This window comes from Nannobrachium achirus, assembly GCF_963921795.1.
Source record: "Nannobrachium achirus genome assembly, chromosome: 1".
In the NCBI taxonomy this organism is placed as follows: domain Eukaryota; kingdom Metazoa; phylum Chordata; class Actinopteri; order Myctophiformes; family Myctophidae; genus Nannobrachium; species Nannobrachium achirus.
In genome coordinates this window covers 21,359,448-21,503,626 of record NC_137810.1, presented here as the reverse complement: position 1 = coordinate 21,503,626, position 144,179 = coordinate 21,359,448, and the positions used below count along the sequence as shown (strand labels likewise).

General features: G+C 41.6%; 2 protein-coding genes across 2 annotated transcripts in view; both read right to left on the bottom strand.

Moving 5' to 3' along the window:
• Nucleotides 1-44,039: 44,039 nt before the first annotated feature.
• Nucleotides 44,040-95,596, bottom strand: ect2 (epithelial cell transforming 2). Its single transcript, XM_080732625.1, has 24 exons — nt 95,450-95,596; nt 92,836-92,912; nt 89,481-89,570; nt 87,800-87,976; nt 85,720-85,809; nt 85,314-85,421; nt 84,269-84,342; nt 83,525-83,655; nt 81,089-81,204; nt 79,552-79,614; nt 78,209-78,431; nt 74,856-74,980; nt 71,123-71,242; nt 69,992-70,060; nt 67,575-67,685; nt 66,886-66,982; nt 65,587-65,668; nt 64,548-64,626; nt 60,849-60,968; nt 56,516-56,654; nt 55,440-55,594; nt 53,493-53,600; nt 51,135-51,263; nt 44,040-44,249 (listed from the first exon to the last, which is right to left on the bottom strand). Exons 1-24 carry the CDS (start codon nt 95,580-95,582, stop codon nt 44,160-44,162), a joined length of 2,706 nt encoding a protein of 901 aa, XP_080588751.1. The 5' UTR covers nt 95,583-95,596; the 3' UTR covers nt 44,040-44,159.
• Nucleotides 95,597-106,196: 10,600 nt separating this feature from the next.
• Nucleotides 106,197-144,179, bottom strand: part of mcf2l2 (MCF.2 cell line derived transforming sequence-like 2) — a gene marked incomplete at both ends in the record, with an annotated part of 142,994 nt that continues 105,011 nt past the window's right edge. The window contains 17 exons of the mRNA XM_080732614.1: nt 106,197-106,288; nt 107,488-107,585; nt 112,644-112,756; nt 115,059-115,168; nt 115,751-115,861; nt 116,666-116,737; nt 118,688-118,786; nt 120,925-121,011; nt 128,662-128,789; nt 133,258-133,349; nt 133,984-134,076; nt 135,696-135,836; nt 136,028-136,108; nt 138,836-138,958; nt 141,347-141,439; nt 141,933-142,025; nt 143,404-143,473. Of these exons, the coding sequence (XP_080588740.1) occupies nt 106,197-106,288; nt 107,488-107,585; nt 112,644-112,756; nt 115,059-115,168; nt 115,751-115,861; nt 116,666-116,737; nt 118,688-118,786; nt 120,925-121,011; nt 128,662-128,789; nt 133,258-133,349; nt 133,984-134,076; nt 135,696-135,836; nt 136,028-136,108; nt 138,836-138,958; nt 141,347-141,439; nt 141,933-142,025; nt 143,404-143,473 (1,696 nt within the window). The remainder of the gene's footprint in view (nt 106,289-107,487; nt 107,586-112,643; nt 112,757-115,058; nt 115,169-115,750; nt 115,862-116,665; nt 116,738-118,687; nt 118,787-120,924; nt 121,012-128,661; nt 128,790-133,257; nt 133,350-133,983; nt 134,077-135,695; nt 135,837-136,027; nt 136,109-138,835; nt 138,959-141,346; nt 141,440-141,932; nt 142,026-143,403; nt 143,474-144,179) is intronic.

The window sequence follows — 144,179 nt, the reverse complement described above, 5'->3', positions numbered from 1 at the left end:
TCAGTGGGTCTTCTTGTCTTACTTCCAGAGTAGTGGACCGTCAAGTCACACCACACAAAAAACACTTCCGGTCATACACAAATAAAACCCATATTGACTCTATTCTCTTTATCTGACTATTAATACGCAAATCGGTGCGTGCGACCGTGCGTGCGTGTGCACGTGCGTGCGTCTGTAACGGTCCTTTGTAGTTACTATTGGGCACCGGTCTAGTTACTGTAATGTGAATTGTATTATTGTTACTCCTAGGGGCAAAGCTGTTTAGAAGAGGGTCTGTCTGTAGCCTATTGTAAGTCTATGAATCTGTCAGTCCGAGATTAATCTTGCAAATACTGTAGCTCCGCTCAGCCCCACATTTCATGTATTGTGCATTCTGCCAGTACAGTAGGCCAAGGAAGTATATCTCCCCATATTATTTCCACCTTTTTAGTTGTTTTTTTTTTAGTTTGTTTGAGTGAGAATTTACTGTAGCAGACACATCCGGAGAACAGCAGACAAGCTCACGTCGCGTCGCAGTTGTAGCCGTTGTGAGCTTGAAGATCACATTCGCCTGCGACGCCGGAACTGCCGCACACCTTCTGCGCAAAGCAAGATGGGACGTAGGAAACTTGTGTATATATTTTTGAAATATTAAGCTTTCAAAGGACGTCAATGGCGGTTGAACTGCGCTTGATACCTTTCCCAAATACACCATATGACTGACATTATAGATCAACTACTGAATGCAATGAGAGATCCACGTCAAGTTATTATACCCTGCCTTATATTAACGCGTCTACATGGAGACGATAAATCCAATTCTCCTTGTCATTCAAGGTTGTGTCAACAGCGGTTAGAGCCAGACAAACATGACTGGCAGCTTTACACGTGTCAATCACAATCACCTCTATACGCCAGCAATGACATGGCCTGTAGAGGGAGGGCGTAGGGTACACAGATGCCTGTCTGTGGGTGTGTGAGTGTGTGCATGTGCTCATGCATATTGTATATGTGCATGTATTTGCCTCCCTTTGCCCCACATACAGTATAAACTCTAAGTTCATCTCTTCATCACACATTCACTTTGATATTTCATGATATTTCTCTCTCTCTCTCTCTCTCTCTCTCTCTCTCTCTCTCTCTCTCTCTCTCTCTCTCTCTCTCTCTCTCTCTTTCAAATGAAGGAGGGAGGTGCTGAAGCCAAAACAAGCTGGTAATTGCATCCCTGTTGGACGGGGGGAAAGAGGGACATTGGGAGGAAGAAAAGCAGGGAGTGGAGATGGAGGTTAGAGACATTCAGCCGGGAGAGTGCACACACACACACACACACACACACACACACACACACACACACACACACACACACACACACACACACACGCACACACACACGCGCACGCGCGCGCGCGCGCGCACACACACACACACACACACACACACACACACACACACACGCACACGCACACACACGCGCGCACACACACACACACACACACACACACACACACACACTGTAAAAGCCACAATGTTCATTTAACTCGGATCGGAGAGTTACACATTGATGAATTAACACTGAGCATTTTACTGTGCAGTGGTGGCAGTCTAGGTCGAGAGAGATAGCACGAGAAGAGAGATAGAAATTGGAAGTGGTGGGAGCATGTGGATATTGCGACGTAGCATTTGTTCGACGTCACATTAGTTCAACGCTGGTGAATGCTAACCTGGTGAAATTGCTAACCTGCCGGCACTGGTGAATGCTAACGTGTGCACAGTATATGAGGGATTGAATGTAGGAGTCTCAGAAGAAATGTTGGAGAACCCAGACGTATCAGTGATGTCAGTCAACACCAAATTTGGGCACTGTTTCAGCATGCGGCTGTTACCATGGCGTCTACGCATGCGCAGTACAGGCGGCAGTATCAGTGATGTCAGTTATCTCCAAATTTCACCACAATTTCTGACATCACTGTTATGTCAGGGGAACCACACTAACAGAATCTCTTTTATGCCCATATATGGAGTTCCCTCATGTCATCAATATTAAGCCCATATCTAACAGGACTTCATATGGGAATGCCCATATATGGAGGCCACATAGGCCACTAACAGAATCCATATATGGCCAAGACTGATGGCCAAGACAGCCCATAACTGTGTGGCTGGTTCTACAGACGGGGATCTCCATGTATGGGCATTAAAGGGATTGTATGTATGATGTCAGATCATGTCATAGACGTCATAGGACTTTCACATAACGAATAACTGAGTAAGCATGTTTGGGCTGTCACAGCATATCTCCATATACAGTACATGGATCTCCATATATGGGTACCACCAGGGGTCTCCATATACAGTATAGGTAACTGGTCCGATATACATCACTGGACAGATGGCACCTTGCTAGATTGGTATACATATCCTGACAGGGAAAACACCCATAGGCTTCCATTCATATTCACAATCCTCTCTTTCAGGGCACTGTGATCTGTAACAGTTATCATCCATGTGCTCTGCGGTCCAACATATTTCAAATTGCAGGATATGATCTAACCAAGACTAAGTGATATTCTGTACTACTACAACATTATCCATATCTACAGTGTTATATTATGCTCTTGGTGGGCAGATGCATCATGTGTGACCTCTCAAATAAGGTGTCAATTTCCAACACATCCACTAGTGCAGGTAATGTGCTATAATATTTTACAACTTTATGAATGTATTAAAGAGGTGGGAATATCTTGTACCTTTTATGGAATGTTTGTGGGTGTACCCATGTGTTTGTTTTGTCACAGTGGAAAGGCTTCAGGCTGTATTTTCACTGTTTCACAAGACATGGTATCGAAACCAACAGTAATGAAGTTCTCCAACTCTAACCTACCGGTTCAGTGGACAAGAACCAATCAACTGTATCTGTGTTCCGACCATGTGCAACTGCCTGTGTGCGTGCGTGCGTGTGTGCGTGCGTGCGTGCGTGCGTGCGTGCGTGCATGCGTGTTCAGGTAGTAGGTCAGGTGGAGGATTTGCTGTACACATTGGACAGCTACATAAAGAAGAATGAATAGAAAGCTTAGGATCGACAGAGACAAGGTCAGTTGGGTGAGGAAAGTATTACTAGCACCTCTGAATCCAGAGCAACTGGTATAAGACAGAAAGCATCCTCTAGTATGCATACTGTAGGAAAAGGTATAAGACAGAAAGCATCCTCTAGTATGCATTGCATACTGTAGGAAAAGGTATAAGACAGAAAGCATCCTCTAGTATGCATTGCATACTGTAGGAAAAGGTATAAGACAGAAAGCATCCTCTAGTATGCATTGCATACTGTAGGAAAAGGTATAAGACAGAAAGCATCCTCTAGTATGCATTGCATACTGTAGGAAAAGAAGCAAGTGAATGTCACTCATAAGAGAATGTGAACATGGCTCAAGACTTTATGATTTATCAAGTGCTAGCAGAACCATTAGTTAGGGAACGTCTTTCATGATGTTTGTAGATCTGGTTAGAGAAAATAATCCATTTGTCATTTGTCACTGGCTCTATTGTAAGATATATCAGCAATTGAATATGTATAATTATCCTCATCCACTTGATACATATTCATTAATAGTGATTTTCTCATTTTGGTCTGACAACTGACATGCCAGAAAAAGAAGAAAATAAATTAGCACAGCCCATGCCAACCAGCATGTTCACCCCCACCGACCCCACCCACCGCAAAGTCATGAATATTCATGAGAATCTAGTTGTAGTATAATATAGCAGCACTTGCTTGTGTCCCCACGTTTGAACATTTTTGAGCGGTGGTCACACCGTCTCCTATACGTGGCCGTGTGTGTGGGTATGTATGCGTCCGTGTCTGTCTGTCTGTCTGTCTGTATGTAGCCTGCAGTACCTTTTCTGACCACACATGTTAAGACACACACACACACACACACACACACACACACACACACACACACACACACACACGCACATACTCACGCACGCACGCACACACACGCAGCCTCCACCGCTCAGTTCACACAAGTGTGATTTTTCCTTTACATTCATCAGTGATGGAAGTACTCACATTTTCTACTTTCTAAGTACAAGTATCAATACTTCAATATAGAAATAAACGTCCGGAATTCAAAATGTAATTGAGTAAAAGTACCAAAAGTAAAAGTACTCACTATGCAGAATGTTCCACTTCACACCTTTCAAAGCATTAAAATCTTTTGAAAATAGCAGATCTACAAGCTCACAACAATTTTCAAATGGCAGAAATGAATAATATAGGACTGAAGTGGTCAATGTATGTTTTGTAATAATAATCAAAATCTACAAAGTAATTAGTAACTAAAGTTTTCAAATAATTGTAGCGGAGTAAAAATACAACATTTGGATCCGAGATGTAGTGGAGTAGAAGTATTAATTATTGGAAATTGTAACTACTCCAGTAAAGTACAAATACCTCAATATTGTACTTAAAGGAGTAGTTCACCTCCAAAATGACTTTTTTTTCCTATTGATTACCGATAGTCATGCCATGGAGACTTGAGTTCAATAATATCTTTTTGTATTTGTCGCATTCCTAAGACAAAAAAAATATATTATAGTAAATTTACCCCCATTGATTCTGAATGGGGACCCAAATGCATGGGCCTGGATGGGGACCCAAATACAAGGCCCTGGATGGGGACCCAAATACAAGGCCCTGGATGGGGACCCAAATATACATTTGGGTGAGAATCAATGGGGGTAAATTTACTTGACCCTTGACCTTAAATTTACCCCCATTGATTCTGACCCAAATGCATGAATACAAAAAATTACTTATCAATACAAAAACAAATCTTTTTGGGGGTGAACTACTCCTTTAAGTACAGTACTTGAGTAAATGTACCCAGTTACTTTACACCACTGCCATTCCTGTATGACGCTGCTTGACCGCTGGATTCTGCTCCTTGCAGTGAGACAGGAACGGGGCCAAACCACAGGGTTCATCAGCTCCAGCTGTGGCTGACAAGAGCAAAACACCTGGCGGCATTTCATCTTCTCCCAACTGCCCGTCTGCCACCACCGTACCCGGCATTCTGAAAAATCTGCCACCAACAACTATCCGTCATCTGGGCAAAAGCCTCCCACTGAGGTCCTGCAAAGTTACATGGCCAGGGAGAGTCAGACAGCGCCAGTTGTGCCAGGGACAATGTCCTCAAGACATTATTCAGGTAGGCTATCCCAGTGGTTCTCAACCTGTGGGTTGGGACCCCCAGAAGGGTCCCCAAATTATTTGGGGGGGTCCCCAGATGATTAACTTAATGTGCAACATTGTTTTCTCACTCAACAGTAAACAAACTAACATTACGTTTAAGTGTATAGGGGTGCCTCTAAAAATGACAAATTAAACATTAGCCAAATTGTCAAATATTAGAGGCAGAAATTGTGAAAATAGCCGATCTACATGCTCACAACGCCTCACAACGCAGATCTACTATTTTCACAATAGAACCATGTTATACAAAATGTAATGCCTCAACTCTTATTGCTCTTAGGGTGGAGGGGTCCCCAGTTAAAATAAGATTATTTTGGGGGTCGTGGCCTGAAAAGGTTGAGAACCACTGGGCTATCCCATAGTACAGTGTAAAGAATTCCTGACACTATGGTCTGACCGTCTTCCACCTCTCAGATAGTACATTTCATTCTACATGCATGCCATTGCCATTTTCATGTGCAATCGACTGAACTTCAATGAATAAACACACTTTGCAGATTACATTGACACTACTGTGACACATATTGCGATTGTAACGTGTCATGCCACACAATGTTTGTCCTAGTGATGACCACATGCCACACTGCTTTTTGATGCGGTCATTGTCCAACGATTTGTCTCCATATAGCCCGTCTACTCTGGTTGCAGCATAAAGATTTCATAACAGTGATTTATGATATATTCCTTCCCCCATTGCCCTGAAAGATGGAGGGAGTAGAATTGAGGAGACCATGCCTCCTGGTGGAAATGTGTCCTCTACTGAGTGCACGTTCTAGTTTGACTTCATTTTTATTTTAACAATTTTGAAAAATCGCTTTCAAGTTAATTTAACAGCCCTAATTAATGTTTTCCTTTAACAGCTTTCAGAGTAAAGGACAAAACAAGTATTTTATTTGTTATTAGGATACTATTTGCTACTGTAAAATGTCAAGTCTACATTAAATGACTACAGTAGTAGTGCTAGTTGCGACCGTCAGGCATCAGGCCAATTCTTTCAAACACATTTTTGGATACTGCTCCTATACACATTTGGCCCTAAAATCACTCAAAGCGATACACAGTATGTCTACAGTCATGTCATCAACATGGATCTATCCCATTTAGTGCCACCATCAGGCAGATTTTTACATGCGACCTGATGGTCGCTTATCTTCCGATTAGGGAGTCTTACTGTTATTAGATTAGTATAGTAAGACATACAAAGCAAATGCTGATGAGTTCTTTCTTTTTCTCAATTTAACTGTTAGACTCATTCGCAGTTCACATCACTTTCAAAATTGAAGACACTGAAAAACAAAAACGGAACAAAACGTGAAACTGAACACTGTAGATGTCAAGGCTGCAAAAAATACAATCCTTGGAGGTCAAGCAAGCTTAGCTACCGCTTGGCACATGTAGCCTCATCCCAAGAAGGCATGAAATATACTCTTATTTTTTCTTCCCTTGCTCCTTTCCTCCTATAAGTCTGAACTCGTCCTTACTACTGATCCCTCCCCATGTCATTGCACCCATTCTCTCACTCCTTGCCTCTAAGCCTTCCCTCTCATCTCGTTCTTCTCAAGACCATTTCTCTAGCCTGGCAAATATAAATGGACTTTGGACAGCATTTCTACTCCATCTCTCCCTCTCTTTCCAACTTTTCACCCCTCTTCCCTCCGTCTTCAACAACCCTTGCTCCTTGCTTACTTGTTTAGATCCAGGGTCTCTGCCAATACTGCTGACCGTTGATAGAAAAAGTTTTAAAAAAACATGGTTTAGTGTGGGATTTGTATGTGAGTGAGCATGCACTTTTGTTTGTGTCCATATGCGCATGATCTTTTTTATGTATATGAACAAATGCACTTCAACCTTTAAGTTATCTAGAGATGAACCGGTAGGGCTGTACAGCATGTGAGAATATCCAACTCAGTAGGACCTAACATGCAACAGCCTTGACACTTCCAGCTCCATTAAGTTAAGTTGCTGTAATGTCTGATTCAACCTAAAGCGGTATGAATGCACCAGGTGAGCAAAAACAGTGGTCAAAGCAGTTATAGAAATATTCTGATATCAAACTTCCACAATCAATGGCTCATAAGCGAAACGTTGTTACAGTAAAACACAAATGATGCCTCTTTCCTACCGTAGTAATGTAGATAAGAAGATATAACATACTTGTGTGTGTCCTCACTCGCTCACAGCCGACTGTACACACAGTAGAGACCAATGTTATTTGCCTGGCTCAGATGTCTTGTTTTGAATAAAAACAGGTTGTACCTCGTTGTCAACATCACTATGACGGAAAAGGGCATTGTTCATATTTTAACGTACGGCGGTTTTAATCTCTTTACTGTAGATATTGATAGTGTAATATGAACACTTTTCATGTCTTTATTTTTATAAACCTAACAATGGAGGGTCGCACTCAGAAATAAAAGTCCATAATGTGTATTGTTCCATATGCCTCATATATTGACAAGAATGACAAATGTTTCGTCTATCCAGCCTTCATCAGTCGTGACTGTATTTCTGAGTGCAACCCTCCATGGTTCGATTTGTTGAATCGTTTTTTGGATACAGCACCAAAGTGATGCAGTGCGTGGTGGCAGAGTTACGTTTATTTTTATGAATATCAACTCCCCCTTCTGTATTCCTTTATCCCACCTATGCACCCATTTAGAACGGGTACACACTATTGTGTATCACTATTTTATGCTTTAACTACTGTGCCGCGCTGTGAGCTTGTAGATCTGCTATTTTTGAAAAATCGTGAAAATTAGAATTTTGACCCGATTCTATAAGTGTCTTTTGAATCCTTCTAAGGTTTTTTGAAAAACCTATGTTTCTATGTCAGCAATCTGGCCAGCCATCGTCAAAGAAAATGTCCTTTTCACTTAACTGGAGCTCAGTTAGTCTGTTCTTCTCAAACCTTTTCATGTGAAGGACCCCCAAAATGATTTTTATTTGGCCACGGACGGTGAAATACACATACAAATTAAATCATGGTTTGATTGATCTTTATTTACATAGTCTTAGTGGTTTGTTGTGCACTGGTGCATCGACGGGAGACTGTCAAGCAGCTCAATTCCTATGCATTTCTCATTTTATTTATCTTTCATGTTCTGTTGAAGGAAATAAATAACAAAGATTGCATGTTATCATTGCATGTCTACCTCATGCTGTTAAGTGGAAGGAGCTAAAGTAATATTATAGTTATTATGTGAGTACACATCTGACACTGAGTTCATAAGCGAAAGAGGCTTTACACACAATTGCGCCTGCGATTATGCTGTTGATGTACAGTATATTAATGTGATTATATGTGTCACTAGTACTGTACATGTTGGCCTAGGCCTGTCAAACGAATGGAAATGGTAAATGGACTGCATTTATATAGCGCCTTTCTCCAAAGCGTATGTTTTTATAAATGTATTTCACATTCAACCATTCACATGCACACACATCCACACACCGACAGCGGAGGAAACAACATGCAAGGCCCCAACCTGCAGCTCATCGGGAGCAGTTATGCGTTCAGTGTCTTGCTCAAGGACACTTCGATGCCTAGGAGGATGATCGAACTGGGAACCTTCTGTATCCAAGACAGACATTCTACCTCCTGCTGCCCATTAACACATATCAGTGATCATTTACACAATCAGTAAAGAATTATTCCTGTCTCTATCTAAATATGTACACCTACAAAGAAACAGACTCAATCCATGAATGTACCGGTACATGCCAAGCTAAACCTCTGTGCTAATGCAAAATAATAAGGCTTATTTTGGCATAAGGCTCCAGCTACTCACTGTAGATTCCACCATCTGCCCTACAGTGTTAACATTCTCCTTTGTACTCAGAAAAACAGGGTCTGGTGCCCCTATGGCACCAGACACATGCTGAATAAATATACTTAAACACATGAATATGCAGTGTCTACCCTATTATATTCTCTTTTTGAGAGGGCGGGGGGGCACAGAATTGTGGAATCATGGTAGCCTTGTGACTTCACAACAAGAAACTTAATTTGCCCAAGGATTCGATCATCACATGTCTCCCGCGGATCAAGCCAGCATCCACCTTCTTTTTCTAACCGTCAGCTGAAAACATCCAAGCACCGCGCACACTCCATGCCCCATCTTGTAATGAAGCAGGCATGGGCTGGTGTGAACCGTGTGAACTAGCTGGCTCAGACCCCTCTTTGGAATGCATTGAGGGTCCTTCTGAGCGATCGATGCGTGTAAGGGGGTGAGAGTGTGTGAGTTAACAGTGGGAGTAAGCCCACGCTGTCACTCAAACACACACATACGCAACACACACACGCACTGTCACTCACTCACTACATGGCTGCTACAGAATCATCGACCCACTGGACAGTCATTGGCCACTCAGCAAGCCGTGTTCCCCAGGGACAGCCAATCGCACACTACCGCTGGGTGGTATTGACAAGTGCTGATCTATCCCTGTCTGTCTCTGTCTCTGTCTGTCTGTCTGTCTGTCTGTCTGTCTGTCTGTCTCTCTTTCTCTTTCTCTCTGTCTCCGTCTCTCTCTCTCTCTCTCTCTCTCTCTCTCTCTCTCTCTCTCTCTCTCTCTCTCTCTCTCTCTCTGTCTCCCTGTCTCTGGTTCCTCCTCTTGCCAAGCCGTGCAATTATCTACAATAATTGATATAGACACAGTTATGCTAACACTGAGCTGGTGTGACTTCTAGCATTACCCTATTGGCATCATCATCTCCTGATGTATAGAAGCGTCACCTATGGAGCCAAATGTATAGGCCTACCTTGTTGCACGCCGCTGTCCCACGCTGAACATATAGCAGATCGACACTCTCTCAACGTGTTGCACCGCAAGCTTGTAGATTACATTTTCGGCGTGGGACACCATCGTATGGCTACTGCATTGTGAATTGCAATCAGGCTGTAATACACTCCTGTCTCCTTCTACCCTTAACCTTTCTCAGTGGGTACCCTATACAGTCTTAATACTGTATGTGCCCTCTGAGAAAGGGTATTATCTCTGTTAAAACCTCCCTCTATTTCCATCTCCATTTACTCTCTCTTTATCCTCTAGTCTACACAGCCTCTCTCTCTCTCTCTCTCTCTCTCTCTCTCTCTCTCTCTCTCTTTCCCTTTCTCTCATCCGCTATGTCTAGGTGCTATGGGATACCGTTGACACCTTAGGAGATGTGTGCAATGTTGCGATCAGCAATATGGGCGAGCATTAATTTCACCGCTGAATAAATTAGTGGCATTTTATTGAGTGGCGCGACGTGGGGGGATTCTGCGTTGGCATTGTTACTGTATTGGCATCTTAAAAAGATTAATTGCGCCCAAGGTGGTTTCCAATTGGTAAACAATTATTATAATTCCGGAAGCATCATGTATAATTAATGAACGGATTAAATGGCTGATGCAAGGCATCCGTTGGTTGCTTGGTTGAGTAAAATAACAGAACAGGGGCTGGGAGAAGACTATTCAAATTATATTTACATCAAGTACATTTCCAATTGTCACTTAAAGTGTCACAACTTAGTTACACCATCCATGACAATAATACAGTAAGGAAACAAAGCATAACAAAACTGCACTCGAGGAGCCAACTTGCGCATTGTGCTCTCTAGGCCATCTTCTTTTGGCTGTTCCACTGTAATATATATATATATGTCACGTTTTTTTTTTTTTTTTTAGTTTCAGTGAAATTGAGAACAGGAGCGCTCGTCGTGCAGCGCGGGGCGGAACAAGCGGTCGCTTTGATCCACAACAACGACAACGTAGCGTCGGACTCGGCAGGAATGATAACGCCTCACCCCACGGAGGTTAGGGTTAGGGTTAGGCATAGTAAGCTAATGGCTAAACACAGCCAAGCTGGGCTAGTAGACAAACAACGAGAGGTGTCGCAAACGATTGACATCAGCGACTGCACCAGTGAATGGCTGTTGTTGCCATCTCATGGTGACTAAGCAGAATTACACAGGTGAGCTGATAAGAGACTATCAAGGTGAATTGATCCAGGTGGTGTTAGGGGTGTGTGGTGAACGACAAAACGAGCGCTCTTACCCCAATCTCACTGAGTTACCCAAACTGACTGTAACACATATAATATATATATATTTATATATATATATATATATATATATATATATATATATTATAGGCACTAATATTGAATTTAAATTCAATATTTGAAGAAATATTAATAAAAGGTTAATCAGGAGCCCCTTTGATATGAAAATAACCCACAGGAATAAAAGTGAGTCTACGCCCCTGGGCCATCAGATGAGTTACCCACCACAACTAGTGCCTTCAAATTGTAGTCGGTGCCAATGAAAATGCAATGAAGACAAAAAATGTGTTCCCTCAAGCCTGAGTGTTTTTTCCCCCCATTTCAACCAAGCCAATACCAGCCATGTTTTGAGACACGTCTGGCACTAGTAGGCCTAATTCATTTTCAATGAGAGGCGGGCGATCATTTGGGACGTGCAGAGAAGTTGAAGGGTGGAGAGTCAGGCGGGCGCGGTCCCGTGAAATTCTGTATTGTGGTCATCTTTGAAAATATCGCCCGGCATTTACTCACCGAGGGATTGAGGTTGTGTCTCCACCACGGTGTGATCCCGCAGATCTAAGTGCGAATGCCCGCTGAAAGGCGCTGAAAAGGCGCTTTCAAAATCTTGATATTCCGAGGTCCCGTTATTTCGACGTCCCAGTAGTCCGGTTAGGGTTAGGGTTAGGTTTAGGCTTAGGGTTAGCATTCACCAGCGTCAGCAGATTAGCCTCGGACAACTGGGACCTCGAAACAACGGCACCTCGGAATAGCGATATGCACCCTTCAGACGGACGGTGGTTGATGCCGCCGTTTCTCGTTTGGATCAGCGGGGATCACACTGCGGTGAAACACAATCACTCCACGAGTAAACGGCTGGCGGTATTTCACAAAGATGGCGACAATCCAGGTCTTGCCGCCCGCGAGCATGTGCACGAACGAGCACGCACGCGAGAATTTCACAGGACCACGCCCGCCTGCCTCTCCGCTCCTCACCTTCTCAGCGCACCCCTCAACCGCCTCCCATTTGAAAGAAGATTTAGCCTATAGGGTGCCTCAACTGCCCCCTGTCTGAAAGTGTAGTGCAGTGCTGTTTGGCTTTTTCTTATTTTTGACAAATGGACAACAGGATTTGATATAGTTTGTTGCATTTATCTGAAGTCAGCTAAAACCCTAATACTCTGTATTTATTTTTAGTTAAAAAAAAAATAAGGGTTAATCTATATAGAAAAGCAAGTAAGCCATGTAAAATGAAATAATTGTGATGTCCAAAAACTATTAACTTTTAGGTATACTTTTGGGGGGTATTCATTCACTGTGTCATACAGTTGGTCAAATTGAAATATTGAAGCCAGATAGTTTATAGTGTATTGTTTTTAAAAGAGATTTACTGTCCAGCACTCTGATGTTTCTCGTTGAATAAACACATTTCTCTGAAACCAAGATGACCGGTATCTATTTTGCTGCTACTAATACAAGGACACCCATCAGTTTTTTAAGCATGAGAACAGTTGCTTATGATATTAATAGGGAGAATACAGTCTGTGGATGCTGAGCAGGCCGGCCCTAGGGTTTTAGGGGCTGCAAGCACAGTTTCCAGGCTGATTTCCAGACAGGATTGTTGGCAGAGTAGGCGAATCCAAAGTAATACTTGATACCGTTATGCAAATTACTGCAAATTAGTATTATGCTAATTTGCCAAATTATGACAACCACACATTATTATTGCAATACTATACAAAAAGTTATACAGCATTTCTTCCCTCACACAAATAAAAAAATCTTTTTTGAAAATAGCTGATCTACAAGCTCACAGAGCATGGCAGTATGCTGTGAGCTTGTAGATGTGATAGACACTTCTATGGTTACAGGTGTGCCACTGTGTGCCAAGCAGTTTGAACACCACTGCTGTAGCTTACGGTTAATGCTGAGGCTCAAGGCCAATTTTGGATGGTCAGTGGGCTGAAGTCCAACTAAATCATGTCTTATTTTCCAGTTTTGACCAGGCCAGTGCCAGCTATTACTGTGAACTGTAGACATGACTGTCCTGAATACAGTTTAATGAGGGACATACAAACAACATCAATTTCAATTGAGTTGAGGTGTCCTTGAGCAAGGTTTTGAACTCTGATGTAAAAACCGTAAGGGTCTATTTTTACAGTTAAATTGGGATAGTGTATGCATGTCTAAATCGCCTTCAGAACTTGGAAGCCTATACATTCAATTTCCATTGAATGTATAGGCTACCATACTGTTATATATGTGTGTGTGTGTGTGTGTGTGTGTGTGTGTGTGTGTGTGTGTGTGTGTGTGTGTGTGTGTGTGTGTGTGTGTGTGTGTGTGATAGGCAGAACATGTAAGTGAGAGAGAGGAAAACAAGATATTATACTTTATAATAATTCCTGAGCATGAATGTCAAGAGTGAGTGAAGTGAAAGGTGCTTTGAATGGGTAATTGTTCCTAGACATAAGAGGGAGAAATCAGGCCATAAATGCTCTGCCTCCTAGAGAAGGGTGCAGGTGGGAAGCTGATGATGGTAATTTGACTTGACTCCAGCTGTGCAGGCATTATGTCATCTCCACTGTGCAAAAGCCCTTGAAAGCATCGCCCTCGGTCTGGAACTAGCAAAAGCGCAGATATAGTTCACAATGGCCTGTTATAGAGCAGTGGTTCTCAACCTGTGGGTCGGGACCCCTAGGGGGGTCCCCACATTATTTTGGGGGGTCCCCAGATGATTAACTTAATGTGCAACATTGTTTTCTCACTCAACAGTAAACAAGAGTGTATAGAGTGTATATGCACATTTCTAAAGTGATAATTTAAAGACTTTTTAATACCTCTAAAATGACAAGTTAAAGGAGTAGTTCACCCCCAAAATGACTTTTTTTCTATTGATTAGTCATGCCATGGAGACTAGAGTTCAATATTTTTTTTTGGTTTTTGTCACATTCCTAAGACAAAAATGTGATAACAATAAATTTACCCCCATTCATTCCGGATGGTGACCCGTTTCGAAACGGGTCACCATCCGGAATCAATGGGGGTAAATTTACTCGAATCAAATTTTTTTCTTAGGAATGTGACAAAAACCAAAAAATATTATTGAACTCTACTCTCCATGGCATGACTAATCAATAGAAAAAAGTCATTTTGGGGGTGAACTACTCCTTTAAACATGTGTTTTATTGTCAAATACTAGAGGCAGAAATTGTGAAAATAGACGATCTACAATCTACATGCTCACAACGCCTCGCAACGCGAGGCATTGTGAGCATGTAGATCTGCTATTTTCACAATAGGACCGTGATATACCAAATGTAATGCCTCAACTCTTAGTTCTCGTCAGGGTAGGGGGTCCCCAGTTCAAATATGATTATTTTGGGGGTTGCGGCCTGAAAAGGTTGAGAACCACTGTTATAGAGTTTACAAAAGCAATGTGCATAGGGCTGTCACGATATGACATGGCGATTATTGTCACTCAAATAATTGCGATTAACGATTTAATTGTGTTTTTGTTGTTGCCGATTACATTTCTGTTTGGCTTGTAGGCTTTTGAAGTTGCACATGGCAGGTATGACGAAGAATTACTGGTATATTTGACAACTTTATACTTAAAAAAGAACATTGATAGTGGAAATAGCCGATCTACAAGCTCACAACGTGTCGCGATGCGACGCGTTGTGACCTTTTCTGGGCATTTTATTATCAGACACTTGTCGGAAATAGTTGAACATTAGGCAAAAATATCAGATAAAAAAAACACCCAATTAGACCAAAGTGGTTTCAGACACTGGTATCAATAGATCCCTATGCCCTACAATTGTGTCTGTAAATGATTATTAGTGTGAGAATTTGGGGTGCCTTTAATTTTTACCCTAATGGTCAAAAGTCTGGAATAAAAAATGTACTTAAAGATGTGGTGCCATGATTTCTTCCCCCCCTAAAACATAATCATCAGGTATTATGATTATATACAGAAGTGTACAGAAAGTGTTAAAATTATGTTTTTATTTGGCCACACCCACCTGTTCATTAAGTATGCCTGGTTGTCTGGTGGGTGGTGACCCAGCTGAAGTTAGCCACACCCACAGTGTTGGGTGTATGGTAAAAGGGGAGGGGATTAGTCTATGGGTAAATTCTCCTTCTACAACACCGCCACCCAGGTATGGAATTCCTTGACTACCTCCCTTAAAACATGTAGCTCGCTGGCATCCTTCAAAACTGCCCTGAAAACTCACCTTTCAGGACGCCAGAGAAGGAGGTAGTTATCACTTCTACCATAGACAGGTGATGTAATGGGGGACCACTTACCTTAACCCCACCCCTTGTTTTCCCGATACTGTACAATACATATAGTGTTTTTATAGCTGCGATATTATTGAAGGTTTTTTTTGTTTTTTTTTTAAGCGGTGAAAACCACTTCCAATGAGTGGCTTTGTGTCCCCCACGCCCATATATGGTCATTTCAGTCCAGAATGAACAGGTTTTTTCAAAAACAAAATGTGTGTTTCATGTCCATATATGGTCATCTCAGTCCAGAATGAACAGGCTTTTTCAAAAACAAAATGTATGTCACCTCATGTCCATATATGGTCACTCCAGTCCAGAATGAACAGGTTTTTTCTGTCTCGTACGTCCAGAATATCAGTCCAGAATGAATAGGCTTTTTCAAAAAGCAAAATGTGTGTCCCATGTCCATATATGGCCATTTCAGTTCAGAAGGAATAGGTTTTATCTGTCCTGTCCCGTCCGTCCGTCCGTCCGTCCGTCCGTCCGTCCGTCCGTCCGTCCGTCCGTACGTACGTATGTGTGTAGTGTCCGTCCCGGTCTGATGATTGGATACTTTGAGGATTGGTCAAGCTTCACATGACAATTCGGCCCTCCAGATAAAAACATTCATTCATTCATTCAGAATATAAAGAATGTACAGATCACAGAGTTCATAACTCTAGAACACATAGAATAAAGGTTCACCGCTTCACTTCGAACCGAGGTTTGATTTTTTGCTTTTTGCTTGCTATTTATTACGTCCATGAATTAAATACAGATGGCTTTCAATGTAGAAAAGAAAAAAGACCGTACAAAGTCTTATTTGAGATGATCCTTTTAGGCAGGGTGTTTAACTGTACTTGTACTGTACTACATTTCAATTGTATTGACTATACGTGTACTGTTCTCCATTTTTTCTAATAAAATAATCAATCAATCAATCAATCAATCAATCAATCAATGTGAAGCTTGACCAATCCTCAAACTTGCAGGCCTAAAACATTTAGTTTTTTAATTAAAAGCTACTGACAATGAGAACACTGAGCGTGAAACTTCATAATAGAAAGGACAACCCAATAGACAGAGATCAATAGCATCCTTACAAATAGAATCGGTCAATCACCAATATTAGCTACTCCATTTTGAAAGCCTAGTTAAACTTGCAGCAGCAGTAGGCCAAGGTAACAATGTTGGGACTTAACTCTTTTACTGCCACAGAATTGAACAAAAAGCTCCATCCACTGCCAGCTAAATTGAGAATTGTCGCTCATCTTTGAAGGCCTACTGGAGAAATTTGGTTTCGACTATAAAGACAACAATTATATGGCAACGTAGAATAGAATGTCTACTTTGCAACAGAAAAAGATTTCGAGCTTTTATCTTGTTCTGTTCATTAGCTAGAAGCTGCAGAATGTGGCCTAAAAACAGCTCTTTGAGAACATAAAGCTGAGAAAAATGCATTTTTGTGAAGAATACATTTTCAGGCAGAAATCTCTCTTTAGCCTTTTATTGTTGGCTTCAGTAACATCACACCTATGATCAGTGGTTGTTTACAAACAAATTCAAAAAAATAAAAACAAGAAAAAGTGTCTTTTTACACACTTTTAGTGTGTAAGAGAAGTAAGAGCAGTAGTAAGAGCAGTGCAGAACATTGACACAGTGACATGAGCTTCAGCCTGAATCCTGCTTCAGCTTTCAGGGTTCTCTTTATCTCACTGTGACACTACATGTCTACAGAGTGTATATGTGTGTGTGCGTGCGTGCGTGCGTGCGTGCGTGCGTGCGTGTGTGTCATTCAGCCTGCACAGGGCCTGGGGCTCCATTCTGTTTCACTCCAGCCAGGCTCCTCCGGAAGGGCTCCACCGGGTCTGCTGAACTCGTACACGAGCCCATGGTCGATCTGTAAATTATACAAATACATAATTACTATAAAATACATGAAAAATAGTACACCTTCAAGCTCACAACGCGTCACAGCAGAATGCGTGACGCCCTCTCTCTCACACACACACACACACACACACACACACACACACACACACACATCCTTGTGTGACTCGTACACGAGCCCATGGTCGATCTGTAAATTATACAAATACATAATTACTATAAAATACATGAAAAATAGTACACCTTCAAGCTCACAACGCGTCACAGCAGAATGCGTGGAGGTTGGGGGCCTACTATTTTCATCAAAAGGCCGTTTTAGAAATGTCAACCCCTGCCTCTCTAACATTCTATGCACTTCCTGCTTACCACACAAATATATATATATATATATATATATATATATATAGTAATTATGTAAAAACAGCATTCATGGTCTGGAGAGGGCACTTTTTACAGATGGATAAAAGGGCAGGGGCTCAAGCCCCCTTTGATGTCTATGTGAGCATGTGCATGGTGCTAAGTCTGATTTACAGAAAAAAGTTTGTTTTTTCTTTACCTATCCTTGTCCTTGGACGACCACGATGTGGAAATGAAGAAGTAGGCTCATCATCATCGTCGACTCATCATCTAAAATCATAGCCAGGAAAATATCAAATAGTTTATATCTAAACAAATCAATTTACAATTTTGACATTTAGCAAATGACTTACAATAAGTTCATATATAACATAAAATGCAGTTATAGTAAATAGTTACCATGCATTTACTGTCACAGTGAAATTCCCTTTATACCCTGTATACCTATATAAAATGTCACAATGCAACATAGCTCTGTTTACACAAAGCTGTACTCCCTCCAACTATGTTCCCCATTTTCAACAGTTTTTATTTGTAACACTTGCTTTGGCAATGTAAACGTATGTTTTCTCATGCCAATAAAGCTCCTTTGAATTGAACTGAAAAGCTACATCATCAGCTACTGATGATGATGATGATGATGACGATAAAAAGAAACCTCTCCCTCTCTCTCACACACACACGCATCGTACGCACGCACACACAAACTAAGCCAATAAATCCTAAATTCCCATCAAATAATCTTAGTAGGCTGTGCAGTGCACGTACACTACACGCGGTACGTGCACGCGCGTGATAGGAACTCCACGTGTGTCCTGAGTAGCGACAAAAACAAACAAAGCACGTGGATCCTAACTGCTTGGATCAAGTTACTGATCCGGTCCGGATACGGAAACATTTCTTGCATGTATGTGTACGTGTAAATAGCCGGATGCAGTAGGCGGGCTCTAGACCGGATCCCAATGTCGGAGTGGCAACACGTCGCAATGGAAAACCGTTACCCACTGACCATCCCCCCATCCCAGGCTTCCAGTTCCACACGGATGCTCTGTTATCACACAGTATACAACTATATACAGTATACAACTATACAATACATACATGCACTGGATTGGAAGTCTTACTTTGGACAGTAGAATCGTGGCCTCTGTTCTCCGAGGGGTCTCTACGCGGAAGCCATTCTTCATTGGCCAAATCGCCCAGTTTGTCCGTCTTTTCGCGGCGGTACATGGGTCTCTGCTGCTGCGGCGATGTGAGCCCCCGGGCGGGGGGATCCATCCTACACGGGGGTCGAGCTCCGTCGGGATCGGTTTCCACAATATCACGAGGCTCTTGATCCATTTTTGGACCCCGGTTCTTCGCGACTGGCACCATCTTAGTCTGGGATCGCTTCCAATTTCGGGCTTTTGATCCGGTCGGGAGCGGATGACGTCCTACGTTCTTCAATCTTTTTATCTTCAATAACAATGGCTACAGTGATCTTTTTCTCTTCTTCATCATCATTATCATCATCATCATCGTCATCATCACGACCACCACCACCATGGGCGCTGGTCCTGGGTCACCAACACGGGTAGGTTGTGTAATCCTAATTCTAACAAAGTTTATTTCTATCGGTCAGGGGGGGTTGGGTCGCACTTCGGCGGAATGATACCAGCAAGTTGAGGCTGAGTTGGCCTAATACATCTCAATATTCTAGTACTGCTAAATACTACTACCTACTACAATTACTATACTACTAATACTATAAAACAACTGATTTCCGACAAAATGATCGCTTTTACCAACGTTTCTCTCTCTCTTTCTCTACTAACAGCCCGATGCATAAAACAATATAGTCCCTCAATGCTGCTAGCAGCTAGCAGTGGCGTCAGTTCAGAACAAGCTAAGGTATGGCAACATGACTGGTGTCTGGTGAAGACACCAGTCATGTTGCCATACCTTAGCAACAGGCACGATGAAAAGTACATTTTTATTATTTCCCCCTGTCAAGGTATGGCAGCTGCATACCCCTGCCATACCCAATTGACGCCCCTGGCAGCTAGTCGCTCTGGGCAGGCGGAGCCAGGACAGTCTGTTTACTTTTTTTTTTATGAAAGGTTTCCGGCTGTCCTCAAAATGACACAGACGACCAATTATGCATTCAAAAGTTGCGCAAGGACGACTTTTATCATAATCCATAAAAAACATCAAACGAACGAACGGGCGTATTGGCACAGACGTCCCTGGAGGATTGGGGCGAACAGGAACGTTCAAAGCAGTATAAGAGTTAATCATGGATCACACTGTACTTTTTATGATGGAATTATGCCTGCTAGCAGTATGAAGGCTGGGTGGAAAATCATGAATGAGGTTGGTCACTGCAGATCCTCAGGGTAACTAAAATGTTGACGAATCACTAATTTCTATTGGAAGTCTATACGCTTAAAAGGAAGAATTCTATGCCAATGTCAAATCTCATTAAAGTCAGACATATTTTACTATTATTTGTCTTGTTCGTAAACTTGTGAGAAGTAGGTCATCCATAATTAGTTCTCTTGTGCCATTTGACTCACCATTCTTTTCTCTTTTTTTTTCTCCTCCTGTTTTTGCAGACAGGTGTGTTACTGTGTGGACTTGTATACAGTTCTATGATACTGTGCTTAGAGGCAGTAAATACTGGTGAGGATTCCCCTGAACAGTTCAGGGTTAACAGAGCTCATTTGGAATGTCACTATATTCACATACACAATGATTAAACAGTTCAGCGAAATGATAATGGTAAATAGTGGTCTAAAATCTCTGAGACTCTTTTGGGAAATTGAGTTCTAAAACTTCTTTTTTTATATGCTAAAAACAGGCAAAAGGTCTCCCACCCCCCATCCCCTTTAACAAAGTATTTCAACACGACCATTTATCTTCAATGTGATCTTAAGACAGCCACAATATCCCTGTTGGAGAAGCAATTATACTAAAGGCATTTTTATTTTTATTTCTTTTCGCAATGCAATTTAATCTGTTTTTAAACAGACAAATCAACCGGACCTCGCTCTGCAAGACGGGAGGGATTGAAGATGTTCATGGTGCCTACTGTAGATGTTTCTAATGACTGAAGTGCTTTCATAGAGGAAATTATAATTGGTGCTACCACGACAGTCTAAGCTTGATTATTTCATGTCTGTCCGTAACCACTTTGTTGGCTCAAACATACTCTGTACCGTGTTATAGTCTGTCTTCACATTTCTCTGTGTCTTCCCCATTTTGCCTCATCTCCCTCTATTTTCTCGTTTCCACATTTTGCTCTCTCTCTCTCTCTCTCTCTCTCTCTCTCTCTCTCTCTCTCTCTCTCTGTATCTCTTTCGCGCCCCTGTTCAGATCCTTTGTCTATTCAGTCTCCATCTCTCTCGTCCTTTGCTCGTCTGCCCCTGAAAGCAGGTCCTTATCACTTCATACTGAATGAATGCATTCCAAGCTCATTTGTGAACAATCTGTGTCGCCGGTACACAATAGGAGCACACAATGCTACTCCACTCCACTCTGGAAAGTTTCTTGGACGAGGCAATTACCGAGGAGGAGATTGGAGCGGGGCCAACACAGATGTGAAAGCCACGAAAGACGAGAGTTGGAGTGGCTGGAGAGAGAGAGAGAGAGAGAAATAAGACGGGAGTAGAGAGAGAGAGAGAGAGAGGTCAAAGAGAGATAGGAAGTAGGTGACAGAGATGGAGACGCGATGGCAGGGAAGGAGAGAAATGGTGCTAGTTGTGATGAGGAACCGTCCTCCAGACTTTCATTAGTTTACTTCCACAATAGAGGAAATCAAGTATTCATGAGTCATAAGGCCTCACGCTCTGAGTCCATGTCTCTGTCTCTGGAATCAGTTCACTGACAATTTTTATTTTAACAAACAAGCCACTGCAGTCATTCATTAACGTCTGTTCCTGTCTGTACAAAGGACTCATTAGCATGTGATTGTAGCTCTTGGCAATAATGGGACTTCTGAGCGTGCGTCATTTCTGAGTCAGGACTATTACTCTAGTATGCTGTAGATCAGGGGTCTTCAACAGGGGGTCCGGGACCCCTAGGGGGTCATCAGAGTAACTGCAGGGGGTCCTCCAAATCTTTAATAGAAACTATTTTCAATTTTTTATATTAACCACTTAGCGTCCATATTTTGAGAACTTTAGCCAAAAATAGCCGATCTACAAGCTCAGTTAAATATTCTGGAAACGTTTTGGAAATTAATTGGTAAAGATGTGTGCAACTGCCTGACCCACTTCAATGCATCTATATTCACAACATGACCCGAGCCAATGTCATTAAAGACATCAAATGAAAAGTTCTAAGCTTTTATTTAGTGGACAAAAATGTCTGATCAATCTATGATGACGGTGGGAGTTTTGTGAATTTAGAATAAACTGTTTTGACAACAACTGTGTGGGTTGGGTTGTATAAAATGAATTTTATTTGGAAATACTACAACATAATACTGTTATGTTAATTGCTCAGTGAAGGAAAATATTTGAATACCTGAGCTTGTGACTGTTTTCTGCTTTTCTGAGTCCATTATTATCAATCTGGATTTTTTTAAATTCATGTTTAGGCTATATTTGTATAAAATCTACTGTCAACTGCTGTCATAAACAGTATGATGAAACACAAGATGCTGATGCTGTTGTGTTATACTCAGGCTTATTGCAATGTCAAGGTCCTTTACTTGAGGATTACATTTGTTACTTCTTTTTATCTGTCTGTCCGTCCGGAGCTAATTTCACACATTTTGTTCACTTAAGTTGTATATAGGTTTTTTATAAATTACAACCCTGATGATTAGGAATAATGGAACTGAAGATCCCTGTATAATGCAGAGTGAGATACGTGGGTTGAAAGGTCAAATATCCTGACTCGTACAGAAGGTACTGGAGTCTCTCCAGTCATTTGAAGTGTTAAACACTGCTATAACACTGCTGCCGTGTTTTAACATACCTGACCTGGTGTTATAGAGGTAGGAGCAAATAAATAATTAGGGAACAAACTGCAATTTCATCGACTTCTGGTCTTTACCGCTGGACTCCTTGTACACAAAAATGGGAAGGTAGACAGAGTTTCGGTAAAACCGGAAGTGAACCGATCCTGTAGCATGCTGGGAACTGGAGTTATGGCTGTTGAAAAATCCCAACCAAAAGCACACTAGGCTAACGCGGACCAGTTCGTGTAGGCAGATGGGCGGGCGCGGCGAGTCTCACCGCAAGTCTCCGACCAATAGCATGTGTTCTCCTCCCCCCTCTGCTGCTCTGCTCAGCGCAGAGAACGCTGCTGCGTCATGACGTCAACAGTGGTGTGACGTTCTCTGCACTCTGATTGATTAGGGAAATTCTACACTTCCTCCAACAGTGATCATAACGCGATCGGCCAGGTTTCATTTTCTTCTGATCGCCAAATGAAGCCTGGGTTTCTGAGGCTAAACCAAAAGAAACAGAGAGGTGGCAAAGTAATGATGCGCATGTGGCCCCTGGTATGGCTATTCTGATGGCAGACCGCTGACCAGTATTTGTTGCAGGTCTGCATGTTACATTTGTGATGCCCAACACCCCACCTACCACCCACAAGGCAATTTAAATATAGGATATGTCATACTGTGGATGAGTGAGATCATAGATGACTAACGTCACAGGCTGGCAACATGAAGTCCAAGATCCACATTGGAGCCACACTGTTCCCATGTGGATCCACATGATAAAACATATATATATATACACAAACGGGATACACGAACGGTGGAAGATAAGGGGGGGCATGCAGTATACCTCAAGCCAGACTCAAACACGGGCCAGAGCGTGCACTTCCGCTTCCCCATTGATCCACTGGGGCGCCCCAATTTTGCCATATTTATATGGAGTCGAGACGCATGCTAATGAAGGTGTTGACAGTGGAGCTCATTTGCATGCTCAAAACATTCACAGTTACACATATGAGGAGATGGTGATGGTAATTTGAAGAGAGCACAGTTCATGCTATAAATAAAGAATGAGCACATTTGTGAAATGAGCTTACGTACATAACGATTGAACCCTGGTATGAATGAGGTCTCAGGTTCGGCAATTGCCTTGTCTTTGCTTGTGTCCATAGAGTCATCATGACCACATCAAGTTAAATAAGAATAATCAATCAGCCCCTCCAGGACTCACACCATCAATAAGACATTAGCATCCTTCTGTCTCGTCTCTCACACATTCTGAAGAGGGGTGGTCTCACTTCATGCCTAGAAGAACACACTTCTGCAGGTCTTGACTCTCAACAGAGAACATTCTCGGAGAGGCATCCTATGTAGATGCTGTGGAACAGAATTGCTAAGGGAAACAGTGCTTTGAAACAAGCAGCAAAATGAGAAGTCAGACACCCCATCATTTAGACCTTTGGTTTACAACGTGAGGGAGGTCCAAATGGACCCTTACGGGTCTGTAACTCAGAGAATAACGGCACACATTTTGTAAAATATGTCTAGTGTAGATTGGGGTCCCACACATTTAAAAGGTTTTGTGGCCTAATGCAGTGGTTTTCAACCTTTTCAGGCAGCGACCCCTAAAATTATCATATTTGAACTGGGGACCCCTCACCCTGACGAGCACTAAGAGTTGAGGCATTACATTTTGTATAACACGGTTCTATTGTGAAAATAGCATGTAGATTAGCTAATTTCACAATTTCTGCCTCTAATATTTGACAATTTGGCCAATGGTTTTTTTTGGCCTTATTGTCACTTTAGAAACCTCTATAAACTTAAACTTTATGTTGATTTGTTTACTATTGAAAAGAAAACAATGTTGTACATTAAGTTAACTCTCCAAAATAATAATTTGGCTAACCACTGGCCATGCCTGGCCTAATGCATATCCAACCGGGGGTCCTTGAAATAAAAACAAGTTGTCATCTTCTGCCAATGCACTGTGCCGATGACAGATTCAGTTCATCTGCTGCCTCTCTGGTTCCATCGTCACCAACTCCACTTCCTGAGAGCTTTGACCTGCACTCACTCATCTGCCACAGCTGAAAGGCACCATAGAGCGAAATAGTCTCTCTCTGAAAGGTAAGCAACTGTCTGTCTGTAAGAGCTAGGGACTTAAAGATGAAAACACTAAGAATATCAAGTGTTTAATGCTTTCCAATAATTAGATAGAGGGGGGGGGGGGGGAATTATGACAGCAGGTGCTGCTGTCATAAAGTCACTCCCAGGTAAACACACTGTGTGTTTGAGCCCGACACTAGTGCTTTTTGAGCGGTGGCTACACCATCTCCATAGCGTGGCCGTGTGTGTATCCGTCCGTGTATCCATGTATGTATATGCGTGTCTGTATGTAGCCTGCAATACCGTTGAGTGACCAGAGAGGTGCTGTTGAGCAGCCTTGAAATGTACATGCATGCATGCAAGCACGCACGCACGCACGCACGCACACACACACACACACACACACACACACACACACACACACACACACACACACACACACACACACACACACACAGCCTTTAATAAATGGACACCACCGCTCGGTTCACACTGGTGTGATGAGTAACTAAGTACAATTACTTACAGTAAATACTGTACTTAAGTACAATGTTGAGGTACGGTATTTGTACTTTACTTGAGTATTTCCAATTTCCAATACTTTTACTTTTACACCACTACATCTCGGATCCAAATATTGTACTTTTACTCCACTTTATTTATTTGAAAACTTTAGTTACTAGTTACTTTGCAGATATAAACGATAATATTATTATAAAACATAGCCTACATAAACCACTTTAGCCCTATTTTATACCTTGGCTATTTGAAAATAGCCGATCTACAAGCTCACAGCGCGTCGCATCATGACGCTGTGTGAGCTTGTAGATCTGCTTTTTTCGAACATTTTGTACTTTTATTTTTGGTACTTTAAGTACATTTTGATGCCAACAAAACAATACTTGATCACAGGGTGTCACAGCATTACAATAGTGTCTACGTGCAGGAGTGAGTGTTTGTGTGTTCAGCATATTGCATTTAAACGTGGGGTCGTATTGGGCAACACATAACACTCAACTAGACTCAGCCCATCACTCCTTGGTTGTGTGCCAAGCACGCACACAACAGAAATACACACATATTCTCAAAACATCCGATCTGTGTGTGGGCTTTAGATGTGAAAGTCTCCCTCTTGAGTCAACTCAGTGCTTAGAGCAAGGTGATAATTATGGGGAATTCAGTGGAAAAACTGTGTAAACTAAGTTGTACATTTTTTGTTGACCCTTCAGATCAATTGCCTTTGTGCTTTGTTATTTCACACTGAAAGATCTTCAGAGCACAGGTTATGTACAGTATCGTCTTTTCTGTTCTGAAGAATCCATGTGGAGTGTGAGTTTGTCCATTTTTAATGAAGATGTATGTATGTGCCCTAGTGAAGGCAGCCATGAGGAAAACTAAACATTGCTTCTTCCCCAACTGTTCCTATTATTGTTGTAGTCTACAAGAGGTGTAGATTTGGTGCAAACACGACACACATGCATATGGGTGGGTGACGTGACGTAACGTTTTCGCTGTCCTCGGTGTCAAACATGTATAAATAAAAAATATATTTGTCAAAAACCTTCTGAATATTGTGCAGGACATTAAGCTTTATGTGAACTTACTCAAGATTAAAACATTTCATTCCTCATTTCTTCAGAATTTTCAACCAAACATGGCAAAACTCATATGGTGTGACTGTCCTGACCTTGTTTCTCAAAGTGGGAACTTGAATAAAACTAAGAAAAAGAATTGCTAAAAATAATTTGAAAATGAATTTAGGCTAAAAAAAATGTCTATTTGTGAGCCTATATCTTTTCAAAGTCAAAGCATAATGTTTTCAGTCATTTCTGATCAAAAACATTTTGTCCCCCAAACCAAAATCATTTGGTGTGACACTAGTTTGGACAAATTAAACGGGCAATTATTTGGACACCTATTGGCTAGAGAGGTCCTTCTTCTGTAAGGCTATTCAGCACTCCCAGCACAACTGCAAGACAGGTGTCTGAGGTGAGTTATGATTTTAACATTTTCATGAAATGCCATCTTGTTGAAACTTTGACAAACTCACCACTTTGGATGTCTGTTGGTGTGACACCTTTTCATTAAAAAAGCTTAAGTTATTTGAAGTTTTGGTCATATTTCCATGTAGATCTAGGTTGCTTTGTTATAGCTAGCATGCTGTTAGCATGCTAATGTGTACATAGTAGCCTCAAGGTAAACCTAAATGCAGAAAACGTAATATGGTGTGACACTTAATCATAATGGTGTGACATGTCTGCTTGTCATGCCATATGACTTGATTGTCACACCATATGATTTATACTGTATTTAACTACAGATATAACAATAAATAACAAAGTTCCATGTTTCTTTTGTACATTTAAACATTTGTTTTAAACATTTTTACATAAAATGTAATTTAGCTTCATTCAGTGATACTTCAAATTCATCAGACAGAGCAGAAACCCCTTCACAGAAACCTTAACATATTGTTTCAATCTAAACAATATTTTCTCTTTGTCTTAAACTATACATTCCATTTTCTTTTGTCAGCTGGAAAATGACAAGTGCTGAGAGAACGAGAAAGTACAGGGAGAAACTAAACAATGACCCAGCAAGGAGAGAGGAGCCAAAGGGGCGAGACTGCATTTTCTACGAAGAGCAGGAGGTTGTCTGTGGCATAGCAGAACCGCAACAAGGCAGCCGGTTTGCTACCCTCACCAAATACGACTGGCTGATGTACAATACAGTCTAAATGTATAATCTAATCTGATCTAATACTTTTGTACTTTCACTCACTGGACTGGACAGTGGACAGTGTTAAGGTAGGACCCGAGACAAAACTAGCGAAAATAGCTGATCTACAAGCTCTCAACACGTTGTGCTGCGAGAGCTTGTAGATCAGCTATTTTCGGAGTTGCGCAACCCAGCACTCTTTAGCTAGTGGAGATGTGGTGTAATGTCATGATTCCTAATTACATTTGTTCAACACAAAATGCTGTGTTCAAGTTCAGGAGACTTCGGAAAAAAGCAATTTACCTGATTGCTGAGTTCTGTTTCCACTAATTGGTGTTAATAAAATGTTGCCTTGGCTCCAAGTGTGGCTATGCGCCTTATTGTCTCTTTAGGATCCTTCTGCCGTGGGCCGGCAGAAGACTTAGGTGTGCGTAGCATTCCTGTGCACATCCTCATCATCCATCTACTACTACAATTCTTTCTTATCCCATGTTAAAGCCCTACAATAATATCCTGTTCAGAAATATTAAGGCCATGTTATCCTGGGTAATTGTTTAATCAATCAGTAAAGTTCAGTACTCACTAATAGGTAGGTTAAAACACAGTTTGCTTTGACACATGAAGATATGATCATACGGTGTGACACTAAATCATTTGGTGTGACATTCCAAATAGTGAAAAATCATACCTTTATTAATGATTAAACCAAAAAAATGTTTATGGATTACATAGAGAATATTATCAGGAAGAGTCACAAATATTTGTGTAATTTTAGAGAAAGTTTTGACAGAATACATTTAAAATATGTTGTAAGATCATGAACATGGGCCTCACACAGAGTGTCGATTATGAAAAAAATATACAGAAATAATTAATTTTCAAAAAACTATAGTGGATCACTGGTTAGTTATGATAAAGGACTTTGATAAAGTGAGTAACTTAAGAAAGATGTACTCCATTTTCATTTTATGAACAATTATTTTCATGTCACACCATATGACGATTTTAGGCACAAGTACAACAAACTGCTGAATAAAGTCTGATTCCAATAAAATATCTAAAAACAAAATGTATTTCCATAAGGTTGAGAGTGAGTAGAACAAAAGTAAATAACTTTTATGCCTGCAATTTAACGTTTTTTTAAAAACACATTTTTTGGGGCGTCACGTCACTGACCCATATCTCCTTGTATGGGCCTTTCTGCCCGTGACGTCAGTTACTTTATGTGTATGGGCACGGATCTCCATAGAGATCCGTACAAATACATTTGTCTAATACACACAAAGTGAAATGTAGGAGCGGTTTGCACCTCTCAAAAGGCCTACTACTAGCTACTAGGGGTGTAACGATACCTTTGAACAATGATACGATAGCTTACGCATCACGATACATGGTTGACGATACGATACATGGACGATATTGGTTCATTCATGGCGATACGATACGATTCAATTCAATGATTTGAAATCGATATTGTAACTATTTAGCAAAGACATTAAATCTGTGTGAAACGTGTCAATAGACCAGGTTTTTTTAAGGTAAAAATCTTCTTCTTTCGTGCATCGACCTTGATGATTGGTTGGCGACATTTTATGTTAATCTTGCTACTTCTATAATTTTGTATATACGTAAATAAGTTAACGCTGTGATTCTTTAGCAAATTAATGGACATTGTATTTCAACACATGGACAAACCCACCATACAATCGATTATTTGCATTGCAAAACGATTCGATACTGATTATTTGCATTGTAAAACAATACGATACGATATACAGAGCCAAACGGTACGATATTTGCTTTTGCATATCGATATAGTAGATCATTGCAAATTGAAAACGATTTTTCGATTCAGTTACCTATATCGTTACACCCCTCGTAGCTACAGATGTCTCTTGGACATATTACCTGTAATGAGGAGACATTACAGGAGGAATGCTGGTCTACCTCTCGTTTCCATTTTCATTTCAAAAGCTTTTCCGTCTCCTGATATTATATCACATTATAGTCCATCCCTTTTGTGTGCCAAAATGATCCACCATCTAACAAAAATGTTCTGCTGTGTTATATAAACAAAATAGATCTTGTCTGTTCCTGTGTGTGCCAAAACTGCTTATTTTAGGAGAATAAGCTTTTCTGCTCTACAAAAGCAAAGAGCAAAGCGTGGGCTGGCTTCCCACTGACCAACAGGCGCTTAGATTCCACATCACTGACACACATGAGCGCTATACTGCCCCAAGGTCCCCCCATAACTCTGTGAGTGTACAAATGAATCCAAAACGGACCTGTATGCTCTCAGAGTTACAGACACATAAGGGTCCACTTGGAACCCCCTCGAGGAACCCTGAGGGTCCCTGGACCCCGCTTTGAAAACCCCACTGTAGAGACATCCCACCAGCACAGACACAAACACTGTTTACTTCTCTCAGTATGCCACTGTGCACCGCCTCATATGCTTATTACTGAAAGTTTCTGCGTTGCCGCTTTGCTTGATGTAGTTTTCATAAAACTTGCCGTTTGATGTAGGCCTGTTTATTTAATGTGAAAGTTTCAACAAATATGCAGACTTTAATGTCTCATGGGGTGTGACATTTCTTTGTTGTCATCATCACTCAGTGTCACTGGTTGGACACCTTCTGGCTGTTGCCTACACATTCTTACTTAACTACAGGCTGAGAACATAATTCCACATCCACATCTTCCATTTATACACCTCTTTTATCACATTCTATTTGCCTAGCTATTAATGTGCACCTTTGACTTGCAGTGTTTCCACCGCTTTGCCATATTGACCGTTCCGACAAACCACTGCAACATAGATGTCACCTCTGACCCCACAGTGGTCAAAAGTAAAAGGAAACATTAACAGGGAAAAATAGAAATGCGACACAGAGCGCTCCATAAGCACTATAAAAAGTCAAGATGTGTCATTTGGTCCGCATATGCATCTGGACATTTTGAACGACTTAGCTTTGAGGAGCCTATTTATGCCATTGCCAATCCTTGAGTTAAGTGGAACAAAGTCCAAGTATTAGTTTTTCTTAGCATACAGCATACAACACAAGCAGCAGCAAACCTACAAGAGTAGGTTTAGCCTTGAGCCTAAAAAGTGTACACATCACATTTAACCACACACACACACACACACACACACACACACACACACACACACACACACACACACACACAGTAAAGGCAGTAAAGTGCCCGCGAAGCCCGCATCTAGAAATTAACCTGCATTCAAGTGTCTACCTTCTAGGGAGCGTCTAGCAATACTCCAGGACTCTGCTCAGCTGCCTGTTTCCAATGCTCTTGCTTTAATTGCACGGGCTTCTTTCTCTCAAATTCAGTCTATTTTGTTCCTATGGCTTATTGCGCTTGCATATTCCTTGGCCCCTGGTATAGCTGCTTTCGGCAAAATTGTATTTTTGTTCAGTTAACAAATGTTTATTTCAAACCTAGTTTTAGTTTTTACTTTAGTTTACAGTACACTGATAACAACAGTGATGTATTTATTTTGTGTCCAGGGGTGAGCTGGAGAAGAGTAACATTTCATAATGCCAACAGATGTCTATGAGGGTTTTCTTTAATCCTGTAGGTTAATTCTCCCCCACATTTGGTCCGTCTTTTCAAGTCCTTGACAGGTGAACGCTCACAACCAACTCACATGGACTGCATGAATTTTTATAATTACCGCTGAAAAGCAGTCTTTATCCTTTCTTGAACCAGAAAGCCTCAGTCATAACTGTCATTTCACTGGGGATGTTCATTCATTTCAGCCATTGAGCAGCTTAAGGTCCTGTAACCTGCGGTAAATACTGAGCCAGCAACCAGGATTACACAGCATGAGGTTTAGTCACTTCATGCTACAAGCTTATGTAAATAGACATCTGGTTAGCTTTTTACTGAACAGTACGTGTCACCTCGAGGGAAAACGCATCTCTTCTCTGCTCTTCTTCAAGCTAATTCCTTGATGAAAATAAAGTAAACAATCACATTTTCAGTCGATTACATGTAGCAGAAGGACACAAAAAAGCCAGTCGTAGGAGCGGTTCGCACCGCTCAAAAAAACTGGGCAACCACTCTGTTCTATAAAGCTATAATAAACCTTTTTTTTACGCTATTTTCAAAATAGTTACAAAGTCTTGTACAAAATGTATGCATTACAAATATGTCAAATAAATAAACACATAGTTTAAAAAGCAAAAAACGTAATTTGCATTCCATACAGTATGTAATTAATTTAGCCCTCTATTTGAAGTTGAACTTAAAAGAGTGATACAGTGGTGAACCCGGGGGAATGGTGGGGTGTTGTCATCTCCCTGAGCAATGGGCTTATCAAGAAAACACAAGAACAGAATTGACTATAATGTGCACATGCGAATACGCAGAGACACACACACACACACACTATTGCTCTGTGTGTGTGTGTGTGTGTGTGTGTGTGTGTGTGTGTGTGTGTGTGTGTGTGTGTGTGTGTGTGTGTGTGTGTGCGCGCGCGTGTGTGCGTGCGTGTAAATGTAAATGTAATGAGAAATAGAACGGGAATGGAATGTCCCGGTCCTATCATTACTATGGTAAAACATGTAAATAACCTTAGCTTCCTTCAGCCTTTGATGTCGTCTATTGTAAGTAAACACTCGGCTTAGGGAGAAGTCGATCGCATTTCTCACCTGTTAGTGGGCCATAAATAACAGGAATCCATTAATTGATTTAGCAGGCACAGCTTTGTTGCGAAAACACTCCACTACTTGAAGAAAATTCACATTGCTCATGCCGCAACATTTTTTTGTCGCGTGTGTTGAGTTGCTACAGTATCGTTTGAAACGCAATGAAACAAAAATCGAACATCGGGTCCAAACAAACTATGGTCTTCTTGGCAGTTGGCCTTGTCAGGGAATCTAAGGGGAAATGGTTGCTTGGCACCAGGCAGGGTGTGCCCTGTCCGCCCGTGACCCGTCTGTGGGGGCGATGTGAGGACGCCAGTGGAAGAAAGGCCCAAGAGAGATGACCTGATGCATGGTGGAGCCATCGCAACGCTCGACACAATCTATTTGGCAAAGGGGCCAAGTTAAGACTTACCCCTCTTCAAAGCCAACTAGGCATGCCCTCTTAAAGCGAAGTAGGCCTACCCCTCTATATGACCCGTGATGGCGTTTGCACTGTACTTGTACTTGTATTGTTCTTGAACCCAATTATTATTATCATTATTTATTTTTTTGGGGGGGGGGGATTTTATGCCTTTATTGATAGGATAGTAGACTGACATGAAATGGGGGGGAGATATGGGGAGTGACACGCGGCAAAGGTCATCGAACCGGCGACGCCGCCAAGCATCCATGCCTATGTGGCAATGCCTAAGTGGTATGCGCCTGGAACAGTAGGCCAGCGAGCGCCCCGAACCCAATTATTTTTTGAGTGTTGCTTTTATTCTTTTATTGGTTGTTCAGCCCACATGTAAAGGCTCTGTTTTGGGACAGTTATTTATTCACTGAAATACTAGTCCTCACCTTACTGCCATTTAAATATGCCTTCTTTGGGATCTCCCTGCCATAAGTCTCCATAGACTTCCATGTAATTTATAGTGCACAGATCATGCACGCCCATGCACAGATCATGCACCATGTTTGTGCAGGCTGTTCACAGCTTTCAAACAAAAAAATCAGATTGGAAATCCGTTCTGGCATTCTTGAGAAAATAGCCATTATGTTTTACATGTTATGTAAGCAAAGATGGCTGCCCTGTATGAAAGATGGGGTTGTATGGGGGTGGAACATGCAAAATCGCGATTGAAATCATGTTTACTAGATTTAATGGGGTCCAAAAATAATTTTTCAAAAAATAATTTTTCAATTTTTTTATTTTTTTTTATAAGTAAAAGTCGATTAAAGTCGCTTGGCAGGGAAGTCCATAGTGAGATAGTTGATCTGAAAGTCGTTTGGCACTAAGTGAGTTAATACTGTTTGATAATTGGTGCATGCTTTTTTTTTATTCTTAAACTTTAATACAGAGAGACCGCTGTGGAGAAGGACTGAGGCCAATATAATGGACTGTTCTATTCCTAAAAAGGACTGCATGGACATTGCCCTTAGTGAGAGTGCGCTATCTGTTTATTCTGTTTTAAACACTGTTCTGCATTTACTGTATTAAAACTTTTATTTTGAACCCTTGGGTTGGTGCTTTTTAACTCTGCTCAACCCTGGTTTACAAGAACCTGTTAATTTATTGTGAAAATAAGTGGAGTCCTGGGCTCCATAGGCTCCAGGTGGTGTAGTCGGCTACTTTTGAAAATGTTTTAACCTGGCCACACTTTGACTCAAGTAATAGATTATAACATTTATTTTCTTCCATGGCTTACAGGGAGTGTGCATGCAAAGTTTGACGGTCCAACAGTGCCGGAGATGGCTGTTCACTCAAACACACACACACACACACACACACACACACACACACACACACACACACACACACACACACACACACACACACACACACACACACACACACACACACACACACACACACACACACACACACACACACCAGGCGCGTAGGCAGCGGTAGGCGAACGAGGCGACCGCCTACCAACTGAGAAATGATCTGGCAAAAAAAAAAAAAAAAGTCTCTTATTTCCATTGTGTAAAGGCCTGACTGGGCAGTAGGCCTACAGTGTGGAGAAGACCATAGGCCTATAGAATGTCGCTCAACCAGTTCCATTCATTGACTAGTAGGCGGCCTGGCCATTGAGAAAGTGTTACCCTTTTAGAGATGTAAATTTGACTCAAGTCGAAACAGCAGAGACAATAACACACTGAACAAAGTCCATTCTGCTTTCCTCCTACCTGTAGGATATCCTCTGTTCCAAATGAATAAAGTCCTTAATGTAGTAGGTAAACAGCTTCCAAACACAATACGTGATCATTGTGTTGTTTAAATCCAGCACTGCTGGATTAAGAATTGACATCTTTTTGTCTCTCCAGCTGTAGCATATTAAAACTCATTAAGCAAGCCTCTTCCATAAATGTAAGGCCCATTCCCACTGGGCCAGATAACAGATAAAAAATATCTATAATATCTACCACAGATAAAAGTACCTGTGGCAAATATCTGTGCATGGTAGATATATATTTGTTTTATCTGTATCTACCATCCACTTTGAATGGAAAAATATCTAAAGAAAGATTTTTTTTATCTGTTATCTGGCCCAGTGGGAATGGCCCTTAAATAAAAAATAAAATGTATTTCATTAAAGGAGTAGTTCACTCTCAAAATTATCGATATTTTCAAGCTCAAGCCCCGCCGCATGTTGTTGTGAGCCATGTATTTTTTTAAGGGACACATTATGTTTACTTTGAACTAATTTAGCTAGTGTTGTAATCACAAGTTGAAATAGGCCTATGTCACTATTTGGGAGCAATGTTCGCCTTGTTTGTAATGCTCCATACTGTGCTTTTTGTTTTAATTATAACCTTGGGTGGGGGGGGGGGGGGGGGGCTGGCATTTCGCCTACCAAAATTTAATTCCTGGCTACGCCCCTGACACACACACACACACACACAGGAGAAAACATATACAGTAGTTATTTGACCGGAAGGATATACAAAGGAGGATCTCCTTTAATCTCATGCCATTGTCGAGGGCATCGAGACCGGCAACAGAAGCCGCACAATCAACCGCCAGCATGTCTGACGTTGGGTTGTCGTTTGTGCCGACTGCCAACTCATCTGACAATGGCTCGTCATCCCTGCCGAGTGGGGACGGAGTTGGAGAGGATGCCATGTCTGCAGAGAATGAAATTCAGGAAATTCAGAGGCTGCTCCTTCAACAATTAGAGGAGACTGACCATCAGTGCAGACAGGGGGCAGATGGTCATCACTGTACAATGCTGAACTCTAATATTGAGCTGCTGGTGCAGCATATTGTGGGTTCAGGTACTAGAAATGATGACTCCATGGGAGTCCACGCTCACCGCACACCACTCACCAGAACACCAATTCATACAGGCACATGCCCACAAGATGGCCCCTCCAGGAGTACAGTTCGTCTGCACATGGCGAGCATAGCAGGGCAACAAACACTGATTACATGCCTGCAAGAAGGCTCCCCAATTAACTCATTGAGTGCCACCCCTTTCACCACTAGAGGGCGCCCAGTGGCCATAGAAAATCCCATAGAGATATGCTGGTATATGCAGAAGCCCTGCAGCCATGACTTGCCTGAACACTTTCCTTTGTGCATGTACAGGAAGAGGATGAAGTTAGCTTGAAGTTAGCTATTGGCTACCAAGCATTTTAGAAGCCTTATTTTCGTCAACTTAGCCATGATTAAACCTTGCACACCTCATGCATGGGAAAAAAACAGAGAAGAATGAGCTCTAAAAAATCCAATGCAATCCTGGATTGCATTGAAGTGGATTTGTGCAGTTTGTTCACAGCTTTCAAACAAAAAAATCCGATTGGAAATCCGTTCAGGCATTCTTGAGATAATCGCCATTATGTTTTACATGTTATGTAAACAAACATGGCTGCCCTGTATGTTAGATGGGGTTGTATGGGGTGGAACATGCAAAATCGCGATTGAAATCATGTTCACTAGATTTGATGGGGTCCAAAAAAAAAAAAAAAAAAAAAAAAATTTTTTTTTTTTTTTATATCCCGAACATGTTCGGGATAGGCACTCTGGTATGCGATAATATATCCCGAACTAATTCGGGATAGGCACTCAATGAGTTAAGATTACAATTTGCCTGTGTCGAACACTGATTACACATACTGTATACAATCTGTAAATGGCAATAGAGGGTATGCACGTGACATCATCATCATCATACCCGGAGGTTATGCGGGAACGCCTACTGAGTGGCAAAAAACTACTTTCAGGCCTTGACAGCCCATACATCCAAACAGAAAAGTCCTATCTGATTGCATTACATGACATTAAACAACGTTAAACGCCACTAGATTTGCCATACACTTTAAGCATACCCTCTATTCTTGTTGTGGTTTTGATTTATACATTTTTATTTGATATTTGCATGCCTGTTTTTATTGAACTTCCTATTGTCTATAATTAAATGTTTGAAACCTAATTTGATCATGTTGATGTACGTGCTTATCTCATTGTCAAGTGATACTACATATATTTTATATCCGCAAAATGACAATTAAAATACATTTTCGTGTGTCCGTAGGCGATGCCTTGAAGACCACCGCTTGTGATTGGCTGAGCCAGTTACTGGGGGCTTTACCCATGCTTTTCTTTCTTGAATGAAATGCCTGGATCCCGAGGCTAGCTTAAAAGAGTGAGTCTTGTCAAACCACACCAAACGCTCACACCAAAAATGTTAGGCTACCCCCTATAGCCTCAGGGTGTTAGCCTCACTTCCTGGAAGAACTCTAGGAACAAGAGATCAGGAAAAGACACCAACGTAATTTTCTCTACCACGCAATCCTTGCCCGGCAGATTCATCACACTCGGTGGCAAATTCACACCGGAAGTTCGTGAATAACAGTAGTATATGAGAGCCAAAATTTCACACGTTGTTTTCTGCTGTGTTTCTTTTTGGTGTGTACGCTGTATAACTTTATAGCGGTATTTAAAGAGCACAAAGTATGTTTCTGAACTAGCTAGTATCGCGAGACTCTCCACCATTTCCTGTCTGGAAACCAAATCTCGCGATAGCTCCGAGACAGAAACTATACCTGCCGATGTTTAATTGCCTCAATAAAATGATGTACTGTGCACATTGAAAAGCAAGTGATTGTAAAAATACCTGTGATATGTCTTCTTTTATATTCCTGAACCGATTATATGACAAAGACCTCAGTCGTTTTTGGTCATGAAACTTCATGAGCTGATCCAGTCGGCTGCCATGCATTTCATCCTACTTCCGGTATGAGTTCGCCACCCAGTGTGACAAATCTGCCGGCTTGTCTTTTCCTTGTGTCTGTTTCCAGGAACAGCTGTTCCTGGTATCTCACTTCCTGGAACTTTTACTACAGGTGCTACTTTCCCCCACAGCTAGCTCCCCCTGTGAAATAAAATCTGACAACACAGAATGAATGGGTATCTTGCGCTTTTCCGTACTTATTTGTAATCAGAATCCCGTAGAACACCCCCTTCCCCAGCCCTTTTTACAGTTTACAGTTTAGGCATTTAGCAGACGCTTTTAATCCAAAGCGATTTACAATAAGTAGATAAAAACATCACAATAATAAACAAGGTTAAATGTCAGTAACAGCAATATAACAAATGTAAATGAATATCTATCTAGAAAAACAATATAATCTGTAAAGAAAAAAATATTTCTAAAAAAAAAACTAAAAACAAATGCTAACTAGCTTCATGTATGGACATTGATTTTTCCAGTAGTGCTAAGAGTTTAGGTGGAGTTTAGAATTGCAAGCAATCCCAAACCAATTATTGCCATTGGTTTGGATAGTTGTAATTGCATATTGCCTCTGGAGGGCACACACCACCCGAGTGTGTGTGAGTGAGAGAGACAGAGAGAGAGAGAGAGAGAGAGAGAGAGAGAGAGAGAGAGAGAGAGAGAGAGAGAGATGCATCATGATCCAAGGAATCCAAGGGAAACCCTTTTTCGTTTATTGTTTATTAGAATCCCCATACATTTTTGCCATGTCAAAAGCTAGTCTTCCTGGGGTCTGACACAGCCAAATATTTAACAAAAACATTAATTAAATCAACTTTACAATCACTAGCCTATAATCTAAATAAAAGAATAAAAATGCAACAATAGTACAATTAAAACCCAAATCACTTCCAAGTAAGGTTGTAGGCTACCTCTGGGGATTAGTACAGGCTTGCTTGCATAAGGTGTTCCTTTAACTTAAGGTGGGTTTGTATTAGTTATGCAATTATTAATAAGTTCCATCCTAGTACAGTTCTATAGATAATAGAAGATTTGTTCTTGGTTTTAGCAGATCACCTGAACTGGCTTGTAGTCATTTGGTTATGTTCATCTCTTATGTATCCTACCTGGTCAAAGAAATACATTATATTTTATTTTTGTCAATTAAAACATTTCTGAAAAAGGCGAGAAAGGTCAATGTAATCTATTCTCAACAGTAAGCCACAATAGATTTCTGTGCATTTCTACAACATTGTTCTACCGGTATGTCTTTCTTCATAGAGGATGACCAAATGACTGGGCACTGGGCAGTACTCAAGGTGTGACAAGACTAAAGCTTGAGTTACTATTTACTTTCAGAGTGTTTAATGTTATATACTTGGAACATTTCCTGGTTATGGTTGAAGAGCCAAACTATGTGTGCCATATGCTAGATATTAGAGGGAGTTGCTTGTCTGTTGAATGTCAACATATGGCAAGGGTAGCAGTGGCTCAGGGGTAGAGAAACCGTCATTAGAACATGGAGGGTTCCCGAAAGGTTGCCAGTTCGATCCCGGGTTCCCCCAGAGTTGGTATCGAAGAGTCCTTGAGCAAGACACTGAACCCCTAGTTGCTCCCGGTGAGCAGGTTGGTGCCTTGCATGGTTTCCTCCACCATCAGTGCATGAATGTGTGTGTGAATGGGTGAATACAATCTCTGTAAAGCGCCTTGGATAAAGGCGTTATATAAATGCACCATTTATGGCAAAAATAACACTGAGAGATTTAAGTACAGGCTACCTACATACAATACATAAGATACATAAGTATCTTTGGCAAGAGATGCTGTGGTCCTATTCACTATTTTGTGAATGAAGAAAAGAGAGAAGAGAATGATGAAAAAACATAATTCTGCTGGCATTTAGAAATCATAATCTATAGAGAAATACTTGCATCCAGACTCGAGTATCAGGCTAGAATAAGGTTGTCTAACTTGAACAGTGAACACCTTACCATTGCTTACCGACATACTTAAAACTTTCAACTGTATTACCGGCCAACATCCATGTAAGTGACATTTCTCTTTCTGCTGCTGGGGCTTGGTAAATGCACGTGAATAGTAGTAGTGAATAGCTTTGGTGGATATTTGACAGAAAATTAATTGTTAGTTGTTCTGCTACTTGTGACTAAGCTGCCCAACACTGTTCACAGGCCTGTTTCCAGTGGGTCAGCATTTGGCTATAATAGTACAGTAGCAGTTTTGTTAACAAGACAGGGGAAATGTTCAGTTTGGGTCAGAGCCTGGGGATATGCACTGTAAGAGCCTCAATTTCAGGCAATAATGGTGGTAGCTAAAGAGTCAGGATTTCTCTGGAATAAATCCAAAGTCCTAAAGAGACAAACTCAAGGGAGCTCAACAGTGGTGGGTCTGACTTAGAACTGATGACATTATACAGATGCGTTTCCCATTCTCTGATAATGAAGCCTTTCCACATTTGACATATTTTTTACATTAAAGAGCTGCTTCTTAGTTATCAAGTTTCTTTCACTTCAGGAAAGACTTTGTTGTGCTCATCTGAAAATGGCAGCGCTATCTGTTAGAATGGTTAAGTTCAGGCATGGTTAGGTATGATTTACATTTGTATTATTGCGACCGTAGGTCGCAGTTAAGTATGAAAACTGGCACATCTTGTCTCCGTATCTGGCTATCTGCGTATCTCTGTAGGTCATGCCTGACACTGTGGTTCCCCTGACACATCACTGTGACATCACAGGGGAACCACTCTTAACAGAATGGGTTTGCCACTCTGACTGACATCACTGTGATGGCACAATAACATAATCCCTTTTATGCCCATATATGGAGTTCCCTGATGTCATCAATATTAAGCCCATATCTAACAGGACTTCATATGGGAATGCCCATTTATGGAGGCCACATCGGCCAAATACCACACTAACAGAATCCATATATGGCCAAGACAGACGGCCAAGACAGCCCTAATCTGTGTGGCTGGTTCTACAGACAGGGATCTCCATATATGGGCATAAAAGGGTATGATGTCAGATGTCATAGACATCATAGGACTTGATCACATAACGAATAACTGAGTAAGCATGTTTGGGCTCTCACAGCATATCTGCATATACTGTACATTGATCTCCATATATGGGTACCAGGGGTCTCCATATGGGTAACTGGTCCGATATACACTGGCCAAGAATTGGCGCAACCTCGCCCTAAAAGGCGAGGTTGCTTGTCGCCCTGAGGCATCTTACTAGTTATGTCTGAGCTTTATTAACAAAGATAATTAACTAAAGGATAGTGTTGAGGGTATCTGTCTGTATGCGTCTGATTGTGTGTACTCTGTAGTTAATCTTGCAAACTACTTGGCCGATCACCATTTTTATTGTGCATAATACCAAAGGCTGATCGCCATGTTTAGTGACTGTGCATAATGCTTTAGTCTTTTGGAAATCTTTAACTTTACATTTATAATGAAAGTGTACATTTGACTCTGATCGGCTGTCCGAGAACCACACTGGAGCCCAAGTTCCACAATTTTATATTTTGGGAAATAAAAAGCCAACTTGATGTTGTTTTTAATTGGGAAGTGTTGTTTAATTGCATTTGCTTGTGTGCTAAAATTGTGACTCTGAAACCTGTTTCACCGTTATCGGTCAATGGGGGAAATTATCACATTTCAATCTATGAAGCAAATAATGAAGATATCTCACCAACTAGTGCCTTTGGAACAACCGAACACATGTCATGGGCTTAGATCTGATGTGCCTCTGCTTGCACGAACAGTCCATCTCTTCTTTCTCGCTCCCTGAAAAGCCCCTAAGAGACACTTTGAAGTGGAGGCAAAGGCAAATATGAAGAGAGTGAATGTCCTCTATGAAGAAGTGTCTTTTTAATATGAATATTCCCTAGTTTCTCCTCGCCTCGGGCCCACATGCCCCTCTACCGCCAGACACTATAGCTGGCTGCCTGGCACTGGCACATCTGCGCCTTATCCAGAAGACAGAGGGGAAAAGAGAAAGAGAGAGATTATCTTCTAGTCCTTTGAAGAGGTTGGATGTGAAGAGGACAAAACAGAAGCTCTTCTATACAGCCAGCTGCCATGACACAAATACTAATGCGGATAAAATTAAAGGCACCCTATTCAAAACACACCTTGATCCAGTGTGGGTAAGTCATCTAGCACTGGGCTAGGTAAGGCGATTATACCTAAGCTAAGGGCAAAAGGACATTCTGCAGAGGTCTGACAGTGCAGTGTGTGTGCACTCAGTATACAAAACACCAGTGCCTCATTATGCACAGACCATGTCTCATTGTTCAAAGGACAGTAACACCATTTATTTTTTCATGATTTGGGGAGGATGAGAGATGTAGCCATGTCATGGATTCAAGACTTTCTTCAAAATATGCCAATTATATTTTTCCCCCCATAGCTTTATTCAAAACGACTCAATAAACACTAGTACCAAATTAACGTTAAAGTTAAAGCTATACTGTGTAAGTTGCTCAACTAGTGGTCAGTAGTGTTAAAGCAAACCGCGGTCGCGTCAGTTTTTTCGTCTGTTTTTCGCCGCGGACCGGGCCGTCAGACCACCGCGTCCGCCTCGCCGAGACCTATCCATAGAGGTCTTTCGTGTCCCTCTACGGCCTCTGTTGGGGAGTTACATGCTAAACTCCTAGCCCAGTGTAAACAAAGTGTAAACACTGCAGTGTACTTCCTGAAGAGCTCGGCAGTGTATGATCTGGGCTTTGATTGGCCGGTAGGGAGACATGTGTACAGAATGATGCATATGACATAATTTTGCCAGGAAAAACAGCCCCGGTCACGGCCACCAGGGCTCAGTAGAACACATAAAGAAAAGGCTTTGGGAGCTGAAATGAACAGAGTGGGTGTTCTAAAACTTTAGCGATTTAATAATTAGGACAATTTTAAGATTTGTTTTATTAAAAAAGTTACATAGTATAGCTTTAAATGTACAGTAATGCTGTTGAACATGAAATTATCGGTCATGTACTGAGAGCCATTTGCCACAGCTAGCAGCCTTATGGGTAAGTCAAACAAATTGACACACCAGAAAATGAGAATGCAGCCCACAACCAGCAAGTCAACATGGAAAATTTTTCAGTTTTTTTAAAAACTAATTGATTGGTGATTGGCCCATAGGCTAGCGAACTGCGTCATCAAAACACGTCCCGCGGCCGCCAACACCGAAATACAGAAACAAAAACCAAAATGATCTTCAGTTAAACTGGTAAAAAAAATATATACAGTATAAATCGGCTAATCACCCTACACTCACGAGGCAGTTATCCAGAACTTCCATGGCAATTTAAGAAATAGAAAGAGTGCTGGGGTTTGGAGGCTGCATGGGCAGGATTGGTTAATCAATGACGCCGGATGGTCGGACAAACTGTCAGACAGACAGACAAACATATGCACCGGAATAGTTGCCCTGTATCACGTTCACGTTTGCCCCCCTTTTTTGAGCAGACTGCAAACAAGTAGTGCTAAAAGGAAATCAACATCTAACTTAATAGTGTAATTTTGCATTAAATACTGCAACTTTTGTTTAGTTACTAACTCGCTCTTTTCATTTGCCATGTTAAATTCAAGGCATTCCGTTTTTTGTGTGTGTGTGTGTGTGTGTGTGTGGGGTATTAAAATACAATTCAAAGAGTGACACTAAAAAAGAAATTGTATAAAAAGATTTTCTTTTTTATCTTAGAAGTGCATTTAATAAACAAGACAAACTCCATGCAATACAGACAGACAAAAAGATATGTACATAAATAAAAACAAACCAATCCTACATAAACATTACAGGAGCTTTATAAAAGCTGAATCACATAATGATTAAATGTATTAATTTTAATTAGGGGAAAATAAGCTAACTAAAATATTATATAAAATGTCAGTGAATAGAAAATAACTAATTATTCTTGAGATGGTTAATTAAAATAAAAAGGCAAGGAGCATTCAAGGCTAACATTAAATATATGTATATGAACAAAGCATAGCATCCTTCGTTGTTAAAGGAATAAACTTGAATTGTACTTTAACATTTTGAATTTAACACTATTTTGTAAATAGCATGAGTGAGCTGGCAAACCTTTTGAAATGTCAATTCAATAAACTAATTAAGAGTAATAGTTGCTGTATTCCTTAAACAATTACCAGAGCATCCTTCAATTTTATGTTGCATAATATAAACAGTGCAGTACCATTGCAGTGGGCTTGGCAAATGACACAGGAAAATTCTCAGTGTTCTTTCAATAAAAAAAGGGACATTTGAACACTGTCAAGAGTTAAATTACCACTCAGGAATTTACCACTTAGTAGTAAAACGACAGTGACACACCAGTTAAAACGTGGTCCATGTTTGAGACATGCTCCAGATTGCCTATTAAAAAAAAGACACATGGATTGAGCTTAAATCTGATGTGCAACAATTATCTTGAGAACTAAAACATGACCTCTCTGACACAGTAGAATATCAGCTTGACATGTGACTTCCTTCAGTGCGTTACTCCAGTATGACCCAATGTCAGTTTGCCATATCATCTGGATGTGGCTTCAACATACAGTAATAGTATGACTAAATGGCAATTTGCTATATCATATTGATATGGCTAGCTTCAATGCAATATTCTTAGTCTAGAGTTCTGAGGTCTTGCAATCAACTGCAGTCCAAGGATTGTGTATGATGATGATCCTGGCTTGTCTTGCTCTGGACTTCTTGGGCCCTCTGCTCAGGAGATCAGTAAAGATGGGTGGTGGATCGGCTGAATGTGTGGTACTTCCTCTCAAACATGGACGGTAGATTGACCATAGATGGTGAATGGTGGGCCTGAAGAAATAAAGGGTGATAGAGGGAAAGGTAGAGGAGACACAGAGGAGTGTGCGAAGGAGAAAAAAACAAAACAAATAAGTAAATACAAGTACTTCTGTACCATCGGAGTCTGTAGTTAGTATGTGATCAAGCTATTAAGAGAATCAAAGATGTGTTAAAGAAATCAACTCAGCCATGTGACAGACCCACACCATATCTTGACTTTTCCAAGGTGAGCCATTAAAAGCCTGTGCTAGAAGATTGATTGTCAAGTAGGCTTCCCAGCAGGCGGTCAAGAGTACGTGAGAGGCTGTGAGCACGAGCAATTTGTGAACACAAGGCCATTTTATGTGCTCCAGTCGTATTTTAATTAAGCAGCACGCCTGGCCACACACACGTGCAGCCTCTATGCTTTCAGAGCCAAACCTCGGCAGTGAACCGAACGAATCAAGAAAGTGCAACCTCTGTCAACACAATGCACTTCAGTGGCTTTCCACCTGGCGCACGTGTATACATTGTATTCTTCCTAAGAGCGCTTCATAACAGAACGATTTTCTTTCTGCCCTCAGTTCTCTTGTTTTAGCAGATTCAGGTCTACTGAATGGAACAAAGTCTTGAAAATCCACTGAATGGAGGGAAGTCTTGATTGCATGATGCAATCCTCCACTACCTCAGTAAGACAGAGACAATGTAAGGAGTGCTCTGTGAATAAGAAGATTAACACACTGCTTTCCCTGGGAAGAGGCAGGGTAAAGGGCAGCGCTGGTGAAAATGCTAACATATATGACCCTCATTACACACTTGCCATAACAAGACATGCTTGCTAATGAAGGTTTGCTTATCCCAGTGTGTACATGTCTTTTTAATTCAGAGTTCCAAAATGTACATGCATAAATAACCTATTCCCTGAATCACCTTTAAATAGCCATATTATACACAGACACAAGTGCATGTGTACACACACAGGCAGACAGTATGCCCTGCCTCCAGTGATATTGTCTAATTCCTGTTAGGGCATTCTTTCACGCAACACTAAAACCTACAATCTACGTCTACCTTGTGTGATTTTTAGTGGTGCCAATTAAGATTGGCTGGTCACAATGCTTTCATAGCATCCTTTCATCAGCTTCATGAGTTGTACATCATCAGCATAATCAGCCTTGAGTGTCAGTCATTGAAGCAATGGTAGGCGACGGAGACGAACAACGTCTCTTTGGGCAGCTGTGAAAGGCAGAGAACTTCAGCTCCAGATCCTGTCTGTTTTTACCAATACAATGTAAAGATGCTTTCGCTGGTGCTATGACCAGATGCTGAAGGCTGTAGCCGTCACCATCAGCAGAGATATCACTCACGGAAAGCCAATCCACACAAGGTGGAGTACTGCTTCCATTACAGCGGTGGAGAAGTCAGCCCACTAGCCCAGGGTGTCAGTTGGGCTCCTGGATGAAATGCAAGGCTGACAGCTGAATGTTCATCCAAAGAGTCAGCTCAAACTCGCTGACACCCCTGCAGTGACAACAGTTAAGCCAAACATTATGCAGGTGCCTAACACACCAAGTGAGGCAGAGCAAGTCAGGCGGTGATGCTGGAGACAACTGTTTGCTTGGATGATCGGATGGAGGTGGTCAGTGGGAGGGAAAGCCAAATATGATGACTTGGTGAAATACTGACAAGAGCAAGTCTGGCATGTGTAACAGTGTGTGCCCATTATGGTTGACTGCAGAGGACCCAGTGTCTCTGTAAGGCTGTGGTGAACCACCATGTTCCTAGAGTTACTGCACCATAGCATGGGCATACAGCTGGAATGGCCAGACCAAGGTGACGTTTATGTACTTTCCTTATTTACATAGCATAACATTTACTGGGGCTATACATAAACAGGAAAATAGCTTATGCTTTTGTTATAGCTCCACTATACCATCAATAATGGTAAACAGGGCAACTTAGGACATTTCTATCCCGAATGCCATCATTCTTTGTGACAAAGACTACCAGTAAACAGAAAATGTATCATCCAGTAGAGTGCATGGTGAAATACTTCTAGAGCAAAGGAACACATTTTCTAATGACAGTTATAGAATTCGGGCACTGGGGCCCTTTACAACAAACTAGTACTGCGGGCCAATGGTTAAGGGTACAGTTCACACTATAGAATTGTTTAGCTGCTTTCTTTGTGTGCAAGATATCCCTGCTGCCGAGCAAAGCTCTTCATCCTCAGAAGGAAGAAAATGAATAGCATGCCAGACAGGTAGGATTCAATCAGTTTGGGAGTGTTCAAATGGCTGTGTATTTGAAGCATAATTATAAGTGGTTAAAAAGATGACAGATAACCGTAGTTAACCACAAGCCCACACCCAAGACTAAGTGAGAGGCCAACTGGAGTTAAAAGGGGGCCTCAAAGTAAAAACAGACAATGACATTTTGGAGTTTCGTTTTGACAGTATTCTAAAGTAAAGTATTTAAGTAAAAAATAAATACAAAACCTACATTGGTCCTTTACAAGCATTCATAGTATCATACGAAATTGTCAGATGTGCCTGTGCAGCAACATTTACACCAAGAAAAAATGAGTTCTTCAAAATGTCAAGGTATGGCTTTTTCTAATAATAATCCAGGGGAAAACCATGTGGTCAAAGAGCACCCAGTTTGACATAAGACTGCTCCCAGGTCAGTGATCCTTCTTGAATATGGCCTAGTATTAGCAACCACCAATCCCTTGTGAATACCCAGCCACCACCTGGTTTATATACAATTGCCTAAACAGGATAAACATAAACTTGACCGGTTCCAAATCAAGTCTGGAAATCTCCACCATAGAGTCCATGTCTACTAACTAGACTATCAACAATGAAATAAATCTAAAATCTACAAAATATTGTTTAACAATTAGTCCCATGCTGGTTAGGCTTGTTCAATCAACTCCAACTAAGATCCAAAGATCCTAAGTGTATAAGGCACAGCAATACAAAGCAACGATGGTTTACTTAACCAGCTTATTGCTGGTGGGACTCCATATTATAAAACCTACATAAGCCTGGGATCAGCGGCAAGATTATACATTACTAGTTTGGTCAGAGAAAAAGTACAAGAAATCCTTTATTACTCTGCTCTATCATTTTGATTGCGGATTTGATTTGGAACTAGCGAGTGCACCACAGAATGTAAGCTGATGGCTACCATAGATGATGTGGATTAGAACTTTCCCCATCACTAAAATCCAATACCAAGAGCCACAATTCAAAGCACCTCAATTTTATTTTATATCTTTTACATTTTAGTACTGTAGAGAAATTGGATGGATCATGTCAATATTTCTTGTCCTACTGTATATGAAATACATTTCAGACAGTGACATCTACAGTATATTGCCTAATACATGTATGGACTGGAACGGTACTCGGTATCGGATGTCAGTTTAAGTTTAGTGCTCTGAATTGCACTCCCAATTTGGCCTTGCTCATATAAAAGATATGCTCACGTCAGACTCCTGGCATGGGCTGAGCTCTGCCGAGTTTCCTAGAGTCTAGTCTCCCTGCGGGGACTGGCCAGAGCCTTCTTGTTGGGGTCAAATCTCATTACAGGGTCCCTGCACGTCCCAGATGACACTCTGCCCTTCAAATTAGAACTCTGAGGAGGTGGGGTCTTAGGTTGGAGAAACACTGTAGAAGCTGGGTGTCTGGGGTTTAGGTTGGCAGAACTAATCGATTTTCGCCGAGGGTTGGCGGAGATGGAGGGGGCCAAATTACGGACGACGGCTCGAATGATTGTGGGATTGGGATGAGCTGAAAAGGTAGATGCTTGGGCAGCAGGAGCACTGGCATTAGGAGCATGGAGAACGGACTTGGGATCTGAGCTGGTTCTAGGGTGATAATTGGAACGAGGGCGATGACTGATGGCAAGGTCAGGTTTTGGACTGGGGCTAGAGCTAGGACTAAGCATGGGTTTTGGGGACAATGGGGATGGGCTGCAAGGGGCACGTTTACAGACAGGGATCCTGGCACGGAGAGGAGGATGGTCCAAAGAGTTAGAGCGCTGCACCATAGCACCGCTCTTGGTAGAATCATTCAGACTGAAGGTAGAGGCGGAGCGGGACATCTGGATTATAGAACATAGATGAACACAAACACAGAGGGTACAGACATTGATATGCAAGTTACAGTTATCAGAATCAGTATTGGGAATAAATAAATAAACTAAACTGTACCGGAACATAAGGCTCTAGTCTAGAGTGTCTTTTATTTATTCCATCAATTTAACAGTTACTAAGTAAATGAGCATGACTGTTGGGGAGTTTTGTAGACAAGCCTAAAAGTATGTGACGCTTAATGTTATGTTACTAGATTAATAAAAGATTAATTTTAGACAATTTCTTGACGGACTGTTATGAATACTAGCAATCCTGCAAGTAACCTGCACAGCAAAATATTTAGTTAGGCTATAAACAGCTGCTTAATTCATTCACAATTCCAGTTTGATATCGAATGATGTTAATTTACAGGTGTTATAAATGATCAACACGCTGCTTCATTCACTGCAAGTGACAGCCTCACTCACATTAACTTGTCTTGCACACAGCCAGACAGAAACAATGAAGGAAGAATACAGACTTTTAAAGAACAGAGGAAAAAAACAGGGAATCGTTAATGCAAATGTAATGGATTCAGTTCTGGTTCCTCAATGTTAGAAAAGCCAGGAAGGCTCTTGTCGGACCACCCCGACCCTCCCACAATGTCTCCTCAGATCTGCAGGAATCACGCAGATGACCCATTTTGGATTCAAAACAGTGATGTGGCAAGTTTGCATGCTTGTGTTTCAATGTACAACTGTGACTGTGATACTCTGATAGCCGATTTTTCTATTTGGGAAAGAGCCAATAAAAGGTGCCATCTGTGGATACTTAGTTCTATGATGAAAATAGACCAATAAGAAATAGAGATAGAAAAGTGTTTACCCACCACCACAGTTAAGATACAGTTTATCCACTGGTGGTTCCTATTACATTGGGGATTACTAAAGCTCATGAGTTCTCTTCAGATATTTACTGCAGTGACCCATCTATCTGTTCCATGATAAAAGTAGGCAAACCCACAGAGGAGATACTGTGAAACGCATTCCCAAACAAAAAATAATATCCAAAAGGTTACCTGGCTGAGAACGCTATGAGGGACAAGTGGCAACAACACGAGGGATGCCTGGTAGACTGGACTGGAAAATGAAGGTTTTTCAACGTCTTTCCCCATTTTGGGGAAAGAAGTTTTGGCGTTTTCAAAAATAGCATACCATGTCACATTGCGACAGGTTGTGAGGTTGTAGATCAACTATTTTTTCCATTTCACCTGACACTGTTGTACAATAAATTGTAACTTTAAAAAAGATGAAATATGGTTTCTGTCAGACAACAACAATCTGTATTATCAATTATGGTACTTAATTTGTCTATACTTTCTGTACTGCCGAGATGAAGAACAATAAGCAGCAACATAATGTGGCTAATTATATTTGATGCATAGACTAGGCCCCAAGACCCCTTGAACATGATCAAGTGGACCTGCATATTCTCTTTAATTGTCCCTTGTACAGGCTTTACTTTAACATACAGTTTTGTGTTGTACAAGTCACTACTGCTTAAAGTGTTTCATGAAATAAGTTATTTCAAGTCAACATTATGGTTGAACGATCAAAAGTAATTATAGACCTACTCTTGTATTCCTCTGAACTGTTGCAATTTTAAAATAGTCATCTTCAACAAAAGCGGGGAAAAGTGTTTCCCCATAAGAATCATTGTACAAGCAAGTCAACCAAGACACTGTAACAACAGGTCATGGGCAAATAAAAATTACCTCATGCCATCACAACCATTTAAAACATTACTCCAACCACTAGGCCAGTAAACATGTGTTTAATTAAACCGACACATCCAATTTATTTAGCCTCTTTGTGCAGGAAAAAAGAAGCTCCATATTTGAGTGTTTTGCAGTATTTAGGATTGAATTAGCAACACTTAGCAACACTTATCTGCTACACTCTCCCCCTAACTAAAAAGCCATCCAATAAAGGCAAAATGGCCTACACAGAGTTAAATGAGACATTTTGATTTAGGACGGATGGGGGGGGGGGGTCCATTCAAAGCCGACTCACTTCTTGTTTTTACGTGTTCACAAAACATGACTCATATCCACTCCAACCCAAAATAAAACGACCCCACGAACCTACAAAATTACAATGTATGCCCAGTCTCATGAACACCAAAAGCTAAGTGGCTGCTTTCAACCTAACTATCAAAAAAAACGAATGAAACCGCATGAAAAGAACTCCTCCATGGACTGATGCAGGGATCAATGGCTGGGTGAGACTCAAAAGGATAAAAGGGATGGATGGGACAGAAATGAAATGAAGACGGATGGAACAACTGGCTTGCGTTAATATGCACCTTATCGTTTCCAAATTCAGAGCCAGATTCACAGACAGACATAAGCAGAAAGAGGAAGAGACGGGTGGTGAACTAACAGATAAATAGGTAGACTTGACTACACTCTACGTAATCCCTTGGCTTGGCTTTAAACAGACCTACTGTAGGGCCACAGTGGTATATTGACAGGTGAAGAAACAACTGAATTTAATTCTGTTCGAGCAGGAGGAAAGAAAATCAGCCACCAGAGTATCTTGTCATTGTATTATAATTTTCTAATAAAACCTTTAGCAAGGCGAGAGAAAATAAAAAGCAGAAAACCATGTCATAACAGGACCCCGAACGTTCTGTGTCAAGTGGATCTGAGATAATCAGAATGATGGATTTATTGTAACTCATCTACATAGTTAAAATCGATCAAATATGCTGCCCCATGTCAGATCGTGCCATTTTCAGTTACAAAGACTCATTGGGAGAAACAAATAAATACTTACAGCCAAAGTGGAGCTGCTGCCGATGCGGTTTTCAGAAGTCAGCCTTGGGCTGTCTGGCGTGCTGCCGGCCATGAACGCTCTCTGGAGAACCCGCTTCGGAGTCTTTGTGAAGGAGAACGCCCTGGTCACCTAGGAACACACGTACACATACTGTTAAGTCACCACTAGAACAAACACTACAGGTTATTACAAACTTTTAGCAAATGAGAAAATTTGCTTACAGATGAAGTATATTTATTCCATGGGGCGCAAGTCTGACTATCACAAAGATTTTGTCTTGGAAATCGTATTATCTGACAAGTACATTTTGGCCATTGCGTCAAATAAATGCATTTCCTTTCCTGATCAGTTTATTGGTATATCATGCATTTCCTTTCCTGATCAGTTTATTGGTATATCATATCTCACACATAAAGGTAACTCAAATAACTGCTGCAGCCACTAGGGGTGGGCAATATAATCAATATGGCAATACATCGCAATAGTTTATTTGCCAATACTGTATCGATACTTCACGCCGTAGAATCGCGATACTTTGAGGAAAATTAAATATGTTCCCATGCATAGGAACCAATGGTAGAAGTCCGGTCCTGACACTCCGCTCCCTCTAGATATCGATGTACTATCTTAGCTACTTCCCCTTCCCACGGTTAAGTGAGTGAGGTCTCTCGAGAAAATGGCTGTGAACGACGGAAACGAAAACATTAGAGCGCCGCCTTCAGGTTTTAAAGCTGATATATCGCAATAGTATTGTATCACAAAGATTCGCAATATATCGTGATACTATTGCACCGTGACCCAAGTATTGTGATACGTATTGCATCGCGAGATTCTCGCCAATATCCCCCCCTAGCAGCCACAGCCAGCACTTCACACAAGCTTTCACAATTCTAGTTACCACACCATGTTTATTAAAAAAATATATTTTGGGGGGTCCTCAGATGATTAACTTAATGTGAAACATTGTTTTCTCACACAAGAGTAAACAAACCAACTTAAAGTTTAAAAGTGGATAGAGGGTATCTGCACATTTATAAAGTGACACTTTAGCCCATTTTCCACTGGCCCAACTCCACACCACTCCACACCACCCACTTGTGCCAGGTTTTCCACTACAAGGACCTGGGTAGAGTGGTGTGAAAGTGGTACTAAACAGGGTACTAAAAAGTATCCACTCTAGAGTAGGTCTGAGCTAGGCCAAACAGGGCCAAACACTTCATAATGACTGATCACTCACTGACTTTTCATTTAGACCACCAGGATATAGTTGTAATACATGATAATAGATTCTATTGTGTTATAACCACTATTATAATCTATTATAGTGTATTTTAATTATCATAGTTTTAATACTTTATAATGTACTATAATCACAGTTATAATCCATTACAGTGCATTATAATTAGGATAGTTGTAATACAAATTTATATTGTATTATAATCACAGTTAAAAGGGTCAATTTGATAGGGGTACTTTTTTGTAATGGAAAATGTAGATATTTTTATGTGGTGTGGTGTGGTGTGGTGTGGTGTGGTGCTAAAACTGCAGTCGAAAAGGGGCTTTAAAGGACTTTTTAATACCTCTAAAATGACAAATTAAACATTGGTCAAATTGTCAAATATTAGAAGCAGAAATTGTGAAAATAGCAGATCTGCTATTTTCACAATAGAACCGTGTTATACAAAATGTAATACCTCGACTCTTAGTGCTCGTCAGGGTGGGGGGTCCCCAGTTAAAATGATTATTTTGGGGGCCTAAAAAAGTTGAGAACCACTGAGTTAAAGGACGGACACAGGCCGAAGATAATAACGGACGTTCTGAATATGCGAGATTGCAAAACAGTCCTACTACAAAATATTTTCAAGTAATGGGAGACAACTCTTTCTGCCAAAAATGTGTTTCCTTCAAGACTCAGCCTCGGCTAACCAGTTGCAGTTATTCTGTATATATCAGCACTCATAAAGTGCCTCTTGTCCAACCTTATTAATCAACCAGAACTTTTAGTGGCCAAATATTTCTACCCAGTTTTTCCTCCCCATTCCTTTAGTCATTATGCCAATTGCCGATGAATGCTTCTCCACACAATGAATTCTGTGTTTGCCACTGCTGTTGTACCACACTGCCAGCAACAATCCCTCATGGGGAGGACGTAGCATCTCCGTCCTACTACTTCAGTTCAACGTTCACCACTGACAGGTGACGCACAGCCCACAGGAGCAAAAAAGATCACCCTCCCTTCCCAGCTTCCCTCCCCCTTTCACAGCCAGTTGTGGTCATATAGATGCTCAGCCAAGAGATGTAGAGAGAGACCACTGATTTTGCTCTAGCCTCCATCTGACTGACTGGCCCAACAGTTACCTTCTTGGAAGTCTTTTTGATGGCTCGGGAGGCTTTGCTCAAGGTGCTGTCCATATCCTTGGTGTTAACCAGTAGGGAGTCAGGATCAGCACACTGGATCATGTCCTCCTGGGTTTGAACACAAACGACACAATCAAATACATGCGATCAGTCTTTATCATCATAAGAATGAATTCACATAATCTATATAGACGAAAACATCACGAGTTTGCTTTAATCTATATAGATGAAAACATGAGTTTGCTTTTGAAATAGCAGTCAGAGGGAAGTACAGTACACGTATGGTATACACAAGGTCTTTATTTCCCACTCTCTAGCTCTCTTCCCCTCTTCTCTGCAGTCCACTATTAACAAGCAGGGTCCTGACTCGTTGGTATTCACAGTGCAGCACTGACCCAGTGAAAACAGCATTAGGATTGCAGCTGTGTGCTGGGAGGCAGACCAGAGGCCAACATCGCCCCCTGCTGCCCATACTATAAAGTACAAGTGGTGGCCTCACCTCCGGATCTTCCTAGCAGACGATGATCATGCTGCTCTTTAATTATGAACAGAATTATATGTGTCGGTCGAGACCACTCAATTACTGCTAAGCTTAGCTGGCCCATTACAACTTGGCTACCATAACTCTACCCCCCTCCCCATCCTTTTTTCCCCTCAAACCTCAACTCATTTAGTTGGACCGGTCGGATTTAGAGGCAGCTCCAGTCCTAAACGTGGCTGGATTTCTCATTTAATTCACTCCCAGGGAACAATTTTGTAATGAGACCTGCCTGAGGCTCAGGCATTTGCGCCTTTGTAGTTGCTTTTTTTGGAAAACGTCTAAAACCGACGAGGGGTTATGAAGAGACCAAGGCCAGACTTCTTCATTTTCTAGGAGGGCAGAAAAATGCGTTCACTTTATATTCATTTCACTGTTCTGCAGCTGCTGACAAGGACCATGGAGTCTCTATTGCTCCTACTTCCTACCTGGTACTTGTAACTCCTTGAAAACAAAAAAATAGAAACTAAACGTTTCCATTTACGTATTTGCATATTTTCCCCTTTGATGTGTGTCTATCGAAATAACATGATACATAAACTGATGGATCTGCAGTACTGTCATCTGGGTATTTTTAACGTGTGTGTAGGGCTGTCACGATTATGACATTTTACATGACGATTAATTGTCACTCAAATAATTGCGATTAATGATTGAATTGTGCATTTGTCGTTGACAATTACATTTCTGTTTGGCTTTTAGGCTTTGAAGTTGCACGTGGCAACCATGATACATAACTTAAATATACAAAGAAATAAATGGCATATTTGACAATTTCATACTTAAAGGAGTAGTTCACCCCCAAAATTATTTTTTTTCTATTGATTAGTCACGCCATGGAGTGTAGAGTTCAATAATATTTTTTGGTTTTTGTCACATTCCTAAGACAAAAATGTGATAACAATAAATGTACCCCCATTGATTCCGGATGGTGACCCGTTTCGAAACGGGTCACCATCCGGAATCAATGGGAGTAAATTTACTCAAATCACATTTTTGTCTTAGGAATGCGACAAAAACCAAAAAATATTATTGAACTCTACTCTCCATGGCGTGACTAATCAATAGAAAAAAAGTCATTTTGGGGGTGAACTACTCCTTTAAAGAACATTGATAGTGGAAATAGCCGATCTACAAGTCGCATCGTCGCGGCGCGTTGAGAGCTTGTAGATCGGCTATTTCTACACATTTTTGAAAGTGTTTGTAACTATATTAACATTTCTCAACATGGAGGAAACGATTATGACAAAATAAACGCGATTACGTCAAATAGTTGCGATTAGGCGAAACGATTATGACAAAATAAACGTGATTACGTCAAATAGTTGCGATTAGGCGATTATGTAATAATTGTGACAGGCCTGTGTGTGTGTGTGTGTGTGTGTGTGTGTGTGTGTGTGTATACTCACAGAATCGGCCTTGCAGATGGTGTCGGCGACATGACGAGAGAGCGAGCGCAGCCAGGTGCTCTTGGTCGTCTCCTCTGCGGTCAGCTGGAAGCTCAACAACAGGTTTTCCTGCTCGGTAGGAGGACGCACCAGCAGCGCAAATGCATTCACACAGTCTGCGGTACAGAGGAACACAGTTCATTTAACTCCCAAGATTGCACATTTTGGTTCCATTTTACCGTGCAGACACCGCAATAGATGTGAAAAGAGAGAGAGAGATGTACAATGTGAGGAGAAGAGGGTGGGAAGGAAGGAGGTGACTCAGGTGAGGCACAAAGAACGAGATTGAGGAAGAAGAGATACAAAAACAGATGAAAACAGTGATGAGAGTGAAAGAGAAAAGTCCAAAATAAAGAATAAGAAAAGAGACTTGTTGGACAGTGAGGAACAGAGATGAGAAACAGAGGGAAGCCAGCAGCCAGAGTAAGTAAATTATAGTTAAAAAAACAGAATCATTGAGCCATTCATCCAAACATAAACATCACTCTTATGTCTGTGCTTGCTGTGTCAGATTATCGTGTTTGCAAGAGGGTTCCTTTCTGTGTGTGTGTGTGTGTGTGTGTGTGTTCCAAACACCCAGGGTGAACACTGGCAGTGAGTGTTTGTCCCTGTCAAAGAGCTGGAGGTGCTGCAAACACACAGTCATGGAGTTATGGTAACTAACGGTGTCAGACACACACTGTCATCACTTCAAAACATGCATGCCCTCCTGCAGTTATGAAGATGACTGTACCGTCTATGGGATGAGGGGTGTGTGAGTGTGACACTTGCTTTGGCAATGTAAACCTATGTTTTCTCATGCCAATAAAGCTCCTTTGAATTGAATCGAGTGTCTGTCCTCAAACTATATCCTGTACAATTTGTATCTGAAAAATTAGAGTAGGTTTGGAGTGATGATTAAGTGTTTGTGTCTGAGCGGGGGATATATAGAGTAGGGGTGTGCGTGTGTGTGTGTGTGTGTGTGTGTGTGTGTGTGTGTGTGTGTGTGTGTCTGCATGTGCGCGTGCGTGCGTGCGTGCCTGTGTGTGTGTTTTCACCTTCTGTGTCCTGCAGGTCCAGTACTTTCCGGATCTGAGACAGAGGCATCAGTGTAATGTGTTTGAGGTGGGCTGGGGGTCGTGCTTGCCCTACTGGACTCTTAAAAGTATTCATCACCTTGTGACGTTTCCTGGCAATCTGGGCAGAATCACAAACATGGGATTCAGACATCATGGTTCAGCTACATAGACTCAAATTCAGAAACATTACAAGTGCAAATAATAATCTACGTACGTACACCATCTATTAGATCGTGTCCAACTATCCTTTTGCTAAAATGGAACATTATCTGGGTGCAACGGGGACTGCCCCGTAGGTCGAACTCCTGTTGGGTCAAACACCGTCGGCAGGTTAGCTACTGACCAGCGTTGGCAGGTTAGCTAGTTACGGTTACTGAGGTTAGGGTTAGGTTTAGGCATAGTTTTACTGAGGTTAGGTTTGATGTTCGGACCAAAAGGGTGTTCGACCTAAGGACATGTTACCGGGTGCAACATAAGGCTTATATTTAATCTCTTATAGCCATGGGTGCTTTTTAGACACATGAATATGCAACATGAATTGAAGACCAATCAAGAGTGTCATCTCCCATTACCTTCAGGTGTGCTTGGCATATTGTTATTTAAATGGCGGATCCGGCAAGTAGGAGAACAAACCTACAGTATCTGCTCATGTGTGAAGTCAAAGTGCAGGACTCTCTATAGCAGTGGTTTCCAAACTTTTAGCTCGAGACCCAAAAGAGAAAGCCGTGGACCCAAACTAGTGAAAAGAAACAGATCTACAAGCTCACAACGCCGCATTGTAGAGCGACATGCAAGTCTCAAGCACACACAACACTCCCCGGGTTAGACCAACACTGAGGACTTCACTATGAAGGAGAGATTTTTAGGAATCCAAAATGTAGAAAGTATATAAATGAAACATTATGTTAATTCAGGCCGGGCACTGAAGTTGTGCGTGGATCAGCCCTGTTGACCCCCTTTGACAGTTTATCAGCTGATCGTACTCGCTGACTCATTTACCATTTACCTTCAAAGAAGTCAACGTATTTTCAAGCTGACACTCTCACTCTGCTAATCACTCAAGTCACTGAAGTGGTAAGTCGCTGCAAATTCCCTCCACCTGCTCCTGCTGTTATTGATTCAAAGATGTGTGCAGGCTCTCTCTGAATTTGTGGTATGGTTTATTATGTGGGCATAGCAGGGGTCCTCAATAGGCATACCGCATTCCGACCCACGCCGGACCCAGAGCAAATTATTGTTATATCCTATTATTTGTATTAATCTGCAAGGTACCGCTACTGCAAGCCTCCATGTTTCACTTCTCTGTTGAGGACTCTGCGCACCACACACACATGCACGCACGCACGCACGCACGCACGTTTGATTTGGGGGGACAATTTGCTCAATTGACACAATAAACCCTAAAAGGCCTTTCTTGGCCTCTACCTAAATAAATAATCATAATAATAATATTACATCAAAATCCCTTTCATGCTCCTCAGAGCAGCCTTTTCCACGGCATATGACTGTAGAACCTTGTGTTGCAATAAACCTAAATCCATTAACTCTTTCTGTGCCAAATGCCAAAATGGCTCCAAGGTAGCTGTGCCACGGTTTTGTATGTTTTTCTTTATTGCGCAATCAAAAAAAATGTTTTTTTTTTTATAATTTTTTTCCCCACAGAAACAGACACAGTTGTTGTGATTCAGTGGCAAAAAGAATTTTGTCAATCAGACAAATGGTTCCAGAGATAGAGCTGTTTGAATGAAAAAAAGGGTCCATCCACTAGAATGAACACACATTTTCTCAATCAGCTAAACGAGGGAGCCAACACACAAACAGAGAAAAGCATCTCTCTGATCCCAGGTCATTTTGACATCTTTAAAAAAAAAAAAAAAAAAAAGTGAAAAAAAAAAATTTTTTTATACAAAAAATTCAAAAGACGTCAAAGACGTCATTGGCACTGAACGCCTTTGCAAAAAAACCGTCATGAGACGTCATTGGCACAGAATGAGTTAACTGAAGAATCTTGACTGAACTAAATATAAAGAACTTTAGGCAGGAAAAAGAAACGTCCCTTTAATGGTGGCCAATTCCCTTATGAGTATTGAAATATTACCCATGTGTTTGTGCTCACGCACAATTAAAACAGTGTTGTCACTTTCGTTGGCTGTGGTGTGGTGTTACTTGGTAAAAAGCCCAATGATAGTTTTTCAAATGACACAAGGTTACAATACACCATGCATGCCACACACAGATATGACTTTAAAGATCTGATATTTTCGGTGTACGACACCATCAGGCAGCGCATAAAGCATTAGAACCTCAGTTGTGACAGTGTATGTGTATGTGTAAATGTCTGTTCTGTCCATGTGCCACACATATACAGAGCTCATTAGGAAGAGACACTGATGCTCCTGAATCAGGCCACCCCATCTCTTTCTTGAATGCTTATCCTGTTCTAATGCTAGCCTTTTGCTAATTAAGACATACACAAACACACAACCTGTGTCAGCAACGACAAATTGTCCACATAAATTATTCACCTTCTCTCTCTCCAACAAAGCTGTTGCCGCTGGATTTCCCCCTTTTAAAGCATCTCAAGTTGCTGATATATTCACAATGAGTGAGTGGCAAAAGCGAAGAAGCAGTGTTCTAATGAAGTTTAGCTTTCTGACTACGTAACATCATAGAGTTTTAACATAATTTAATGTTCTTAAATAGAATACAATTATTCTAGTGAGGGAACACAGAATCGAGGTCACACCAATAATGAATATGGAACCAATCCGCAAGGCTTTCATCTCTTTCTTTCTAGAGTTCAGGCCACTAAGTGGCTCTCACACCTACGTAGCACTACATAGAGTTGGGTGCTGCTTTGTCAGAGTACCCATTGTACCCATCTGTCCGTTTCTTTTGTGTCCAAATATGGAGTAAATGTGTAAGTCATTGTCCCTTTTATGCCCATATATGGAGATCCCTGATGTCATCAGTATATGCCCATATATATTTGAATGCCCATATAGGCATATTGTTTGGATCGGAGGTTCTTGACAACTGGATATGCGAGCTACTCAACAGTGGGCACCTCACTCCCTCTAGTCCTAGTCCTTACCAGCAGAGTTTGAAGTCGGTTGGTCCCATATATGCACACCATTTATTGTCATAGCGGTTGGATCTGTGGCTCTGGACAACCGGATCTCTATAGCGGTCAGTCCTTGTCCCTTTTATGCCCAACTAATTTATTGAGCAAACTGATATGTTTGGCTGATGTCATACATATCAGTTTGCTCAATAAATTAGTTGGGCATAAAAGCAAACTGATATGTTTGGCTGATGTCATAACACATTGAGGTTAAGGGGGCACGGTGGCGCAGTCAGTAGTGCTGTCGCCTCTATAGCGGTCAGTCCTTGTCCCTTTTATGCCCAACTAATTTATTGAGCAAACTGATATGTTTGGCTGATGTCATACATATCAGTTTGCTCAATAAATTAGTTGGGCATAAAAGCAAACTGATATGTTTGGCTGATGTCATAACACATTGAGGTTAAGGGGGCACGGTGGCGCAGTCAGTAGTGCTGTCGCCTCACAGCTAAAAGGTCCTGGGTTCGATTCCTGCCGGGGGATGCTGTGGGTGCTGGGGGCGTGTTATCTCCTCCGCATCATCAGTGCCCACACCCTAGGTGGGGTTGGCAAAAGGGCCTTTCTGTGTGGAGTTTGCATGTTCTCCCTGTGTCTCCTAGGGTAGATACCCTCACAAAAACATGCAGTAATCCTGGTCACTATAATGCCTCCCCCTGGCCAGCCGGGGCGTCTGATGGAGGGGAATGGAACTGGTTGGAATAACGTGTTCCTTCCACGCGCTACGTCCAACCGGGGAAGCTCCCCCTGTCAGGTGACAAGAAGCGGCCTGCTCACTCCTCATGCACTGAAGGAAGCATGAGCTCAGTTCGGGGCCCTACCCAGGTTGGCAGAGGGAGAGCAGAGCCCAGGATTACAGCTTAGGCAATTGGCACCGGGTGAAAAAATGGGTTACAAAAATCGTGGGATTAAAAAAAAAAAAAAACACACATTGAGGTTAGACAACAACACACCCCATATTTGGGCGTAACTACGTTGTGAATGAGTCCCTCTCAAAACACATCAGGGAGTGCATGTGAGAACGAAGCTCAAAGTGTTACAGTAAAGAGTAGCAGAATTCTATTGGTACTGAGGAATATGGGTGATTATGATACAAGGGATCTTGAAATTGGGGTGTTTAAGGGGAGGCTGGCAGTCACAGGGGGATAAGACACGTTATTTTAGCGTATATGTATCAGTGCAGAGCGTTACCTCAAGGCAGTCATTGAACAGGAAGAGTGTAACTTGTTCTCCACGGTCACACAGCTGGTCTCCCAGAGCAATGGTCTCCACCCGGCAGACCAGACTACGATGAGAGGACAGCAGGTTGGCCTGCAGAAGAGTGCCAAACAGAAAGAAGTGGAGACGGTCATCGAAATAGAAGCGGCAAGATAGACCCAATGAAAGAGGAAAAGAGTAGTAAAGAGGGCAATTGGTCAGAAGAATATTAGAGCAAGGATAATTGTATATATGGTATGGCTAGTCAGGTAACAGAGTCACATCTCTTAACCCTCGTAGGATCCTCGTGTTTTAGTCACACCCAGGGCCTTCGGGTCACTTTGACCCGGCTCATATTAAACCATTCTAAAGTATTTAGAAATCCCCAAAAATCATATTAAACACAATTTGATTGTCATTATTAACTACTTTACTAACAATTCAATAAATATTTTGTATTATTATTAAAAGTAATTAATGATCTTAGGGTGTCTGCTGATAACAAAAATGTATCCGTTCTCCTACTGCTGGATCAAACGGCGGCTTTTGACACAATTGACCATACAATTCTAATACAACGTCTTGAACACTGGGTAGGGCTGTCAGGCACAGCTTTGTCCTGGTTTTACTCCTACCTAACAGGCAGAAGCTACTTTGTTAATCTAGCTGACTTTGAGTCAAACAAACACAACATCTGCTCTGGTATTCCACAGGGCTCAATTCTTGGTCCTTTATTATTCTCCCTCTATATACTGCCGCTGGGAGAACTTATTTCCGCTCACGGTGTGAATTTCCATTTCTATGCTGATGACACCCAGCTGTACCTTTCGGTAGCTCCGGACGACCCCTGTGCTCTAGACCTAGAGGACAAGACAGAAGTCTAGAGGACAAGACAGAAGTTCTCATAATTGGTTCTACTGCGCAGAGAGAATCAATAATAAGTAGACTTGGTAACCTGTCTAAAGAAAGTAACACTTCTGTAAAGAACCTGGGAGTGATCATTGACGCTGAATTAAATTTTAATACACACATTAATCATGTCACCAAGATTGCCTTCTTTCACCTTAGAAATATTGCACGAATTAGAGCCTATCTAACATTGGACGATGCAAAAACGCTGATCCACGCTTTTGTTTTCTCTCGGCTTGATTACTGCAACGCACTTCTCTCTGGTCTGCCAAAGAAAACAATTGACAGTTTACAACTTGTTCAAAATGCGGCAGCCAGAGTTTTAACTAAAGCTAAGATGAGAGAACATATTACTCCAGTCTTAGCGTCGCTACACTGGCTCCCGGTTGTTTTTAGGATTGATTTTAAAATTCTTTTACTTGTTTATAAAGCTCTAAATGGTCTGGCACCTTCGTACCTCTATGACTGCCTGCATAGATACGTTCCAAACCGCCCACTCAGGTCTTCTAGTGCTGACCTACTCGATGTGCCTAAAATGAAATATAAAAAATATGGTGAAGCAGCTTTCTGCTTCTACGGACCGACAGTTTGGAATAAACTCCCACTACACCTAAGACAGGCAGCCTCTGTGGATCGCTTTAAAGCACAGCTCAAGACCTATTTCTTTACTCTTGCTTTTAGCTGATTTTTTTTTTTTTTTTTTTTATCTCTTTGATGCTATTGACGTCCACACTGTTCTGAAATTGTTCTTCAATGTTTTATGTTTTTATTGTTCTGCTTTATTGTATTCATGTGTATTTTATTTTTTCTGTTAAGTAATTGTGCTTCATTTTCTGCTCTGTAAAGCACTTTGAGCTGCATTTCATGTCATGAAAGGTGCTATACAAATAAAGCTTTATTATTATTATTATTATCCCTGCCAGGCCGGGATGGCCAAAGGTGAGGGATTATGTTTTCACTCCTCTGTCTGTGGACAGCTAATCTCAGGCAAATTGGACCAATTAGTGTGAAACTACACACATACACTCCCGGGAGACCTAGGAAGAACCTCCTCCGCTAATTCTTCACATTTGCCTCTTATAGCGCCACCATCAGGCTGTTGTGTGAACAGCTAATCTCAGGCACGACTTCAGCATCAAACTTGGCACACATACGCCCAGGAGGCCTAGAAAGAAACTCCACTAGAAATCTTTTCCATCTGTCATTTATAGCACCACCATGAGACTGATCTTTGCAAAATATCTTGTTGGTATTACAATATAGACTTTGTCCAAATCTCACACCAATTGGTACATATTATCCCTATTGTCATTTGATCAAGAACTATATGTCAAATATTTCTTGTCCCATTCTGATTTGCACAAAGTGCTACAGGTGCTCTGATGGCACAGTGTCACTGCCACAGAGGTTGTGGATTTGAATCAATCGTGGGGCATCTATGCAAACACAATTGTTGTTCGAGGGAAGGGAAGCTGGGCGGAGAGGTTGATAATTGTACATGTATTCCTACAGCCAGGCTGGGCGGCAGCTGGTTTTGGGAGGGAGGAGTAGGACGAAGGGCGAAGGCCCTACGTCCACTCGGTGGGGGGTCCTCACTGTCAGGTGATTCGGTAGGATACAACAGCAGTGACAACATAGGGGAGGAATCAATTGGCATAAGGACTGGATTGGGGAGAAAAAGAGGGTAAACCATAATTGGCTACTCAAAATAAAATAAAATAAAAAAGAAATGCTACAAATCACGTCGGAATGCTGTGGAACTTGGAATTTGTAAAGTGGCATAGGGATGAAGTTCCCATTTGGTAGCAAAATGTGCCACTCCCGCAAAAATCGTAAGCATCTTTGGAATCGTGGCCAATCTGAATAGAAAATGTGACACATACTGTAGGCCATGACATTGATCAAATGACCAGAGAAAATCGGTATTGTAAATATCCCCCAAAACTTGTTTTGCTCAATTCTGCCTCATGGTGGCGCTATAACAGGACGATTTGGGGTTGAATATCTTCCTAGGCCTCCCGGGGGAGTACATGTAAAGTTTCACGCTGACTGGTCCAGCGGAGACTGAGATTAGCTGTTCACAGACAGAAGCAACGAAAACATAATCCCTCACCTTTGGCCATCCCGGCCTGGCGGAGATAATATTGAATGAATTGTTATCAATGTAATTTGTAATGGTGAGCAAATTATGTACTCAAAAATCCATATGTCCAATGTTTTTTCAGAAAGAAATGGTCTAAATATTAGCCATTTAGCATACACTTTGAATGGCCGGGTCAAAGTGACCCGAAGACCCTGGGTGTTATATGTTGATACAGGGGGGTGTTGCAAATGCATGACATGTACCATTTTCATATCACATGTTTAGTACAGTAAATAAGCCAAGCAGAAGAAGTTTCATGGATAAAAACATATTTTAACATACTTTTTCTTGATGTTGAAAATTGAAAACCGGGTCAAAGTGACCCGAAGACCCTACGAGGGTCTCTTAAAAGCATCTAAAAACAGCAGCGCTCAAGACAGGAGAGAGCAGTTTAATGACAAAGTGGATCATTGTTTACTTGTAGTCAAGGTCAACATTCAGTCAAAGGATTTTCAGACTTAGTCTATGTCCACACTAGTATCCACCTTATTATGAAGACAAAATCCTGTCTAGAGCGGTATTTTTGTGCTCTAGACTTCGAACATAGACTTCAATATACTCAATAGAACTTGCAGAATATTAAACTAGCAGGTGTAGGTATCCATGTGGAATATACTCAATCCAATAAAGTTATAACTTACAGGAACGCCGTCTACTTCATACACCACATCAAAGATCTGCTTCTGGCCTTCTGTCTTCCTTCTGTCCTCATTGATGTGGCTGGGGAAATAATACGTTTTTGGATGAAAGTGAAAAAGAGGGAGTGAACGAATAGGAAGGTTTTACATGATAGAAAATTATGACGTGCTTTACTCAAAGGGGGCAAAAAATCTGTAAAAGAATATATATATATAACATAGTAGTATAAGATATTAAGTGCAGTCAGAAATAAAAACATAAGGAAATCAAACAATACAATTTCAAATGATCGAAATACACGTAACAAAAAAGTGGAAAAAAAAAACTCATCAACTTGATAAAAAAAGATTTGAAGTATAAATGCTTGCCTAAAAGAAATCTTAAAACTTTCTTCTGTGACACAACATTCATATTTTAATCATTAGTAGTGGGTTTTCTCCTCAGCTGCTGGTTGGTGGAAATGCATTCTGTGATATTTGGCTGTCCCAGGTTCACTCAAGTCACCTCCCAAAGCAACAAATGTACATACTGTACAGGCATTTAGACTGAACTTGGCTACATGCAATTCACCCTTTGTCAAGTCCCGCCCATTGTCCTGCCCCTCTCCACACCCATTGGTTGCTGTGTCTTGGTGGGACATTCAGTGGGACATTCCATCCACTGCCATGTTAATTCAGTTGCTTCATATTGTTATTCTGTGTGCTCAATTCTAATTTCAAACTTTGTTTCAGTCAATTGGAGCTGCTCAGTGGCAGCATCGTGAATCAGCATGTTTTTAAATGTTTTTATTCCTCCAGAAATTATGTTTTAGCTAATTCAACATAAAAAAGGCGGAACCAGGGCGGGACAAGGCAGATGGAGCCTGCTGGTTGGTCAGTCAGGGACCAACCAGGAGGCCAACAAAGGGTGAATTGCAAACTTTTGAAATTAGAGAGTACTTGGCCTGCCACTGACACAGACAAGTACAGTTGAGAAACGGGCATATAGTAATAAGGCTCAACCATCAGCCAAGACATGAAAAATAAGGTCACGGCAACTTACGTTAAGACTTCTTTCAGGGCGTTGATGGCTTTCTCCAAAGTTATTTTGTCTGGGTTGTCATCTGACGTGTGCTTTTTGATGTCTAATGTTGTGATGAGGGAGGGGGCAGATGAAGAGTGTAGGAGCAAAAGAGAGATAAAGAAAGAGGTGGTGAAAAGGGTAGAGAATAAAATTGTATCAATAAAATGGAACAGATGAACAATTTTCTGATGATGACCGAATAATCAAAAGGCAAAATATACTGCATATATAAATAGAAGATACAAGATGGGAGACAACTCTGACAGCGGGGAAATGCAAAACGATCAATGGAGTTTTGCACCAGATAAATGAGGCCTTATTCACAACCATTCTTATGAAGAATCTGACATTTAGCAGTGTTTTCTTACTTGGGATTAATTATTGGGTATGAACAGAATCTATGCACACTCAAGAGCGTTTGAATGCCGACATTATTTTGCAAAATAATTGGATCTTTTGTTTTCTTCAATTCTACAGTGGTATATTATGGGATTTCAATTACAATATTTGCATATTTGAATATAGATTACATGTTTTAATGACAGTTATCATTACACTTCACTTGCCCGTTCGGGTTGATTAAAAATATCCACCCTGCTGAGAACTCTGAGTCCCATAACCCCCTCAGGCGATTTCTGTGTGCAGCGATATCCGTTTATGGGACACAGGCAGACAGATATAGATCTCCATATATGGGCATAAAAAGGGAAACGGACAGACAGACGAGTACTCACACTATCCAAGTACCTTTCTCGAGTAGGCTGATGATGAACGAGCGCGAGTATAGTTAAGAACAACTGGTGCTGTGGCACACCCCTTATGTTATAAGAGGATAAGGGATTCATACATCTTCTATCTATCCATATATTAATGCCCATATATGGAGATCCCCTCCAGTATATGCCCATTTATTTTGCTGTTATCGGCAGTTCTGAATAACTGCCGGTCCGAATCACTTCACGTGTCGAGTTTGAAGTCTATCGGTTGGGCGTTCTCTATATACATGAATGACAGATTCACACACGCACAGAGATTTCGCATTTATAGATACAGTAAATAACAATTTTGCGTATTAAGAACATGTCATGCATCTCACTAGACTTTCTTAAGAAATGTCTTGCGCTCAGTTGTCTACTCAACTGCTTAACAAAAAGGTTTGGGTTAGGGTGCGTATGGTTGAAAGAAACATATGGATGGCGACGTCGTTTTACTGAGGTTAGGGTTGAGTGGTCGGACCAAAGGGAGTTCGACCTAATAACATGTTACCGTCTGTTTTACCATTTAGCAAGAGGGCCAAGCTTGGCAATCTCTGTACAGGTCTGATAAGTAGTTCCACTAGGGACTGTCTGCCACACTCCGGCTTGCCCTGGTTGATCTAGAAGAAAAAGAGGAAGAGAAAGAATACCGTGATACAAACACTGTGGTGGTGGATTATAACCAAGGCATGAAATTGCTACGAGCCAAATATATTTTCCCGTCAGTCAGCTTCCTCTACCATGTTGGCGGGTAGTTAACCTGTGTTCAGTCTATCATACAGCTGAGCTGAATGGTTCGGAACATCACGCTTGTTTATTGGATTTGGACCCCAATAGTCTGTGAAGCCAGACAATCAAAGATCTCAATCTACTGATACGTCTGTTGACATCTAAATTCAGTGAATGGGCTAAAAGTAGGTGGAAACAATTCAGAAATTCAAAAAATTACTGCTTCACAGAACCAATGCAAAGACGTTGGGGCGGTAGGTACTTCATATGGTAGGGGTATTAACTAAATTGTTCAGGGGGCCACATTGTCAGAAACCAAAGGAACCGGGGGCAGGACTAACTTTTAAGTGGCATAAGGGGGTGAACCATTCAGTTAAAAAATGTTTTAACCATGCTTGTCAAGTAACACATGCAGTTGCGCCTACACATCTGTATGCAGATCATGTCTACACACACACACACACTCACACACACAGATCCTACCTTCAGGAACGCGTGGAAGCGTGGCTTCAGTTTTTCACACCTGACAATGGTTTCCTTGCTCATATCAAAGAAGTTAACAAAAGCCGGATAGGACCTCACCAGGTCTTTAGACTGGGGAGTGAGAGATAAAGGAGGTAGAAAAGTCAGGAGAAAAGTGGGTTTCTTTTACATGGTCCTCTACACAGGAAAAGGTTATCTTATACTTCCTAAAAAACAGTGCCCAGTCCTCTGTCCTCTTCAGCCTAACCCATTACCACCCAGAAAACCACTAAATCTTACCTCACGGAGTATGGCATTGTGAGGGTGTTTTGTGGACAACCATCCCTCATGGTACCCATGTTACGGGAGGGAAGTGGTTACATCCAACAACACATTTATTTTTCAAAACTAATTAAAGAAATAAATGTCAATTAGCCTACAGCAACCATTTAAGATTTTTAAAAAAGTGCAAGGGAATTTATGAAAATTAGAAACATAACATTCATGATTTATTCATTTTTTATTACATTTTATTTAAAAATATATTATCAGGGACAAAGCATATTAATCAACACATCAACTTTAAAGTCAGTGTAAATGGGCCAGAGTTAGCCAGAAGCAAATTTTCATCTGTAGTCCCTGAGCAGGCTGTTAAAAGGTGGTGATAAGACTATCCATACAAAATTCGGTACTGCACAATACTAATAGTAAAGGGAACAGAACAATGATAGTAAATTATGAGTGACACCAGTGACAAATGGACTTGATAATTAACCATGATTACACATTTAGTTTGATTTAAGCCACATCAGAATTTGAAGGTCAGATAGTTGGAGGTCTCTCTTATTTTGGTAGGGAGACTGATTATAAAAGCAGCTGGATGCAAGAGATGGTCTATCTATACGACTCTCAGCCTTGATGCAAATTGTCACATCACATATTCTCAGACTCTAGAATCAATATCCTTGCCATGTCATAACAGACAAACATTCTGCCAAAACAGCACATGTTTAACGCATTACATGCAGATTGCCTATTTTGGTCAAAGAGTTCTGGTGTAGTATGATAAAAAGGAGTGGACTAAGTACAGACCGCTGGGTGAACCAGGTCAAAAGAAACACAATACAAAAGGTTTAAATGGTACATGCACTGTTGGGACACATGCTCAGACCTCACCATATAGCCATGGCCTGCACCTCATTAAATTTGTCAAGTGCTAGATTAAAGCTGAAAAATATGTTGCACTTTTTTTTTCTTTTTTTTTTTTTTTAAGATTTGTTTTTGGGCTTTTAAGCCTTTATTTGATAGGAATGTAGACTGACAGGAAATGGGGGGAGAGATGGGGAGTGACATCATCAAAGGTCGTCCGGATCGGGAATCGAACCGGCAACGCCGTCAGGCATCAATGCCTATGTGGCAATGCCTGCCTAAGTGGTATGTGCCTGGACCAGTAGGCCAGCGGGCCCCTGTTGCACTTCTTTTCACAATGAACTAAGAACTATGAGTTGTAGAGAGCTGCATCTAATGCATATGTATGTTACAGTTTTGTGTACTCCTGCAACCATGGACAGAGATGAGTGAGGGTAAGGAAGATGGATGAGCACGTTTTGGCCACAGCAAAGAATGAACAAAAAACATGTTTACCACAAATTAGCTCCAGAAATAAAATAGAAAATGCTACTCTCCCACAATACATTTCCTGTCCATCAGCCTACAGGATCTGCTATCAAACAGCGGTTGACATAACATTTGATGGGTCTCTAGCTGAATATAGCCAAAATTCTATTAAATGTTTCCATGTAGGACACTATTCACTCTCAGTTGTGACTTGTGGCATAAAAAACTAAAAAAGTAACACTAAAAAAGGGAAAAAGAAAACATTTGTAATTTAGTGATTGAAAACAAAAGGAGTCCAAAAATGAGTTACCGGTATATTATCTGACCTAAAATGTATTGATTTGATTAGCTTTAATTAACCACCACTCTCCACTCCAGCTTGTTGAATGCCTCCATTTCAAGGCCATTAATCGACATTTAACTCTTTAATATTTGCATGCCAATTTTCATGTTGATTAAAATAAATACACTATTTGGTTCCTTTAAAGCTGCAAATACTAACTGTTAACTTTCAATTTGAACCCAGATCGCCTGCGTAAGCAAAAACATCTATTTGAGATGAGGATAAATTGAAATTTGACCATCAGGCAACACCTCTTTTCAACCAGTAGTGGTCCTACTTCACCACATGATCTAAATGTCTCTATGATCAGGGAGACTAACTACAACCAACCACAGTATTAACACAATATTATACCACACTACAGATTTTCTTCTTTTTATTTAACTTAGTGGCACTCTTTAAATAATGAATTCCAACAACGATGGAGACCCCCCCCCCCCCCCCCTCCAACACTAGAGATTGGAAATAATTCACTCACATATTTCAGGATGATGTCTCCCACACTCCTCTCCTCAGACCAGTCTGTCAGCATCTCCTCCAGGTCGGCCTGATGACGTTAACAAAACATGTATTGTAAGAATACATCTTCACACAATAACATCACATTATCATTCTGGATCACAATACACATTTGTAGAAAGCAACATGGTAATTTCAAAAATCCTGTCAGCTCGTGCTACTCCAAAACATTTTTTTTTCGCTACCCACCCCCCAAAAAACAGCCTGTACAGGCATTCACAGTAAGGCTTGCCCACCTGCCCCCTGCAGGTAAATCAAACTTTCGGGCAGGTGAAGTTTGCTTTCAGGTTGCTCGACCGGGTAAGTGCTTATTTGAGAGGTGGCGCAACTGTCACAGCAACAAACACAGCACAAGATATCTGTCTAAACACCTGAACGTGGCCAGCGCTCTGTGTCTTATGGTCTGTGGAATGTAAAATAAGCTAAAATAAGCAGCTATGTAGCTATTTGGTATTTGGATTTGTAAGTATCGAGGTACAGTATTTTTTTTTTTTTTTATTGCACAGCCCCAGAAAGTAAAGAAATAAGTGTTAAATTGGGCTGTAATTAAAATCTTATGTATAATTATATAATGGACAATTTACTTTTCGGGCAAGTGGGCATGACCTTTGGGCAAGTAGAACATGACCTGTACTTGCCCAACGGGTAAGTGCCATTGAGACCTTAGTGTCAAACCCAGCTGTATATTTCTGGCTGCAACATGGTTATACTGTATAGTGTATATCCTTCCTCAGAAACACAGGGAAGAAGCAATTCCAAATTCTATATATGCTCATCTATGGTCATACTCTACACCAATATGTATGTTGATGATGACGTTTTACCTCACACCTATAAGGTTATTTAAATGTTTCTACACATAAAAAGGTATTACTGCTCATTACCTTCTTGTATTGCCAGCCACCTGTGTGGGCATTGAAATGCCTCAATTGTTGCATTGTGTAAGCCTAAGATAAATATCTATCAAGATATTTGTGTGTGTGTGTGTGTGTGTGTGTGTGTGTGTGTGTGTGTGTGTGTGTGTGTGTGTGTGTGTGTGTGTGTGTGTGTGTGTCGAATAAAACCTCATGAGTTTTTAAGTTCACTTTACCTTTATCTTAGAGTGAACCTCAAAGATGTCTGGGATACTGCCAAATATGGTTTTGATTTCCTCTTGCGCCAGGATAGGCCCACCCACCTGGCCCTCTTTCTCCAATGGAACTTTGAATAACTTGGGGAAAAAAGAAAAATGGATAGTGATTGTTAATTTCTTGTGTCAATTATGTTTGTTACAAACATAAGGAAAAGTATAAGTATAAAAGTATAAGTTAATGACAGGCAGGGGCAGACTGAGAAATTAAATTACAGGGGCCCCCATATCTGTCCAAAAGTGACAAAAATAACATTTACACTGACAGTCACAGTGACAACAAAACGACAAACTGAGTCTCGCTTTCTGTCCCGTTCGGTGTGCATGCACGCATACACAAGAATCAGAGTGTCCACCCTGAGACTGGGAGGTTGGGCTTTGATCCCTGGCCGGGTCATACCAAAGTCTCTGAAAGATGGGATCCAGTGCCTCCCTGCTTGGCACTCAGCATCAAGGGTTGAATTGAGGGCAAGTCCCTGGGACATACTAGCGTCATTTCCAACGCTACAGAAACAGGAGTAGCGCCAGCCCTATGGACCTCATGGCTCGGCAAGGCTTACTTACTGTCAACTGCGCTATTTGAATGTTACTTACTTTGTAACATTTTCTCCCTTGGTGGGCTGCTACATTACAGAATAGGAAGTGCTATGAAACAGACTCATCCGTTTTTAGGCCTTAGCAGCAAATGACTGCACCACAAAACCTGACTTAATCAACATGACATGTCATAGGCCTTTGCTGAAGTTTTCCTTATTAGATGGCAGCTATACTGTATAAAATAAAGAAAGGCAGCAGCAATAGAGGCTTATCGACTTTTTTTTTACCCTAAATAAATGTGGTACTATGAAAAAGGCATTAGTGGTGTTTTCCTTTGATAAATGGAAGCTATCTGAGATAGAACAGTTTTAAGCTGAATGTTAATGGTGGTGTGTGTGGTGAGGCTGCTGGTTCAAGGCACCCACAGAAAGAGCATTATATGGGTCTGCTGGGGAAAGGAAACTGGGATTTATGGTATGAAAATGTAGTTAACCACTTAAACCCTATACTTTGTTGACCGGCGTCCCCCTGGGTTCTTGACTTGCCCTTCTTTTTTCCCCTCTACACACAAATCTCTTCACTGAAATCTCCTGTGTCACATTGTAAATCTCTCAAGACAGAGATATATATATATATAATACAGATTATATATATATATATTATGCCAATGGGTTCCCAGATTGGTCACATTGGAACCGGCTGCGAGTTTGTAGATCTGCCATTTTCTCAAAATGTTCACCTATTTTCAATTAAATGTTCACTTGGTCGTTGTTTATGAGAAAGGACGGAAAATATAAACCACTCCCGACATCCTGGTCGTTAAAGAGAATTAACAGCAGCTTGGTCCTTTACTATAGTGTCTGTGATCACGTGTAGGTGAAGCCACAGCGCTAATCACAAAGGATATATGGAATACACGGTTCCTATCCCGTAAAACATTGCCACTTGAATTGAAAAGCTCCATGAGGAGATTGAACAAGATCTCTTAATCAACAGTCCTGAAGCGGTCTATAACCAGATGCATGGACAGCACTTAGCACTGACCAAGTAGCTTTTATGTCACCATAATCTGTGAGTAGAATATATCTCGATTTATTGCCGCCCAGCTGAGCCAATCAACATTATGAAGTATTATTCTGAAGTACCAATTTTTGTGCAGTACTGTTTGAGCGCTCTTTATTGTGAATAAAATGTGTTAAACTAATGATGCATTATTTTGTTTAGAAATCATGCACCCACACACAAAATGTGTGAATTGTATTGTCGCCAATAATCCACTTGTGCAAGATAAAGCAGTTAGTATATAAAACATTTTCCTATTACTCCTTCATGTTAAAAGGTTTAATTCCAAAACATAATGTAACAGTTATTAGCTACATTTATGCACCTGCTTGTCATTCATGCATTAACTGCATATGGCTGATATTTTTTTATCAGATATACAGTAAACTAGGCCTGGGGCGGTATGGACATTTTGTTACCGCGATTACCGTCTTCCCATTTACCGTCGGTACTGCGGTAATTACCGCACCCCCGTATCTATTAATTAAGGTTCGGCGATAAGCCAAAATATTGCAATCATCTTCCCAAAAGTCGCCTCTCCACAGCATAGAGTATAGCTCCACAGCCTGACTGCCCGAGTTATACTTCTCCGTACAGCACAGCGGGTATGGCTTTCAAAGGAGCAGATCTACAAGCTCACAACACATCGCATCCGCGACGCGTTCTGAGCTTTTAGATCTGCACTGTCGGGTTACCATAGTAACGTAGGCTAGCTACTTGGGCTTTTCAGACACAAACAGCTGTGTGAACAAACCAGAGGAGGACGGGTAGTCAGATCGTGTACAGTGATTCTGTAAACTCACGTTACGTCTCAACTCTCAAATCGCAGTGATTGAGTGCGGCTATATACAGGTTTTAGTTACAAGACTTGACAGAAAAGGTTATAAAATCGCCGACGCGCCGGACGGGCACAACGTGCGACGCGGTGTAAAAAGTAAAATAGTTTAATTTTCGGTTTTAGTCCACGCGGCCCGCGCTCCGCCAGTAATCCGTATGAATAAAAAAATATATGCCACAACACAAGATATGTATTAACATCCTTGTGTCGAGTGGATTACAGAGAAAGTTTGCTGCTCCGTCATAAGAGTTGTGCTCCGTACTCTCCTGCCCTGCATGTGCACTGTGTGCAGGGTCTGTGACTGAGTGACGTATGTGGCTTCCAACGTGTGGTACACGGCCCAGAGCAGAGCGGCATGGAGCGCATGCGGTCCTCGCTTCTCCCCCGTTTTAAAACTCGCTTGTTTTCCAATAAAAAATAGACTTTTTTTTTTGTCTTTTTACCGCGGTAAGCACACTGACACCGCGGTAGACCTCGGTATACCGCGGTACGGCGGTACGGCGGTTACCGCCTCCAACCCTACAGTAAACTAATCATTCCGGCAGTTTAATATTCTAGCACAACCTCTGATATGGAAGATAGGATTCAGGTAGCCCTCGCGTAGCCAGACTATATCACTGCATGGCTATGAGTGCTTTGGACACAATTGTTAGACCAGACCAAGACTGGGCTCTGATTGGTCAACCAACTCATCGGGGTGAGGAAATGGATTCACAGTCTGAATCACGTCTGATTCCAGGCTAGGATTCAAAGGTTAAATAAAGTTGCTCGGTGAATACTGAAGAGAAAGTAGTGAGAAAAGGGAATCCTCAAGAGGGCACTGAGCAGGAGAAAAGAAAAAACACAAAGATAGTGACAGAATGGAATGTTGGAGGAGAGAGAGATATAAAGTATATAGAAGGCATAAGGAGGAGGCAGATGTTGACAGGTGGGGAGGGGGCTGGAGGAGAGAAAGACATGGAAAAGTGGAGGAGGAAGAACTTTTAGAAGGAAGACGGTCAGGCAGGCCATTTTCTCCCTCACTGGTCAGCTGTCTGCCTCACCACTGGGAACGGCTGATAAGACAGGACACATGCGTGCGCGCGCGCACACTCACCCTTAATGACAGTAGCGTAGCCTGACACTCTGTTGTCATGGGCAACCAACTGACCTACCTATGAGGCAGTGGTAAGAATGTTCAAACTTCACACGCATACAAACACACGCACGGGTCGCGCACACACACACACACACTCATGATACAGACTCACGGCCCACCTGTAATATGGTGGACAGAATATCCACGTAGTTGCTCTCAGTCTGATAGAGTTCCTTGGAGACCTGCCACCTGGCAGATTGCTTGGCCAGCGCTGGAGTGGAACTCTTAGACGGCCTGGAACTCTCTGGAAGGACAGATGGCGACAGGGGAAGATGTATACAGTCAAGACAATGTTGCATTGATTCAACAGCGTGCAATGGGAAGCAGGTGACACGGGAGCATGTAAAACAGCATTGTATGACATTATGTTCTTCCTAACTGAACTACTGAATGCAAACAATTAAGAGTTGTAGCGTTAATGAGGAGCCTGTCAAATCAGTATCTTCACACTCACAGGGCTTTGAGATGCCAGGTACTCCTGTGAGATGGTGCAATAAAGTGCAATGGACAGTGTGTGTGTGTGGGGGCAAGACCTGTCTGTCTTTTCTCATTCAAACCAATGTCAGGCTGACATTACACAATTGAACTCCTGTTCATGCGTTCCCACTGTGTCTGGCAGACTAATTTGTCTCACATTGCCTATGTCCATCGTTGCAGAGGGCAATACAGCACGTCTACATTGCTTCCAAGATGGCACATTTCTATCCCAGATGGTCCCAAATTGCATTTGGACATACTGTGTTTGTACTCAAGTTAATAATGAATTACTTCATTATCACTCTCTGGTCTGTTTAAGTAGTATATGGAGGAGGGACATTAACCATCTAGGAAGTGTAACTTGTGCCCCAACTGTCAGAATGATTGACATGATCAAATGAAAACAATTATACTTTTAATTTAAGCTGCAATGATCGGGAGAAATCATGCAGTTACAGCCTTTCAACACAATATTTACCAGTCCTCAGAAAAGTTCTCACATGCCTTCCGTCATTCACAACCAACTTGGTGAGCATCACCCCACGCCTCCGCAGTGCATTCCAGACATTTTCCCACAGTCCATCTGGTTACTTGAAGATACAGCTAATTATCCAACACTGCTCTCCATTTTTCCATTTGCCTCTATTTCCCAATACAGAGGCAAATACCTCACCTGGCATCAACCTGACCTACAAGCTCACAACTCGTGCTCATGTGGCGCATTGTGAGCTTGTAGATTGGCTATTATCGCTAAAAATATATATGCATAGTTGTGCCTTGAGATTTGGACAAAAAGTTTGAAAACCACTACACTCACTACTTGCTTGATGTGTATGTTACTACCTCAGCTAACAGACAATACTTCCTTGATGAATTCTGCATTGTAATGTAGGGTTTGTAATGTAGGGTTAGCTTTAATTCAAGCAGTCTCTGAAGTTAACATTGTTAACAGTTACTTGCCAGTCAGCAACACCTACAGGACTGAGAAAACGTGGGAAGTGGGACTTTGTGCCCAGCGCTGCCTGTCAGAACAGGCTGATTAGGGCACACTTCTCCTGCTAATGCAGTCATCTGGTTGTCAGTGTTGGCTAGTGTGAGGTCTCTAATAAGGCCGTCTAGGCCTGGCAATGTTGGGTGTGCATTGCACACCCACGATAGCCAGTAGCCACTAAAGTACTAACGGTACTCTGTGTGTCACATTCTGCCTTACATACATTCCTGCCTCATCTGTTCCCTTGGCTCAGTCGCCCATCCTCTAAAACATGGCAAGAGGAAGGCTGTCTTTTATTCCATCAATCTCTCCTTCCTCACCAGCCAGAACCTTGCACGCCTTTGCCTTGCTGAAGACATGAAGTAGTCAGCCCACAGGTACAGTGTTGCTCAGGGGGAACAACATCTTTCTGCACCCCTCTATCTAGTATTATGGTCACAATACTATCATCACAATATATCAATTGAGATATCTGGTTGAACTTGGTCCTATTGCAATATCGATATCGATAATATGTTATCTATCACCCAGATCACCCAGCCCTCCTACTTATGCATTTAAATGTCTGTGTCAAGGAGTCAGCTTGACAAGATAAAGGACTCATCTTGCATCCTCACTCTCTCTCTGTGGGACTATATTCTCCCTTAAACAGGTGTTGTTAGGATTTAGAAAGCAATTTTAGAATCTCAGGTCTACATGGGATAGATAAAGTGTACACTAGTCTATTGCATACACTAATGATTGTCTTTCTTCATCTCAGCCAATCCATTTCTTTCTGTTTTCACCATATTTATTTGCACGCCTTACCCCTCTTGGACCACACCATCGCTTCAAGGCTCAAACACACTGCAAGTGTTTGCTCTGATTATGCTGTCGCCGACCATTTTTGGCGCTTGCCGACAAAACCCGATCCGACGTAAGATCGGGCTTTGTTCACAGAGGTTTTGCTCGCTGTGTGAGAAAGCCTCTGCATCAAGATAATTGCGCGATTCCAGGGCTCGGCGAGAGCTTCCAGAGCGTTTCTGAATGTCTGGCAGGTTTTATATTCAGCTCCATCGCAGACTGGACTGCGATCATTGCGAGAACCATCAGTTTCAACCAGTGAGAGAACAGTACCAGCCGATCATTCTTTCCTTGGGTCCATGTGTTATTGTGTGTTATTGTGTTACAATAACACATGGTCAAAAGAAAAGGAGGATCGACTGACATCTGGCAGAAATGTAATCCTCAGTGTATCGTTTCAACTTTATTTTCTGGTTTTAACACAGTTTCACACAAACTCCCTGCAACGCACTGAGTGAGCGCACACACCAAATATCCCTCAACCAATCCCTGAGAGTCATGCTGCAAATGTCGAGTCCACAACAACACTCCCTCACATTGGCAAGAAATACAGACAAAAAGACAAATACAAAAAGACGGCTATGAGTCTTGTGAAATGTCCTGCAGTGTGTGATCCCTGCTCGGCGATCAATCGTGTAGTGAAAACCACAACGATATGACGATTTCGATTCGATGAGTCCCCGACCACTTCAATATCTTGCAGGGTGTTCCTGCCTTTACCCAATGTGGTCCTGAAACATTTCAGGACTGTAGGAGATGACAGTGTGTCTAAGTTACCTTTCTCCTCCCTCCTCACCTGACAGGACCATGCCTAGTTTCTCTCATTGTATTGCACATGTCAACACACGTGAAGCAGAGCGCTCACGTTTAGAGTAATACGCCAGACCTAGCCTCTCTCCATTTGCACAGTCTCACTCTTCCCCCATCTCCCATCCCATCCCTTGCTTATCAGGCTCCTGAATGTCTTCAACATGTCAAGTAGTCCATCTTCCTCTGCTGCCCCCCCATCAGCCCCTTCCTTTCCCCCTAAGGTAGCCCAAAGAAAGCCCTATAACTCTATCGGTTATATATTATCTGCAAGGGTCTCCTGTCATGTGTCAGGGATGTCGGACATGTGCAGTGTTGCAGAGCACCAGGTGGTCTCACCCCTCCCTTCCTTACCTGCCAGGCCCTTGCATGAGTCAGGGGTATTCGAGATGTCCAGCAGGGACATGGACAGTTGGTGTTCTGCCGAGTGCCTCTTGGGCGCAGGGAAGGGAGAGATCTCACTCTCCTTGGTGAGCTGAGCCAGTGCGTCACGCTGGCGCCGGCGCTTGCGGCTGCTTGTGGGCGTGTTGAGGGAGAGGAGGGACACAGCTTTCTTCATCGTCGGACTGTCGGTAGACTGAGTGAGGACAAGAATGCAGCAGACAGAGATAGTGAGATACATTAAGAGACAAAGAAAAGAGGACAGGCAAAAAGAACCCCCTATGTAAAAGTTGTTATAGGGGGCCTGTCACCTAAAGGGTTACTGTCACTTTAAGAATCATCTTAAAAACAAGTTAATATTTTTATGATGTCATTGAGGGGATGCGCAATTATAAGCCAATCAAATTAATTGTCTGTATAGCCTGACTGTATGACTACTTACTGTACACTGTGACATGAGCTTCAGACTGTTTCAGACCGTTTTCAGAGAAGCTCATGTCAGTGTAATCTGCCCCTCAACCCCTTTAGGTGACAGTTCCCCTTTAAGTAAAGGCTTGCCTTGATTACCTAGTACCCAGCATTCAAACTTCAAGTAATAAGCTTTGTAAATCCAAATTAAAGTGAGTAAAGCCCCACTTTATTGGGCCAATTAATCAAGCCAATTACGTTCACCTGGTGTAATTTCAGTGCTCTACATTACAAGTTTACTGTCCAATCGAGGCACCTTCTGGCTAGGGCTGTCACAATTACTACATAATCGTCTAATCGTGATTTTTTTGAAATAATCGTGATTATTTTTCATAATCATCATAATCGTTTCCATGTTGAAAAATATTCATATGTTTTAAAAAAAAAAAAAAAAATAGTGGAAATAGCAGATCTACAAGCTCACAACGCGTCGCCACTATCAATGTTATTTTTTAAGTATAACGTTGTCAAATATGTCAGTAATTTTGTTGTATATTTAGGTTATGTGTCATGATTGCCATGTGCAGCTTCAAAGCCTAAAAGCCAAACAGAAATGTAATTATCAACGACAAAGACACAATTAAATCGTTAATCGACAATTATTTGAGTGACAATTAATCGTCATGTAAAATGTCATATCGTGACAGCCCTACTGCTGGCCTTGTGGTCCAGGCGCATACCACATAGGCTCTGATGCATGCCAGTGTGTTACCCATAACAGGGCTCCCTGAGATCTCAATGGGATTTAGTCTGCATAAATAAAGGTCATATAAAACATATATGGGCATAATTTGGGCAAACACACCCCTTCAATTTTAAAGAATAGATTGTATGGTTTGTGTACCAACCTTCTCATAGAGGTACATGGACTGATCAGCCCGTGCATCCATCTGAATGCTGCCCCAGAACCACTAGATCAAGAAGGGAAGAATATCATCTTAGTAAGATCTTGAAGGGAAAAACAATGGTATTCAAAATTGAATAAAATAGGTCTTAATTGACCATATTCACACAGCGGCCATCTTGCCATTAGGTCAATGAAATGCCACCCGTTGCCACCCGGTGTAGGTACAGTTTTCAATGCAAATTTCAAACATGGCCGCCAGGTGAATATGGTCAATAGGCCATGGAACAGCATGAATAAATTGCTGTGCTGACTGCACGATTGAGATTACACGTCTACACGACAACAGGTCTCCGCTCCACCTCAGTACACAAGAGGAGGCAGAGCGGACGGCAGAGGCTGTATTGAATGGGCTTTAACCTAAAATAATTTTGATCAGATGATCATTTAACTTTCTGCTTATGTGAAAGACAGATGACCCATTATGTTTTCATGCTCCTCTCCATCTGTCTGTATGCTTGTAGTGAGACCTCAGAGGTAAGCCAATTACTCTGATATAGGTCCATGTTCATAAATGTCAAGATGGTACTCTGCTGATAATTAGGGCGTCAGGTTTCTCTATACCAGCTGCGGTAACACTAAAGCACTACTCTACAGCACTCTTCATCTGTACTGTGATGGCCTGTCTGTATTTTGAGGTGCATCAAGAAGTATGAGGAACTGAAGATACATATTAGCAGCTATCCTATTTGTCCTTAATCTTCAGCTTAAGTAAAAACAGCAGGGGAAAAAAGCAAGAAAATGATCAGCTCTGCTTTGAAATGAATTTAGGCTGTGTAAAAGGCAAATAGCCAAAACAAACAACAGCAACAGTCCAGTGAACTTGACATCACACCCATTATTATGCCCATTCATCACTGGAAAGTAAGAACACCATTTGAAATAGTTGTGTTCCTTTGAACACAACTTTAAACAGCACAGGCTGGAGATTTCCTCTGTTAGTTTCCTCTGACCACAGCACAATAAAAAGGGGAATGGGTGCCTTCACCCTGCACCAGAGTTTCTAACCCAAAGTTAGAAACCCTTCCAGGTTAACCCATTTCAACCGGCAAGGAATCTGTGTCATTTTAGATTTTAGCCACTTTATACATTTTATACTTTGGCTATTCAAAAATAGTAGATATAGAAGCTCATAGCGCGTCACTTCGTGGCACACATGCATGCGTGTGTGTCTGGCCTGAACAACATTGCCCCTCCCTTAACGTGTGTGTGTGGTCATTAGAGGTATTGCAGGCTACATACACGCATACACGCATAGCTCCATATAGGAGTGGTGTGACCACCGCTCAAAAAGCAGCAGCAGCACACTAACTACCGTTGGAAAACCTTTCAGTAGAAGCCCTTCACCCATGGCACCGTTGGAACAATCCCAAATATGTTCCAATTACATTATGCAATGATGCTTTAATCTATTTCATAATGATAACCCTAACCCAGAATAAAATTACTTTAGATGAACCAATCCCAGCAACATAGCATACCTCCTGTTTCACCACAAAGAGTCTCGTGGAGGGAATGAAGGGAAGCTCCTTCACAGAGTTCTCCTCCACCACCATGTGGGTACACCCCTCATCGCCAGCCTCAAGGTACCTCCCACCTTGCAGACACAAAGACGCATGTTAAAACCTCATCGATAGCATACTCAAACATACAGTATTTTTATACAGTGGACAGAAGAGGGGAAACAAAGTTGTTTAGTCATCTTCTCCACAGCAGAATAAAATGGTATAGGTCCCAATTTGTTGGCTTACCAACACTGTAGAACAAATTATATAAAGCTGCCCAACTTACACCCCCACAAAAAAAAAAAAAGTATTCACTCACATTCACTTGTGAAGGCCTTGTTCAAAAATTACATTGATGACAACAAAGGCGTATACAGATAGACAATGTAAACGTTCAATGTTTTTGAGAGTAGATTAGATCATTTATATTATAGACCCTGGTTATGAATAGAATAGTCATTCAAGGTTAAAGGAATTGAAAATTAGAATTTGATTGTGTTTTAAACTCAACATGGTGCAAAGACAAAAACATTTATCCTTAATATCTTTGGGTATTACAACTACATAAACCACAAGTACATTTACGATTATCCAGTTACTGTAGTCTTAGTTCATAATGGGCGTAAGCAAACTAACAAAACTTGATTTCTATCTGTATCCAGCTGTGTAAAATTGTCATGATTTTTCAATGACAAATTGAAACATTGCTGACCTTTTTGGCCAGCCAAAAGAGAAATAAAACCTTTTCCGTGGTGTGCCAAGTGGCTGGAGAAGAATCATCCCAGATCAAACGTGAAAATGTCAAAACTATCAGCAGCAGTTGTAGGTTATGTCTGGCATGATCCATATCCCCCCCCCCCCCCCCCCCCCCCCCCCCAACGAATAAGTGGCACCCTTCCAAATGGCACTATAGCACTGGTTTCCAAACCTTTAAGCTCAGTCAAGACCCAATATTGAAAATAGCTGATCTACAAGCTAAAAAAGAGAAACTACATGCGACCCACCCAGGGGCATAGTTCTGCCGATTTAAAATGACTCCCATAGAGACACACGGGCGCCTACAAATATTGTGATAGCGACCCCACTTCGGGTGAGGAAGAACGGTGCACTGCAACTGCCAATCTAATCCCAATGAGAGGCATCGTGAAATATCATAATTTCAGTGGTTGACTACTGAGGCCGTAGCGATTTTTATTGTTTTCTAATAAAGTGTCCCATGAGTTTGATTCCGGATGGTGACCCGTTTCGAAACGGGTCACCATCCGGAATCAATGGGGGTAAATTTACTCGAATCAAAATTTTGTCTTAGGAATGTGACAAAAACCAAAAAATATTATTGAACTCTACTCTCCATGGCTTGAGTAATCAATAGAAAAAAAGTCATTTTGGGGGTGAACTACTCCTTTAAACGTGACACACATCATGTATTTAGAAAACAAGAAGATATGTTGGCAGGGTCATGCCATATATTTGAAAACATATTTTTATTTAAATCAATATAGTCTTCAGTTCGTGTAGGAATATTTTAATATAGGCTAACCACAGTTGAATTGCAATGACTTTCTATGGGCTGGCTTGCAGTGCACAGTTCTCCCTTACCCGAAGCGGGACCGCTGTTTCAATTGTGGGTGTGAATTTGTAGGCGCCCGTGAGTCTCTATAGACGGGTTTCTGGTCCACGTCACACTGATGGGTCGGTACCAAAATTAGCCAATAAATAGAGACCATGCAGCGCTCCCCAAAACAACAGGTTTGGGGATTGGTGGGAATTGATTACATGATACATTCAGCTGTGCATTTAGTCTCAATGTTTGTAAACAAGAAACCGGTCTATAGGGAAGTAAAACTTCCTATGATTGGCCGCTAGTTGCGCTGTTTTCCCCCCCAGGCCGATCGGAAAAAGAATTGTGCTCCATTGGATCCCATTCATTTTCCCCCTTTCGTTTTCTAACCTTAATTAACATTTTCATGAATACTGTATGGTTCCTATCGCTAGTTAAAAATTGCCTTTCAATCACCATCATATTCGTTTTGTCGAAATGTGGTCCAATTTATTTTAAAATAAATGATAAAGTTGCGGGGGGGGCGTGGCCAACTAAACTGATACCAGCCGGCTGTGTTCTTCTTCGTGTGCTGTATTTCGGGAAGCTCCGACCACATTCTCCCATGTATCCCTGCGGTTGCACGTGACCGTTGATGCCTTTACAATTCTATGATGGCAACACCCATTCCAAGGGGTAGAAAGGGCCATTTGCGATGCATAGAAACCAATGGCTTCGCATCGTCCATATTTTTCTACAGTCTATGGACCCACCCATACAAATCATATAGTACACTGCACTAGTATAGCACTTGAGTAGTAAGCAAAGCTGAGCACAGCAGGCGACCGTGAGTTAGGAGGAACAGTGCTCACCATGCTTGAGCGTCCTCTCCTCCATGTTGGCCTTATCTTCTTCCGAGAAACCCAGGAAGCTCAGAACACAGTCTTGGAACGGAGGCACTTTAAACTCTGTACGGAACTCCTCGTCTCCCGCATGAAACGATCTGGTGGGGATGGATGGAAACAGTAAAAAAAAAAATGTATAAAACAGCGTGAATAACTCACAATGTTTGCTTTGAGCAAAGGTTTAGGCTTAGACCAGCTGCAACTCATTAATAACAAAAAGGTCTAAAAATCTTTGAGCCAAATAGGGATAACTGTCAAACAAAGCGAAAACTAATTCAAAGAATAATAAGAAAAAAATGTATCTTTGAGAGCAGTAGAGATTCGGATTCAGAGAGATACCTACCTCTTATATACAGAAACATTACAAAATCAAGGTTATGTAACTTCATACACCGGTACATCATTTAATGTTAATTAATTTCATGTATAGTCTTAACTGTACTAGTGACATATCAATTAAATTATTTGGGCAAATTTGACTTTGTAGTACATACAACTGTATCTCTCACTGAAACTAACTATAATTTGTGGCAATAGACTCCAACATATAATTATAGTTAACTATAATATCCTCTCAAAGTGGTGTCAACCGATTGAATACAGTGGGAGAGGGACTGTGTGTGTGTGTGTGTGTGTGTGTGTGTGTGTGTGTGTGTGTGTGTGTGTGTGTGTGTGTGTGTGTGTGTGTTTAAGGTAGACTTCTGAACTTACACATCATTCCTCTTCTCCCAGGCCTTATCGATCCATGACGAAGTGACGATAGGTTTCCCCAAAACCACTGCCAGCTGAAAGAAAGTTGAGGGGAAACGGAACACATGGATGGAGAGAAAGAGAGAGGAAGAGGGAAGAAAAGAGATGGTTAACAAAGCAAACAGGAGAAGAAATAATGGTCAGATCAGGGAAAACAAAGACACGGCAAGTCACTGTTTAGCAAGGAAAATCAAGGAAAAAATAAATAAACAAATGCAAGCGACAAGTTATAAAATAAACTCATTCCTGTCACAGTTCACAGTGTAACAATCTTGCCAGTCTGTTTGCATTACTGCTGTGTTCAAACAGCTGCGCTTTTATGGTTCATTTACAAATCACATGGAAAATAGTTAGGACTGTCTGTCAAAAAAGCATTTCATTCCCCATTATGAAGGAGCGAGACAGTCACTGTTCACGATGCACAGGCGGAAGTCACAGGGAAGCAAACAAACAGCAAGCTAAAAGCGAATCTGATATCATTGTGGTATAGCTTGCACAAGAGAATTGTGTTAAACAAGAGACAGAATCAGTGCGAAAACAATCATTCAATTAATCATATATCGATCGATCTTTCGATCCGTGTCTGAGGCAGAAAGAGAAGCCGCGGCCTTGAACCCATTTTAACAGAATCCAATTGAGGAACTGAATTATCGCTTTCAGAGACAGTCGGCAGTATGGCACAACACAATTTAAGCTGATCTCAAATGTATCAATATGAAGCAGTTAAAAAAACTAACGAGAAGGCTGAGTGTGGAGTATGCATCTTCTAAAGTACAAGTGAGTGCTTGCTACAGCCTGCACAACACAGACCAGTTTTTCCAACACACTGCCCCTTTCCCCACCACAAATTAGCTCACAACTAAAAGACAAAACACCTATGAAGTAATAATGAATATGAACACACACCCGTTTCATACGTAGCATAAATTATATATTCATTATGAAAATAATTCATAAAAACAAAACACTGAACAAACCGAACGCTGTAGAAAAGTGTGCATCAGACCTTAAATTTCTCTCCGTGAGTTGAGTGGGCAACGAGATGAGTGACCTTGGTGCTGAAATCCTTCTTAATGGTCCCGCCCATGTGATGGACAACATTTACCAGTTTCCTCTATGGGAACATAGGAAAAAAAGAGAAGCTCAGCACAAGAGAAAAAGGAAATTGCACCCAGTAGCCACTTCATTAAGAACAGACTTACAGCCACTTCAAACTAATAATACACCGTCAGAGTTACTGAGACCAGTAAGGGTCCATTTAGAACCATGTTAAGCATTTAAAACCATGTTTAACATGGTGCATCTAGCATTTTTTATGGTTCATTTTCTGTTTTTTAATGCCATTAACACAGCAGTGTACAATTGACTCAGCGGGAGACTGTTGTGTGAACTTATGTCCACGGTTAACTCACCACATTCTCTTTGTCTCTGAATCCGGTGAAGCACAGAGTAAGGTTGACCATGCTGGTGGTGAACAGGGGGCGGCAAGAGAATGGTAGTGGCTGGGGAGACAAATAATAATCAGGGAAATATGAAATGAAATCACAGGAGGGAGCAACAGTCTGATCAACCTGGGTGAGCAAACAGCACAAAACAGCATACAGTAGCAACACTAACACGAACTTTATTGTGCCTGGCTAGAAGGTGTAAAGCAAATAAACAGACCAGATAAATGGCCTGATACGGATGACAAACAGCATCCCTGCCGTTATCAACAACTATACTTCGTAATGGTGCTTTATGCTGAAGTCGCTTCAGTCGTGTGCGTGTGAGAGAGGTATTGATAAATGTGCACAGTGGTCTACGTCTTGTTGATAGCAGCAATGGACAGGGCATATTGCTCACTTAAGACATCAGTGTCGTATCTAAACCCTCTGTCAGACCGACAGCACAACAGACCGAGAGAGGCTGGGAATTCTCTGTCATCATGACTTTGGACAGTCATGCATTTGTGCATCCTGGCTTTGTCTCCTGTTATTCCCTACTGACAAATACAGAAACCCCTTCTATATTGTACGGTCTATAAACACACACAGAATAGCTGCATATCAACAATGGCAAGGCTAGCAGCCTGAAGATACCATGTTGTTTGCCTGGCAGTTCCGTGATGACATCATGTTAATCCGAAAATGTTAATCAAATTCGGTGTTAATAAATGAGTCTATGATAATGTGATGACGAGCAAATTATTCCTCTGCATTCATTGTTGCCCTCGTTACAGCTGCATCCCTTGAGGGACTGCATATAAGCTAAGGCAGCAGGCTGAAGAAATCTTGTGAAATAAAATGTCGCCAACCAATCATCAGGGACGATGATACACGAAAGAAGAAGAAGCAGGCTGATGCAGCCATACTCTTGGTTGCATAACCTCTGGCAACCACAAGTACAGTTGGTCAAGGAGGAATGCGGATGTCTATGAAGTCTAGGTCTACTGACGGTAATGTAGATTGTTAATATCTAGATAGTCTCTGGAGATTTGTCTGCTGTAACCAAGTGCCCACGTCCCTAGCGCCCAGTTGTTCAGGTTCCCACCTGTTTTATAGACCACGTTTGTCTATCTATGTGTTTTACACCTGCACCGTTGCACCACCACAGATGTGGCTGCAAAGTGGGAATGTATGTTTGGAATTAGGGTATTGACAATTGCCAATGACATCATGCATTGACAATGTATCGAGATGATCGCCGATTGCCGACCAGTGTTGTGCTGACCGTTGGTTCAACCCTTTTAAAATTGACATTCACAGATTACAAATTATCCATCCATTGTGGTAATTCATGACACATTTCCTAAATAAATATGTGTTTAATTTGTTAGAAATCCATTCACACATATGCACATTGTATTCATGTGAATAATCTGATTATTCAAACGCACAGAACTGCAATGAAGGCTGCCTATATTATAAATTATCACATAGCCTATACTATGCTATTTGAAAGAGAATCTATTTAGCAAATGTCACTCCCGGTATAGTTTACGACCATGTTGTAAGTGGTGATAACAAAATTCAGAGGGATAGTCTTCCACTCAGATTCATTAGATGCAGTTTAATGGAGACAAGGTGGTTGTATCAAATATTTGTATTTGGAGCACTCTCTGCCTGGAGATGGCTGGAGTGGTCAGGGGGCCTTTTGCCAAGGCCATGTCTTGGTACAGTAGCAGCCTTGGCAGGGTGTTAGGGAATGCACACCTGTATTGGTACGGTGCTGGCTATCATGAACTGGAACAACAGTGAGAGCCCTGTAGGTTGACTAAGTGTAAATATGTTTTTGTATTTGCTATTACTACACGTTAGTAATGTTACTACACTCCATTAACATTTAATGGAAATCATTTCAAATGTATTATTTAATACTATAGCAATTTGTGTATTTGTATTTGAGTGTCTAGTCTCAAAAGCATGTCTGCTTTACTTAGTGCAACGTTTGTCTTTTCAAAGTTTTCAGCCTTCAAAAGACCCCTCTCAGACCATTCAATCCAGGACCCACCTCGTCTTTGGCAGCGCAGTTTAGCAGCACAGGAGGTCCAATGATGCGCTTGTCAAGTTTGTAGAGGACGCTGTAGTCAGGAGAGTCGAAGTCTGGGAGGACAAAGACCGTCTCAAACTGAACAGAGTCCTCAAATTCCTGGACGCCGTCTATCTTTATGTATGGGACATTGATATCCTAAAAACAAAATGCAGAAATAGTGATAAATGGAGATGAAAAGAGTGAAAGGACACACACACACACACACACACACACACACACACACACACACACACACACACACACACACACACACACACACACACACACACACACACACACACACACACACACACACACACACACACACACACACACACACACACACACACACACACACACACACACACACACACACACACACACACACACACACACACACACACAAAATTACATTTGAGCCTATTTGAGCCTACCACTGACAGCTTGTTAAAGGAAGGTTCATAGTTCTTCTTTTTTTCCTATTGTATGTATAGTTTGATAATTAGCCGCATAATGGAGTCATGCATTGAGAAATTAGCCGCATAAAGGAGTCATGCATCGAGAAATCTGTTCATACAACAGTAAGTTGAATAAGCTTACTTGCCAAAGTCTGAGTATTCTTTTAGTTGTTACAGAAGGCTTTCCACAAAAGAAAAATGTAATAAAAACAATTACTTGGAGGAAACACTCACTCACTCTCTCCAAGAACATGTGTACAATCACGTTTTTCCTCTCACTCACTCGAGACCCACACCCTGGTGAAATTGGTCAATGCCTCATGCAACAGTTGCTGTGCTGCCCTCTCAAATGAAAGAAAGTGTTAATCAGAGTATGTTCTGATTCAGAGTAACAGAGTTGCTTGCCTTGAACCAATGACTTCAATAGCAGAAATTAAATCACCAACAAACTGCCAGGCAGCGATGAAACAAAGCCGACCCTGCTGGTAGGGTGAAATTAAATTACACCTACCTGTAAACTTGCTCATAAAACAAATTAGCTCTGGAAAATTAGCTACGCCAGGTAACAAATTGTGAGAAAGGGTGAATTTGACGCAAATTGTAGAAATCATTGCATAAAGGTGCAATTGAAATGCAAACCATTAACCATTTAAAGAGGACAAAGAAAGGAGGAGAGGCAGCAATGGTGTGATACTCATACAAATTAGAATCACATAAATCATATTGTTAGCATCCATTTGGCTGTATGTTAAAAAAGGAAAAGAACAATTAAAGCTCAGAACTGGCTAGTGGTAAATTTTCAGAACCCGTCCTTGTGTAGGGACCACTTGTCCGGGACCGAGCTTAAAATGACTTTTCTCTTGAGAATCACCACTTTATAAAAAGGAACTACGTTTAATTTGAATGACTTCAATAACAGTCTCTAGCGCAGACCCATCCTAGAGGATCTCACAGCATGCTGCCTACAAGCATTGACATTTGAGTCTGAGTGCAACACCATTACCTTTACCTTACTCACACAGTTGAGTAATTTACCCACTAATCAACACAAACACCATCCATGACGACGTGATCATGCACAGCAGGTGAGTGATTAAAACAGAGTGCTCTGTGTGAATTAGGCTCATGCAACATTTTCCCAGCGGTGGTCCCATTCGGAATCAAGTCGTTTGGACAGACAGAAAGACAGACAGGTACTGTACCATATTGACTATAGATTTTATCATCACTGTCTGCTCGCCGTCCGGCTCGCCGCTTATCTTTATCATCGGCACCTCCATCACTCTGATGGTCTGTAAAAACCAAGCAGCAGGAGCTAAACATCAAATACTGGACCGAGAGGGATGAAAGAGCAACAGGGAGGAAAAGGGGATGATGTGTATTTGACGAGGATGGAGAGCAGGGGGAGGGGGCATTGAAAGAGAAAGTGATGAGAGAGACTGAAACAGTGCAAGCCAGAGGGTGGAACTGCAAGACAGAGAGAAAGAATAGGGGAAGGGATAGATTGACACACAGTATTAAAGAGATCAGGACAGAAGGATAGAGCCAGAGACAAACCATGACAAACGAACAGGTAACAGGAAGGGATCTGTGGGCTGGGGTAGAGGAGAGACAGACGGGGTTCAGGTAGGATAAACGGAGGAGAGGAGAGATCGGTGCCACCGCAATGCCTTAAAGGCAGAGGAGAGAGGCTGGTCCTCTTTTTGTCCCAGAGGGAGTGACCAAGCAATGGCTAGTCAATCTGGGGAATCGCTGATAGATCCATCCATGGATGTCTGTCTTTGCATGCAGCAGCACTGCACATTTGCAATAAGAGATTTTTTTAAGCAGCCTCCCTCCTCCAGAAGTTCACGCAGGAGCACCGGAGGCCCGAGGATGCAGACGTCCTTACAGCATTTCAGTCTGACAATGAACCACTGAGTCACCTTCATCTGGTGCCGCTACACAAAGAAATGTGCATATCGCATATGTGTGATGATGCCCCTCTCCCGCAGAACCACAAGGCTGTAACCCATTCCCATTTCATCTCATCTAGACAGTCTGCACCAATCACCCCTCTCAACACTGAACTCAAATCAAGTTCTGTGGTGAGTTTGGTGACATTCTAATCTTTTCTTCCAAAGTCAGTGCAGAGGAATGGGGGTGGCAGGGGACAGAGACCAAAGCAGCAGACTGTACATAAAACAGGGGCATCCGTGTACAGTTATACTGCACACATGCATTTCATTTTATGCAGACATACAGTATATATTGTTAAAAAGCATTACACTGGATAATTCAACAATTTGCCCTCTTTTTAAACAAAAAATATTTTAAAGATTTGAAAAAATAAACTACCGTAGCTGCCATTCCTGCAATGGTACAAAATGCAAACATCGGCTTGACATACAGGTCAATCTCATAGATCAAACTAATATGAACCTTGAAGTGCTGCTACCTTAGTCAAGGCACTTCAAAGAACTCTGCTATGCACAGTCAGAGATCCTCTAAAGCTACTGGCCCACAGATCTATCCCTCACATCTCCAAGGCTGGTTGGATATGGAAGAAATAAAACAAACCTGTTCTAGATAAGATTTGCTTTTCTTCTCTTTATGTATTTAACTTTGAAATCACTTCCTTTAACAAAAAAAGAAACTCCTCTTAACAGCTCATCATACTGTGAAAATATGAAAAGTCATGGATTAGAGAATGGCAGGATGTACATAGGAGTGATAAAGTCTTCACTTGCTCACAAATGAGTGTTCTGTCGCAACACCCTGCTCTCTTTTCTTCTTAAGTCAGTGCAGAGATGGAGTTAGAGGTGGGGGTAGTAGATTTGTTTTGAGCTTCAACGGCTGTCCACCCTGTTGTGCAACTTTAGCTCTCAAAAATATTAACATCGTTCAGGCTACCCAAGCTAACACTAGAAAGCACGCAGTCAGAAATCCTCTAAAGCTAGATCTATCCTACCTCCAAAAGGCTGGTTGGGTCTGGGTGATGGAAGTAAAAGTAAATCTTGCGATTTTTGCATTCACTTTTGAAATCACTCCCTTTAAGAAAAAAAGCACCCCTCTAACCAGGATAGGAGACATGAAACTCCCTCATTCACACCATGATAATATGAAAGTCATGGAGTAGCAAATGGCAGGGAGGTTCACAGACCAGCCACAGCCAGTAGAAAACCAGTCATTTTGAATAAGTACAGTAATTGAAGTCTACTCTAGTCTGAAGGCTACAGTCTGGCAGGCCTCCACAGGGTGCCAAATACAACCAGACCCTGTATTAACCCAGTTTATCTCTACAAGCAGGCAGGTGTGTGCCTGTCAGGAAGAGAAAGTGCATTCTTCCTTTAGTATTTGCTCCTCATTTCAATATTTCATAGGTCATAAATGGTCCTCCAAAGGACACAAATCCTAGTCAAGTCAAGTGCCTATTTTGAGCTATACACTCCAGTCAATGACTCCCTGATCAATAACAATTTAACTAACCCAAGCTTTGGATGGTCGGAACATTTAGTAGTGGTAAATTTTTAAAATATAAAAAAATAAAGAAATTAATTTACATTTCAACAGCAAGAGAATACTTATTGGAGCCAACCCTAAAACCATAAAAAATAAAACCTAAAAAAATATATATATTTTCAGTACTTAATTTGTCAATGAATAGGTGCCGGATCCCGGGCTGCACGCGCGAGCACACACTGTTGCGCTTCCGCCCGAAAGACAACATAAAGGACCAAAAAGCACCATTTTGATTGACAGGGAAGGCCCCGGATCCAATCAAATTGGTCCCAGATCCAAGAGGTGAGGGAACATGTTCCCCCTCAAATTAAGCACTGTATATTTTTCAAGTATATATATCTCTTGTTTTTTTTTGGGGGGGGGGGGGTTTTGTTCTTTATTCTGATCGTGGTCATTGATATAGTGCTTGTTCACTAACTCTCGGTCTCTCCAGGTCTTTTTTTATTTCCCCCAAGTGGTTACAAATTTCATTAAATCAGGAGAGAAACACAAAAAGGTAATTTATCAGCTTGTGTTTCAATTTATAAGTTTCATCACTTCCAATTCCACTTATTTATAATGTATCGTGTACTGTAGGAGTTCTCTCTCCTGATTGGATAAAACTGAAAATGTTTTTTTATTTTTATTTGTATTATTAAAGAAATGGGGAGACATCTATTAGTGAACAACACTCTCCGATTACTAAACTCTCTGAACAAAGCTATTTTAACACATATTTTAACAAAATATATCACTTACACTACAGTTTTAAAATGTAGTGGTAATATTACTAGCAATAAGAGAAGCAATAAATACCCTTTTCCCCCCTAGATCATTTTCCCCAAACACTGACATGAACATGATCATTTTAAAATAAGGAAAATATAAACCAAAAGAAACGCTTTATGGTCTAACTGGGCCATGGCTCAGTGTCCCATTTCTCAAATCTAAAGGGATTTCCCCCACTCCCCCTCAGAGCAGCAGTGTTGACAAGGCCAGCATAAAGAGAGGCCTGCCACGTTAATAGAAGGCAGTGGGCCACAGCAGACCTTCTTGTCCAATAGAGGAATAATGTACCTGTGTCGCTCTGACCAGTGCGTCATTTCTGCCTGCTTCTCCCACAAGCACCACCCTGGTCACTCTGGGCAGCATATCTGAGAGAACGAGAGGGAGACAATTAAACACGGACAAGGTTTACAAGGCATGCACATGCAAAAGATAAAATGAATCCCAGGTGCTGGACAGAAGAACATGATAAAATAGAATCCGCACACTGGATCATGCTCACACAGTTAATTTATTGGTTTACCAGCCATGGTGACATTTCAAGCGTAAACATTACCTTGCGTGTAATGCAATAAATTAACTATGGGATCATGATCCAGTCTGTTAAGTGCAGACTCGACTTTTCTTAGTAATAATTAAACGGAGAAGACAAGGCAAGAAAGACAGAAAAAACACGAAAAAGGGAACACTTTTTCAACGTTCTAGTTGATTTATTAGTTTGCTTAACTGTTGCAAACTTGCACCCCTACATGTGAGATGGCAACCCTGTGTGAAATGCGAGGAACTCAATCGGCTGAAGTTTTGGATAAGGTTGACGCTGCCCTAGGCTCGCGATGCAGAAGGGAGAGGGAGAGTGGGAGACCTCTTGTGTCAATCACGTCTCCGCTGAAAGCACAAGTGGTAGCAGGCGACGTGAAAATAAAAAGAACAAACACTTTTTTGGTATTTTTTCCTGCATAGTACTGCATTTTATTTTTCTGTCATTCTATGTTAAATGCACGTCTCCAGCTCCGCTGAAAGCACACTGGTAGCAAGCGATTTGTAAATAAAAAAATAAACACTTCTTTGGTATTTTACACCTTTTTTCAGTAGTTCTAGGCCTACTGCGTTTAATTTGTCTGTCATCCTATGTTAATTGCGCATCTCTGCAGAAAGCAGTGGAAGTGGGCGACGTGTAAATAAAAAAAATAAACACTTTGGTATTTCATGAAAATGTTGCTACACTCAATGTTCACTGCCATGTGGCTTCAGCGTAGCCAAATGCTCCCAAGCCGCGAGTGGGCGTCAACCTTGTCCAAAAAAAAACTCAGCCGATTGAGCTCCTCGCGTGTGAAATGGTAAAGGGACAGATTAAAGCCAATGATATCTTGGACAATACAATGTCCAGACAGACACGATTGACATCACAAACAATATATAATTCGTTGTTAACCTTTTTCTGACCTCTGATTGGACATTATATTGTCCAAAATATCCAGCCTTAAAAGCCAAATAACATCACTCAAAAAGTTTAAGTTTACAAGATAGGAGTGACATCAGAAGAAGTGACATAATATGTATTATTACCCGGCTTGTTTGGATGCTTGATTCTGATTGGTCAAGCGCTGAAATTAGCGGTGAATTATAGGCGTATTATAATGACCACTCCGCTCTATAATTCACTGCTGCCTAATCAAAGGCTCCGATTAGCTGCTGCATTGAGGCTGCACTGCGTGTAATTAGTGCCGTATCCAACATGTCTTCCATGTAAACAAACACACAGCGTCATTTACAACCAAACGTTACTCTGAAGAATGTTTTTAAAAACATTTGAGGCGAGAAATAGACGATAACAGAAAATTGATTCTATTTGATCAGCACTTCGTTGTTTTCCAAGGCGACCGTGTTGCGCTCGGGGGGACGCACTTTCAGTCTGTAAACAAGGAAATACTTTGTTTTGTTTTTAGTCAAATTATGAATTTCAGGCTGATAATTCCCCTAGGCTCCGCCTTGGGGAATCATCAGCCTGTCGTGTCCATATAAGCCATAATGACCGCGCAGCAAGACGTTATCGCATACATATAAATACAAGACAGAATTTAAGAAGGGGACTTTCGATTTTCTTCAAATAGAGTGTATGATGTGCTTGGACCTCCTCATACCTCTCCTCCTACCCCACAGTTCCTATTGCCCATCTCAACCCGGGGAAGAACGACTATGAGATTACACTGAACACTATGATGACAGCGCTTTGTGCAACGACACTTGCATTTTGCCAGAATTGCACCTTTCTAGTTGATTTATTGGTTTGCTTAACAGTTAAGCAAACCAACTGTTGCAAACTTGCACCCCTACATGAGAGATGGCAACCGAGTGTGAAATTGTAAAGGGAAGAGGGACAGATCAAAGCCAATGAAACTACTAGGTCAATGGTTCTCAAAGGACCCCAAAATGTACGTTTTTGACCACAGACCCCCTGGCTTCAACAAATATTTAGTGTCAGACACCCCAATAAGAGAAGCGTTGGGTTGTTGTGAGCAGGTGGTTTCAGTGGCTGGTGGATTCAGGTTGTCAGAAACTTTTAGTTTTCAGACGAAGTTGAAGTAGTGACTTTAAGATAAGCTGGCTACCTGCCAATTTGACCAGATACTGATATAATTACCAGCATATAATCAGCATTTGATCAGCATATGACATTGTTTATCATGTGGCCACCTGCCCTCCCCATGTACAACATTCAAAATTCAGGTTGAGTGTCAGGCTAGTAAGGGCAGGCAAGGAGGTAGAAAACAGGCAGAAGATTAAGCATATACAAAAAGTGAAAGGCAAATGATTGTCTGCACACTACTGCTCTGTGTATTTTGTGAAAATGAGAATATTTAAGCTAGAGGAGCATAAGTAACAAGGCCAACGACTGCAAGCTAACCTTCATTGTCCTCAGATGCCAGGCCCAGAAACTCTTGGTCCTTCGTGGTTTCAGCAAAGTGTGAGTCGTAGACCGAGGAATCCACCAGCAGACTCCGAGCTGTCCCCAAAGTCACAATGCTGCTGTCAGCCATGACAGGGACCAAAGTAGGCAGGCAAACTGTCCAAACTATCAAAAGTTAGAGGGAAAGACACAGAGAGCACAGCAAGAGGCAGAAAGGAGTAAGAAAGCATCACAACAGAGAGAAGGGGTGAGAGAGAAAGGGGAGAAAACTGTCAAACCAGAGGCACAAAAAATAACTTTGCATGAAAGAAAATAAATGTGGCCCGAGTCTGACAAATGAAGTGGAAAGAATTAGATTTTTGCAGACTACACAAACTTTGCCAAAGCTTCGCAATGTGGATAAAGTAAATTAATTTAATTTTAAACCTTTAATCACAAGAGCAATGCAAATGCCCCATAGGTAAATCAAAGAGCAGGCAAGCAAAATGCCAACATTGTTCAGTGAAGCCCAAATACATTTTCCATTTTCTCTGTAGCAAGAAAGTCAAGCTAAAATCCAATCTAGCAGTAAGGCAAGGCAAGGCACTTTTATCTGTACAGCACATTTCAACAAGGCAATTCAATGTGCTTTACACAAAACATGAGGCAAAGTAAACAATAATAAAATTATAATTACATTAGGATGTATAAAACAAAAGTAGTATCAGTGCTGACTGGAGTAAAGGAGCTTTCAGAAATGTACATCTGTAAATCAATATAATACACATACTGTAACAGTATGTATGCATGTTATTCTAACTGCACACCAAACAGCACCCATTTTCAGTTTTTTATTTATTTTTTTAATGGCTTTACTTTCATTTATTATATATTGCATTTTCCTCCAACAGAAAATATGCTACACCGTAGGACAAGATCAAAAGAGCAAGAATCAATCAGATGGACATTTTATTGAAACACAAGTGCTGCTTGCTGACTTATATTTCGAATTTGTCAGGGGACAGAAAAGTCCACAAATGTGAGGAATCTACGATGCAGTGTTGCATTAAACTGCAGTTGTCTGTGGAGTTGTGTAGTGTTCTCTCAGAGAAGAGAATGTTGCACAACAGGGAGGGACAGTCTGTTCCAAGTCCAACATTACATAAACTTTGATTTGGAGAGCTCAAAATGATTAGAATGCACTGTAGGTCGGATTCTTTTTTCCTATTCACTCCCCATACATTTCACCAGGCGACAGAATTTTAACAACACACACAGCACACCTGGCCTAGCCTGTGCAACAGGTTTGTTACACAGACACAGTGGTTCTCAAAGTGGGTCCTTGGAGTTCCAGGGGGTCCCAAGTTAAATGATCGTTTGGTACCTACTGCAAATACAGTATGAAACAGAGCTGATACCTTTAAATGCATTTTGAGGAAAATAATGCTGCCATTTGTAACCTCTAAAATGTCACAATGAGACATTGCTCTGTTTACACAATGCTGTACCCCCATCCAACTGTATATGTAAACGTATGTTTTCTCATGCCAATAAAGCTCCTTTGAATTGGTACCAAATGGACCCTTATGGGTTATGTAACTCAGAGTGTACAAATGGTAGGAAAAAGTTTGAGAAGCACTGCTCTAGCAGTAATAACAATAATCACATGTGGGGATTCGTTTTGAAATAACTGCCATTTAGAGTTTATGTTGTTAGGATTCTATGGTGTTCCTTTGTGTAAGATACACCACCACCTCCTATATAGCCTGACTGTACTTCGGTTAACTGTATAAAAATGATGTGTTGCCGTCGGTCTTATTTGAAATAAACGCAACTTACCGTGTGTTGTGTTGTTCACTGGTAGATAGTAGCAGACCTTAGTATTGGAGCTACACACTGGCTGGCTGACCAGGGCAGCTAGCTGTCCAGCTAGTAATTAGCACAAGAGCTAATTACCAGGCAATTCAGACCAGACCCCGGCGTTCAGTTACCAAATAGACTTTCGTCAGTGTAAGATGTATCCGCTAAAACTGACTTAATTGATATAAATTTACGTCGCGGTCATCGCTGTGTAAAGTCCGACATCTCCAAATCGAGCTAATTTAGTTTGTTGACAGCTGCTGTGATTGTAGGCATGTCAAGCTGCTCCGCGTCCTACTTTTCTCAGCCTGTTTTCTTCTGAATTCAAAAAGAAAGGCAAACAACGCAGCTGCGATCTTATTGGACGACGGTTCAACGGAAGCGTGAAGGCGAGGCCTCTGATTGGTCGGTTTATTCAAACCACGATGCGAGTACCATAAAATACATTAAAAAAACATAAACATGCCATAGAGAATGATTAGACCAAGACCCATATTTTATATATAAATAAATACACGTAGTAAGGTACTTTATTTAAGTGAAAGGAGAGAATAAAGTATTCTCAAGTGGTACACAAACAATACAATCACTGCTTTTGCAAATGTAAAGTAAAATAATAACATTGTTTCTACAACAGACATTCTATGTCACTAATTTGCAAATCATAATAATTATAACATTTAAATTCCCAAATTGTCACCCTGCATAATTTCCCTTTCGAATGTGAAGAATACTATATGGCAGGAGTATTCAACAGGGGGTCCGGGACCCCTAGCATGGAGTTGTGTATGTGTGCCTTGGGTTTCACTTCACACAGCACCACTAAAGAAAAAGGCTGTTCATGGGCTGTGATGATGCATTCCCCGCACCGCCTCAGGTTAGCATAATCTTCACAAAGACACAGTCACTAACATACTCAAGCATAAAGTAACATAATTCACAAATGAATGTACAGCATATAGTCCCACAATGGAACACAGAATATTAATATTGTGTGTGTGTGTGTGTGTGTGTGTGTGTGTGTGTGTGTGTGTGTGTGTGTGTGTGTGTGTGTGTGTGTGTGTGTGTGTGTGTGTGTGTGTGTGTGCGTGCGTGCGTGCGTGTGTGTGTGTGTGTGTGTGTGTATAGGCCCCTAGCCCAACCCTACTCTCCCCTCTCCCCTGCCCCTTCTTTGTTTACTTACTTACTGTTCAGACTCTTTTTTTTGTTCTCTCATTTTTCTTTTCTTTACATCTACTGCATAGTACTGTGTTCTATTCGTCTGTCATTCAATGTTATATGAGATACTTAAATGGTTTCCTGTGGAAATAAGCTTAGTCTTTTCATGGATCTCCTTTTAGTAGACCTTGTACCAGTGAACTGTACCGTCATGAAACTGTACCTTTTCCTATGCAAACTTCTAATAAAGTCTTCAATCAATCAATGAATCAATCAAAGGCTACATGCCCGTATACAAATTGTCACATTTGCCCTCACCCTCACATATTGTGTCTTATTCTTTTGACAGACATATACAAATATGTTTATGTAATAAGGTGTGTGGATTATAAATGTTTTTCTGAAACAGATGATAATATAATACATACAACTTAAATTTGCTTTTCAAGGTACCCAAAGTCGCTTTACAAAACAAAAGATGATATTATTCTATATTATCTATTCATTTTCATTTATTTTGTCAGCTCAGCTGACACGTTACACATCAAACTATGCAAGTTAACACATAATGTAATTAGTATATACAGTACTAGAGCAGAGTCAAGTTAAGTAGAAATAGGAGACAATAATGTTTCACATGTGCACAATCCACAAAATACATGGTTGCACTGTAGGCCTTTACTAGGCCTGTCAAAGTTAACTTGATTAATCACAATTAATATTAATCACAATTAATTGCTTATGTATTTATTTTTTTGCCATTTGGCCTACCCGCAGTTGCTCTATGTCTGTGAGCATGCTCCTTATGTTTTGTTGGTATGTGTTTGTGTTGTGGTTAGGGCTGTCACGATATGACATTTTACATGACGATTAATTGTCACTCAAATAATTGGCGATTAACGATTTAATTGTGTTTTTGTCGTTGATAATTACATTTCTGTTTGGCTTTTAGGCTTTGAAATTGTACATTGCAGATATGACACATAACCTCAATACACAAATAAATTACTGACATATTTGACAACGTACTAAAAAATAACATTGATAGTGGAAATAGCCGATCTAACGCGTTGTGAGCTTGTAGATCTGCTATTTCCACTATTTCTGTCATTTTTCAACATTCACGATTATGACGATTATGACAAAATCATTGCAATAATGTCAAATAATCACGATTAGACGATTATTTAATAATTGTGACAGCCCTAGTTGTGGTTGTGGATGTCCATGGTCATTGCAAATGTTACAGTACCAGTAAAAAATCACTTCAATCAATCAATCATTGCATGTTCAGGGATCTGCACTAAGTAGATTGTGTTAATCTCTACTCAGTGAAGAACACTTAACGGCTGGATGGAAAACTAAATTAGGTCATTGTACATTGACCATCTCAAATAGGATCAGCAATGTTACAGCATCAGGGAAATGTTCTCAGACTTTTGAGATTTGATAAGCCAAGAGCATGTATGGCCAATCCTGTCCTGTGTGTGTGTTTGTGTGTGTGTGTGTGTGTGTGTGTGTGTGTGTGTGTGTGTGTGTGTGTGTGCGTGCGTGCGTGCGTGCGTGCGTGCGTGCGTGCGTGCGTGCGCGCGTGCGTGTGTGTGTGCGTGCGTGCGTGCCTGTGTGCGTGCGTGCGCTTTGATATCTGCTATTGCCGTTCTATGCTAATACTGGTGTTCACTGAACATGATATTTGTTATTTCTTTGTACGTTGATTCTGAAGTAAGTATCCTCTTTTGTGATGTACTATAATGCTTTGGTTGAAATCTCATTCAAGTTCATAATGCCCTTTTGAACTGAAAATGTCTTATATTGACACTGACTGACCATTTCTAACATCAAAGTAATGTTTGAATGAGACTTGATGGCCATGTAAGTGTCCATTGCTCACTGTAGCAGCAGTAGCTCTGTTGCTGCAGCTTGTGGGGTAAGGTGTCAGTCATTCACTTACGTTTGAAAATAGAGATGGGACAGTCCAGTGCACTGATGGAAGCAGCCACTAAGAGTACGATGGCACAGAAAGAAGTCAAAGTGAATATCTCCCACTTGATGTGATGTTAAACGATACATCCACTTTCCTTTCCCCTTGTGTGTTTGGCACAAGAGAGCTTAAGAGTGGCAGTAGGCTGCAGTGGAGGTGGTCAGAGGTAGCAGGGTGATGGAAACAATGACAGAACACAATAATGGGTATGTGATTGGGTCTTCAGCCTCTGAGGACTCTCCATCAGTAGTAATATGTGTGTCAACCTCTGCCAGCTTGGAGTTTCAGAGTTGAATCACCTGGCACCTCAGACTAAACATGGAGAGAAAACCATGGGGTCATCACCATGCTGGCATTTTCGTCAAGTTATCATTTTTGAGACGGACCAAAATATCAGTGGTTAATAATATTACAGGAATGCAGTGGCCTAGCCGTAAATCTTTACTAGACTCCTAATGTTCCATAATGCCAATGTGCACCACATTTAAAATGATAGCATCTCTGTGTTAATTAATTCAGTGTCCTACGGTACTGTAGGTTTTCTTCAGAATAGGACAGTCCAAGTCTATTCCATGTTTATTTCAATAATTGGGTCTCTTACCAATGTAGTCAGTGCTTTCATCACATATTTGCCTGAACAAAATAAGAACATTATAATTGAATTATAATTATAATAATGGCTGACTCCCACTTCTGCTTCCAGGATGCTGCCAGCCATGCATGCGCTTGTAGACAAATCCTCAGAGACAGAAAGGAGCATCTCTTGTACAGGTAGCAGGACTTGAGTCTGTCTGGCAGTGCTGTTGTCGTTGTAGTGTCATGATGCAGGATATGCCAGTCATGCATTTGGGCTTTCCTTACCAGGTTGATGGTTTTAGCCTTTGGGACACAGGGGTGGGCTTCAGGCAGTCGGTTATAATCCGGAGAATATGTTGTTGATGATCCTATACGTAAGAATTATTCCATGTACTTACATTATGTTTTGCCACTGTTTACCTCATAATGCTAACCTCTTAATTCTTACCTTTGTGTTCATTTCAGTTAGCAGTTGTCTAAATGTTATGGGCATAAAAGGGATTTGGTTCCCCTGGCATCACAGGGATCTCCATATATGGGCATAAAAGGGATTTGGTTCCCCTGACATCAGGGTGATCGTGATGTCAGAGCGGCAAACCCATAGACCGTGGAAAAGCGTACACGGACGGACGGACGGACAGACACAGACATGATGTGCCGTTTTTCAAAGTAAACAGTGACCTTCGGTCGCAATTCCAATTCGTCTCCAATGGATATATTGATCATCTGAAGTGAAGCCCTAAAAAATCACAAGATTGATGGATGAAGGCAGAATTTTCATAATGTTCACATACTGTATCAGACTAGATCATGGGAGGTAATTTGTAATTAAAAGTTTAAAACCTTCAGTGTTTATTAAAGAAAAAACATAATCTGTTCTGAAAAAGAATAAGTTAATGACAGGTGTAATTGAAAGGTAGGGGTCAGTTGGTCAAGGGTTAAATTATGAGTCAGCGTAGCTGATTCTAAAACGTGAGGAAAATAAAAGTTGCCCTAATTCATCTGTGTGTCACTGGTGTCTGAGGCCGGAGAGCCAATCTGGAGCATTTAAAACTTTATAACACACACCTCCTGTCTTTAAATTATGATTTCATCTGGGCACAGAGGGAAGCAGATAAAAAAGTTAGCACCAGTCACAGACAGAGCGAATATGCTTTAAGTCTAACATTAATAGCTTGTTCCTTCCCCTTGGAGTAGCAGAAGCCTGGCTGGAATTATAATGACACTGCTCCACCATACCTGAGCAGCCATTGATCACTGACATAAGACCAGAAATACACCAAGGCCTTTCAAAATGCATGTATTTCATCACATACCTGAATGTACAGAAAGTCATTTACACTCATCACTTTGATGGCCTTGTCCACAGAAAAAAGCAGCAGTGAAGAATACAGTCTGTTTTTCCCCTCCCCCCTCTCTCTTTCAAATAATTACATTTCATTTTAATACAGTCTTAAATCATCATAAAACTAGCTGTGGCACAGCAGGGCTGGGATGCAGGGGGTGGTGGTGGTGGTGGGGGGAGCAGTCACAGAGCTGTGGCAGCATGTGAATTCACCGCCTGCTGGCGCAGACTTTAATAACGTCTCGTTTGAATGCCCTTCCTGTTCTTGACACAAGTCTTGTCTGTGAGATATAGAACATAGCAAGGTGGTGAAAAAAGATCACTTCATTTTTTCAGTTTTCTTTTTTTCTCAGTCTCTGGGACTTTCTGTAGCTATGAGCATCAGTAATCCTGAGGGTCCAATCTTTTCAGCTGATGGCAAACTGACAATGTTTTCTCATCAGGTGCCCAAAATGTAAGATTTGTGATTTGCCTCTCATTCATTGGCCCATGGCGACTACGATACAAGACTAAAAAGAGCCTGAAGGTTGATGCAAAGGGATTGTTCATCTGTGTGGAATACTCCCAATACCTCTAAATGGTTAATGTATTGAAATGCACATGAAATAAACAGGTCACACAGCATTCAAACTTTTATAATTTTGCAGATAGGAGTGTCAATAATGTTTTCTTTTCTGGACCTGTAAATGGTTGTCGTGTTCTTTTGGGGAATAGCAATTATTAATATGTAACATTAGGTACTGCTTCACTTAAAACTTATGTAAGAGAACACTAGAGGATATTCTATTTGTTGAGGAGTTAAGTATGGACTATACATCATTATTCTATGGATCGACATGACTGGCCTACAGCCCTGAGTTTGAGAAACAAGGTCATACAATTCTGCTAAACGAGGACCTTTTACTCAAACGAAAGTATGCACGAATGCAATCTGAAATATTCATGCTTTTAAAAAAATAAACAGTGTCAAATGATATTATGATTTATGATGATATAAAAAACAAAATCAGTTTATGAATGCATATTATCACAATTAAAGAAGGTGAACTCTTATAAATATGTACATTACAATGATAGACTGTAGTTTATACACACTTAATACATTCTGTAATATGTAACAAAGTATGATTACAAATGCAGTATGATGCAATAGAATTGTCTTTACAAAGATACAATCTGACTTTCATTTCCAATAGGATACACAAAATATACAACATGTTAAATGCTTAATGTGTTATTACAGTTTCATGAGAAATGCTAATGTGTGTTACTTAGGAGACTGCTGCCTTCTGATACAGGCAATTTAAATTACAGCACCCTGAATTACAGTGAAAGTTGCCTACAAATTAAAATGATTGGCAAATCATTCGTTATTTGATGAAGCTCATACTACTATACAAAGTGAGAAAATGGGGTACTTGATTTGCAACCATTGAAGCCCTATTTCAAACTGTGTCCTGGCAAAAGAGTGAAAACAGCCAATCTACAAGCTCACAATTATGTGAGCTTGTAAATCTGTTATTTCTCCTATTATTGCACATTTCTGGAAAAATAAAAAATAAAATAATTGCCCACAATGACATGCCTAAAATAGGGACGCCAGGTTAAGTGGCTTGTAAAAAATTCCAACGATCTGACCAACACTATCAGGATCTGGTGAGGGAAATTAAGCCTTTTGAGTAGCAAACAATATTACTCATTACAGTGTAATTGCAGAAAGATCTGTAACCTAAAACGCTACAAATGGAACATGACTTGGATGTTTCTTATCAAATAAGGTGCAATGCACAGAAAAGAGGCACATGTCAAAAATATGTAAATAGCAGAACCTATACACAACACAGCAGTCATACAGGAATGGATCTTTACATAGCTGATCATTCTAAAATACTGACAAATGATAATGTCACATGAAATGGTGTAACTGTCGTTATGCAACATATTCATTTGCATTTGAAATAATCTCTTCTTCCACCCTCCCTTCGGATCACAAAGTATCTATGATCTGAAGAACTTTTCAGAGTTATATTTTCCTCTCACAGAAAGTGTGAAAACACTTCTGTTCACAAAAAAAGATGAGTTTGTGTTAAAAAGAAACACCCCCTCATCACATACAGTTCCCAAACCCTTTTTAAAACATTATTTCTAATATCAAGAGTACATAAATATGATCCATCAATGAAATGGTTTGTTTGCTCAATTGACATTTTACTGATTCTATTATCTTTAAAACCTCAGCACTGCTTCTGGGTCTTTTTGGATGGCATGGAACGTCTCCCAGTTCACGATCAATCAGATGACATGTTTCTTAATGAACTCAGCTACTACTTTGGATTCAGCCTTTGGATGACCAAGCCTGCACTCTCTGCAGCTAGGAGAATGCAGACGCATTAAGGTTAATTTAATACCCAGTAGCACGACAGTCACTTGTTCAAGCTAACAATGCATCACATCAGCAAGCGATACCGTCATGAGATGGATTATAAAACAAGCTTTACAGGGGGGGGTTTAAGATCAAAGTACAATCAGTGTGACGTGTCCCGTCAGTCAGTTGGACAAAGAACAATAAACTAGGATCAGGTTGACTTGATGGAGACCGATTGTCAGGACAGGTACAGCTACCACAATACTGTATTTATAGCTGAACATGAATATTAGTTTCTGAATATTACGAAAATGTGTTTAACTGCAAATGCCAAAAGGGGAAAGAGCCTTTGCAACATGCCTAAACTCCGGATGTTATATTTCTAGGTTTTTTGTATAATAAATCATTTGCATAATAGTTGTGCTGTGATCTTGTCAGGTGTTATGTGTTTGTGTGTGTGTTCAGGCATGCAACCTTTGCACCTCTCTATTCACGAGAGTTCACTGAGCAGGGTGAACAAGGCACCGCAGGGATTCTGCTCTTATAAAATACATGTACTGGCATGAAAGCAAAACTCATCACTGGTACCGGTATATGATTAATCTTTCAGCTAATTTAAGAGACCCCCCCCCCCCCCCCACACACACACACACACACACACACACACACACACCCACACACACAGTTTTAAGAACAGGTGTTATATGTTGGCAGCTATGTGAGGTATGGCAATATGATGGGGCCCATGAGAGACTTTGTCAATGGTACTGATGGCATGCTTGACTATCAGTATCTATCAAGTCATTTTCAACTGTCTGTTGTCTGAGTCTAAGAGTCTTCAGCAGCTGAAGCACACATCTCGTCTGAAGTGTTCAGCTTAGCAGCATCAAAAGGCACCTAGCTGAGGCTCAGTTCCCTACCAGTATATATGGGATATGTGCATTTAGTGTTATCCAACTCAGACACTATCAGGTATAGCATGTGCAGTCTTTTGAATAAACTGAATTAATCACACATGGGAACTGAAGTTCTTCCTACACCTGTGTCTGATAAGTGCCATTTCTCTGTGCAAATACTCCACAGCTGGTACATGTAGTTCTTTGATCTGTGAATCATATATGGCTTTCCCACTGTGGAATTCAAGCATGTTTAGGTTCCAGCATTTTCCAGAGGGTTCGTAGAAAAGCTAAAACATATCAGTCGTGAAAAACTGCAGTTGAAAACAATAGTCATCCATGTTTGCAGTCCATTGAGAAAGAGTACTGTTGGAAAACTATCAAAGTTGGCTTTGTTTGTAGTCCAACAAGGAGAAGTGCAGTAGAAAAACAATAGTCCACAACTTTGTAGTCCAACATGGACCATTAGAGTAAAAAGAACACTCCAATAGTTGGCCATGTTTACAATTAAATTAAGAAATACAGCGGGGAAAAAACATGTTTGTCTTCCAACTCAGTTATCTACTGTACAATAGCATCCACGTTTATCTGCTGTCTTGAGACACATCACCCCAGGTGCTGGCTTCATTGTCATCTGAATCTGACAGCGCTGCTGTACACAAATCACTGAAGATATCTGCAAAGAAAAATAAGAAACGCCAGAGTCAAGGACAAACTCTAATTAGCAGTTAGCAATACACGTAACATATGGTTGCCAAGCAAATGGGCATGAAGGCATACAGGCAAACTGTGGCATTCAAATAGTGTGTTTAAGGTAGGGTTGCACAGCCTGCTGCAATGCCAATAAAACATAACAGACCAAACAATGCAGCTTTAATAGGAGTGTAAAACAAGGGCACATAATAGTGAGACATTCAATATCTACATCAATATCAGTCAGTGGAGTGCATAAAGAATTATAGCAAAGGGGCAGACTCGGGCAATCAAAAGTGAAAGGTAAAGGGTCTGTTTGTGAATGGATTCCACTTAGCCAAAATATTGCAGTCAACTGCCAATGCATGGAACTCTGCCCCTCTTAATATGAAAACATCTTAGAGAGGGAGAGGAGGGGGGGGGGGGGGGGGAGAAGAAGACAGGGCAATAAAGAGAAAGAGGAAAAAGGAAAGGATCATAAGACTAAGTTAGGGGGAAAGAAGGGGAGAAATAAATAAAGATACTAGTATTACAGAGAAACAGAGCTCCATAATAAAAAAGAAGGCTGTGAATTAAACACTTCCAAGGACCAGCCTTCAAGCTGATGTGGAAATGAGGAGATTAAGCAGAGAGGGATCAGAGACTACAGGGTGGATGGAGTGAAACATTAAAGCAGCGAGAACAGTGTGGTGGGGGGAGAGAGAGAGAGAGAGAGAGAGAGAGAGAGAGAGAGAGAGAGAGGGAGGTGATCGTGCTGCAGTGAGTGACATCATGCTCTGCTTATTCAACTCCACAGCCAAAAGCTTTTCCAGTCCCACCCGCTCCATCCTTCCATCCACCCGAATCCATCCAACCACACTCCCTCTCCCCAAGCAGCGGGCCCACCTAATCCCTCCGCGGCTTCCAGCCCAACTGCCATGAGGAAGCACGAGGAAGTTGAGACTGATTTATACATCAGCAAAGTTTCATGCGATATGCATGACAGTGACACGTTACTGGCGTATTTTCAACGTTGTCACAAAAACAGTTGAAAATACAGTATCTTTGTTGTTCTACGTGCTGCAAGACACTTTTGTCACCAAAGCATAAACCGAATATGAGCGAGATGAGGGAGTGAGTGAGGGAGCGGTGGGTGTGAATGAGTGAGCGATAGCAAGGCTGCCAGTGGTTAGTCAGGAATACCAGTGTTGTTACTTAATGAATGACCTCCTTCAGATGTTGTCTGCAGTATACTGGCCGGGACCAGCCCGGTCTCCTCTGTTAATAGGTTCTTGACTAGCCTAGAACATACATGAAACACATTGTTTTGGAGGTTCCTTCGCCAGCGCAGAGAATGAAACAAAATGCACACGTGTTGCGACCAAACTCAATGTGTCCTTCTCCAAACATGAGACATGAGTTAATCTTCCCGCACATTCCCGTCTCTACTTTATTTGTCAACGTTTAGGTCAGACGAGAACCTTCATTAGGACATGATGAGATGCCCTTTTGAAGGTCCTGAATAAAGACAATTAAAAGAGAATTGATAGAAGTGTGCGAGAGTATACAGTGCTTTTTCTGAGGCAATGATTTTGAAAAAGAGGGCTGCCAGGGCACACCAGAGGGACCAAGTGAAAAGGAAGACAAAAATGTGTAAATTCACATTCAACATTATTGTGTCATTTTAATCCCTTTCAACCTGGCTTCTCTATTTTGGTCATGAAACTATTGATTTGCCTTAAAAGTAATTAAAAAGTACAAGGTTTTATAAATTACCCAAAACAGAATACATTAAAGTTCTTATTTAAGCTATATCATTGATGGAAAATAATAGTGGGAAAAACACAATTTATAAGTGCTGGTGTGACTGTCAGAAATAAAACGTCTAGACAGTGCATAACAAGAGGAACGCTGACGTACTTCACACACCCATCTTACTTTTTATAATCGGGACCTGACGATGACAAGTGTAAATGATGCACTTTATTCTGCTGGGACAGCGTAATAGCGTGGATAATCAGTTTCTCATCAACTCTCGTGATTCAACCTCAGAAGTTTCTAGTTTTCTAGTGAGAGGCTGAGACAACTCGTGATTCAGAAGTTTCTAGTTTTCTAGTGAGAGGCTGAGAGACATTCTCTTAACTGGCACAACTCATTTAGCAGAACTGGGTTGCAGTTGGCACACACCTAGTTCACAACACACACACATGCGCACGCACACACACACACACACACACACACACACACACGCATGCACACACACACGCGCATGCACACACACACGTACATACACGAACACAGAGCATTCACAACCCTGGATTGAAGCCAAACTATTGAAAATTCAGTTCAAATTATTCCGTTCGGTGTGTGGGTTTTCCATCTAAAAACTCTTCTTCTCAGTTCCTTAAGAAGTTGGCTTTGTGGAGATAAAAAAACTTTTTGCCAGACTCTGAAATCAGAGTATTGCGAGCAAATCTTTATCCTATTCATATTGTGATGTATTCTGTTGGCAGGACATTGGTGGTGCATGTGCTGAAGCCTTCTGGGCCCTGATGCAAATATACAGTAAATTGCCAGCGGCAAGCCCACAGGGACAGACGGGGACAGCCAGGGACAGGGTGTTTTGTGTGTTTGTGTTTGTGTGTGCGCGTGTGCTTGCGTGAATGCGTGTGTGTGTGATAGAGTGTATGTTGTTGGGTGTGAAACAAACACTTCCTAGGTGGAGCGTGCTCCTGGGAGCAATGTGTTAGCAGACGAATCAACACTTGGATGTGAAAATGTGTCAGCAGCGTCACAGATGCACAGCATGGAAATAAGTAGGCTATTCACAAGTGCATAGAAGATCTGTCACATACACTTGGCACCTGATTTGAATTTAAACACGCACGCACGCACAAAATTCTTCCGAATCCAATGCTGATGTAAAGTGCCATATACCGGTAGCTATATATCGCTCTCCATCTGACGAAAAACATGAATAAAGACGAAGAACTTATGAATTCCTGATCTTGCTCAAGCGAGGAGGAGGGCGACAGCGGGCAGAGATGAGTGTGAGTGAGGTATTTTAGTGACAAAAATCCATAGATGAAGATGATAGAAGACACTTTTAACACATGAAATATGTATGAGCTGATGAAAAATGGGGATATTCAAAGGATTTTAAGTGCAGCTTTTATCTAACAGGGTATTATTCACCACCAAATGCACTGAGAAAGAATGAAACCAAACCAAAACACCCTCTCGGCTCTTCCTCTCTCTCTCTCTCTCTCTCTCTCTTTCTCTCTCTCTCCCCCCTCCCACCCTTTGTTTCCCTCTTTTCTCCGCTGCTCTCACCATGGCTTCAAGAGGCCCTTTCCTAGCAAGCTAATAACCACTTTTTGCAGCGAATCGAAGGATGGATAGAGAGACAGAGGAGCAATGAGTTGAATAAAACTGACCTATTTATCATTCATCCAAATGCATTGTGTTCTCATTGATCTAGAGTTCCAGACTGTAGTGTAGACGATTCTCGTCACACTTTTCCCCCCTCCTTTTAATATCTCCCAGCGCTTTATCAGGGTAATGTTATGGTGAATTAAATTCTAATCCCAAATGAGGGGGATTGAGCCTTTAATCGCTGCACAGAAAGAGCGAGAGAGAGAGAGAGAGAGAGAGAGAGAGAGAGAGAGAGAGAGAGCGAGCGAGCAGAGTTCAGAGAGAGCAGCAGAGTCGTTATTTCACTATACTAATTTCACCTCTCGGGCTGCACTGATTAATGTGGGCCAGCCTCTACTGTATATGGACTGTAAACCAGGATGTTAATGCATAAGGCCCACAGAGAGTGCATGGTGGAGGAAAGCAAAGTGGAAGCTGCCGCGATAGATTTGTCGTTTGGCAAATTGTCATCTTCTCCATATTCTGCTCAAGTTAAAGTAATGTGCTGAATAACTTATCTCAAGTATTGAATGTAAAAAAACACATTCAAATTTTAGGATGTAATATTTGAACGCCTGGGAGTTCTTGATGCATTCACGTCAAATGGTTATGTTGAAGGTTTTGTTAAACTGGCTCGGGATGCACTGACAATGTGCATCATCTGATAACGTCTTTCTCCTGGCGGCTGGCTTGCTTTATGAAAACTATGTTATTTGTGCGCTATGTATTTAAAGACAAACGCTTTTCATAAAAGTAACTGCAGCAAATTACTTTAATGCTAATGTTTCTCCCTTTTTATTGACATCTGAAATTATGTCATTTCATTTATGTATGCTGTTTTATTGTAATGTATTGTAATGTATTATTGTTCCTGGTTTTATGCGGAGGCTGTGGATGAAAATGAGCATTACTGCTAAACCTGGTGAATTTACATTAAATTATTATGTGAAATACACATACATCATGTAGGTTTCATTAATAAGCTCTGTCCCGTCTAAACACACAAGGTGAAATCATACTGTACTGTAACTACAATCCCATTACCAGGGTGAAGAAGATGGGATTCATTTATAAAAGTATGTGAACTCCTTATTGTAAGCTACCTTTTCGGAGAACAATTACATTGTATTACTTTATGTTCTTTCTGCTGGTAAAGTCACTGTTCCCTGCTCCCCTGCGACTGAGGAAGCTATCATCATAGAATAGTGATTTGTGTCTACAGTGGATCATCAGCCATGCGTGTGACTGTCCCAGAGGAATGCAGCTACAGTAATCAAAACAGAGCAACTTGCAGTAGATAATTAATCAGGATGGATAACCCGGTGCATGTGGCAGGCGTAGTGCTCTTTGAAAAGTCTGCGGATGAAATACACTAGATGCCGTATATATTATCTTTACTCCTTTTTCTCCCATTTTTAGTATTCTTTCCAATTAATCCCCAACACATTTCTGTGTTGCCACTGCTATTGAACACTACTGGCTCACCTGCCAGCGAGGAGCCCCCACAGTGTCAGGCTATATATAATGTTATCTTAGGCTTACACAATGCAACAATTAAGGCATTTCAAAGAGCCCATGCAGGTGGCAAACAGTGCATTAACTGTGAGCCTTATTAGGTAAGCCAACCAAGTAGTTAAGGGCATGGACTAAGACATTGTAGTACATGCCCTGATGATGACCAGGTTCTGGTCGAAACATGTCGGCTTTTTAACATAATGAAATAGTCTTGTTCCTCCCTTTTTAAACTTTTGAGTGCCTGGATCACTTTGTTCTTTTTGATGACTTGATCCCGTCGATCCAAGAGCACCATTAGACTCGTTTTTACTGTTCTTATTCTCCGATGAGCACCTGGTTTTCTCTCTCTCTCCAATTGACCTTATTTGTAGATTTTGGACAGCCTAAAAGCAGCGCTGTTTTTTCTTTTGAGAAAATTTACATTCACTGTAAATTAACTGAAAGAATGACATGGCCTTGATGCCCTGTTTTCAACAGCTTTCTCTATAGCGGGAATAGACTGTGACCCAGTTTTAATGGAGGTTATTCAGTTCTTGATGAAGGTGATTGTGAAAGTGGAATTAATGGCGTTCCTCGTAATGATATAATAAATGAATCAGATTTCATAAATGTTCACATAAATTAAAACCACTCCAAACTACAAAAACAACAACAACTCCTCACAAACATTGCCATGTTAGAATTCAAATAAATGAGACGTTCTGTCTGGATGCCACCTCCTCCCAAAAGGCTCCCCTTCCTTCTTGTCCTCAACCAACCCCACCTCATTATTGCTGATGATGAGCAAGACATGTACATTTCACTTCATTAGACGGCCAACTGTGAGAGTCAAATAAATGGGATTTAACAAGCTGAACTTTCAATGGATAAATGTAGAATATAGTTAGGTGGACAAGAAAAATACATTTAAAATGACCGACTCTCAATTGAAGGCTAGCAGTTTGCATTTTTGCACAGTAATTTTGGTGTAATCTGCCAGGCCAATACTACCAGCTATAGTTTCTCAGCATTGGTCCTAGTCAGAAACGGTGGTCCTATTGATAGGAAGCTGGGATTCCTATCAATTTCCAATGAAATATACTGATATTACTTAATTAGTGTTCATTTGTTATATACACGACTCACTTAAGCAATCTTGTGCCATCTAGCCGGAACAAAATTAATAAGCCTTTAATTGTCTGGCTAATGCATGGCAAGAATAAAGAATATACCTACGCGTTGCGGCAACAATGCTTCCATCAGGGTGACACAATGGTATTCCCCACAATTCCTTTTGAACAAAGTATGACTAATGAGCAAATGGCAACGCGCTTAATTGCCATGGTGAACTGCAGTGCTAAGCTGACATGGGAGTATTGAGTGGGGCGGGCCATGTTGATTGATTCATTGGCTTCTATAAAAAGTGCAATGCAGAGCCAATAGAAACTCACCAGTGTCCGTTCTCCGCCTCTTCCAGGAACTGCACAAGATCACCTGACTCCAGTGAGAGGTCCCTGGCTGCACGAGACTCATAGGTCAGCTGCACGCGGAAACGAGCACTGTCACCCTGCCAAGAGGGAGAAGAGTTTGAGTGTGTGCGTGTGTGTGTGTGGGTGTGTGTGTGTGTGTGCGTGCGTGCGTGCGCGTGACCATTTTGTCACTGTCTTGCAGAATCCTTGTATCTCCATGTTTCAAATGTGTACTTTTTTTAAAGTAAAGCCCTGCTTCACCATACAAGACTGTTACACAAGACTAGTAAAGATAGCTGATCTAAGCACAAAACACCTCGCACTGTGAGGCGTTGTGTGCTGGTAGATTGGCTATTTTCACTATTTTAAATCATTTTTAAAATGATAAATATACAAGGTTTCCACCCGACAATAACGATATGTTGATGTGCGTAAGTCGCAACCAGCACACATGGGTTGGGCTTCTATCCATTAAAGAACATGCTCCCCAGCTCTATAATGCACATCACACAGATTATAATGGTGCTGGAAACCCTGACGCACCCAATAGCCTCGCACCGCTATAATCCTCCTCTCCTCTGCTTCCTCCTCCCTCATTCCTTAAATGTCAAGTCGTCAGCGCGCGGCGCTAACGAGATGAGCGGTGCTGGGAAATAATTACGCTGCTAGAGGGTTCTTCTTTCAGAGGGATTGGACAGGGATTTAAGTTGGAACAAGAGGAGAGCGAGGGAAGAGAGGATGAATGTTGAGCTGTTGGGAGAGAGGGACGGTGACGGCTCTCCTTTGACATTTATGATCAAACCGGCCATAAATGTGCTTCATAACCGACGGGATGCGGATGGGCTGGGCTGGGCGGGTTCCGTTCAGGTCAGGTCAAGTCAAATCAAGTTGATTTAATTTCATACAAAGCAAACTCAATGTGCTTCACATTAAAAGACAAAAAAAAGATTTACAAACTGATATAACACCACCTCATCCCCAACAAAAACGTTGAATCATGTGGGTCTCGAGATCCACATGGGAATGGTATGGTTCCAATCTGGAACTCGGAATGTAGCCAGCCTGTGATGTCAAACATATATGACAAATCTGTGACGCACGTATGACTCCAAATGTAGGCAAGGCTTCAGTCAGATCACAGCCTCATTGACTTCCGTTATTAAATGAAAGTAAAATATTTGATTAATTTCAGTTTTTGCGAGGTGAGCTCCAGACAGGACACACACGCGCGTGCATACAGAACCTGGGCTAGCCTCTTAAGCCCCTATCAGAGTCGGTACCGCGGTGAAGAGCTATCCACCGCGGTGTAGTCTTTTTGAGTCATAAAACTACAACGTTACGTCATTCCTCGCGGTGAAGAGCTTTCCACCGCGAGTCCCGACACATCTCTCTGTTTTTACTTTCAGACAGATAGGCTCTTCACCCCGTTCACTGATTGGTCGATCTAGACCAGTCAGTCACAGTGTTAGGACTTCACCGTGACTGACTATGATAGCCTTCACTTATTTTCTGACTTGAGGTGGAAAGCTTTCCACCTAAAATTTGCGGTGAATAGCTCTTCACCCTGGACTCTGATAGAGGCTTCATGGAGACAAGCCATGAAAACGTTTATAAAACACCCATCCATTCACATTGACAAGATAAACAGCACAGCACATACACATGAATAGCGTTCAAACCCCTGGACTCAGCGGCGGTGGTCAAGTACATTACCACTGCCACATGGCCTATTTTCTGCCTAAGCGTTATAAGAAACTATTTTTAGTTGTACTATATTATATTAATAGTTTTAATATAGACCGCTTCCACACAAGCTCTTCAGCACTCCACTTTCTCAAAACGACTTAAGCCACGCCCGCAAGCTGGCTACGGGGCTTTTAAGCCGTGACATCATTTTGTAGGCAGAGGAGAACTCTGCCCCCAGAGCATTTTCTGTCCCTCGCTATTTCAACAGATCCGAGACAAAAATAACGACTAAAGTATAATTCTAACACTTTCCTTTCAACAACAAAGAGAAGAAAAATGTGTAAATAGTAAAAATAGTAAAAGGATTCACGGAAACTGGGGGCAGAAATTCTCCTCTGCCTACAAAATGATGTCATACTTAACAGCCCCTGCAGGGAAACCACGCCCTATATAGGGCATAGGACACGGAGACTTGGAGACTTAGCAACACAACACACCTCAAAGTACAGGGTCATCCATTCGCGTTCATACATAGTTATTTATACTGTAACAATTACTTGTATTAGTCAAATCAGTTACAGCTTTATTCAGACTCACAGAATAAAACTAAAATTATTGTCTTTTGCTCTTTACAGCCCTAGTTTGGGTTTGGAACAAAACCTTCCAGCAGAAGTGTACTATGTAGCGCTACTGTTAATCTGAGTCACCTACATTCTTATTGCTGCCTTCCTCTTCTGAGGAGTTGGACAGCTCCTCAGCACTGGAGGGGATGGTCTCAAAGTCCTCTGTGTCCATGGAAGGCAGACGTCGCTGGCTCCACCCTGAAGGAAGACAAAGCAAGCACATGAAAATAATGTTGGAAATAGTGCTTGCTGCTAGCAGCACATGGCTGGCACTTTACAACAGAATAGATTTCCAAAGGCTAGGCAAAGTGAACAGAATCCAAGCCGGTGCAAGCTAAAAATCACTTTGAGCTTCCTTTTTGAATGCATCAGCAAGAGGTGAGCCATTTTTACAGATGTTAAAAAGAGTCCAAACGGACTCCATGTTGCACATTATCAGCACTATTCATCAAAAATACTTCCAGCGAAAATTTCAAACACTAATGATCAAGTGCACTTCAAAAAATAAAATGCCAACAGACTAAACAGAATGTGCAAAAGACAACAAGTCTGCCTCTTTGGTTTCCATATGAACACAATTACAAAGAAGAGCGTAGATCAAACAGAGCTGATTACACCAATATGTATCCACACCAAACAATCAATCAAATTACTCTCCTTCAACTCACCAAGTTAAATCAGACGACACATCTGAGACTCAAATCATCATCATTTTACAATCATGCAAACCAAAAACAAGACAATCATGGTCTGTAATGAGCTTCCTCTCCTGGGTGTTACCTGGTTGGGAGGTGGATCTTGGGACGGTAGCGTTGCTGCCGACAGCAGCAGGGGTAGCACTAGCGATGCTTTGCCGCTTGGCCACTGCGGCCATAGCACCACGCAACGTATCTGGGATGAGAGCAACACTCGGTTCATTGGTGTGCTCCGCCATTACAACTACATCTCTAGCAGTAAACAGCGACAACAAACAGGCAATCCGGACGGCGAAAACAAATCCACAATGCATTCCACACTGGCACAGTTTCTGGAGCAGTTCAGTCTGACACAAGAGAGCCGTCCAACTGGTTAGACTAAAACTGAAATCAACCAGGGAGTCAGAGAGTGTTAACGATCTAACACAGCTCAACTCAAATAAACACACCAAAACTCCAAAAGCACATAACTCAACAACGCAAAATAAACACACCAAAACCAATGATTGACAGGCAGTCCGTGGTCCTTGTAGTTGTTGTTACTCATGCTACGCTTGCATTAAGCGCACACCATGAGACATGACAGGTGCAGTACCTGTACACCGCAACACGGCAAAAGAGCAGGCAACAGACACACATGTAAAACACACTGTGTGCTAAGCACTGTGTGCTAAGCACAAACTGAAAAAAATCATTCACAATGAGTACTCTCTCTCTCACACACACACACACACACACACACACACACACACACACACACACACACACACACACACACACACACACACACACACACACACACACACACACACACACACACACACACACACACACACACACACACACACATACACAGACATAGACATGCACTAACATTATCAAGCAACACTGATCATCACCATTATACCAAAACAGCACATCTCGTGATTTACCAAGCAAAATAATAAAGGCTGAGCATGCAAGGAGCCTGTGCAACACATATCTCTGCATGCCACTGTACCTTCATAACCAAAGGGAGTGGGATCACTCTTTATCTCATGTCTCTTGGGCTTAGTGCTAGTAGACGGGGGACCTGGTGAAGGAGATGCATGCAAGGAGCCGGATATATCAGAGTTAGTGAGTTCATCAGAAGACGTTTTTAGAGGATATTACAGCATTTCAACTTAAAGGACCTACACCATGCATTTTCACTTTTTCTATTTTAAAACCTTTTTTTGGGGTCCCACTGGCACCTTCTATCCTCACAAAGTCCTATTTCTGTACATTGTGTCTTTCTCTGGTTTTGGGAAGACAGAGATGAAAAGCTTTCCACGGGTTCTCAGAACAGTGCTGTTCTGAGAGTTGACGCATGTGACGTCACACGCGTTTCCCGTTTTTTTTTCAGAGTAAAAAAGAAAAAAAAATTCAAAAAATTTTTTTTTTCAAAATGTTTTTTTTTTTCAAAAATGTTTTTTTTCAAAAACTGTCAAAAAGTCCCAAAAAAAATATTTTTTTTTCAAAACTTTTTTTTCAATTTTTTTTTTCAAAAACTTTTTTTTTCAAAAAACTTTTTTTTTCAAAAACTTTTTTTTTCAAAAACGTTTTCAAAAAACTTTTTTTTCAAAACACTTTTTTTTCAAAAACTTTTTTTTTTCAAGAAACTTTTTTTTTCAAAAACTTTTTTTTTTTCAAAAAACTTTTTTTTTTTCCAAAAAAAAACCCCCACTAGATGCGCCCCTGAGCAAACAGAGGCCGTTTTGGTATTGCAGCTGGAGAGCCTCATTATAGTAGAGCTAGAACAAACAAAAAGAATGGTCAGAGTGTTTGTTGAGGGTTAAAACCTGTCTAAGACTCAATTTTGAGCATATATTTATACAAAAAATATAGTTTTAAAAGCATGGTGTAGGCCCTTTAAAGACAGCTAAGAGGCAATAGAAAACTATTGAGCCTCCACAGTTCGTTTCAGTAGTCTAATATGATACAAAACAAGGAAAAGGGTAGAAAATTGGCATCATGATACAAATGATGCCAAAAACGAAATCTAAGAAACCAAAGATACGTATGCATAAATATATTACAAGTTATTGGAGACAAGTGGAACAATGTGTCTAGGCAGCACCGTCTAGGCAGCACCGTTGTACAGTGAGTACTGTAGCAACAATACCAAGATTTAATAGTCATTTCCATTAGGGAATGGTCTTATCAAAATTGCATCAGACTTGTGCGATACTGTCAGGGCGCTGTAGATAAAAGAATTTACCAAATGACAAGTGAATGGAATAAATGTCTGTCTTGCAGTGTGTGTGGGGGTTGGGTGGGGGCTCAGGTCAGTCAGGTGGTAAAAAAAAAGAATCATCGAATTTTCAGCAGCATTTAGACTAGTTAGAATGGTCACAGGTAATTGAAGTGCATGTGATGGTCAGAAAGAGAAGGGAGAAAAGGAACAAAAATAAGAGAGAGTTCAATGTCCTTCTCAGATTCCAATTCCTTCTCCCTCCCTCCCTCTCTTTCTTTCTTTCTTTCTTTCTTTCTTTCTTTCTTTCTTTCTTTCTTTCTTTCTTTCTTTCTTTCTTTCTTCGGTTAGGAATGAACATTTCATCTGTATTCTGACAGTAAATTGCACTTGCTTTGAATGTCACCCCACGTTCCAAATGTCAGCTTATCAAAATTCCCATTTCGTTTGCAGCCGACTTTTAAAGAGAACAGTTATGTCTATTCAGTGGTGTGTTTTTTCTCTCTCTCTCTCTCTTTCTGTTACATTGTCTCGCTTTTCGTCAAAGCCTCGGTTTCCTCAACGCATCTCATACATTTCAAGAGGGTAATAAATGGCGAGGACTTGATGAGAAAATTGCTTCCCCCCCCTCTCTCTCTGTTTACAGAGTTCAATTCAAAAATGTGTTGGAATGGCCATCCAAAATAGACAGTATTACGGAAACATAATGAATAATTGGTAATGAAAAATACCATGTTAAAGCTATAGTGAAATTATTAAGTTTGAATGGGCTTTCGACTAGTAGTAATATTATAACGGACACCCTGGTACCTTTTGCACGTCGTGTGGCAAAGGAGGACGAGGAAGAGGAGGTGAGAGAGGAGGCGAGAGAGAAGCGACGAGAGACTGTTGATTCTTTAGCAGCGGGTTCTGCAGCCAGCAGGTGATTAGGAGGAGAGAACCAGAGAAAGGGAGAGAGAGGGTGATACATAAAAGAGGGGGCCATCAAGGCCACAGCGAAAGACCAAGTGAGGAAAAGAAGATTCCAAAATAAAACAAATGTATATTAGAAAGCAAAGGAAGAAGCAAAACAGAGAGATAGAGAGAAAGAGAGAGGGGCAAGGGGATGGGGGAAGACAGGCAGAGAGCATAAGAGCAGAGTTAATTAAGTTAGAGTTCAGAAGAGAATCATATTGGTTGAGGACAGAGATGTGTCGCCGTCTGTCTCCCTGTAAAAGACACACTTGTGTGCTAACTAGACAGAGTAGCACTTCAATCCAATCCATACCTCTGCAATCTAACACAAGCACCGCACTTATCGATCTGGGTCATAAGCAGCTCTGAAGAGGAGGCAGTGTCGCACACGGAGGAGCATTGTTAAATGGTAAGTTTATTTATTGGCAAGCAGCCAGGACGACGCCACCTGCCATTGACCGCCATCGATCTCTATCTGGTGGGGGACAGTGAAGTAGATCAGTAGATGCACATGAGTGAGTGTGTGCGCATCTCTAAAACCTAATGTAGAAATAGTCATGCAGTCACGTCGCTCGCTGAAAATTAACAGATTTTCAAGCAAAAAATTTGACTCATTGCATCTTCCTCGAGTATGAAATTGCATAGTCACTGTCTGGCCAAAACCTCTTAACTCCATTTTTGAGGTTTTACATTTTTTGGCATAAATCAGGGCTATTGAACACCCTTTACACCTGAGTGTTGGTTAAAATAATATTGAACCGGAAAGTAGTAAAAAGTAGTAAAATTGGAAAGTAGTAAAAAGTGCTTGGGACAAAAAACCTCCACTCCACACTTTCTGCCAAATCAGCTAACTCCACCCGATTGGCCCTCTCTTTTTTCATAAATATGTGCTATTGAACACCCTTTATGTCTGTGTGTTGGTTAAAATAATATTGAACCAATGAAAAGTAGTAAAAAGCCCTTCGGTCAAAACCTCCTAACTCCATTTGAGCTCATTTTCCCGAAAAGTTACATTTTGGAGTTAGGAGGTTTCGGCCTGACAGCAGAGATATGCTTATTCAAGTTTTCCTGTGTTTTGTGAACTAAATAATGAAACAATAAACCTCAATGTCTCTCGAGGCCTAACTACACCCCCCACTCCACGGCCGGTGCTCTCTCACTGTCTCATTAAGGCTCCGTGTTGGCTAGAAAACTGTCCTGACCACCACTACAACATGAGGTGGTATCTGGAATCAAGGACTGTCCTCCTCCAAAAATGTTAATATGCTTCCAAAATGTCAAGATGGCTTGAATATTAGCAGCTGACATTTAGCGTTGCACTGTGCTGGGGAATTTAGCCTTGCTTTTCCCAGCCCAGCCAAGCTATCTTCCCTCCCTCCCACACCCTGTCTCTCTCTCTCTCTCTCTCTCTCTCTCTCTCTCTCTCTCTCCCTCCCTCTCCCTCCCTCTCCCCATCTCTGCGTCTTACCTCTTCTTCAATGTTCTGTGTCTTTCCTAAATTGCAGGTTCGGTGGCGCGAATTGGTCGCAAATAGACATTACTGACATACATAGATAAGGCATGAATGGGGAGGCGGAGGGCGGAAGACGAGACGTGGCCTTTATCTCGGTGAGACGCCCGAGGCGCTGGGACACAGCGAGAGCAGCAAGATGACAATGAGACCTCAAAGTATTTGAGGAAAGAGGACACCGCCGCAGGAAGGACGACTTCCAAGAGATGGAGACTTGAAAGTCACCAGCAAAAAACGAGTAAAACAAAGGAGAATCTTTTTTTTTTTGTAGGTGCATCGAGATGACAGTGGTGATTCTCAACATGGCGACAACGATGATAATCGATCTACTCTAATTCTATGGTAAATGCATTAACAATGTCACCCGTAATGACGTCAAAACTGACACGGATAGTGACGACGATGATGATGATGACAGTGAAGAACCATGCCGTTCACGGCGACAACGATGATAATGATGGTGTTGGTGATGAGGAAGATGACAATGAAAACGATGACAACGGAGCCAAATGGTAGAGGATGACGATGATGATATAGACAGGGATTTAAATGATGATCACTGGTGGTGGCGTTGAGGCGTTACCTGCGGGGAGAGACCTCCTATTGGACAGTCCCTGCAAGGTGAAGCGCTTCCTAGCGTTAGCAGCCGTATGGCCGGCTGAAGCATCAGCTGAGAGAGGAAGAGGGAAAGAGGTTTAGTATAGGAGCAAATGAAAGGAAAAGGTAAGTAGTGTGCTAAACGGAACAAGGCACAAGTCAATAAGCCACTTAACGCAAAGTCTAAAATTGGAGAAGTTGGTACGTTGCAGAAAAACGTCTGGTTTAAATCGGTACAGGTGGTATAACCTGGGTGTCAGCAATAAAGGAGAAAATGCTCTCCCCAGCTAATATCAAATCATCATAGACGAGTGAACATTCAATTGGTCCAGTATAACTGGGCAACAGAAGCAGACTTTTCTACACAGCGCAGCTTGGAGATGTGAGTCATGTGTTAGAAAAAGCCCTATTAAACTTTTTGCGAGCGGGTGTCGTGCACCAAAAACAATAGATGTTGTGAGCTATTTTTGATGTGCAACACCAACGTACAGCCGAGTGTAAATCGAGTTTAAGGCAGGCCAGCGCTGCACAGAGGATGAAGCATTGAACAGATGCTGTTCTAAGATGGAGAAGGAAAAAAAATAGAGAACCAGAGAGAACCAATTATTCATTGGTTTAAACTTTTCATCTATCCACCCATCCATGAAACTTTTATTCCCCCAAAATAGCCTGCACAACTGGCTCGCCTTCTGCAACTTCCATCCATACGTTCCGGTGTGCTGGTGCTCTAAAAAACTATTTACTGGTTCTGCTCCATTTATCGGCCCATCTGTCTGTCTGTCTGTCTGTCTGTCTGTCTGTCTGTCTGTCTGTCTGTCTGTCTGTCTGTCAGTTAAGCAGTCAGTCTACTGTATGTGCTCTATGAAATGTGTACAAACAGTTGCCTGGCACCAGTCCAAATCACTAGTCACGTCAATAAAAAAAAAAAAAAAAAAATATTCTCTCAGTTGGAATTCCAACCGGCTCAACCAGCGTCTTTTGAATGCAATGACGGAATTAAACAGCCCAAGACAGTTTAAAACAACAATGGCAGCAGTCATGTTAGCCGATATAATTGATGTTGCTATTGAAGCTGTTTTAAAAAAGACTCCCAGGAATAATTCAGGATTAGTGTCAGGCTGTTCAAAAACCCACAGTCTACTGAAATAGAAAATTAATCTGGGATTTCAGTGTTCCACCAAATTTGGTGACTTATTGAATTCTCTGAAATCTCTTCACTTTATTCTTATTCTTTTAGACTGAATAATGAAGGGATACAAAATGGAAAGTCAGGCTAGACAAATAGGTGAGAGGCAGGTTGAAGGGCAGAGTGAATTTCTAGATTCAGACTCCGACTGCGCTGTCGGCTTGTTCAATTTTAAACAATGTTTCCACAAACACAGAGCTAACAAATGGGGCATTAACTCTCTCTCTCAGCCAAAGGAACAGGGTGGACAGTCTGGACACACAATACTTAAAGACGTACTCCGGACCACAGTGGGAATTGGCAACGACTTTAATTGGGGAGAAAGGACCAGGTGTAAAGCCTTCAGAGTGTTCATCCCAAGTTCCTCAAACATACACTTAAAAGCTTTCTAGAAAGGTTGGTTCTCACATAGGCCTTCATCTATTCATGAAAAGAAAGAAAAGACACCTGGGTCACTGCTGTGAACGGAGTCTGTGCCCTTCAAAACAGTAGATCTAACGCTTGAAATGGGTCAACTGAAAGCCATGCTGGACTTCAGAGGAGTAAAACCCACGCCTGCACCCACACATTGTAGAGATGTAGATGAAAGCTGGGATACAGAAGCCCATGTTTTTCATGCTGAAAAAAACGTAATACCCCCGCTTTTCTAATGCCCAGATATATTAATTTCCCCACCTTTTGGTGGCAATTTTTCCCCTTTCTACAAATGTACTGTAGTAGTTATGCCATTTTCCTGGTTTCCCCACACAAATGTAATGGAATCTTAAAATATTTAAACCACATGCCTCCTCTGATATATACATGGAATCGCCTGCCACTTCTTTTCACCTGCCAACAAGGAGCTTCAAAGAGAAGACAACCGATACCTCATAATAAACTATAGAGGAAGCTGTGCCGAGTGGTTCTCAACCTGTGGGTCGGGACCCCCAGGGGGGTCCCCAAATTATATTGGGGGGTCCCCAGATGATTAACTTAATGTGCAACGTTGTTTTCTCACTCAACAGTGAACAAACCAACATAACGTTTAAGTGTATAGAGGGTACCTGCACATTTCTAAAGTGACAATTTAAGGACTTTTTAATACATCTACAATGACAAATTATACATTGGTCAAATTGTCAAATATTAGAGGTTGAAATTGTGAAAATAGCCGATCTACATGCTCACAACGCCTCGCAACAACAATATGTTATACAAAATGTAATGCCTCAACTCTTAGTTCTTGTCAGGGTCGTGGATCCCAAGTTAAAATGTGATTATTTTGGGAGTCGCGGCCTGAAAAGGTTGAGAACCACTGACCTATAGGATTCGGTAGTGCAGCAACAAAGAACGGCCTCCCAGTTTTCCCTCCTGCAACACTGGGCCATGTGCTGCGGAAGATTCAAACCACTAGTCTCCAGGGCAGGAATTTTACCCTGGCAACACCCAAGCACCCCGGGTGGTGGGTGTAGTGTGTGCTGGTCACCAGCGGTATTGCATTTCATGCTACGTCACTGTGTGTCGTGTGTCGTGTGTGTGTGTGTGTGTGTGTGTGTGTGTGTGTGTGTGTGTGTGTGTGTGTGTGTGTGTGTGTGTGTGTGTGTGTACAGGCCTACCACTGGTCACCAGTGGTACAGCAGCTCATGATATGGACATAGATAGTCGGTCTGGGGACATACCCAGACCGAGACGGTGTACCCAGGTAGGAGACGGTGTGAAAAAAAATCGAAAAGAAAGTTGATGCCCCTGCCATTGAGTTACAGTCCTGGCGTGCATCTATATTGAGGTTCAGTGCCTCCTCCCTGCCACGGGGGAAACACTGAGTGTTTCCAGCTGCGTTGTCTATCAAAACATGATCTGCTAGTAGTCCATACTGTCTGAAAAACGTCCAAAATGTCCCAGTGTATCCCGTCCACGCCGGCCATTTATAAGTCTTATAGCCTTATAAGCCGGGGCCTTACACTCCACGGTGGCCACATAATGTGTCAGGTGTGATTGATTTTCCTTCTCAGACGGTTGATGTATCCTCCTTTATGAGGAGTTTGTGTTTCAAGGACAGCCCTGGGTCTCCTGCCCTGTGGCGGATTAGCTCTCTAACTGCCCATATTACCACCCTCATCATTATCCCTCCAACACAGAGAACAGGGAGGGTGTGGAGGCAGGGAGAGAGAGGAAGTGGAGAGAGAGAGAGAAAGAGAGAGACATAGGGAAAAGTTCAGGGTGATGCAAGATGACGACACGGTCGGGGATGTGGAGCGAGAGAAGGAGAAAGAGAGGGAGAGATGGAGAGATGGAGGGTAGAAATACTCTGTTACAAGTCTGGGTTTCAAAATGTACTTGGTTAAAAGTATGAAAGTAGTGGTTATCAAAGTGTACTTAAAGTATCAAAAGTAAAAGTACAAAATGTTTGAAAAGAGCAGATGGGCTATTTTCAAATAACCTAGGAATAAAATAGGGCTGAAGTGGTTTATGTGTGTTTTGTAATATTATAATGTATACCTGCAAAGAACTAAAAAACTGTAGTGGAGTAAAAGTACAGTATTTGGATCCGAGATGTAGTGGAGTAGAAGTAAAAGTATTGGAAATTGGAAATGCTCAAGTAAAGTACAAACTAGTAGTACTTAAGTAAGTGTACGTGGAGGGAGACTGATCCTCAGGGAAACAGAGTCTACTATACTTATCTACTTTCTGTGCCAATAGCAGTAATTTGGGTTCAATTCCATGCTTAGGTCTTGGTCTTACTAAACATGGGGACCACACTGATTGCCTACACGAAATTGGGCTGCTATGCACTTCTGTATGGACCGCAGGCACAAAACCTATAAATGCAAATGATGACTGATGAACTTGGCTTCACAATGAACATGTCAATTGCAGAGCAATCGTCCCTCCAGGCTGTCGGATGTAGTCTATGTTTGGCTTGCCTAACGCCAAACTAGCTTGTGCTAAAAGAACAATGGCAGCTTGTCTGGTATTTCAACAAAAAAACTATTTCTAATTACCTTTTAGGCACAAAATAGGCCATGCAGTTGCTCAATCATCTACAACGGCTAGTTAAACAGTTTTTCAGGATTTTCCATATATAGAAGTAAGGGGTGCTACGTGGTAGCTACCCTGTCATAATCAGCTATTTGATTGGCTGTTTTTCAGACAAGAAGAGTAAGGATGCAGCCTGGAGCATTCTGTCACATGATTCTTGCCTCATACCTCTCATCTGGTACACAGAGCTAAATAAAAGCTCACGTCTGGTCCCCTCTTCAGAAATCTCTTGTAACCGTTCTGTAAAACTTATGTTATGTGTTTTTGTGGTACTAGATTTATGAATAATTAAGCAGTCTGGAATTTCATAAACAAGCCATATACCGGGACATAGTCTTATTACATTGGGAAAAACTGCCACTTGCAACATCTCAACCTTACATCTCCTGGTACAAACTGGCAATCTCTCAACTGACATCCATGCTGAGCAACATTAAGGGAATATCAGGGAAAGGTGTGTACAGTATGTGTTTGCACATATGCATGAGCGTACCATGTCTGATCAGTGAGAAGCATCTGACAAACTGAGGTGTTAAGTGTGTGTGTGTGTGTGTGTGTGTGTGTGTGTGTGTGTGTGTGTGTGTGTGTGTGTGTGTGTGTGTGCGTGCGTGCGTGCGTGCGTGCGTGCGTGCGTGCGTGCGTGCGTGCGTGCGTGCGTGCGTGCGTGCGAGAGAGAGAGAGAGAGAGAGAGAGAGAGAGAGAGAGAGAGAGAGATGTGTGCCAGATATGTCCCATAGCATCAAGCTGAGCTCAAATACCAGTGCAATCTTTGCAATAATAATAATCATCTTACAACCAAACCCCTGTGGTTTCAGTCCAGATTGAGAAGTGCTGAACATCACCCGAACTGAGGGTGAGATGCAACTAGAGAGCAGGAGGAGGGCAGCATTAGAGAGAGAGGAGTGCAGAGGTACTGTAATAAATGAGTGGTTCTGTAAGGGTGCATTTGGGTGCTTGGATCCCAATTTGAACTCCAGCATCCATATTCTAAGGAGAACAGAATAGCCAAAAATAGAGGATGCCACAAGCTCATGTTTGGCAAAAGAATTTGGTGTAGAGGGAAAAAAGAGGTCCATTTAAGTTTCACTAAGAATAGCAGGTTAAAGTTTCAAGTTCCTTTGTGTACACAGCTACGAAGATCTCACATGGGACACACACACACCACGATCATGGTGTTAAAGGCACAACAACAATGTGTGTGAAGAAATTCAGCATGAGCCCCCTAAACCTCAGGATGTTCTACTACAGCAGCACCATGGAGTGTCCTGAACAGCTTGCCTGGCATTAGCCAGATTGATAAGGTGGATTCACTCACACGTTATCCACTGTGGGGAACGTGTGAGGGAATCCACATTATCAGTCAGGCTAATGCCAATGAACTGAACAGTGGCATCACCCTGGTATGGGAACTGCACTGCTACAGACGGTAAAGCTTCCCTCCCTCCAGGACATCAAAGATACGTACCACCCCAGCCCCAATCTGTACACGCTGCTACTGTCAGGCTGACGATACTGTGGTTTCAAGTGACTGAAGGGACGGTCAGGCCATTAGGCCTGTGGCCTTGTCAGACTTACAGGATCCTCTTAACTCATTAAGAGCCCCTGAAATTAACGGATTAAAATGTCCACGATGCCTCCCTCAGGCTGCATTCACTCCCGTTGTCTTATTTTGAAGGCCAGAAGTCCACAGCGTAAACACTTCCGGTCTGACGTCATCGCGTCCTTCACCGGAATCGATCATTGTTTACGTGGTGTCATGGTGGATCGGATCGATGCTTTTCAACATGTGTTTTATAAGCGAGCATCTATTGCCATCTTCGCTTCTAAAGTGTTGTTTTGAGATAATGGACATTAAAGATGAGATCCCCCGTCTGCCTCAATGTTATGGGATTACTATTTTGTGCTCGTGGATCCGTGATGATGATAAATCAGCGACGGAGATCGGCTCGGAACCTTCCGCCATTGTACCCGGTAGGATAACCGCCGTTACAGTAATATATTACTTTTCGCGAGATATCTCGGGAATGGCACTCGAGATACTCGAGTACATTTCGCGAGATATCTCGGGAATGGCACTAAATCGGTTAAAATGATGCTATCACTTTATGTACAGTATAAATGACCACAGACTCCCATTCCGTTTATACATGTTTGATATCTGCTACTATTTGATGTATTTTATTAGCAACAATGACTAAGTCTGCAATGAAAAGAAAGAAAGAAAGAAAGAAAGAAAGAAAGAAAGAAAGAAAGAAAGAAAGAACGAAATAAAGAAAGAAAGAAAGAAAGAAAGAAAGAAAGAAAGAAAGAAAGAAAGAAAGAACGAAAGAACGAACGAGGTGGAGAACGTGGGCTTTGTCCACTAGAGACTGTGGGAGTTGACTGAGGTGCACCGCTCTTGTCACCTTCAGTCAGCCTTGGCTTCAACACACACACACACACTTGTGGTCAAGACAGTGCTAACTGATAGCAGTTATTCTCACTGCTACTCGCAGGGAAGCGGCACGAAGGAGCTCTTACTGGCATGAAATCGTACCTGCTATCTCATCCTCCACTGTGTTAGAAAATATGTGTGTGTGTGTGTGTGTGTGTGTGTGTGTGTGTGTGTGTGTGTGTGTGTGTGTGTGTGTGTGTGTGTGTGTGTGTGTGTGTGTGTGTGTGTGTGTGTGTGTGTCGCGCGACCGCGCTTGCATGTGTTGAGGAAAACTTATCTTAGCTGCAGCTGGCCTTTGTGTGCATGGCTCTATGCATGGTATTGATGGTGAGTTGGTGACTGTGACTCTGTGTGTGTGTGTGTGTGTGTGTGTGTGTGTGTGTGTGTGTGTGTGTGTGTGTGTAGGTGTGTGTGTGTGTGTGTGTGTGTGTGTGTTAACAGTGCACATATGGTTCACAAATCAATATTTGCAATGTGTGCGTCCATCTGTCCAACGTGTCCGTCAGTGTCTGTCTCTTCACACACCCTTAATGTCAGTGAACATTGAAAGATCAGATAAGGGTAACACAGACGGTCACAGACACAGTTTGCTTGTTGAGAGAGAACTGAGGCTCTTATAAACACCATGGCACATGGCACAGACAGTAGAGCGTGTCAGAGTGGACCAGTGTCATTTGTGACCATAGATATGGCTGTCAACCTAGAGCTCTGTTCTGCTAGATGTATCTTGCCATTAAAGGGGTGTTTTTCCTTGAAGGAGTTGCCGCCATTGCCAAGAGGTTTCTCATGGGGGAAATGGTTGGTTCTGTATGGTTTCAAACTGCTCTACAGTGTCTATTAGATACAATTACAATGGTTTAATAGAATAGAATAGAATAGAATGTTAAAAACTCTGATTTTAACTACTTCTTCTGGCTCCAAAATATCACCAAAATATATCTATATGTACTGAAATACAGTTAAAGATTTCAATTTCTTACAAATTTCAGGAATCATAACATATGAAATTGGGATGTTTTACTGTAGGTCCAGGTCTATCAAAGAGCTCAAAGGAACTTTCCTTTCAAAATGTGATGACCACTCACCTCTCTTCTGTCTCATGTTGGGGCTGGGATTGGTCCTCTTGAAACACGTCTCTGGACTTGACGAATCAGACTGCCTCAGTGCCATCTTACGTACATTCCTATCGGGAACAAATAGAGAGTCAATGCCACTGAAAGGGTCAGAGTAAAAAATATAAAGAAAGCAACCTCTTTAATTCCTACATGCCTTGTTCATCAACTGATATTATATGTGCCAAATTTGGTTTGAATCGGCCCTGACACCTACAGTACGTCAAGTAATGCCTATCCGACCGATATGTCCAAGCGATACTGTCGGGGGTTTGTCAGAGTAGCTGTAGCCTGTCTGTGTCGAACAACTCGGCGCCAGGCACCACACTCACTCGAGTCATTCCCGATCGTTTGAAGATCGTTTGAAGAGCATATACTGTACAGTATGTGCATAGCGGTCAGATGTGTGGCTCTGGACAACTGGATCTCTATATATGCCTTTATATGGGCATATTGGGTTTGTTTATGGTTATGTCTGAGTGACGTCCATCCATCCACCTGCCGGCCCTCCCTTTAGCCAATTTAGTCAAGTAAACCTTTGAATATGAGATTTAATTCAGTTCCTTGCCTCATGGGGGCACTGTAGATGCCCTCAGAGATCTTCTGACTGGCTTCTGTGAACACATCAGAGAAAAACAACGTATTAGAATGTTTTGGTACAATAATACATTTGAAGTTTTGTGCACCATTGCTTCTAGATCCAGGGTGGATTTTCAGGCCAAGGATACCCTAGCTGAGAGAGAGATGAAGCAGATTAAACGTTTTAATAGATTTCATAGATAGCTTCATATACTTGTTTGACGCATTGTGCAGTCATTGTGTGTAGCGTTGTATGTGTCTTTTCAGACAGTTAACCACTTAAAACCTCAATACAGGCCCGGACAGCTAGCGTAGACGTCCGGATACCTAGGCTGTTAATCCAACCTGGACATTGTGTTCCGGGTTCGAATCCCGATCCAGACTTTGCTGTGTGTCACTCCCCATCTCTCTCTCCCCATTTCTCAGTCTACTGTCCACTATCAGATGAAGCTTAACAGTCTAATCAATATCCAAATTATTATAAGAACATTTTTAAATGGTTCACAAACAACCATGGTTGGTTGATGATTTGGCATGCCACTTAGCAGGACAAAACCGTGAGCTCCAGTGTCCAGACTAATGACAGCAAACACCAGATAATGAGAATTACACCAGATACCGAGAATTTCAATGACTCAAATATTATAGGCTTCAAAGCCTGCATGCTGCTTTTATTGACCAGCAAGAAATCAATTTGTGACTCAGTAAAATGAGAAGACGAAGAAGCAATATTCCCGTCACAGCAGTTATACAGCCTGGGATATCAACAAATATCTAAACAACAAGCTTCATGAATGAAAAGTCAACAATATTTACCCCGACTGAGATTTCTGCTGCGTGAGAACAAATCTCTGGAGGGAGATTTAGTAAAGATAAGAGAAGACAGACACTAAGGAACTACAAACCAAAACACAGAGCCAACAGTACGCACCTGAGATAGCAAGTTCTGTCAGTGATTTGGTTTGAAACGGTCTGTGTAATACAGGCTCAGGAGGGAAGCATATTTGGCAGACTCAAAATATTCTATTCAGCTCGACAGCCTTTTTTTCTCCATTCCTATTCCTACCGTGGATCTATTTACAGTATGTAAAGGCTATTCAAATTCAGATTAACTTAGGATTCAAGGCTTGCTTTCTCAGAAAGACTGAGAAATAGTGAAAAGTGGATACAATGGGGCTGGGCCACATTGAGTCTGCATAAAATACTACTACCCAGTGAAACAAGCATGGTGGCATACTATTAGTATTATCATCATTAGTTATTGCAAATAAAATGGGGCGCTCCTTCACCCTTAAACCTCAGCCGGTTAAAGGTCTATAAGGCTTGGTAAATTATTAGTAAACTATAGGCTCTTCCCGTAACTTGTTGGCAAACAAGCCAAAACATCTTGATTATTGATGATCATTCAACTTCTGCAGACTAGGTATTCTCGCACCACTCAATCGCAATTTAGTCACGCCAGAAGGAGTGAGCTGCTTGCAATGCTCATACTATCCAGCATCCCCTGTTTCCTCACAGCTCCACTCAGATTGGAGGGAGACTGCGGGCTGGCCACGCAAGACTACATTGAGATAGACACGTCTAGCCTACAAGGACCCTTGGTGGAGAGCAGTGGGAGAGGCTGACTTGAGTGTTGAGTGCTACTGGTTCTATGGTGTACATCAATACCAGGCTGTCAAAGAGACAGTCTGCTACATGGCATGCGCACGCGCGCGCGCACACACACACACACACACACACACACACACACACACACACACACACACACACACACACACACACACACACACACACACACACACACACACACACACACACACACAAACACACACACACGCACAAACTCTTTTCCCAACACGTTCAATCTCCTTCTCCTTTTCCTAGACCAATTTCATTCTTTTCTCTCTTTCCTCTCTCGCTCTCTTTACTCTCTCCCTCTCCTCACACACAGTCAAGGGTATAAATCACATTTACAGACACACACACACACACACACACACACACACACACACACACACACACACACACACACACACACACACACACACACACACACACACACACACACACACACACACACACACATCAAATTGTGCCGTCAGAGCTTCCAGACTCCCCTCTCTCCAGACTTCCTAAAAGGGCTGTATAGTGTCATTAGTTAGTCCACTCTCTCTCTTTCACACACACACACACACACACACACACACACACACACACACACACACACACACACACACACACACACAAACACGCAACTCACACATACACACCCGCACACGTGCGCGTCGCGTGCAGAGAGCTTGTCGGTTGGGCAGAGTGTGTGGCTCACAGAGGGTTGTTTTCCTGTCAGTCAGTATCCACAAAGTGGAACAGTGGGCAATTGATGCTTACTGGCAGGGAGATATACAGAGATGCCCGCGAGAGAAGAGAGGAGAGGGGGGGCAGAAAGAGAGAGGGAGGAGGAGAGAAAGCGAGGGACGCAGAGAGGACAAAGAGGGAGAGAAGAGAGGATGACAGAGAGAGGGAGGTGAAGAGGCAAGGACAGAAACCCAGAGGAGGAAGGAACATACAGTATAATAGAGTAGGAGGGAACGAAGATGAGGAATGTGAAACGTAGATTCGGCTGAGGGGAGACTAGAAGACAGTATATCGTCACTGTCTGGCAGAAACCTCGTATCACCAAGTTTGAAATGTGTATGTTTTTTGGTTAATTGAAGCCCCACTTCATCATACAAAAGTGTCGCACAAAAGTAGTGAAAATAGCAGATCTACAGTACAAGCTCACAACGCCTCGCGACATATCAGGTGTGCAGGCGTGCGTGTGTGTATACTGTGTACTACTGTAAACTATGGCTTGGTAGCTCAACAGAACGGGGTCCAAAGGGCTCCACACACACCGAAATCAAGCAAAGACTTCTTCACAATACAAGCATGTGTCAGTTTTGAAGTGTGAACAATAAGTGGGTACACTTGTCTCTGCCAGGGACGTCCCCCCCTGCATCCCATTAGCAAAGATTCAACCATAACCTGGAGGAGGAGAACGATTGATGGAATGTGATTACCACAACAGAAATGCTTTGCTACGTTCTCCGTGCCTTTCACAAACAATATGGCAAATGCAATTCTCCTGACTTGACGGTTTGTACAATGGAATAGAATGCCAAGCGTGTCTCCAGACAGTGATGGCGGCTGCCTCCAAAATGTTGATAAATATGCGGGTGACGTGACAATTTCCATTGTGCAAACACAAAAGCCTGGTTCCTAATATGGAAATTTTGCACACAAGGCGTAATAAATCAAGCATGTCTACTCCCCCCCCCCCTTTCTTCTTCTTTCAATGTTTAGTCTGGGAGAGGGTTTGTTTTTTCCAATACTAGGAATTAGCGATCTGTGCGCCCTTTTCATGGAACATTTATAATCCTCTCAATTCTCGGATGTAGCCTATCCTATGCTTGTATTCATGTCTGTATTGCATGTCTCAATGCATGTAACTAATACATGTCCTGTTCTAACGTATGTAAAGTATATGAAGATGGATGAACAGATAATGGGCATATGGCTAGACCCATGGATCAATGAATAGATATGTAGACCTGTAGAGGGGAGACAATATTAGGGAGGAGAAATTGTTATTATACGAAAGTAAACGGAAGGTGAGATATTATCGTTTAAATAGGTGTGTGTGTGTGTGTGTGTGTGTGTGTGTGTGTGTGTGTGTGTGTGTGTGTGTGTGTGTGTGTGTGTGTGTGTGTGAGTGTGTGTGTGTGTCTAATAGTCACAGGAAATGGTTTGGCAGGAAATGGTGTGGGACAGAGAGTCTGATGCAGTTCAAAGGAGGGAGAGGGAAATGGTGTGTGTGTGTGTGTGTGTGTGTGCGTGTGTGCGTGCGTGCGTGCGTGCGACGTGCGTGCGTGCGTGCGTGCGTGCGTGCGTGAGTGCGTGCGTGCGTGCGTGAGTGCGTGTGTGTGTGTGTGTGTACTGTGTACACACAGGTGTTCATTACCTCTGCATGCCTCAAGCTGGCCCGTTAGAACTTTCCGGATCTCAGAGACCCACATACTTTTCACATCCATAGAGGAAGCCTGTAGATGGATACACAATCACACAAACGCACAAACACACATACAGACATAAAATAAGTCCAACTCACCACCTACAGTACACTGAACACTAGTAATCAGTGCTATACACTTGTGTTATTGCTCACATGTGAGAGTTCAGTTGGCCAGCTTTGTGGTGCAACACTGCCCTCCAGAGGATATGAGTAGAAGTGATCCCTTTGACTTTGTGACCTATTGCAGTGGTTCTCAAACTTAAATTCAAAGGTCTCTCACCTTAACTTTGACAGTGTAAAAATTGAACCAAATGTAGTCATTGGGTTTTGTTTGACTAATTTCTAGCGTTTAATATGTTACTCTTTGGGTAAATTTGTATTCATAACACTATATGATTAAAACTGCCGGGGAGGTTTGTTTATTTTTGGAACACAGTTCTTATGGGGCGATCTAAGATTCCCTTATGGGGATTTCAACACAAAAAATAACAATGGGAACCTGGGGGATGGTGCCCTCTAGCGGCAGTGACATCAATCTTCCATGGTCTATTTACCAACTACAGTGTCCGTTTAGTTATCAGTCATTTGGTCGGGGATTCCCTGGGACCCCCTCAAGGAGCCCTGGGGGTCTCCAAACCCCACATTGAGAACCAACGAGGTACCTGGATGATGTAGACCTCTTCTCGACCGTTGTACCACACTTCAAACTTCTTGATGTCTCCCTTAATTGTCTCTGTGATCCCCACAGCACTCATCTGGAAACAGAGGGAGATGCAGTGATAATGAATCCATTAAGACCTGAGGCCCATTCTACAAATGCCTTCTAAAACACTACTTCTCAAACCTTTTTTTCTCTCAGATTAAGAAACACCAAACAATATTTCACTATGTTAATTGATTGATTGAATATTGAATACTTTAACAAGTTTATTAGCAGTAGGTAGTACAGACAAAGATTACTTAAACAGGATAACACAACAAAGCTCCAGGGGCTTGTTACTTGCTCCAGTGAGTGTTACTGATTAATAGAGAAATCACACCCATTGTGAAGTGAGTGGTGCTAGTTACGAGTTAATTAAAAAGCGAAACTTTGTCAGTGTTACCCTGGCCATAAAAAAGGCACCAATTGACCAATGATAGTCTGGACAGACACGGGACAAACAGACAAAGACAGATGTACTGTAGGAGCGGTTAGCACCTCTCAAAAAAGTGAAAATATAAGAAACACCCAGTGTAAAGTGAGCGGTGCCTTTTATGAGTTAATTTCATTAAGCGTCCCGCGAACCTTGGCCAACGAGCCAAGTATGGAACGGACATACATAAATACAGACAAAGCCAGATATAGGAGCGCTTAGCACTGCTCCAAAAAATATAAATGTAAGCATCGTATACATAATTGTATGGTATGCATACGTCCACACCCATACTTTTAACAAAATGCCTTTCATCTTTGACTTCTTTTGGCTACTTTTTCGCTTCCACCCTCATCACTATGCCAGAGGTTCTTCCTGCAGCTGTATCTGTTTACACAGAGATACGGTATGTCAGCAAGACACCGTTAGAAAAGAGCAGCCTTTGTTTATTTGCCATGAGAAACAGCTAATGCCGTTAGCCACCGATAACGCTTTTAGTTTGACTTAAACTGTGACACTACGGTGCGGCTGTAGAACTCATCTTGTCACAAGGGATGATCTGTTTGTTTGCTTGGTCGTCATTTAGCTTGTGTTTTCTCTCCATCTCGTTCTCCTGTAGGACCATCAATGTCATGCATTTCTTCAGTAACTCAAACACTGCGGCAAAGTTCATGACGCAGCCTGAAAGAGTACTGGCTTCATTTTGTCCTCTATACACAAACACTTGTTATCTCAAAAGCTGTTTAATCAGCCAGCTCTGTATTACCCTAAACCTCAACATAATCACAATATGATGATGTTAAGATACAAAATGGTCAGGGGTCAAGGAAATGGTTGATTAAAGAGATTTTGATCTTTTGACGGGAAGTTGTGACTACACATGCTGTAGATGACAGGGCAACTGTCCTATCATCTATGTATATTCACAACTTCCCGTTTCCTGCAGAGACAGTGTGTGTGTGTGTGTGTGTGTGTGTGTGTGTGTGTGTGTGTGTGTGTGTGTGTGTGTGTGTGTATGTGTGTGTGTGTGCGTGTGTGTGTGTGTGTGTGTGTGTGTGTGTGTGTGTGTGTGTGTGTGTGTGTGTGTATGTGTGTGTGTGTGTGCGTGCGTCTAAGCGTGTTTGTTTTGGAGATAAGATGTAAAGAATAAAAGGGTTCCCTTGGACAATAATCAGTTCTTGTTGATCTGCTGTCTTGATGTACACTTCAAAATGTACACACAGCGGCCAGTTGTGACTGACCTTCAGAGAGTGCTTGAAGCTGTAGGAGGGGGTCTTCTCGTGCCCGTCGGTGGTCTCTTCTCGTTTCTTACAGAACAGCAGCATCTTGTTGTACAGGAACAGGTGTCTCTGCATGGGCTTGAACCTCGCCAGGTCCTTCACCTGAAGTCACCCAATCAATTAATGTCTGTCAATCAATCTACAGTATGTGCTCATAGTACACATCCTTTTTCATCCATCCCCATCCATCCATCCATCCATCCATCCATCCATCCATATTGTGCTTCACAATTAAAGTGACGATGAAAGCCTTTTACAGTTCAGTACAGTATAAGTCTGGCAGATAGTATTACCTTGCTGTGGCCTTTCTTATGGTCCGTCCACACGTTGAAGGATCCCTGCATCAGCAGCTTCCCCAGCTCACTCAGATTTCCCTGTGGGAATACAATACACACAGCATGTCACCCATGTTAGCTCCGCAGCCCTGCTTCATGTCGACATAGTTTATGTCTACAGTTCATCCATGTTACAGTACACATTCTTTATCTGTTTGTAAGTCTGCTAAATGCCCAAATTGTAAATTGAAGGAAAGACCAAATGACAGTTAGATTCAGAGAGGTGGGGAAAGAAGCCAAGAAACAAACAAAGAGACAGCTAACAACTGCTGACCCAAAGAAAAATACTAGCTTAGATTTTCATTTTTTGATCACTGGTAAAGCAAAACCTCTGGCAGGACTACTACATTAGCATACATGAGGGAGAAATGCAGTCACTGTCCACTATTAAACTAAACGCACCCTCAAGTAAACATACAACCTTTATATTCATATATCATATGAAAATACAGTAAGTCAGAAAGCCCACTCACTCAAAAAGAAAAAAAACTAGCATGACAGTATAAACAAACTAGGCCTCTTTAAATCACCAAAAAGACCCAGACCTTCAAAGATGACTAAACGTGTTCTTTCATCATCATCCGGAATGGCACTGCTCAGCCTTTAGGGCATCCTGTGATACAATCAGTTGCTGACAGTTTCAAGGCACGTTTATTTAACTGAAACAATCAGACTGAAGCAAAACTCCAGAAAAGTGTCGTCGACCAAAGATATCGTCAAATAAGCTTGATAATGCAAGATAAATTCTCTTGCTAAGTAGATCCTTTTTTTTTCTTCAGCATGTCGGCACACTGTCATTTGAATTACATCCAATCACTAAAGTGACAGATTCAGTTTGAGATAGTCACACGCCCAATCCTCTAATTTAATTAATGTGACTAATTAAATGCGTGATATACACACTTTGATCGGCCTGAGTTAAGAACGACATCTTCCCACTGACTAAAGAGCCTCATGCCAAGATATAATGAGTGCTTTGCCCTGATACATGTTGCTCTTTTTGGTGGCATGGAACAGTTTGGAACAGCATGCTCTGTCACCCTGATACCCCTGTCTTTATACTGTGGTATTTCAATGGCAGATATGTCAGTGTTGTACCTGTCTACCATCTACCATTGAGCAGAATAGGGCAGGATGGGCCTTTTTGGTCAATCACGGAAAAATGTGAAAATCCAGATAAAAATATCCATTCATATTGTCCACGCTCCAGGTTTGCTGATTTGAATGTGAACCAAAACAAATAATAATAATTACCAGGGGTTATGAAATAACACTGTAATGGCCTTGGAAGGATATCAATGATACAGGCTTACCTGTTTAGGCTACTAACAGTTGTGAGAGTGGGTTTGAGTTTGGGAATAGATGTCATGGAGACAAAGGACATGTAATGTCTAAACACTGTACACAGAATGGGAAGATAACAATTTTGTTGTTGAGTCGAAAGAGCAACTGTGCAGAGTGGTAGACCAATCCTACATGAAGTGCGATTGAGGCAATCCGTTGCCAGATAAAGTAGTTGTACTGTATGTAGTATATCACATAGTGTGTAACATAATATTCCCATCAAACTCACATTACGTTGTTGTCGGGTGGAAACCTTGTATGTCCAAAACGATCCTTTATTTGTTACTATTTTAAAAACGATTTAAAGTAGTGAAAATAGCTGATCTAAAAGCACACGATGCGACGCGTTGTGTGCTTGTAGATCGGCTATTTTCACTACTTTTGTGCGACACTTTTGTATGATGTAGGGCATTAGTTTATGAAAAAACATACAAATTTGAAACTTGGAGATACAAGTTCTTCCCGACAGCGACGATTTGCTCTATTATTATATGGCACCCATTTCACAAAACAGGCAGTTATAGTGCCCCTCCCCTTTATGGCAGTTAGTGCACCTCCCCTGGTGCACGAAACAGTGTGCAGACTCTGCAGAAGCTTCTGTATTCACGTGTTCCTTTGTCCAGCAACTGGCATTTTATCATGTGAATGTGCGTGCTTTTGCAAACGTATCACCCACATTTCTCGTTGCCCTCAATAAACCAGTATCGGGCCCATGGCGGCATCAGCCCTCTGGGCAACCATGAATACCTTGGTACCTCTCTTTTGTACTTGGAGGCCAGCACTATTATGTCATCTCCATACGGTATTTGGTATATTACACACACACACACACACACACACACACACACACACACACACACACACACACACACACACACACACACACACACACACACACACACACACACACACACACACACACACACACACACAGAGAAACACAGAAACACTTGAACATTACAGATTAATACAGTGGTTCTCAACCTGTTCTCAACCTGTGGGCCAAATTATTTTGGGGTTCCCCAGATGATTAACTTAATGTGAAACATTGTTTTCTCACTCAACAGTAAACAAATCCAAATAAAGTTTAAGTGTACAGAGGGTATCTATCTCATTCTGCACATTTCTAAAGTGACAATATACAGACTTTTTAATACCTCTAAAATGACAAATTAAACATTGGCCAAATGATCAAATATTAGGGGCATAAATTGCGAAAATAGCCAATCTACATGCTCTACATGCTCACAGTGAGCATGTAGATCTGCTATTTTCACAATAAAACCGTGTTATACAAAATGTAATGCCTCAACTCTTAGTGCTCATCAGGGTGGGGGGGTCCCCAGTTAAAATGTGATTCTTTTGGGGGTCGCGGCCTGAAAAGTTTGAGAACCACTGGATTAATAGATACAGAATACTGACCTCAAAGCCAGTGATGGCTATCTGGTGCATGGAGTCGTTGACCGACTTAACAATGTCCAGCATGGTGGCCAGAGCCTCCTCCAGTTCAACTGATCCCTCTCCCTTACTGCACTTTAACATCTCCTGGAGACAGCAAGAGAGAGAGACACAGAAAGAGACAGAGAGAGAGAGAGAGAGAGAGAGAGAGAGAGAGAGAGAGAGAGAGAGAGAGAGAGAGAGAGAGAGAGAGAGAGAGAGACAGACAGACACACTGTAATAATAATAATACATTGGTGTATGAGGTTAATGGTGTGGATATTATCAGACAGCATGCATGCTTGGTATACTGTGCTCACATCAGAGTGTGGCCAGGTCAGACAACTGGCTTTTCAGTAATTACCAGGACTAGCTTGAAAATAAATCATATTTAATCTTTTGGCTATCCCAAAATATGTTTTTTTTACTTTTATTTTATTCCATATATAATTGCCATATTCATCATGATCTAATTTTGTAATGTAGGCTTATAATTTGCTATCTACAATAGCAGTGATACGGTCTAGTTCCTATCCTATCATCAATTAGTGATTTTCTCTAGCTTCACCCCAGGGCTACAGTGTGACAGCTTTGCTCACTACAAAAGAATGATTGTCTGCAAATATTGATGCACTTGGACACATGCAATCTGTTGGATTTACATTTGTAAAATCACCAAGAGGTTGACTAGGGAGGTTACTAGATCATTGGACAGCAACCACTTCAGCATGCATACAGTAAGTAGATATCACACTTCAGCAGGCATAGATATCATTGACTCGGATAATACTGGTTTGAACCGTTTGTGGCAGGAGGTGTGTGTGATCTGAATGAGTGGTCGGTTGAGGGAGCGTGAGAGAGTGGGTGAATGTTAGTGTAAGAGGAAGTGAAAGTGGGTGTTGGGGGGGGATTTCCCATGATATCCAGGACTTTTCATGTTCTCAAATTTGTTCATTGAGCGGGACAAGTAAAACAAATAAACATGAAAAGGCGGTGCTTGGATATTGTTGCTCAACTTTACTTTTGAAAAGTGCTACACAAATAAAGTGAATTATTGCTATATGATTATCATTACAAAATACAGACAGTATTTGTATGTAATCTTGCAGTGTCAGCTGATACGTTTCTTAACAATCTCTCAGCTGAAAGTTTGGCTTAATATGCATTCGAAAACTCTTAAATGTTTTTTTGTTGTGAACCTTTGCATCAGCGCTTGCATCCTAAACCCAACACCAGCTCATTGTGCTTTGTTCATCACTTATGAAGCACTTATCCTCACTATATTCAATGCAACACGTTGTAAGCTTGTACAGCAGATCAGCTATTTTGGGCATTCGAAACCGGAGTGCGACAAAATGAGGGTACAGGTTGCTGCGCGCCCTGCCTTCGGCTCCGCTGCGTGCTCACATGGATGTGTAGCAGGTTCTGCTGCTCTGTAGCAGCCTACCTGTGGGGCTGCAGGGTACAGGCAGTGGTGACGCACTGTGAGCTTGTAGATCTGCTATTTTCAAATTGCCGAAATGCGTATGGCTGAGGTGGTAATTGTATGTTTTGTAAAAATAATAATCCAAATCTATAAAGGAACGAGTAACTAAATGAATGTAGTGGAGTAAAAGTACAATATTGTCGTTGTCGGGTGGAAACCTTGTATGTCCAAAACAGTTCCTTTTTTATTATTATTTTAAAAACGAGTCAAAGTAGTGAAAATAGCCGATCTACAAGCAATGTAAGTTAAGAACAACATCTTCCCACTGACTAAACAGCCTCTACAAGCAACGTTGTGTGCTTGTAGATCGGCTATTTTCACTACTTTTGTGCAACACTCTTGTATGATGAATTAGGGCTTTAATTTACGAAAGAACATCCTATTTTGGATACGAGGTTTCTGCCCGACAGTGACGATATTTGGATCCGAGATGTAGTGGAGTATTAAGTAAAAGTATTGGAAATTGGAAATACTCAAGTAAAGTAAAAATACCTCAAAAATGTAAATGTACTTAGTTAGTTTACACCAGTGGGTACAGGTTGTTGCCCGCCCTGCCTTCGGCTTCCATATGCCTGCTTGGACAAGCAGGGAGCTTTACAGAACAAAACCTTGCTGTCCAACATAACCATACTATTACTACTACTACTACTGTGGTGGGATAAACCTTCAGCAAATAGGTGAGTGGTTAGTGAGCCCGCCTGGGGAGCCAGAGCCCCTGATTGTCCCAAGTATGATTCCAGGCCAGGCCAGCAATGTCGATGTGTGTCCCTGAGCAAGACTCAGTCTTAACCCCTAATTGCTCCGCGGCCCTTGATGGCTGCGATCGTCTGGGTTGAGCTGATAACTGAATTCCCCCCACGGGAGGAGTAGGTCCACATTATAGCATTACAGTGTAGAGTGTAGAATTTGTGTTAAATTAACACTTATTAAGGTGTTGCTGTGTAAAATAACCCTCTGCTTTACAGTATAAAGTTCAGGAGGCTAAGTGAGCAGAGTAAGTAGATACTTGCCTTGAGCATTAGCTGGTACTTGGTGATTCTCTGCACAGGCTTCAGGAGGTAGGCATCCAGAGACAGCTTGTGGTCCAGCTTCTTCTGGCACTCCTGTGGTCACAAACACCACACGTATGTAAAATACATTGTTAAAGATGCAAGCCAGCAGTTTTTGTGTGTGAATAAAATGTTATTCTAACCAACACTTAGTATGGCAGAGTATACAATATACATTTGCAGTGGTTGGAGGTGGTTCTATTGAGAAATTTGGTAGATTACGTGGTCAGGTAATGGTTGACAAGTGGTATAGGACAAGTGGTCTTTCTATCTCATTTCAGTGGTAGAAATGTTGTCTCCCGTATGGTGTTTGAATCAAGGGAAGGACATACCTACATATTATGGATTGCAACTTTAAATACACATTAGGTTAGTCTGAAGCTTTCTTTCATTCTTTCTTCCCAGATTATTGAGTGCTAAAAGATGTTGATCCAAAAACTCTAGTGCAGAGATTCTTTCTCCTTCAGATTCTTGTAGTTCCTCGTGGTTTTCACAGAACCTCATACGATGTGTGCTTGTGGGAGCCTGTGGTGGTGTTGGTGTGTACCTGGAAGAAGAGACTGTCTCCACACTGTCTCCAGAGTACTTCAGATCGTGGTTTATTCTGACAGTACTTCTCATAGACCTGCAGTTCCTCTTTCTGACAACACAAACGGAGGTGGTTAATACAGACAGGAGGACAACTGAACTGAAGCATTACAAACACTATTCTGCTGCTCGCATGCTACACCATAAACTCCTCAGTGACATTCTATCAGCAAATTGTATGCTCTTTAAGTTAAATTTACTTCTAAAAACGGATAGTCCCACTCCTTGAATCTCATTGAATGGTTTCTGTTTAGTAGACGTGGTAAACACAATATAATCTTCTCCTTAGATCAGCTTATATCAATCACAGGTACGTTATTTGTTTCTACAGTGATCCTTTGTATCTGTAGCTGAATGAGGTAAGGGGAGCGCTTGTTTTCCTTACAAGCCCAGGGCTTCTAAGCACCACCTGTGTAGGACGGAGTGACTGAATGGGCTTCGGGCAGGTCATGTAAGGAAAACAAGCACTCCCCATCCCTCGCAAATCATCTGTGCTGGAGTCTCGGTCTCTATGCTAAGCAGCTAGGCTTTTACCCATGAAGTTCACAGATGCAGAAGCTAGATCTGGCTTTAAAGAATTATGAATTTCTATTGAATATCTGCAGTTACAAATGAGACTGAGCTAACAATTAAGTTTTGTTTCACTAAGTGTTTGTTTTTGGAAAAGTTGACATCTATAGCACACAGCCATCTCAATGGACTGGCTCAGTAAACAGGCAGGGAGTGTAAACTGCTTACTGTAAGTGGCTCTGGATTAAGAAGGTCTGCTAAATGCCTAATTGTAATTGTAAATTGGAGTGGCACTAGTCTCTCAGGAAGTTGCTCTTCCTGGTTTGTTCTCAGCAAGCAGGGAACTACTTTCATATAGACGTTGTTCTTGTAGTGAATAATATAATCCTGGTCGCTACACCCCCTCTGCCTCATGCTTCCTTCTATGCATGAGGAGTCCAAGTCGCTTCTTTTCACCTGACAGGGGGGAGTTTCTCCGATCGTAGCACGTGGAAGGAAGACCAGGATTACTACATGTTTTTGTGAGGGTACTTACCCTGGGAGACATGGGGAGAACATGCAAACTCCACACAGAAAAGGCCCTTTTGCCAACCCCACCTAGGATGGGCACTGATGACGCAGAGGAGAGAACATGCCCCCAGCGTCCCCAGCAGGAATCAACTACACCACCGTGCCCCTCGTAGTGAATTATTATTAAGAACTGTTTTAATTGGGATGTCTCTATGATTGTCATGTTGCCATATTAGTAGCCGTTTTAGAAAAGCAATAAGCCACATAAGCTGTCAATTTACCTTTTTATTTTCTAATGCGTGAGAAGGTCGGAGAAACTCGGCTGCGGCTTTATACGACATTATAAAAAACACAGTAAACTGTGACCTCTAGTGGCTTATTGCCTTAGTACATTCACAGTGTGCTCTCACCCTCTTCAGGAAGCAGGTGCCCACCAGCTCCGGTTTCTCTGCACAATTCTCCAACTCCTTCAAAAATGTTCTGTGGGTGCAAATGAAATAGAAACAACAATATTAATTTAAGACAACTCTCCACACATTTTCATATAAACCAATGCAATCAGTCAAGAGAAGACTACTGTTGGGGGGGGGGGCAGCTCATTGACACATGTGATGTCTCAGTGTGCTCGTTCATTTCCACTGCTTTGAGTGATTCTATTGTCAGGGCTCAAGATCCTTCTAAAACTAGGCTGAATGCACGTGGCACGTTGATATGTGTGCGCACAAGTAAGTATCTGCACGTGTGAGAATACGTGTATGTGCCATTTGTGTATGTATGTGACCATTGAGGATCACAACGGAAAACACACATGAGCAGGCATGCACGCGCATACACACACACACACACGTGTGCGCGGTAACCTTACACCAGCTATGAACTGTGATCGTAAGGCAGCCTTGATACATGACCTACATGCATTGTACCTACAGGACAATAGTTTTCTATCACAGGACTGGGAACTATGTAGAGATGATGTGCTATATATCGTATGTTGCCGTCAGGACCTGCATGCAATATACCTACAGGACAATGCTTATAGGAGGCTGTTGCCTTGGAAATATGACAACACACTAGCCTTGGAGATATAAAGCTGATACGCTGCACTGTATAATGTATGATGACGCTGTACAAAACAATGTACTGCATTATGTATGATGTGTCTATGGGGATCTCTCCCCAGTTGCTA

What these genes read in the sequence shown, in the direction of transcription:
- ect2 (XM_080732625.1), bottom strand. Translation starts at nt 95,582, where the DNA reads ATGGCTGACAGCAGCATTGTGACTTTGGGGACAGCTCGGAGTCTGCTG. An exon ending in ACTGCGCTGCCAAAGACGAG is followed by an intron (nt 85,810 to 87,799) that starts GTGGGTCCTGGA and finishes TTGTCTCCCCAG; the next exon opens with CCACTACCATTCTCTTGCCG. An exon ending in CTTGGCCCTCTTGCTAAATG is followed by an intron (nt 65,669 to 66,885) that starts GTAAAACAGACG and finishes TCACAACATTAG; the next exon opens with ACATCAAAAAGCACACGTCA.